This window comes from Onychomys torridus, chromosome 10 (assembly GCF_903995425.1).
Source record: "Onychomys torridus chromosome 10, mOncTor1.1, whole genome shotgun sequence".
Classification (NCBI taxonomy): domain Eukaryota; kingdom Metazoa; phylum Chordata; class Mammalia; order Rodentia; family Cricetidae; genus Onychomys; species Onychomys torridus.
The window spans coordinates 4,320,209-4,464,387 of NC_050452.1; the positions used below are offsets into that span (position 1 = coordinate 4,320,209).

Here is a 144,179-nt window from a genome sequence, read left to right on the forward strand (position 1 = left end):
CTCTGGAACCTGTCTGGATCTAATTATCTTTACCACCCCAACTGCTGTCAAAGTTGGAAAAAAATAATTGAGGATGATGGCAGATGGACTGTCACTTGAACCTTGGACCCCTTAAAGACAAGACTGACTAGAGTTTACTAACCCAGGGTATACACAATTCCCATTAGTGTCAAACCTAGACATGGGAATTCAGGAAAACAGGGGATGGAAAACTCTATCATTTGGGTGAACCTCTACTCTCTTAAGTCTCTTCCAGGGATGAAATAACATGGGTCTAGAGGAGTAATAGTCATTGGTAAATCAGGTTGTTGAGAAGACTGGCTAGAAAAAGACTTTCAGGGATTACAATTTTATGCATGTTCTACCAAGGACAAGGTACCACCTGTGACACATCTTCAAATTTTCTAAATATGCTTCTCCTGACTCATTGGAAAGTTACATCCCCACTCTATATATAATAGTCTCTGTGATCCTCCAGTTATATGCCTATAATGGAGAAGAGGGTAGAACCCATATTGGCCTTGACTCAATGTTAACTAAGGTAAAATGGACTCTATTCTGGTCCTGATCTCAGTGGGGGCTGGAATAGCTGGCGCAATTGCCATAGGCATCTCAGCCTTGATTGCTGGGAACTAAAACTTGAGGTAATTCAGTTCTCAGATAGACTTAGACCAAGGCCACTTGAAGAATTCTATTTGGAGACTGGAGAGATAAGTTGACTCCCTCACAGAGATAGTCCTATAAAACTGAAGGAGACTAGACTTCTGTTTTATGAAACAGGGAGGACTTTTTTTTAGGAGAAACTTGCTGTTTCCATGACTGCTACAAGCCGTAAAAATATATAAACTAGGATTTCAGCTGGTTATGACAAAGCTAATACCTGGAAGTAGCCAAGGGCCTTCCAGAGATCAAGCTGAGGCTCAAGGAGCCTTGGTGATATTTGGCTTTTGATTATCAGCCGTTTCCTGATATGAGTTTCTTGTGTGCTATTGTAGCTTCTCCATCATGTATTGGGCACCATTTCCCCTCTACTAAAGAAATATTCAGATAACCTTCTGCGCTGACAGATATGCACAGCCAGAACCCCAGATCAAGCTTCCCTGTAATTATCCTCATTGGCAGCATCTGGCCAGAACCATTCCTAGAGGGATGAAAATACCTTATCTGAGATACCTTTGTATTCTCTAAGAACAGACTTAAGCATCTAAGGCCAAACAAAACAACACCTGTCTCCTAGGTCAGGAGGATAGTTCTATTTCTTGTGCAATTTAGGGTGAGACCCTCCTTCCTAATAGACTCCTAATGTCTTCCTAATAGACTCCTAACCGCTTCTAGGAATGTAGATTGAGCATATAAATTCCCTTCTTGATATACTAACTGATCATTAGTTTTCTACTGACCTCCTTCCTCCTTTACCACTCCCCTTTTGGGTTGTATAAGAAAGCCTGGTGGTCATTGCCTGAGGAAAATTCTTATCTGCCTTTATGACCCCATAAGAATTCAAGTCTGATGCCGGGCGGTGGTGGTGCACGGCTTTAATCCCAGCACTAGGGAGGCAGAGACAGGCTGATCTTTGTGAGTTCGAGGCCAGCCTGGTCTACAGAGCAAGATCCAGGAAAGGCATAAAGCTACACAGAGAAACCCTGTCTCGAAACCCCCCTCCCCCGAAAAAAAAAAAGGAATTCAAGTCTGGTGACCTTGTTCTGGGAGAGGATTGCTATTTCTTGGGTTTATAACTGGATTCATGAGAGACTTAGGGAGAACTGAGAGGTAAAAGGAGAGGAGATTTTTGAAGAGAGAACTTGAAGATGAGACAGACAAGAGAACAGAAGAACTAGGTGGGTAAGAACTGGAGAGAAATGGACTAGATGGGAAGAACTAGATTGAAGGGCTAAAAGAGAGTCCCAGAGGAACAAGTTGGAAGATGAGAAAGAGCCAGATGGAGAAGAACAAGATGAGAAAGGAGATGGGAGAGGAGCTGAGATGAGAAGGAACTAGATGGATGGGAACCTAGACGGGGCAGAACTAAGATGAAAGAATTAAGATAGAACTTAGAGGGGAAAACAGATAAAGATAGAGACACATCAGGCAAGAAAGGAGCTAAAAATGAGTGCAGAATAGAAACTGTGTAGAGAGAGAACTGGCACAGAATAATAAAGTGTATGGACTAAGGAGTTTCATGTACATAGATTCATTTCTTATCATTAAAGATTAAATTATCAGCTGGTTGTAGATTCTTCCCATATCCTGGGAGGGGACTATCGAGGGGCTGGATCCCCATAGTCCCCAATACATGACAACAAATCAGTGGTAATCAGGAAGAACCTCAAAGAAGGAAGAAAGGAGACACACATAAGATAGTTGGTATCTGTCTCTATTGGCCTGTTTCCCATGGGTGATCATATTCTGATCAGGCTAATGATAGGATCCTGAATCCTCAACTGCATAGCCAACTACATCAAACAGAAAATAAACTCAGTTAAGCTACTGGTCCTTAGGACCAACGGTGCCTCCCTAAAATAAGACAAGCCAATGATTTGATTTGTGTCCATGCAATCAGTGGGGAATGGGACAAGACAAAATGGAGAGGTTCCTCCATCTTGTATTCTTGCTGAGGCCATTTCAGGTTTGCCTAGAGTTTGATCTTCTTAATGAGAAGCCCCATGGAAAATTATCTAACTCTATTTTAAGAGCTTGAGGTCAAGATGCCCCAGCTAACTTAACTTGGCTTCTGTAAACTGCCTGCTCATGGAAAAAACACATGCCTAACCCCACACCACAGATGTCAAGACATGGTTTTTGCCTTCAAAAACCCCATGCTGTGGACCTTTGGTGCTATACTTGGGTCCCCAAATACCTAAGTGTAGTCCCAGATTGCTGGAATAAAGACTTTCAGTTGGCTGTAAACTGAGTCTGAGTGGTCATCTCTGATGGACTCCCTGTAACATCCATATTTCTTAATTTAGAAAATATCTTTGAAAAAGAGGAAAATAATGGAGAATTCAAAACATGATAAAAAAAATAGGTCAAAATAGGTCACACTTAACCTAATTATCTATAGAACTAAAATTCACACTGATTAAAGAATGTCAGAGTGACATGCCCCAGGAAAAATGTGCCTCATGCTGGTAAAGGGTCCCCAGCACTCTTCCAGTCTAGCTCCACTCATTACTCCTGACTTATGGGAAACGTTTCATTCTCTCTTAAAGGTGTTTTCCAAGTTTCTAAAGTAAGTATCTAAAATCCATTTCATCAGCCATGTTATAGCTCAACCATGAGCTAGCTACTAGTTAAAGTAAGATATAATGATATACTCTTTCTTAATGTCTGTAAAATGGAGGCAAACAGCTGGCACACAGGAAGCTTGATGGATCATAGATAACACATCTTAATGAAAGGTGTTACAGGCTAGCAAATATCAAATCCATGTTTTCTCTCTTTTATATTTCCTCCCTTTACTCTGAGTAGAAGCAATGCAGACCTCCCTTTTTCCTTCTTGGTCCCTTGTTGCAATCCCACCAGCAATGATTTCCTGAATGATCCTAAAGGCTTTTCTAGCTGAAAGATGAAACAGAACTAAATCAGAGACACAGGAAGACAAAGGAGCTCCTCCTTGCTGTAACCTGAAAATTTTCAAAGTGTAAACTGGAACAGGAAAGAATATTTTTAATAAGATCTAATTATAAATGTATTATGTGACATGATTTAATTTATTAGAAAACTAATTTTATTCAATATTTTTTTTCTTTTCAATGTGGAAGCAAAACCTCCAATATGCTGTCATAATACAATAAATATAATTTTCCAAGCTGGAAACCATAGCAACAGTTTTTAATAATAGAATATGATTGGCTGCATATGAAAAATAAAACTACATTCTAAATAATTAAACTGTTTCTCAATATAAAATAATAATATCTCAAGCATTTTCAGGTTTTTATGTGTACAATGTGATACACTGTTTCAGTCTGTAGGGAAACAGATAATTATAAGAGCATCTTTTCATAGCCTACATTCTTTTTGTCACTAATCCATGAATTAAAATAATAATTCAAAGAAAATAACCTTTCTAGAAAAACAAGAAATCTGAAAATTAGGTCTTGGAATGAATTCTTTTTATGTCAGCCTATACAGTTAAATATATTTTCTTTGTTTTGTTAGTGGAGGAATAGTTTCAAAATATTTTTAAAGGAGTTCATTTTGGGAATACTATTTTAAATCAGATATATGTCAAATTTCCCTGACCTACATGCATCATATGCACCAGGAGAGTAAACAGATGGACAAAACCTTGCCATTGACACAGTGTATGCATGTACAGGGGAATCTGCTGAGAATACAGCACTGTGATGCAAGCCTCCAGATGTCTGGCTTCCCAGTGGGCACTTGGCACTACTTTAATGGAACATCTGCATCAGTGGAATCCCTCTCTCCTATATTGAATCTTTGCAGAACTTTCCATAGGCTTGATGGAATCAGATTACCAAATTCTAAGACAGAATTAAAACATATTCCCTAGCTATGCTGTCCAACTGCCTTAAGGAAGAAGGTTAAGAACTACATAAATAGGTAAGTGGCTGGGCACCAGTAAACACTTGAATATTCATGCATGTGAAAGGTTTGGGAAACGATATTCACACATATGGTCCTCTAAGTACAAAGGCTTTCTTATAGCCAAATATAGTATAAGCACCAGAATGAGCAAATTGTGTTTTACTTTCTGCAAGTCAACAGGATGGTACTTGCTCTGCCAAATTTGAGTAACTTCAGTTCATTACTTGGTAGCAAAGTTAGAAATGGCAGCAGTGAGTTTGCCCTGGAATTCTCAAGCCTACATTCAGTGATTCAGTCGGAAGCCATACACCTCTCTTCCACGACTTGGATATGACATATTTGAGATGCTTTTGGAATGTGTTCTCATATTCATGTCTTCTGTAAATAAATATTTATGTGGAGTAGAAGAATGCGTTCACATACATCTCAGCATGTTGTGATCTGCTTGTATTCCAGCCTGGCTTCTGTCAGATTTCAGAGCATTTAACTTTGATTAGGGCACCAAACCACTCAGTTACACCAGTCTTTCTGCCAATATTACAAGAGCCTTTGAGGTATAAAATAAACATTTACTTTGTAGAGAATTCCTTTTAATATTTCCAGTTGTCAGGATCTCTTTCCAGATTGTGTTTTTATAACAAAATGGTTACATAAGAGCTATTTCCAAGCAATTATAGAGTACTCTTTTTTTATGTGGCTAATTTCACATATCCTACAAACTCAAGTTTGCCACATAGAAAGAGTGGCATGATAAAAAAAAAAAAAAAAAAAAAAAAAAACTGTTGAAAGTTGACCAATGCTTACCATAAAGGTGGCAGACATCTCAGACCTGATCTACCATGGGCTACCCGATATTAAGGCCTGAAGCCACTCAAGTCATATGTATATGTGTGTGACACCAGATAAGACTGGAGACAGTAATTTAGAATTCATACTATACTGCTCATTTTCACTTTAATTATTAAAAAATTAGACAAAAATACGGCAAAATAATCATTCCTGTTCACTGTAAGCTTTAACCAGAAAAAAAATCCGAAGTTCATACAATGGAATCTAAAGACTTTTAAAATCTTAGCCCTACATTGTAGGGGCATTTATTTGCGATCAACTTTATCTCAGACCTTTCACAATTTTTATTGAAATATTAACATTTAAATGACTCTCTTTATAGTAAATGGAGACCATGAAAGAAAACTGTAACTGGAGACAATGCAGGGAACAGATTGTAAGAAGCCTATCTCCAATGGATACATTGACATCACAGTTCCCACACAGGACTCAGGAAACATCATGGAATAGAGGGCAGAAAAAGATACCAGGAAGTCCAACATGGAAAAGTCTTTCCTACAAATTGCCACACAAACAAAATTGGAACAATGGTGATATCAGTAAGCATATTAACATGGAAGGGAGAATTTTTCCCAGGGACCCACCCAAGACAAAAAAGAAACACACACACACACACACACACACACACACACACACACACACACACACACAACCCCAAACATTATAGGCAACTAATGACTTCTGAAAGATGAAGAGTTAGCCTTTCTTGGAAAAGAGCTCCTTACTGGTTATCCAGTGTGGAATGGTCAGCACTGGAACCACATAGACACAAACAACAAAAACACAGGAGGTTATGTTTACAAATTCACACACACACACACACACACACACACACACACACACAAACACACAAACACACACCAATTGTAAGGAGCATGTAAGACCTAGGGTGAACAACCCTGGTCAGGAGTGATAAGCAATAGAATGATGTAAGTAAACCACAAATGGAGTAGTGATAAGCTATAAGCTATGTGTGGAAGTAGGGATAAGACTAGGAACCTAACCAGAGGGATATAAAAGATGAAGCCTCAGACCCAACCAACAGAGCTTGCCAGGCCCTCACGTGAGACAACTCTCTTCCACCAGAGATGTGAGATCCTGTCCCCAGTGCAGATGTGCCTGACCAGAGGAAGGCTGACCCAAGATCCAGAGGAATGGACGTGGTGAGTCCGGACCTGTACACCTGGAGAGGGTCTCCTGCTTCCATTTGGAAGACAGGATAAATATTGCTTGTAATCTTACTGTGTGAATAAATGAGTGTTATACCAAGTCTGAATCAAGAGTGATTATTCCTCCCCTGTAACAGGGGTATGTGCTCGCTACACCAATAGTTAAAGTAAGAAAGTCCATCAACGTTAGAGCTGGGAGACAGAGGAGAGCTTGGAGGGAAGTGGGGAGGGGATTGGCATAGTTCTACTTCAATTAAAAACATTTAAAAATAAATTACTCTCAATAATTCAACTTCATCCAGTCTCTCAAGTCTGTTTAGAGAGGTAACTACAGTTGTGAGATTTCATAGATTATACTGCTATAGAGTAGAATCCATCAAAAAGAGCCTACTGAATCCAGTTGTACTGACTAATATAGCAATGAAAAAATCTAAAGGTTTGTACTCATGAAGGAATTAACCTTTGGATAAAGACACATTTTTAAAATAGAATGTAAGAAATACTGAATCCACAAATTGTCACTGCTACAAAGTAGGAAGGTAGAGAGGGGAGTGGGAAGGAGAGGAGAGGGAGGAAAGGGGTACATCAGATGGTCAGATAAGGAAGGGGCAGGCATCCTGGAAGCAATGGGCTTGGAAGTTCTCAAAGATGTCATTTGATTAAATGAAGTTGGTGGGGGGAGTGACTCAAAGAGACTGCAGGACAGCCTGGCTTAATATACAAAATTAGAGGACAAATGTTTCTCTTTGTTCTTTTATATAGTGTGATTGGAGAACTGGAGATAATCAGTAGAGGATAAACAAAACAAAATGAATAATTACATTTCATTTGTGCATAGCTTGTTAATCTGACAACTGAAATACCTGTGGAAAAGTCTGGATTAATAGTTTTAACTATTTCTGATCATTATTATGAAAACACATTGCAAATATAAAATTTAAACATGATGTCTCTAGCTTCCACAGATGTACTATCCATGAAGTTAAACTGGAGTTTCAGGCAAGATTTATTCAGCATTTCTAGCCCTTACAAAATTATCTTAAAATTGATACAGAAAGCTGACAAATGACAGCATGTAGCAAAAATTAGGAATGGAATTTCTATTCCATAAATACTTTTTTGAAGCAAAGTCCACATAATTTCTTTTTCTTCTTCATTAAAATTCACAACATGACAGCCAATTTCTGTTTTCTTAGCCACAGAGGAAAATTGTTTGTTGAGGTCCTTACATGTGTGCACATCGCCTTTTCCTTGGTCTAAATACTAAGTGACAGCCTCATATTGAGCAATTTTAAACCAGGTCTTTGATTTGGAGCAGACATGTTGAAATTTGTGATAAATGAAATAGATATTTAATGGCACCTAATGTGCAGTGAAACAGCATAATAGAGGTGGTTTGGCTCTTTCTAGAAAGGGCTTGCAAGCATTATGCAACAAGAGCTGAGCAGCTGAAGCTTAGCATAATTCTGTAAGATATTCAGCACAGGAAGATTTCATAACAAAAAGATCAAGAAAATAATACATTCACTTGAGAATGTGAAAATTACCTTGGAATTTGCTTTTTACTTTGCTATTTGTGTTGCATTTTGAGCATGGAAAGTGTTTTTGAGCTTGATTTTATTATTCTTTATGCTTATTGAAGATTTCTATATTGCAAAAGAACAAACACATACGTATTTCTAAGTGAGAATAATTCTGAATGTTAAAGGTAATATGCAATTACTGTAAGTAAACATCAGATTATTAGTCAATTTATGATGGAATATTATATATATAGCCCCATAACAAAACATACTTTGTTGTATATACCTTGATAGGACTTCTTTCTCTTCTTTTGAAACTATATGGATAGTACAAAAATAATAAATAAAACAAATTATTAAAGATATATTAATCACCAATAGCCATAGTTACCATGTTGGTGTGTCTCCTTGCAGTCCTTTATTTATGCACATATATAGTCTATAATCTGACAAGTAGAATTTTAAGATCTGTTTCAAACCTTAAGGTGGTTTATAGCAACTTCTATTACCCTTAATCAGGCAACAGGCTTATTTGATGTGGTCACCATCCTTGCAGAGACAAAAATACAAGAGAAAGGACAGAGAGGAAGGAGAGCCTTGTCCCACAGGAAAGAACAGCTACTCATGTGCTTAGAAACACAAGGAGTCGAGAGAGAGAGAGAGAGAGAGAGAGAGAGAGAGAGAGAGGCAAAATACATACATAGGGAGTTAAATACAAAGAAAAGTTAAACATGTTAAATGTTAAATACAAAGAAATATAGATTGAGTATAAATAATTCAATACAAAAAATGTTCAGATCTTTAAAATGATTAGGAATTGATATATTTGTTGAGAGGGAGATCTTTAATGGAGTAAATTAGGGACAAAAGACCTGTGAATAAGCAAATTAATCCTACATATTTTTCTCTACTTTTTTCTTTTTACTTCTCTCTCTCTCTCTCTCTCTCTCTCTCTCTCTCTCTCTCTCTCTCTCTCTCTCTCTCCCTCTCCCTCTTTGGTTTTTTGAGACAGGGTTTCTCTGTAGCTTTGGATGCTCTCCTAGAACTTGCTTTGTACACCAGGCTGGCCTCAAACTCTGAGATCCACCTGCCTCTGCCTCCCAAGTGCTGGGATTACAGGCGTGTGCCACCACCGCCCGGCTCTTTTCTCTTCTTTTAAACAAAGCACAAAGGACAAAAAAAGAAGAGATGAGCATGGATCTGGGGAAGAGAGGCAGTCACATTCTACTCTGCAGCCCTTCCCATGACCGCATTTTAATACAGAATACCAGAGAACAGCTCTTGGCTACAAGTAAGTTTCTTGTGAAAACCATTGGACTCATTGAGGCCCCAGTCCAGTACTGCAGAACAAAGAGGAATAAACAGGAAAGTGGCCAACAACAACGTAGAGTCAGTTACTGAGAGCAATGGCGCAGCCACTTCTCAAGCGCCATGGAGCCAGGAACACATGGCCACACACGCTCAGGTCAAGGGCAACTTGATGCTTGAGGGACAGACAGGGCGACTCTCTGAATGTGTTTTCACTTATATTAATTCACATCCCACTTTCAGCTCAGGCCCAGTCAACACCGTGACCATGGGTGGCAATCCAGGCGCTCAGATCCGAATGACCTCAGGTCCTGGCTGTGGCACATGCCCCAGTTCCCAGCACTGCTATAGGTAACGGCCCAGAACTTGGATATCCTCACAGCCTTTGGTGGTAACAGGAGCCATGGACATCAACACAAGTCGAGGCTGCAGCAGGACTCAGACACGGCCCTTGGTGTTACAGGATCAGATGTCACTACCACCCCATCACACCCCACCTCACCACCCCACTTCCCCCCTCCCAACCATGGCAAGCAGGCCTCTCTGATCAGCCCTTTCCTCACCGTCTGCACCTCTTTGGATATTCTTGTCTCCACAGGACATGAACCATTCTGCCTCTTTCTCTCTCCCACACTCCACCATATAGTTCACCATAATGGTGAAAGTGCCTAACAGGCCTGTGGTTTCTTTTTTCTCCCTGCTTAGTGCAAACAGCCTCAGGTGTGTGTGTGTGTGTGTGTGTGTGTGTGTGTGTGTGTGTGTGTGTGTCTCTGCCCACCCAGTCATCAGGAATTTTTTTCATAATTAAATCATATTAAGTGGGAACACACCTGTAATCCAGAGCTTTGAGGTGAGAAAGACCCACCTTTAATCTGGGCCACACCTTCTGCTGGCAGCCTACGTAAAGGTCATGGAAGAGGAGAGATCTTTCTCTATGTTTCCTCTCCCTCTCACTAGCAAGTCCATTCCTCCACTGGCATTAGCCTACCTCTTCAGAATGCTGACATGGACTGAACACCAAGTAACACATCCAGCTTCATGGGCTCAACCACTATTGGATTCTTAGGCCTTCTGTTTACAGGCTGCCATTGTTAGATTAGCTGAACCACAACCTGTTCTATATATGTAGAGAGAGATTCATTCTATAATTCCGTTCCTCTGGAGAACCCAACTCACACAATACATTACTTTTGTTTTATATAAATGATACTTGTTTGTTTGTTTGTTTTTGTTTATTTGTTTGTTTTCAAGACAAGGGTTCTCTGTGTAGTTTTGGTGCCTGTCCTGGATCTCACAGAGATCTGCCTGGCTCTGCCTCCCAAGTGCTGGGATCAAAAGTGTGCATCACCGCAGCCCAGCCTGTTTTATATAAATGATACTTTAAAATCCTGCAAAGAGAAAAGGTGTTTCAGAAAGAAACTAAAATAAGTAAAGATGGTTTAGTGGTAAGCAAGATGTAGGGCAATGCCATCAAAGCCTGGCCAGGGTTCTGAATGACTGTGCTCTAACAGTTCATATCTAGAAGCAATCACTAATACAGTTGGTACATGAAACACTCATGAATGGGTTTAGTGCAAGACTCTACTTCAGAAAAAATAGAGAACAATAGAAGAAGATTCCTGATATGATGATTAAGTTAGGTTGTCAACATGCCACCTTCTAGAATAATCTAGAAGAAATTCTCAGTGAGAGATTGTCTATATCAGGTTAGCTTGTGGGCAGACCTGTGGAGTATCATCTTACTTGAGTTACAAGAGGTGGAAGACCCACTTTTAAGTGTGGGCGGCACCACTCCCTGGCTTTGCATGTGGTCTATATAAGGGACACAAGTAGGAATGCATGCATTATCAAGTTTCTACCCTGGTGTCCTTGTAATGACAAACTATCACCTGGAAATAAACCTTTCTCCTTACATATCAGGGACTAGGGGGTCCAGCCCCTCGATAGTCCCCTCCCAGGATATGGGAAGAATCTACAACCAGCTGATAATTTAATCTTTGATTATAAGAAATGAATCTATGTACATGAAACTCCTTAGTCCATACACTTTATTATTCTGTGCCAGTTCTCTCTCTACAGTTTCTATTCTGCACTCATTTTTAGCTCCTTTCTTGCCTGATGTGTCTCTATCTTTATCTGTTTTCCCCTCTAAGTTCTATCTCAATTTTTTCATCTTAGTTCTGCCCCATCTAGGTTCTCATCCATCTAGTTCCTTCTCATCTCAGCTCCTCTCCCATCTCCTTTCTCATCTTGTTCTTCTCCATCTGGCTCTTTCTCATCTTCCAACTTGTTCCTCTGGGACTCTCTTTTAGCCCTTCAATCTAGTTCTTCCCATCTAGTCCATTTCTCTCCAGTTCTTACCCATCTAGTTCTTCTGTTCTCTTGTCTCTTCTCTGTCTCATCTTCAAGTTCTCCCCTCAAAAATCCTCCTCTTTCCTTATACCTCTCAGTTCCCCCCAGACTCTGAGAAATTGTTATAAAACCCAAGCAGTAGTGATCCTTGTTAGGGTTGGCGTTCAAAACAGAGAGCTCCACTCCGATATCGGGTCACAAATGAAGCTTTACTTTAACACGAGCTCGTGGGACACCAGCGCGAGGAGTAGCTGGTGACCCCGAGTTTGAGGCTCACAGGCCTTTTATGAGGCAGTTCTACCAGGGCAGGGGAGTGGGGTCACCCCGAGTACAGACACCTGGATGCCAGATGTCTCTGCGGCCTTTCTCAGAGTCTGGGTGGGTAAACGAATTCCAAGCTTATCTAACAAGGGGTTATTTGGCAAACATTCTTCCCAAGCAATTTATCTTGCAAACACAACCCCTGCAAGCATCCTGTTAGCATAGCATGATGGGCTAACTTTTCTGGTATGGGGCGTGGGGGCAGAGTGCAGTATTTTCCACTGAATCTGTAATTAGCAGAGCTAGTGGGGGCGGGCTTTGTTTCCCTTACAATGGAATGAAAAGTCATTCCACCCTTTCTCTTGTGCCGGCCTTTAATCCTAAAGGCCACTGCCAGATACCGGCTGGTACCGTTGCCTCAGGACCATCATCTTAACCCCATTTACCTGGGATCGTACAAGAGCTGAGATTTGATTGAGGATACATGGTCCAATCATGAGGATAAGAATTAATATAATAAGTGGTCCTGTGAGGGCTGACAATAATGTAGTTGGCAGAGGTCCGGGTGCAAGTCAGGCCATCAGCCCCATAGTGGGTGCTGATTAGAGGTAATTTTTATACAATTTTTCCCTTGGCCTGATATAACCTGCCAAGTCTGAGACATTGGTTGATGTGGGTTACTTGCGGTCGCACTGGCGACGAATCTGAAGCTTAAGAGGATTGTCAGTCCGTTCTGCAGTCCAAGAGTCTTTTGGCACTTTGGCTGGCTTGAGGTGGGAGGCATGGATCCAGACGGCGGTTCCGTCCACCTTGACCGCCATTGCAGTGGTCAGCAGGACTTGGTATGGTCCCTTCCACCGGGGTTCCAAAGTCTGATGCTGGTGTCTGCGGACATATACGAAGTCCCCCACGTGGAACTGATGGGCAGCGCTGTCCCCGCCGGGTTGGTACGCCGCGGACAGTTGCTTCCACAGTGTATGCTGGACAGATGCTAAGGCTTGTAGCCTGTCAGACAGAGGGGAAGGCATGATTTCTCTTTGCTGGAGGGTTAGGTTCTTAACTGGGGGTGCACACCCAAGGAGCAGTTTAAAGGGGGTAAGACCCATGAAGGAAGGGGTATTTCTAGCTCTAAAGAGGGCATACGGTAGGAGCATCGTCCAATCTCTAGAGCCAGTCTCCATGGTCAATTTGGTTAAGGTCTCCTTAATTGTTTTCTTGTCCTGAGCTCTGGGGTCTATAGATATAATGTAATTTTTAATCAATCCCCAGTATTTTTGTCAGTCCCTGACTTACCTGGGCCATGAACGCTGGTCCAGTATCTGACCCAATTACCTGAGGCAGTCCAAATCTTGTGAAGATTTCTTCCAGGATTTTTTAGCAACTATTGCTGCAGTCTCCTTTTGGGTGGGGTAGGCTTTTACCCATCCTGTAAAGGTATCTACAAACATTAGCAGGTACTTTAGGCCATACTTAGCTGGCTTTACCTCGGTGAAGTCTGCTTCCCAATGCTGGCCAGGGCGGGTTCCTCGTAGCCTTTTTCTGGGGGCCAGTTTCCCAGGATATGCATTTACCTGCTGGCCGGCCCGGCAAGCAGCTACCATCTTTTCTGCCATTTGTTTCTTTTTAGATGGGGAGAGGGTCTTATCTTTTATAGTCAGCTGGATCAATTTTCTGTTGCCCAGATGGGTTAATTTGTGGATTCCATTTTAGAGTGTCTTTCAGAAGTTCCGGGGGTGGAGTCTCTTCAGGAGCTGAATCCTCCAGAGTCGAGGCATGAATGGCCAGGCTCCTTGGATCCCAGAGGGCAGCCTCCTTTGTCTCTTGATTGGCCTTCCTGTTTCCCGCTGTCATTGGGGAGTCCCCTTTTTGGTGCCCAGGGCAATGTACGATGGCCAGCTCTCGGGGTAACATTATAGCCTTTAATAGGGCCTTAATTTTTTTTTTTTTTTTAGCCGATGTTAGTAGCCCTTTTTCTCGATATATTGTCTCATGTATATGCACTGTTGCGAATGCATACCGGCTGTCAGTATAGATTGTGGCCCGTTTCCCTGCAGCCATGGTGAGAGCTTGCGTGAGTGCTATCAGTTCTGCTTTCTGGGCTGAACTTCCTTCCGGGAGGCTACTAGACCAAATTACCCGATTTTTGTCCACTACGGCTGTTCTCGCTTTTCTCTGCACACCCCCTCAGGAAGCTGCTGCCATCCGTATACCATATCAGATCAGAGTGGGCTAGAGGCTGGTCTGTTAGGTCCTTTCGGACCCCGGTCTCTTCGGCTAGGATGGCCTCGCAGTTATGGACTAGTTTATTTTTACCCTCCTCCAGGGAGATTGGGAGGCCGGATTTAAAAGGGACGGGGGCCCAAATGTGATGTGGTCTCGGTTCCAGTAGCATTGTCTGGTAATAGGTGGCCCGGGCATTGCTCAGCCATCTTTCCGGCGGCTGGTGAACAATGCTCTCTAGCGCATGGGGAGCAATGATGGTCAGGTGTTGCCCCAGAGTCAATTTGTCTGAGTCTCTCATCAAAGTAGCCACTGTTGTCATTGCCCGGAGGCAAGTGGGCCACCCTCTAGCCATTGGGTGGAGTCGTTTGGATAAGAAGGTGACTGACCTTTTTCAGGGTCCCAGAGCTTGCGCTAGTACACCAACCGCCACCCCCTTTTTTTCATGGAGGTATAGGGTGAAGGGCTTACGCACATCAGGAAGGGCGAGGGCAGGTGCCAACAGGAGTGTCTTCTTTAGCGTCTCGAACGCTATCTGGTGTTTTTTTTTGTTTTGTTTTGTTTTGCCAGACAAAGGGGTTCTTTTCCCGAGCCAGAACTGCTGTGGGTTTTAAGGTGACCACAACGGGTGGCTGTTCTACTGCCAGTCCAGGTCCCCCCGTCTCTGCCCAAGCCTCCGGGAACCTGTGGGTCTATTTTTTATTTTTTTATTCCTGTGGGGACCATAGTCAGTTGGGCCGTGGGGATGGTGGTCCCATACAGCCGATATTTTTCTGTTGCTGGGAGTTCTTTTTCCAAGTTGACTGTTTTCTGAGTGGTCCAGGGTCTCTCTCTGCTTCCATTTGTTTTTTGGACCAGTGACTTTTGGGTAAACAGAGGGCCTAGCGGATGCTTGATGGCTGAATAGACTGCCCCCATATCTACTTCAAAGTCGACTGGGGTCCCTCCACTTCAAAGGTTACTTGGAGCCCAGGGAGGGGTTCCGAACCCTGGCTTTTTCAGTCCTCAGGGGCCAAGACTGACCGGCCTCGTCTTTTTTGTTTTGTTTTGTTTTGTTTTGTTTTTTTACTAAATCTCTCAAACTCAGTCCCTGTAAACCATCTAATCTCTGTAACTTGTGTCTTATGTCTGCAGCTGACTATCCTATAAAGGCCATCGCTACCGCCCCCTTCTGTTCTTCAGACTGTGGATCGAAAGGTGTATATCTCCTGTATGTTTCCATGAGCCTTTCAAGGAAGGCAGAGGGGGTTTCGTCAGGCCCTTGGAGAACCTCATCTACCTTAGCCAAATTAGTGGGCCTTCTGGCTGCCGCATGAAGACCCGCCATTAGAGTCTGGCGATAGAGGGACAGATGCTCCCTACCTTCCGGAGTATTCGGATTCCACGTTGGGCGCCTCATCATGAGGGCGTGCCCTTCTCTGGTGGGTGCCCTGTGCAGGCCCCAAATGGGAGACCGGGGCCGGTCGGGATCCTGCCCCCGCTGGCGGCGGCGGAGGCGGCAGCGATCTGTAAAGCGGTGGGGGGGTCTAGGTCAAGAGAAATGAGATCAGCCTGAGACTCTGGCAGGGGTGCAGGTGTCGGGATCAATGGGGGAGGGGAAGATTTAGGCGAATCAGAGGTTTTGGTTAGAAGGAGAGAGGTATAATCAGTAAGTGGTGCAGATGGGGCGACCTGAAATGACTGAACCCACTTAGACGGGTTTATCATTAAATCTTTCCAGACCCAGATGTAGGCTTGTTGGTCTGGATGCCCATGTGAACCTGGAATGAAGATTTTTTGTTTGACTGTTCTGATTATATTAAGATCAAAAGTACCATCTACCGGCCACCCGACTCCGAAGGTGGGCCATTCAGACGAACAGAAAGTCTGCCACTTCCCTTTCCTCACCCAAACCGCCAGGTTCAATGCGCGGTCCGTCACTGCCGACCAATGAGAGAGGGTTAGGGACAAAGGGGTGGAGGCAGACTTAGCGGCTGACTGTCCCATTCCAAACAAGTAGAAACCGACACAGAAGGACACAAAGATAGAGACACAACACACAAACAAGACAAGCCAGCAAAATGGTAGGGAAAATGAAGCCAAAAGATTGTCTATTGGCCTGGGCCGTCTGAAAATTCTCCTAGACAAAAGGGAACCAGACGGGGCCACTGTCTCAGGGTCCCCACACTCCAGAGCGTCCTCCAGACCTGCAGCCTGTGGGTTCAGGACACGTCTGTCCCCCACCGTCCAAGGGTCCTCACAGGCTGCTTGAACAGCTGCTTCCCTGCCTACTCACCACCGTCCTTATCAATCTCGGTGGGACCTCCAGATGTTAGGGTTGGCGTTCAAAACAGAGAGCTCCACTCCGATATCGGGTCACAAATGAAGCTTTACTTTAACACGAGCTCATGGGACACCAGCACGAGGAGTAGCTGGTGACCCGAGTTTGAGGCTCACAGGCCTTTTATGAGGCAGTTCTACCAGGGCAGGGGAGTGGGGTCACCCCGAGTACAGACACCTGGACGCCAGATGTCTCCGCGGCCTTTCTCACTGTCTGGGTGGGTAAACGAATTCCAAGCTTATCTAGCAAGGGGTTATTTGGCAAACATTCTTCCCAAGCAATTTATCTTGCAAACATAACCCCAGGGGTCATCCTGCAAGCATCCTGTTAGCATAGCATGATGGGCTAACTTTTCTGGTATGGGGCGTGGGGGCAGAGTGCAGTATTTTCCACTGAATCTGCAATTAGCAGAGCTAGTGGGGGGGGGGCTTTGTTTCCCTTACAATGGCCCTTTCATTCCTCTGTCAGAGCAAGGTCACCAGGCTTGAATTCTATGGGGTCATAAAGGTAGGTAAGAATATTCCTCAGGCAGTGACCACCAGGCTTTCTTTTACAATCAAAAATGGGAGTGGTAAAAGAGGTCAACTGAGTGACGAGTTAGTATATGAAAAAGGGGATCTATGTGCTCAGTCTACATTCCTAGAAGTGCTTAGGTAAGAAGTTAGGAGTCTATTAGTAAGGCTGTAAGGAAGGAGGGACTCACCCTAAATTGCACAAGAAATAGAGCTATCCGCCTGATCTAGGAGACAGGTGTTTTGTTTGGCCTTGGATGCTTGATAGGCATTTTAGATAAATACATTGTTAAGAGTTCCTGGAAGTACACAGAAAATCATTTTAGGAACCAGTTAATATATATACAAAAGCTAAAATATCACCAAGACTTCTTAAGCCATGGCTTGCCTTTGGAGAAGTCCTTGACTTTTCCAAGTAGTAGCTTTTGTGACAGTAGCTGAATTCCATTACATTTTCCTGCAGCCTGCAGCCACTTACAGTGGTTTTTGTCAGGATATTTTATCACAGTAACAGAAACCAAACTAAAACACAAAACTATGACCTCTTCATGCCCATACTTACCACAGATGCACATACCAAAGTCAGATGTAAATTAAGTTACTCTAAAGTCAGAATGAGATAGAAAATATAATATGATATATATACCAAATATATAAATAAATATGTAATATATAATATTATGTATAGTATATTTAAGTATTATAAGATATATATATATATAATGTGTATCTATAGAAAAGCTAGCCTTTTCTTTTCTGAGGTAAGACTAAATCAGATAATGTCACACATGGACCCCTAAAGAACCATGAATAGGATTAATCACACTAGTTTCAACCAGATCAGTGTTGAGTTGCTGAAAACCAGGGATCCCAAGGAAAGTTGAACTATTTTTGTTTCACAGAGTTTCTTCTGTCCATGTAACTTCCTCCTAAGCAGCTTGTTCACAATGATATGGAACTAGACTAGATGTGAGTTTCTCTCCAGGGCTGGTTCAATTTTAAAGTAGCCAAATCCATATGGCAATAACCCCCTAGTGGCTGCAACAAAATAATTCATGAGATTGGGACAAAAATGTTATGAGTCAATGTTTCAGAGGGAGGAATCCAATTTTCTAACTCTATCCTGCTTGTTAGCTGATTCTAGTGCATTTGGTTATAATACAGAGAGCAAAGAAGAGAAATCTTGTTCCTTTGAGAACAGTATCATTAGGCTATAAGACAAATGAAGAATAATGAAGTAGAAGGCAGAAAATATAGAAAATATGGCCTTTCTATAGGCTGAGGTCACATACAGGTATGGGCTCTTTTTAGTAATAGCAATTCCTAAGCAGGAGAGGTCTACTTTTCCTTAAACCCCATTCCCAGAGACTTCTACAGAAAGCAGTTAAATTCAGGAAGCAGAGATAAATCTAAAGGATGGAGAAGGGATAGGTAGACAGACTGATATGTAAATATGTAGATAGTTGGGGATTAACAGATAAATAATAGAAGATAAATGATAGATAATAGAAGATAGATGATTCATGGATGGATAGATAGGTTGATAGATAGATAGATCAATAGAAAGATAGACAGCTGACTGACAGATACTAGATGATAAATAGGTGATATATGATATATAATAGAAGATATGTAGAAAGAGATAGTGATAGATAGAAGATAGATAGATAGATAGATAGATAGATAGATAGGTAGATACACCAACATTATCTGGTTTAGAGCGTATTAATTTAGCTTTTGATAAATGTGAGGGGATGGAGTTAGACCCATATTCTAACTTCATTTTTCTCATGAGAATGCATCACTCATTATCAAGGCTCAGTGTTGGTCAAGCTAGTAACTTGCTGGGGGGATAGTGAGGCCATGGATCAACCAGCATTTACATGGAAAGTAGAATACTCAGATCATTGTTTTTCTTAATTCCTACCTACTTTTAGTATTTTTGCCTGCTTCTAGAACTAATTATTTAATGATACTTATCTTCTTAACAAATGAGACAAGAGAGAATTTCCAGGTTCTACAACACTAAGTACTTCATATCCACATTAAGCTAAAAATGAGGAATACCTATACATTTTAATGATATTGCATCATGTTTAAAGGATTAACCTTATAGTCCATAAATAGACATTTGTCAGTATGAACTGTTTCTTAGTATAAGTCAGTAAAACTTTCTCTTTCTCTCTCTTTTGCTCCACCCTTTCTTTCTCCCACTTGTTCTCCTCCCTCTGTCTCTCTCGTACTTCCCTTCTCTCTTCCCCTTCTCTCTTTCCTCTTCTCCTACGCTCCTCTGACAGGCAGCTGATGGGTCATTACTTCCTAGTGACTTAATCAAATATGATTTGCTGTTTAAAACTAATACACAGTTTAAGGACATTTTTCTAGCCATTCACACAGCACTTCACAGACAATTTGTGGTTAGGAGATTCATCTTTTCCTTTAATCAGTGTCTAAGGACCACTGACATGCAATAGTCAAAATAAAAAATGGCTTAAAACTAATTCATATGTATGTGTTGGTTAGAAGAACAACTCACCTTAGAATAAATGTATTGTATTTACTTCTTCATTTTGATTACTAGTAAGGATATCTTTTCTTCATTTATAACTCTTAATAGTTTTCTAACAGATTAAGCTCAGGAGTTGAGACATTTTTCCTTAGAATGTACATATTAGTCCCAAAGTACTCACTGGGAAAAATTCATCTCCTGCTGATGTACTTAGTTCTTAAAAGAGTGCCCCTCTTTGCTGAACATGTGTGAAGGGACATTTTCTGCCCCAAATTTAGATACTTTTTAGCTTTAGGGATATAATCCTTGACTCCAAAAATCTTACATTTGAATATCAAAATTTTGGAGACTGGTAGACATGGCGACATATACGTGTAATCCCAGCATGTAGGAGTTGAGACAGGGAGATTGTTAGAAGTTTGAGGTCAGTCTTGGCTACAGAAATTACTGGAAATCCAGGACCATATCTCAAAAATAAAAAGTCTTAAGAAGAAGAAGCAAGCATCGAGTAAGAACTAGTGTAAGGAGGAAAAGGGCAGGGATCCTGGTGTGAGGTGGTCGAGGGAAACAGTGACAGGGAGTGAGAGATCCTAGAGATGTGTAGGAGCCACTTAAACTGTCCAGGAGCTTATTATTCAGTTTTCAATGATTCCGTGAGCCCATGATTAAAGCATTATTTGCTTGTCCAAGGTGCGATCAATTATATCGTGAAATCACTAGGTGTTCTACATCAGCTTGTTGGTGATTTAACCACAGTTTTCAATTGATTAGATCTAGAATCAACTGGGAGATGATAATTCCTGTTATTATATGCAGAAAAATTAGCAAACTTCTAGAATCAGGTAGGATACCTAAACATAGATCAACTCACACTGAACCAATGTTGCTCTCTGTGGCCTAGCCAGGAACTCTGTTTAGGGCCTCCTGCACATGGCCCAAGCTTGAACAGCTACTATTTCCTAGCAGTGGTGTCATTTTGACAGTGAATATATCTCACAAGAGTTGGTAAGTTTACCTTGAGGAAAAGTGAATTGTGAAACATGGACCATGACATAGGGTAGACTAACTGGTTTACTTATTCACTATCTATATGCTTTGAATGTATGTACATCCATAGTCTGTACCTGTGAATAGTGGCTTAGCAGCCTGGTATAACTCAATATTACTACCATGAGTGTTTCAATAAGGCTGATTAAAGTATCACAGAGATATGAGAAATACAAATTTGGATATATACAATTATATAAAATAAGTACTATAAAGCCACTAAATTTCTACTAAACCTGGGACAAATAAGTATTATCTATGATAAGCAAGATGAGTCTTCTGGCTTTCAGAAGGTATGGATTAATATGTTGTTCAAAAAATACAAACTAGGTTTCAAAAGTGGTTGTACCAATCAAAGTTGCAAAAGGAAATGAATGGCATACTTATATTACACTAAATGGAAGTTGGGTTCTTTACAAAGTCATTATTTGTGGAATATTAGTTTAAGATGTGTTACATTTGTTTGTGCTGTGGAATACTTGTTTAATGATGCAAAGATGTATTGCATTCTTTTATGTTGCATTTGTTTAACTCTTTAATGCTCTGTTAGTTTCTATAAAACACCTGATTGGTCTAATAAAGAGCTGAACTCCAAGTAGCTAGGCATGAGAGAAAAATAGGCAGGGCTGCCAGGAAGAGTGAATAAATAAGAGGAGAAATCTAAGCTCAAGAAGAAGAAGAGGGAGGCAAGAAAAGGAGAAGGAGAGGAGGATGCCAGGGACCAGCCACCTAGCCATACATCCAGCCACAGAGTAAGAAGGAAAGGAAGATATATAGAATAAAGAAAGGTAAAAAGTCCAGAGGCAAAAGGTAGATGGGATAGTTTAAGTTAAGAGAACTGGTTAGAAATAAGTCAAGCTAAAGCCAGGCATTCATAAGTAAGAACAAACCTCTGTGTATTATTTGGAAGCTGGGTGGCAGGCCCTACAAGAGCAAAAAAAAAAAAAAAAGAAAAGAAAACAAAAGAAAAAACACTACATTTTGACATAACAACATGAGACTCAAATTGCAATGTAGACCCTGAAAAAGCTAAAAAAGAAAACAGAAAAAGGACAGTTTCTTTAAGAGGTGCTGCTGTTCAGCCTGGTGCAATAAATGGAAAAGGCAAGCTAAGTAAAAATGCTTGTGGCATCACAGGCACCTGTTGAATGCAGTTCTTGGTCACCTACCTCTGACTTGGTCTGAAAGCTTTAGGCTAGGCTCTTACAGCTCTGAAAAGCAGGCAGAGTCAGCTGCCAGAGCGTAGCAGAGATCCTAGCCATACATACCACTTAGCACATCCACTCAAAAAGGACTAGAGATACACAATAAAAGAAGTTCAAACAGAAAAACCTCTAAACAAGTTACAGTGTGTTTAACAATGTGAGTCGGCTTAAGAAAGGAAAGAGGATTTAGTCATAGAAAAAAAAATGTAAGTAGTTTAAAACTAATAACATAAAGTATTTAAAGAGAGAAGTAAAGTAGTATAAAAATAGAATAAGCCACATAGAGATGGCAAAAACACAGGGGGTCTGGGCCCTGTATGTTTCTGTATTGACCTTGAGTTTTTTGATTGTTGATAAGGAAACAACAGCTGCTGAGGGACTGAAAGAGGGACTGCTGAAAACCAGCCTGAGCTCTTTAGGAATGCCTCAACTGCACAATGGAAGTCAAAAAATGTATTTCTCAAACGGAAGTCAAAAATACTTTGGGGAAGAGGCTTTGCTTTTGTTTCTATAGAAAAAGAAAGGCTGTGGATTCCTTAAATATTAATGTGGATCAGGTTTGATCATGGGAGACCTCCAGAATCTTGACAGGTGATAAAGATCAGCAAAGGTTACAGCTGGTCTTCCCAGGACTTGGCCATTATCTCAATTTTCTCAGGGATCCCTAAAGATGCCTGAGCCCACAGACAACAGAAAGCAGTCTAGAGAAGATGATGCCCACATTCCCAAGAGATGGGATTGATGGTTGCTGGTTATTTGGTGGGTTATGAATATTTGTTGTCATTTAGGGGAATATAGGAATATAGGATAAAAAGACAACTATTAATCTCAGATATTTTGCACTGGTATGGATTTTGGTATATTGATACAAATGTAAAGTTTTTGTTTTATATATATATATATATATATATATATATATATATACTCTTATCTTATTTGGGTCATTGTGCTTATACAGCTCATTAAAAATGCAATGTGTAATTAAGAAATGAGGTTACTAGTTAGTCTATAATAATCAAACTCACAGTCACATTGGTATGCTTTCAAGGTTAAATAGGTATAATTTAGACAGATGATTTTTTTAAATGCTTCAAAGACCTATAGAATATGCCAATTAAGTTGTTTAATAACCTAAAATTTTTCATGACAATGACACACATCTGCTCCTGGAAGTACCAATTTACTTCATAAATGGATGATGAGCATCAAAGAAACTTCATATGGAGTTTAATTTCAATGTGGCAAGGCTAGCCATTTGGGCAAAAAACTGCTCTTGCCTTGACTGCTGACAGTATGTTGTACAGCCTGGACCAGCAGGACACAGGAAAAAAGACAGTTGAACTTTGCAAGATAAGGCAGGACACTCCTTTGAGATTCCTGCTTCACTAAAACATCTTCCAGATATTCCAGGCCTGTAGGCCAAAGATGGATACTCCAACATTGTAGAGGAACTTTGGGTGATTGTCCAGGCAGCCAGATAGTTCTGTTGTTAGCTAGTACTGCATCTTTTGGGGGGTCTTTGATGGAGTTAGAGACTAAATAATTAGAGTTAGTTTTCCTTAGTTATGATAGAAAGTAAATTAGGTATAAAACTTTGGAATCATAAAGATAAGATAGATAATGAAGAATTTTCTCTGAATTTGCTAAATACTGGACTGAATATTGTAAATGTAATTCTTACTTGATAACTGTTTTTGTTGTATATAGTTACTATGTTAAAGTTAAAACTTTTCATTTTTATTTAGACGAAAAGGGGAAATGTGGAATGTTAGTTTAAGATGCGTTATATTTGTTTATGCTGTGGATTGTTTGTTTAATGATGCAAAGATATGTTGCATTCTTTTGTTTTGCATTTGTCTAACTCTGTAAAGCTGTAACTTTGCCTGCTTAAAATACCTGATTCGTCTAATAACCACCAATAGCTAGACAGGATAGAGAAATAAGTGGGGCTGCCAAGCAGAAATAATAAATAAGAGGAGAAATCTAGGTTCAAAAAAGAGAGGAGGGAGGAGGGAGAAAAGGAGTAGAAGAGGAGGACACCAGGGGTCAACCACACAGCCACACAACCAGCCATGGAGTAAGAAGGGAAGAAAGAAATATAGCATAAAGAAAGGTAAAAGCCCAGAGGCAAAACTTAGTTAAGAGAAACAGAATAATTTAAGTTAGAAAAGATGGCTAGAAATAAGCCAAGCTAAGGCCAGGCAGGCATTGATAGGTAAGAATAAGTCTCCATGTGTTTATTTGGGAGCTGAATGCCAGGCCCCCAATGAATAAAAAAACCAACTACAGTCATGACTTTGAGAATAACTGGATGTGATAATGTAGTGACCTAAGATTAAAAGTTATGAAGTATTAGAACTCCTCTAGCTAAAAAGACAAATGAAGGAATCATTACCAGAACCAGAAGGGAGACGTGGAGTACAGAAAAACAGAGAGAAATGATTATCTTAACCTAATTATCTTAATCCAAGGGATCCTGTAAAGAGGCAGAAAATGAGGTAAATAGTCACAGTAGCAAGACTTAATTAAGTCACCTTCTCTCCCTCCAAATCTCCACCAGCCAAACCCAACCAAAAGTCAAGTCAATAGAAAGCCACTTCTGGATTAGATGTCAGGTCAGCCTCTCCAGGCAGGGAACAAGATATAGAAATACAGGAAGTGGAAGCCATGTAGAGCAGCAGGGTGTTTTTCTTTCGTGATTGTTGTCCTTGCTTTTGCTTTGTTTTTTGAGATAGGGATTCACAATGTAGCCCTGGCTGGCCTAGAACTCAATACGCAGACCAGACTTGTGTTGAGCTCATAGAGACTGGCCTTCCTCTGCCTCTCAAGTGCTGGCATTAAAATGTATGTCACCCTGACTGCCTCCAACAGGAACTGGAGCTCCCATGTCTTTATCTTTATGTATCTTCAGAATACTTCAGATGTATTTTAAGAGAGATATACTTACTGAAACACTAGGAATAATATTGGCTTGGATCATTCCAGAAACAAACAGCAAGTAGGAAGCATAGGGCTGACTAGGGTAGTGTTTATAAACTGTTCTAAATATAAAATTCTAACAGTGAGGGCTAGGAAAGAATGGATATTTTATTGGGTCAAGGTCAATCTACAACTATGAGTTGAAAATTAATAGCAGCTTTGTTAAAGGTCATAGATAAGTGGCTATTGTTTTTATGACTATTTTATTCATGTTAAATTTAAATTAGATAAATTTGCAAGAAATACTGATATAATACCAAGGGCTCCTTCCTGATGTAGTAAAGGTCGGGTTTGAATTTTAAAGCTTTAGATTACTTTTTAAGGTCTAACACAAGGTTTTAAGGTATTTAGAGTTTCTACATTTTTAACATTAGAAATCATTTCTTAAATGTGTATGTTAGATCACAAGTTGGTCAACATGCAATCTATAAAATTACTAAAAGACCACACTGTACTCTCCTGAGATGTAAAACTACAGGTATGATACAAATAAAAATATACAATGTACCTAGGCACATGATTATAATCATGGGACTCATAGACAAAGACAGGTCGCCAAAGCCACTCATGCTGCATAGGGTAGGTCCTGCCTCGTAGTTACAAGAGCTGGATCTGTATTGTAACGATAGAGCATATGCTAGCATAAAGTTCCAATTTTAATCCCCAACACTGTAGAATAATTGACTAACTAAAAAACTAAAAATAAATTAGAAGAAACATGTCATGGGCAAGAAAAGATGAAAATCAGAAAACATAATGGGGTGAGAAGATACAGTGGAATTCAGTCTAATCACACACACTATAGACAACCCTCATGGATCAAAAAAAAACTATGTGGATAGGTTAGTCAATAGCTACAACATTAGACAAGAGAGAGTAGTGAACATAGTTTATAATAGTACATGATATGCCTAAAATATAAGAGACTTTGAATGTACAAATTATGAAGAAATTATAAAAATCTAAAGATGACATATGCTAATAATTTCCCTAAGCTGATCATTAGACAATAAATACATTAACCAAAACTTCATGTTGCAATTCATAAATATGTAAAAATTTTATAAAAATTAAAATAAACAAAAAATTTAAGTGAGCATTCAGACAATGTAATGTCTGAACACTCTTGTGATCTCTTGGTAGTAATCATATTGTTAAAACAACAAAATGCACTTAATAGCCATGGAAGTATGGACTGGAACACAAGCTTTCCTTGGCAACCAGTTATCAAATCTTTATTAGATAGCAAGTGTAGCATTATCAGAACATGATTTAAGTAACTTAAATTTTCTTGTCTGTTGCCCTCACATTATTTATCCATCACTTAAAATTGTTAAATGTCTTTTCACAAGTAATTTTTCAAACAAAGTATGCACTGATAAATAATGGTTTGACCATGTGACTAAAAAATATATATGAATGTGGAATCTCCTAAAACCTGACTTGATTTAAATACTGTAACAGCTTATATCAGTCTTCCAAGTGTTAGTAAAGCATGAGTTAAATATGCATTGTAGGTAAAATTAATTTGTATTTTATTTACAGTTGATTGCCTTTGAAATTAAAAGACAAGCAGGTAACTAATGATTTCTTAATTTATTCCATCTCATACAACCCACTGCCAAATCTCACAATTCTTTTACCAAAGAGAATATTGAGTGTTTGCATAATTATTCTAAATTTCATCAATTCATTCAGCAAGTATTTATTTAGTCTCTACTCTGTGCTGAGGCTTACTTTAGAAAATAGGTAGAGAGCAGTAAATAAAGATAAAATGCCTAACCTTTTATTGCTTACATTTAAGTGGGAAAGACAATCTATTAAAACAAACAAAAGCCTAAACAAATAATGTCTAATAAGAAGTCAAAAGTGGAAGAATAATCAAAGTGAGCAGAATGGGAATGGGATATTACTCCAGGTTCCAAAAGGACTCTTAAAGAGATGCTTTTGAGCAGAATCTTGAATAAAGAGAGAAAGAAAGACATCTAGATCTCTGGAAGAAAAGAATTCGGGCAAGTGACTCAAAGGGAAAATTGTGTGATGTACTTGAGAAAGACCAAGTAAGTTTATTTAGTCAAGCAAAGAGGAGCTGCTAGGAATCAGGTGGTAAGGGCCTTGTAGACATTAAAGGAATTTGGGCAAGGAAGTCATGGAGTGTGAAGGATTACTTGTAGTTTTATTGGAGGAACCACAAAAAGACAGAGAAGTCATTAAGAAGCGAAGGTCTATACATCAGTACCAGAGCAGACTAGGAGAAAGCCAATGCTGGTGAAATCCAGAAATATATCAAAAGGGCAGAGAGGAGTTAGTCACAAGAACATATTTTGCATGTATTTTGCAGTTCAGTTTAGATAGGGGGTTGTGAGACAGGAAGGATGATTAAGAACAACTCCACAATTTTGCATTTATAATAGATTTAAATTTTTTGAGATGAGTATTACTGGCAACAGAGAAGATGCCAAAAGAAAATAAAGGACCTGTGTCATAACATATTAGGATGTGAAATAGGCATGACTGGGCACAGCGGGAGCTGCGGGGAAACAATGAAAATGACCTCTCAATTGTAGATGAGGCCTGTGTTCGACCTTATGATGTGAAATTTCAGAAAATGTTGAAGGAATCCTGACCCATTCTCTCTACCACAATAAACACTGGAATTTTAAAGTGTGCTTCCCCATCACTGTTGTCTTCTTTGTGAGTACAGTAAAGTCAAAAGTTCTATTTATTTATTTGTCTGTTATTATTTCTTTCTCTCTCTCTCTCTCTCTCTCTCTCTCTCTCTCTCTCTCTCTCTTTCTTTCTTTTTTTCTTGGTTTTTTGAGACAGGGTTTCTCTGTGTAGTTTTGGTGCCTGTCCTGGATCTTGCTCTGTAGACCAGGCTGGCTTTGAACTCACACAGATCTGCCTGGCTCTGCCTCCGGAGTGCTGGAATCAAAGGTGTATACCACTGCCACCCAGTCAAAAGTTCTATTATGTGGGAACCAGTGGCAATACATAAGTGCAATAAGAAAGAGAGCAAATGACTAGAGATTATAGTACATTTACCACATTTAGTTACTGTGTATGTCCCACCATCATGGAATAGCTCACCTTTTAAAATGTAATTTAGTAACTTCTCAGATAGGAAGCATATGTATGTAAGTTAAATGCTACTTGTTGGTTAACTACTTCTTTTCCTACCAAGATAGGAGTTGGAGAAAGCTAAGTGCCTGGCCTTAAGCTAACAAGAAGCATGGGTACACTCACATCAAACTAAATTAAACCTTATTTCCATTATTTGAGGAATGACAATGTATCAAAAGGTCACTGCAATTCTTCAGCGAACATTAATTCACACATACTAAGATGTCTGAGACTGTGAATAATACTTAATGCAAATGAGAACAGAAAACCCTATAATATCCATCACTAACATATTACATCCCAATTTGATTAGGAATAAATCATTTCATTGCCAAGATTACTTAAAATCAACACATCTCTCTCTAATGAAGAAATAGACTAACTGCTGGCCGTCAACAGATAATGTGCTACTCTTGGAAATACTATTTTAAAAAATGACTGCTAAAGCTGTGAACCATCCCCCTGCCAAATCTTTTGACAGTTAAAATTATCTCATACCATTTGTGCACTACTGCCAATAAAAGGTTCAGAATTAATTGAATGACTAAGTTCAAGTGAAATCTTTAGAACTGCATATTTATTTAGAATTCCATGGAATTCAACAGAATGACATATTTAAAGATCTACATTTCCACCATTTTCTGTGACCAAGCCTCTTTCTAAAACTTCCTGTCTTGAAGGAAGTTTACCCCACTGAATGTTCACTCAGTTTAAAAATTAGTATTGGACATGTCCTACCAGCTGATGAATCTATGGAAAGACCTGCTCTTTTTGTCTCTGGAGCCACAAGATTCTTCAATGAATAGACAATGTCAGTGTCTACGTAAAGGTTTTCAGTATCTATCCACAATGGTTATATAATCTAGCTGTAAGTATCAAGAAAAGAGCAGTTTCTAATTTCTTTCTCTGACTTTGTGGTCAAACTGGAAGGAAGATCAAAAACAAAACAAAATACTTCTTTACCATCACACACATACACACCGCCTACAAACATATAGCCACACAAAAAGACAGACAGACAGACAGACAGACACACACACACACACACACACACACACACACACACACACACTGCATGCTAGTATCTCCTCCAAGTTAAGAAGCTAATTGTCAGCAATCCCAGGCTGCCACCCAGGTCACGGTTAAGAATTTAGGGTGCAGGATTCTTCTGTTGTACTCTAAAAAATAGAGCCTTGGCATTAGAAGTCAGTTGTTCTACCTTTCACTAGCACAAAACAAAAGGTTTCCTTCATCTGTGTGGTTCCTACCTCTATATCCCCCTGTTGAAGGTAGATCATCGCAGTCATTAGTAAAAAATAAAAGAAATTTGCCTTGGGATGATGCCCAGCATAATACTTCAAGAAGATGTGGTGGGGGAGGGGCATCACAGCCAGAAGCTTCTTTGATCCCTCCTGGACTTGGTCTTACTGCAAGCCGATCACAAGATCTAGTATCACAAGAATGATGGATAATCTGAAATAATCCTTGGGTCAACCTTCTGATTAGTCATCAAATCACTTTCAAATTTAATTATGTTGGAATTCCAGGTTTGTATTATGTTTTAAAATAGCTCCTTTACCCCATTTATAAAAATTTCTGTTCTCCCCATCTTTTCTCCCCAAATCTTTAACGTTATCTTTTCTTTAGGACAGTCTCTAGTTAACCACATTTTTGCTGAGATAGGGACAGATATAGCATTTTAAACAGTATAAATTCAGAACAGTGAGAATTGATGTCTCATTTCATTATGATGAACCACTTTTGATAGCTTGACATCTCTGACTCACATAATTCTTCTGAACGATGTCACTGATCTCCTCAGAGTGCTCATGGTAGCATACAGGGACCTGCAGGAAGCACAGATTGCAATGTTGCCAAAAGACCAGTGTTAATCTAATTAGGATGTGCACTCCTCCAGTGAAGGCTACATAAACACTCTGCTAATATCCACCATGGCAGCTTTGTCAATACCTCCCCCAGAATTGTCAAATTTATAACAGAAACCAGCACACTATTGATTCTCTGACTCTGGCAGATCTCTCCAGATCAACAACCTTCCTTCTCTTGCCTCTGTCCCATTAGAGAACACAAATGCCAGTTGATCTAATCACCTCCTAAACACTGACAGATTATTATTAAAGTATGACTGGCAACCCTGATCATTAATTATAATCTTGTGCACATATGCAGTGTGATTGCAGGAAATAATCAGCTTTGTCTGCCAAATTGGCAACATTTAGAAGCTAATTTGTTATGACAAAGTATCAGAGATATTTAAACAACAAAATCAAGGCTTTGCTGCTCTGGTCACATTGTTGAAATATCAGATAACATCATTAAAAAAATAGTTAAAGTTTCCAGAGAATAGCTCTGCACCTATCTTCCAGCTTCCTTCCAAGTGAAATTAGCAAAGAGTTTGATATTCGCCTCCAGGAGTCCACAGTTTGTGTACTGGGGACTCTCCTCCCAAGATACTCACCTTTAGAGGAATGCTGACTTCCATGCCCAGAAGATGAGAAGGTTGATTCCAGATGTGACAAGAATGAAGAGTAGGGTGGCTAGTTTTCTGCTGGGAAACATTAGAGTCCATCTCCTTGACCCATTCGTGAAGCATGGTTGCAGATTGGTCACTGGTGTACATCATAGTGAAAAATTGAGGGCATTAAGGAAAATTGTTTACTGTGGGTCCCCCAGCACTCCAGTGGAAGATTGCTCCATTTGTGAACACTGAGGCACACAGTGTGCATATCTCTGTCCTCCAGCATCCCACTCACTGGACAGCAATGCAATTTTTCTAGGCCAGTTTTTCTGTCTTAATTATTTAGGTAGTTTGGTAATTCAATGTCTTTTCTCCACTACTTTCTTTTATTCCCTCACCACCACCACAAACACATCAGTTGAATCAGGCCCAAGTTAGGTCCACATCTCTAACACCCCTAACCATAGACAGATTCAAATATTTTGTTTCATCCCTTTTGTGTATATAGTATAAAATCATTATACATTTCCTTTTAAGAACTCTGATTACTAGTACTATCATTGGTTTTATTTTGAAAATAAAGTAGCTAAAAATAAAAGCATTCCAGTAACACAACTTTTAAAGCAAAAGTCCTAAATGCTGATTAGACCACTCTTTCCCCCCAATCTGCCACTTTCTGCTATAGGTGTGTCTAGTTTTCTTTCCCAAGCCTTCTTAGTTGGGGAAGTAACTCGGGGAAGAACATTTTGAACTCTATAGGCAGACCCTCCTTCCTTGCTTTTGAGGCTGAACTACTCAGGGAAGCATCTATTGTCTGCTGTTCACTTAGGGCAACTCTTTGTGATGACAGTTGGGGGCCTGGTCAGCCCAGAGCTACTGGCCATGGTTTGATGGTGCCCTGGTGTGAAATGATCCCTCCAAAGTCAGATGCTGCCAATATGATAGTACTAGAAGATGAAGCCTTTATTAGAGTTGATGGTGGGGAATCTGACTTGTTACTGGGATGAGACCCTTGTTTAAAATTTTAACATGCCATTTGGTTAACTCATCTTTCCTAACTACTGCCATTTGAGAATATAGCAAGAAGCTCCCATCTGGAATCTGGAATCCTGATATCTTGCTTCAAAACTGAGAAAAATAAATTTCTAAAGAAATTACCTATTTCTGGCAGTCTGTTACAGTGTAAACTACTAAAACAGCTGGTGAGCCTACCTATTTCTGGAGCATAGTTACCAGGTTCATTTGGCTTTCAACCCAAGCTAAACTAGCATCTTTTAATTGTAAAACTGACATTCTGATAACTAACAACCTTGTGTTTAATCTCATTTTTTCAGATAACTGTCAAGGAAATTGGATGCTACCTGTTGGCCATCCATAAAGGTTAGAACACTCTTTGGTTCAGGAAAACTAAAGACCAAAGTGGTGGGATTTAGAGAATCAACACAGTCACTGGAGGAGCTTCTAGCAAAGGAGGATGAAGGAGTGCTGCTGTGCCCTGGAGGCCACACCTCCAGCTGGACAGTCAGCCCTTATCAAGCTACTTCCTCCAACTTGGTTTATTAGTAAAGAAACCCATGTGGCGGTCCCTCTAGTTTTTCTTTTATTTTTCCTTCAACCATTAATTTTTCCAGAATCTGGCTGAGAGTAGGTTTTCTAGGAGTAGAAGTTAAAATATTAGGAGAGTTTTAAAGAAAAAACTACAGACCAGGGTCCAAGTTTATCAGATACCTTTTTGTTTTCTTCACTTTAAATAGCAAATTGGCCCAGAACTTGATGAACAACTTTTGTTTCATGACATTCATCATTTACACCTGGCTTAAATGCTATATTGTGGTTTAAAAGGATATCAAATATGATGAGTTACATCTTCACAATAGTCTATGTTGAATTTGTTTCAGACCTCAACTTGAGAACTGCTTAGGCATGGGCCTATTCTCTTCCTTATCTGAAGTCATTTTATGTGATTTTATTCAGCACTTTGGTTTAAATACATGTGTTTTGTCCCTCTCTTTCCCTCCCTTCCTCCTTCTAAACCTAATCTCTCTTTTGAAAGCAATGCTTGCATAATACTTGTGGATAATAATCAGTATTTTCAGCCCAACACATCCATACCTGTAACAGGTTTTCTCACCTAGATCTGTTCCACATACTCTGAGCAGAACCCTTTATATAATAATCAACATCAATTGGCCAGTGGAAATGGTCCAGTCCATCAGCTCTCGGGCCTGCCAGTCTCCCCATCTCCAGATGACTGCCAACTGAGCACCTACATGTGAGTGAACAAAGGAGGCTACACTGAAGCATAGCTGCATGGCCCAGCTGAGCCTTTCCCAAATAAAACACAAGAAGCTGAGGAAATCAATGGAGATTTTAAGGTCCTAGTTTTGAGTTGCTTTTGGAACAGTAATGAACATTTGATGCATTTTCCTAATGCTCACTTACAAACCCAGTGTCACCTGTCACTCATCTACTCACAGGCAGTGGCAAGTTCTCTTCATAGCTGGAAGGAGACCTGAAGTCTACACAATCACTGTCATTTCCAAGCCCCACACTGGATAGTTCCTTGCTCTCACTTTTCCTAACCCTGTGCCACTTTCGGGCACTGGCCAAACTATAGTCATTATGGCCTATGTTACTCAAACCAATCACCAAATCACCTCAGGGCTTGGGCACAGCTCATATCCCTCTTGAATTCCCAGTTGTCTACTTACATTCGGATTTTTGTTTGTTTGTTTGTTTGTTTTGTTTAACCTCAGCTGAAATTTCTCCTTTTCAGTTGGATCTTTGACTGATCTATCCAAAACAAAGAAAAAAAATAAACAATAAACAACATAACAGACACCTTCAATCTGTACTCAGCTATGTTTTTATTCCTTACACACATCCTTACTTGATATCATGGAATATGTGTTGTTTGCTACTTATATCTCGTCTTCAGTAGAAAATGTAGGGGGTTGGGGATTTAGCTCAGTGGTAGAGTGCTCACCTAGCAAGCACAAGGCCCTGGGTTTGATCCTCAGCTCAAAAAAAAGTACTCTCTGGAGGGGGTGTTATTTTTTTTTAATCACTGTTTTTGTGCCATCTAGAATAGTACCTAGTTCAAGCTGATTGCTGTAGGAATGAATGTTAGGTGTAGTTGGCTGAAGGACAGAGTAAGCAAAGAGTAACAGTGAAAATAAAGCTCTCATAAGAGACATGGCAACTGGGAAGCTAAAGGAGGACCTGGGCACGGTCAGAGCTCTGCCCACCTCGCCAAAGCTCTCCTGTGATCTGTGCACCAATTATCAGCCTTGTGCTCTCCACTTCTGTCAGCTTGAACTTGCGACTGTTAACTGAGAATTTTCTATGCGTATTGACCAACCTAAGACCCAGAAGTGCCTGGGAGTTGAATCCTTCTGAGGGTGGCTCATAGCCCATCACCTGTCAGATACCAATTTCCTCTGTTAAAAAATAAACTGAGCTGTAACCTGTGTCCTAAGATTTATAAGAGATCCAGATGATGGCTGGAAATCAGACTCTGCCTTGGATCTTTCCCCTCTTAGGTCCTGACTCATGTCCTTCACTAACAGTTTCATAGTGTGTATCTCTATCAGTAAGAACCAGAAATATTTTCCCATACTATGCTTCTTGGAAAATCAGTCTAAAGAAGGAGTTCTTCCTTGATGAACACCACAAAGGCATTTCTAACATATGTGTAAGGAGATAATATATGTTGATGTCAAGTACTCAGTCTTATACTTGGGATTTTATGTACATTATCTATTCTCATATGGTATTTTTGTTTGAGACATATGCTCCATCAGCAGAAGATAGGATTATAAACTGGAGCCAGAGGGACCTGTGAGACTACTGCAACAGCCAAGGTTTTACAGAAATGCCAAGGTTTTACATATTCATTCATTGACACATTCACTGACCGCTTGGAATATGCCCTTTCACTCATTGGCACTATCTCCCTATTTCCCGTTATTATTGACGGGTTAGAAGTCTGGACTTAGGAGCTGGGGAGATGGCTCAGTCAGCAAACACTTGCCCTGCAAGCATCAGGACCTGAGCGGTCCCCAGGACTCATGTAAGTAGCTGAGTGCAGTGGTACACAAGTGCAATCCCAAAGACAGAAAAGTGCTCCAAGGCCGTCAGCCAGCCAGTATAGACAAATCAGTAAGCTCCAGGTTCAATAAGATTCTGCTTCAAAACATAAGGTGTGTGGTCCTACCACAGTCAGGTCTGTGATGTCTGTGGCCCGTGGTGCTACCAAAGGCCACATAGATGCACAGAGTCTAGGCCGAATCCTGTGGCCATAGGTCTGAGGGCCTAGATGCCACAGGAACCATGGTGTTTCTGGGTCAGGGCTGCTGCTGAAGGCCATGTCTAGGTCGACGGCCACATTGCAGCCAAGGTCTGTGTTGATGTCTGTGTCTCCTGATTCTATCAAAAGCAATGCCTATGCCAGGAGTCTGGGCTGACACTTGGGGCCATGTTGGTATGCAAGGGTCATATGGACATGAGTCATATCAATTAGAGTGGCCTGTGTTGCCACCTGGGGCCAAGGTGACACCCAAGCCCAGGATGCTGATGAGGACCATGTCTGGGTCTGTGGTCCTCCTACTGCCAGGGTCTACGTTGATGTCTATGGCCCATGGTGCCACTGAAGGCCATGTGGATGCCTGTGGTCTAGGCCACAACCTGTGGCCATGTTGTCTCCCAAAGGCCATGTCCCCACCAGGGCAATGCTGATCTGGATGGCCTGTACAACCACATAGGACCGTGGTGTTGTCTGGGCTTGGGTTACTGCCATGGACCATATTTGGGTCCATAGCCTAACAGCAGCCAGGGTCTGGGCTGATGACCATGGCTCATGTTACCATAGGGGGTCATAGGAATCATGTGTGCTGAAATCCAAAGGCTGTCCCTCACTAGACACCACAACTAGAAAGCTGACCCCACCCGCCATGGGAGAGCTGACACCTCCATCCCCCCAACTCAGGAGAGATGGTCCCACCCCTCACCACAGGCATATGAGAGACACCCTGATGGCATGTGCCTAGGAGAGCTGGCTCTGCTCCTTAGCTGAGGAGATGGTCCCAGTGGCCCAGACTATGAATTCCCAGGGATCTGGGGGTTTAGCTACGTTGGCTGTGGGATATCTGAGAGAAAAAAAAAAAATCTACGTACACTATATTTTTATGTCTGTTAACTTTATTCCTCTAAGACAAAATTCTATCAATTCAGCTATAGCTCCACTAGGCATTCAAAGCAGGAATAACTCTAGACATACCAAGCTCTTTATCCATCTACTTTATTTCTCTGGATTGAAATTCTGTCTCCATAGCTTCAGTTCCATCCAGCTCCCTAGATCATAGTCCTGCTAACAACTAAACTCCTCTGCCTCCAGCCTCATCTTCATCCTCTGTAACCTCTTTCTCCATCTCTGCTACTCTCTACTCCAGGCACTCAGAAAACTCTTCCTGAGATCTGCTTTCCCTCTACAGAACCTCTGTCATTCTCTCTTCTCTCTCTCCATGCCCTTCTGTCCATTTCCACAGAAAAAAATGCCTGCCTTTTCTTCCCCTGGGCACACGTTCTCTCCCTCCTCAGGAATGTTGTTTTACTTCCCTCCTTGATATGTAAAAATCTCTTTTGTTCTCAGTCAATTGCTCTGGATAACCACTAGGCCTCCTAAAGGTAAGGTCTGAGCTTCATTAGCACAAGAAACAAAGCTGTGTGTCTCCAGCCAGCTTGTCTCCTAAGCTCAGTCGGGGAGTTAGTAATTTAGTAGTTCAGCTGGTCTGGGGAACTGAACTGTTTGTCAATTGGTCTGGGCACACAGGATTTTACAGCAGAAGACAGCTGGAATGTTAAAGGCTGGATAACACTAAATATTCATAAGAAATGGCTTGCCTTCTAACAGACCCAGTCAAAGTTTAGCTTTAATACACAGCTGAATATAATATATTCTTGCGGCCCTCAAGACCAGACCAACATTCTCAGCTACTGCTCTGTCCCACATCCTGAGCCTTGGTTTGGCCCACCAAACTGTAAGAGTTTTGTTCTTAATTACGTCATAACCTGGGACAGGGGCCAGCCTAAAAAGTGGGCGGTCCCTCTCTGTGCCTCCTCCCCTTTCCTCCTTACCCCTTCTCTCTTCCCTCTGTGCAGTCTCTCTGTCTCTCCCTCCCTCTCTCTCTCAATAAAGCTCAATGATTCTTCCTCCAACCAGCACACCCCTCCAGCTAGCCACCATGGGTGGTGGCCGGCCACCAGCAGCACCACTTTAACCAACATTTGGAATTTAACCAACACAAACATCTGCCGCATCCAAGACCTGCTGGCATTTGAGAAGGGACTGGTTCTATGGCACAATAGCCATGGGATCTCCATGACTCAGGGTACAATATCTGAGAGGGCTTCAGTGAGGGTCCAGTGATGATGGTGTGCCAGAGGCCTTGAACCAGACCAATATTTCATTGCAATGACCATTTTGTGGGTGGAGCTGATTGTGACACACTCCACCTCCCAATGCCACTAGGATGAATGAAGAAGTGTTGGAAAGATGGAGGAGCAAAATGGGTCTTTTGTTTGTTTGCTTGCTTGCTTACTTTGTTTTGTTTTTAATTAATTTTGGGAGGGCATGCTGCAAGGGTGTGGGGTGGATCTGGAGATCCTGGGAGGTAAGCAGTATTGGGGTGCATGATGTGAAGTTAACAAAGAGTCAATTAAGAATTATGTAAGAAAAAAAGGGGTGGGGAGAGAAATAAGGTGGAGAGTGGCAGAGGAAGACAACTGGTGTGACCTCCAAGTTCCCACAAGAGCATGCACACACACACACACACACACACACACACACACACACACACAGACAGACACACACACACACACCACACACACACACACACACCACACACACACACACACACACAGACACACACACCACACACACACACACCACACACACACACACAGACACACACACACAGACACACACACCACACACACACCACACACACACACACACACACACAGACACACACACACAGACACACACACCACACACACACACCACACACACACACACACACACAGACACACACACACAGATACACACACCACACACACACACACACACACCACACACACACACAGACACACACACACACAGACACACACACCACACACACACACACACCATACACACACACACACACAGACACACCACACACACACACAGACACACACACCACACACACACACACACACACACACACAGACACACACACACACACACACACACACACCACACACACACACAGACACACACACACCACACACACACACACACACACACCACACACACACCACACACACACACACAGACACACACACACACACACACACACACACACACACACACACACACACACACCACACACACACACACCACACACACACCACACACACACCACACACACACACCACACACACACACACACACACATACACCACACACCACACACACACACACACACACACACACACACACACACCACACACACACACACCACACACCACACACACACACCTGGACTCAGCATCACTTGTCAGATGTACATATGGATAGGATCTTTGCTCCTCTGTGTGGTGTGAAAGGACCAAGCAGATGCCATAACAGGCTGTCAGTCTTCTCTCAGAGATCAGGCCGCAATTTCCGTTTCCTGAGACTTGAGCAAGCAATTTCTGAGAGTGTGGTGAACAAAAGACAGTCCTTGCAGTAGCTCCCTTTCTGCATGTACTCTGACTGCTCAAGGTTCAGCCAGTTGTTTACTGTCTGGGACCCCTCACTATGTCCATGGCAGCTCAAGGACAGAGCCTGGACCACTGAGCCAGCCCCCATGGCAGCTCAAGGACAAAGCCTGGGACTTGTCCCAGACAGCCCCCAAAATGATAATTGTTACCCCCCAACCAATAAATTCAAAGGTTACATACCCTCACCCAATTCAAAGAGAACAGAAATAAAAATAAACCAATCCCAGTAGCACCCAAGCCAACCCCCGCCCCCAACTGCCCTGAAGGGCTTGCAGTTTTAGCCTTTAAAAAGCTAGCCTCACAAAGAAAGACCAAGCTCCTCCCAGTCTCTGCTATGAGTGAGTGTTTTGGAATGAGCTTCCCTGTCACGACCTGTAAACTTAAACAAAATAAACCTTGCTGTTGCATTCTGGACATCCACAGTCTTGGTGGTCTCTTTGGGGTCATGATCTGGGCATAACAAGGTGTTTCCTCATCCTTTGAGGAGTCCCTTTCAGTAACAGAAGCTCTTCATTTTCATTAGATCTGACTTTACAATATATTTAATAGAATTTTGTGCAGCCAGTTGTGAAAGTATTTGCATACTCCAATATTATGAAAATAGTTTTCAGTGTTTCCATTTAGAATTCTTATTCTCTGTCTCATAAGATCTTTCTAGAATCAATTTGGTACACAGTATGAAGTCACTATAAAGGTTCTGTTTTCACACAGGCTTACCTAGTGGCAGCCAGAAAGCAGGCAGGGAGATACAGGAAGGGGAGAGAGGTGACATGTACTCTTTAAAAAGGCACACCATTAGTAACTCATTTTCTCCAACAGTCTCCACTACCTATAGCCCAATCTGTAAGAACTGATCAGGTGATTAACCCACAGAAGGCTGTATCATTATGTGTGGTGATATGCTGTGTGCCCTCGTGGGCCTGCCTGATGATCAGAGGACAGAGCCAGGCACTAGAACTTGTCCTCTGATTGTCAGGCAATGCCACGAGGGTACACAACATAGCACCACAAACACCTCTCTCCCTTTCTTCATTATTGCCTTGACTATTACAGTCCTTATACTTCTACACAGAATACAGAACAAGTCTGTCAACTTCTATGAAACCCTAGTGTGATTTTGATTGTATTTGAACCAAATGTATGGCTCCAACAAAAGACTACAATATTGAATCTTCACATTCTGTAATGTAGTCTATCTTTGTACTTATTAAATCTTTAATTTCTTTCAGCAATGTTTTGAGGTCTATTTATGTTAAGGTTTCACACATCTTCTATTAGATTTGTTCATAAGATTTTAACACTCTTGGTGCTGATATTAGTGGCATTAAAAATGCAAATGTTTTGCTATTACCATAGATTTTTATATTTCCCTGGATTCTCCCAAAATTGCTTATTAACTATAATATTTTTGTATTTGTGTATGTCTTTTGATTTTTTACATGTGCAATCATGTTACCTAAAATTATTAATAATTTTATGTCTTTCATTGTTTGTAACTTTGATTTTTCTTTAGTCTTATTCTACTGGCTAGGATAGCCTGCACAGTGCTGAATGAGAGTGATGAGAATAAACATATTTATCCTGGATTCAAGCATCATGGAAAAAGAGTTCATACTGTACTATTAAATATGCCACTAACCATAACCCTTTAACAACCTGATGAGCTCTAATGAGTCTGGAGAATCTTTGCTCTGTTTTTAATTACTTTGATTAAGAAGAAAGCCAATGAATGGGTCCACAAATGCATTTTCTAAGCATGTGGAAGTGACTGCATTTTTTTTTCTTTTATTCTATAGTTGTTGTGAACCAAACACATTAATTTCAGAATGTCTAATCAATTTAAAAGAGAGTTTAATTGTAAGAAATTTCTCTTTAGTCATTAATATTTGACCCTAACTCCTAAGTAAGGCATATTTCTGGTATAAAAATTGCTTATTTTTATATTAATATTCTAATTACATCCATAATACATTCATGTGAAATTTTGGTATCTCTTCTAACTCTATTGATCTAACAAAGTGAATGCAGACTTTTGCTTTCTTTCACAGTTGCAGTAGCATTGCTGGTAGGCAGAACCTGGAATACCCTAAGTATGGAGGAAGAGGGGCAACAGATGAAACCAGTCCCAAGGTAGCATGAACAGGATACCTGTCTATTCCTCTTAGCTTTCCTTAAATTTGGTGTTATAGGTGATACAGTTAAGTTTTCAGTATTAAAACTGAAACATAATTCTGGTTAGAAGATATGACACTTAAGTAAAATAAATTCTAATTATGAGATGAGATAAGACAAAACAAAAAGAAATTAGCATGAGGCTGGGCATGGTTAACATCTGTAATCTCACTCAGAAGGCTAAGTCAGGAGGATTGTTCTAAGTTTAAAACCACCCCTAGTAATATAATGAGTTCCAGGCCAGCCAGGGCTATAGAGTGAGAGGTTGTCATAAACAAATAAGCAAACAAACTAAGCCTCCAAAACAAATAAATAAAAATTATCATGCTGTTATCTGAATGGCAAAACAAATGTTGATTTTTTTCCCCCTAAATCTTTATTTTTCATTCAGTAAAGCTGACACACTTCTGAACTTCACACATGCATATCTTCACTATGCTCTCTTTTCTCCTAAACCATTTCTACAAATGTTATACTTTCTTGTCTGGTGACTAGGAACACAAGAACTTTCAACCAATGTAAAAAGAAAACCACTTAACAAATGATTGCCTTTTGCTCTGATGGATGGTCCAGAGACACTGCTTCCTCTTTGAGGGACACACTTCCTCCAGCAGTGAGCTGCTTCTTAGAGGTGCTGAAATGAACCCCATATTACCATAGTAGCCCTCCCTTTGCCTGCTTCCCTGACTGGCTCTTCTCACTTGCTCCTCATCACGACACCTACTGACAGAGCAGGTTCTGCCCTCTGGGAAACACAACTAAGAAAGCTCTGCTTCTGTGTCCTGTGTTGATTATGGTCTCCCCAGGTCACCAAGTCATATGACATCTTACTTCTCACCCTTTGCATAGGTATCTACAAGCAGTGGTGCTGTGGGATGTCTTTCTGTATGTTGTGAATATGTATGGCTCTCATTAGATAATAAATAAAGCTGCATTGGCCTATGGTAGAGAAGGATAAGTTTAGGTAGTAAATTCAAGCTGAAAATGGAGATGAAGAAGGGTGGAGTCAGGCAGAAGCCTCGAGCCACCTCCAGGAGAGTTAAGATGTGAGAGAACAGGTGAAGCCATGTGGCAAAACATAGATGAATAGAAATGGGTTGAGTTGTTATAAGAGCTAGCTAGCAAGAAGCTTGAGCCATAGGCCATACAGTTTGTAAATAATATAAGCCTCTGAGTAATTACTTTATGAGTTTATTAGTGATTGTGGGACCATGGGTGGGAGAGATTTGTCCCCACAGCAGAGTAGGGTGGGACACGGAGAAACTTCCCTCTACACAGTAGAGACTCCTTTCACAGTAAGAAACAAAAGGTTTCATACTGCATGCTATCTGTTTACATTCCTTTGGGAAGTATTTGAGTTGTGTCTACATTTTAAACACAAGATAGGGCACTGGCAGTGCCAGCCTGCCCACCTGAGTTCCAATACTGAAATTCACAGTAGAAGTAGACAATTGATTATGCAAAATTGTCCTCTGACCACCACACATGTGCTGCAGCAAGATGACACACACATAAACATACACACACACACACACACACACACACATACACACACACACACACACACACACACCAAATGTATGTATGCACCTTCACACACATACATTATAAACAAAAACTTTGAAAGCCAAAACAAACCAAGAAAAATTTGGACACATCAAGTTGAGAAGTCATTATTATGTCAGAGTCATTTAGAGAGACTTTTGCATCCACAGGCTAATCTGTCACTTCTTCATTGGTCAATCACTCATGACATTTATGCAATACTTCAAATTAATATTTAGTTTGCACCATGCTTAAACACCATGTAATTTCATTACTAATAACACATGTAGTATATTTTGACTTCTTTACAATTAGAATCAGAGCACAATAAATAAAATTTCCTGTCACCACAAGAGTGCATTTAAATAAAACATTTTAAAAATACGTATACTTTTTATCACCATCTTTTAGAACATGGAGTGAAGTATCAAAAGCGGGGCCTGGTACATGTTATATGTAATGAGAAAAAGCCTCATTCTGTAGCCCAAACTAACTCCAAATGTAACTTCCTGCCTGAGCCTCCACAGTGTTCATATATTTTTTTCTCTTTATAAAACAGATTTTTTTTCCATACAATATATTCTGATCATGGTCTTCTCTTCCAGAATCCTTCCTAGATCCTTCCCACCTAACCTACACTTAATTTTTGACAAGGAAAAAATGTCTAAAAATATGCTTGAAGAACCATGCTGCCTCAGTAGTCATGGATGAGTGAGCTTCAGTTATGAAAGAGACTTCAAATGGCTGACACCGGAAGCATTCAGTGACAGAAACATTCACTAAGGCTTAAGTGTATGAAGTCAGAGACTTTTCAGAAATGGCTACTCAGCCCAAACACTCTCCTTTCACCTTTATTGAATCTTATTCAATATGAAATTGATTTATTTGTTTTTAGCTTCTGAAAATGTAGTTAGTGACAGGTAAATTCAGTTAATAAAATCTTATGTAATTTTTAACCAAAAAGGAGACATAATGCTTCTAACTGTATTATTTGCCAAATCTCACCACAAAACAAGGGCATAGCTACAGATATTAAATGCTATTTGAGAGTCAAGATGTAATTCTTCATGTGCACTAACAACTTGTTTTGTTTTACCACAATCCTGGGACAGAGCATAATTGTTATTATATATTTTAGATATGAATAAATTAAAGTCAAGAACATCTAAATCACCCACAAGTCCGATAGACCATAAATGACAGAATTATATTTTGAATTTAAGGCATATGAGTTAACTAGAAAAATTTAACACCATTTAAAAAAAGACTTTGTTGGATGATGTTTCCTTTTTCCTGTAACAGCAGTTGTGTCCTGCTTCAGTCATTGTCTGAAGAGTTAAAGCAATGCCTGGTATTTACAAATGTCAGTTTGGCGAGTGGTGAATCAGCATGACATCTAATATTAACAGTATCGGCTAACAGTGGAAATATTCTGGCAGAGTAACATGAAGGTCCCAGGGAGTGCCCACGTTGCCATGTTTTGTTCCAGGCAGACATGAAGGCCATGGGTTTAACTTACTCAATGTAGTTTGGAAAATCTCTCTGGAGCTGGGCACATAGCTATAATCACAGAACTCAGAAGGCAGAAGCTGGGGGATCTCTGAATTCAAGGCTGGCCTGGTCTACTTAGCAAGTTCCAGGACAGCCAGGGCTATACAGAGAAACCCTGTTTTGAAAAAAAGAAAAGAAAAGAAAAGGAAAGGAAAAAAAGAGAAAAGAAAAAGAAAGAAAGAGAGAAAGGAAGGAAGAAAGAAAGAAAATCTCTTTGGAATTAATTTCTAACTTTCAAAATCAAACTCATCATCATTCATTTTTTAAAAAATTTCATAAATGAGAACATCACAAAGCTTCAATGCACATCTCATCTATAAGACTTAACCCTGCATTAAATTTTACTCTCAAGAATCAATACTTGCTACCAATGAAGATAATCTAAAGAACCTATTTCAGGTCCTACATAGAACTCCCAAAGCATTTCAAAGGTAATTAGTAACTGCTGAAGTGAAAGAAAAGCTGGTATTTAGTATAAGCTCTCTAATGACATTGTTTTGTATCAGATGTTATCTTACAGTCATGTCATGATTGCTTTATTGTAAGTACATTTCAAGACCAATTCTGCATAGAACAGAGAGTGTGACAGAGGACATAAGATCAGTGTTTGAAGAAAAAGTGTTCAGCCTGCTTTACAAGCAGAAATGGCATTATCTACACATTTAACCATTAAAGTCTGGAACAATGTTCTTTCCTTGCAAGCTTCAAAAATGATCTCCAAGCTGATGGGTCATTTATGTCATCACCAGCTGCTTGTATTATCTGTACTCATGTCCAATGAGCATGCCTTCACTCAAGGTAAAGGAAATCAAGCCTAGATATATTTACCTGCCTCCAGAAAGGAGTAGTTCCCACACTGACTCTGATCCTCTGTGTATTGGCCCCTCATCTTATTCTTTGTGTGTTCAGTAGGATGACACCATCCTTGGAAACCAGGGGTGAAAAACAAGAGTAAAGATACCAAAGCAGAACCCTTAAATTGTGTGATTGCATCTCCATTCTGAACATAATGACTGTTTACTTGGTGAGATTACACTTCATTGCAGTGTCTGCTTGAGTCAAAGCAGTTTATGCAACAATTTTCTCATATTTCTCAGAATATAAAGTTCCATATTACTGAAATTGCATTCAGAAGAGCACAGTTTGGGCAAACCATTTCAATTGTTATCATCAACATTGAGTTAACAATATTAATCTCTTCTCTATATTTTATGATATTTTCTAACACTTTATACCAAAACATTTTAGAATATTTAAGCATAGCTATGAATTATACCCCCTTGCTATTGTTGGATTATGAGCCATAAAAATTATTTTATTATCTCTCCACCTTAAAGTTTAAATATAATTCAGCCATTTGAGCACATTAGGTAAAAGCTACCTCATTAGATTTGACACAGCTTAAAGCTTTTTCTTTAACAATGAATACTGCTCCTACATAGTTAGCAGATGTGGGTTTTTTTTTTTGTTCTCTGGAAGAGCATCAGCTCATAGAATCACAGTTAGTACTGTCTCAGTCTGCTATACAGTTTTTCTGTAGCTTTAGCCTTTGAGCTTTTAACATTTTCCTTTCCTGTTTGACTGTACATAATAAACAAGTGAGGGAAGAACAAGGCCATTAATTTTTTTTCAAACAAGGACAATCCCCAATGTTGTTATTTGAGTTGTACCATTTTAAGAGAGAAGCTTGAACTTTGCTATAGAATGGGGCAATTATTTACAGTATTTTACTGTGCTATTTCTTCTTCCTTGAAACTGAGAATGGGATTTTAGGCTATTCTCACATACAGATCTGAGGTGCCTGATAAGAAGCACAAATATGCAATGTATATTTTGTTAACTAGACAGAATTTTTTGTAGTTGCTTGGTTTCAAATGAAGACCTCTGTATGAAATGAACACATCTGCATGAATAAATGTCAGATAATTCTACTGTTCTGCATCATATTTAATAAAAAAAAAAGTTTAAAGAGGCAACAAATGGTTCTTTCAGCTGGTGTTAAACACCACACACACACACACACACACACATACACACACACACACACACTATAGAGTAATATGTATCCTGTATATAATGAGTTTAAAGTAAGTACACATCATTCAAACATGACAGGGATCAACATGTGAATATAGATGGAACTAAAATAACAGTCAAACAAGATGCTGGAGTACATGCAATGAAGTAGGGCATGGTTAATTATACACACTCATATTCACCTTCAGAAGCTCACATCAAGATAATATTTTATTGACTGCCACACTAATAGTTCTCTTGTGATTATCTCTTATATATTATTTAATATCAGGACATAGTTTTCTCTGTTATTTATTTTTAGCTAGACAAAACATGTTCTGTCAACTCTTGTTTTAATAATAGATCAAATTGATGCTGTAACTATAATTTTAGAAAAACTCATTAAGTGATAGAATGTACCTATTTTAGTCAGTGCTCTATTTCTGAGAAGAGACACCATGACCATGGCAGCTCTCATAAAGGAAAGCATTTAATTGGAGTTTGCTTACAGTTTCAGAGGTTTAGTCTACTGTCACCAAGGTGGGGAGAATGGTGGCACACAGACAAACAAAGTGCTGGAGAAGTAGCTGAGAGTTCTACATCTGGATTATCAGGCAGAGCAGGAATGGAGAGAGAGAGAGACACTGGGCTTGGCTTGAGCATTTGAAACCCCAAAGGCCACCCCCAGTGACATACTTCCTCTAACAAGGCCACATCCACTCCAACAATGCCATACTTCCTAATCCCTCTCAAGTAGTGTCAATCCTTGATGACCAAGCATTCAAAAACATGAAATCATTCTTGTCTAAACCACCACAAACTTGTAGCAGTAATGTTAATCAAGTGATTAAACAAACTTTACTGACATACACATTCAGGTACACTAGGTTGTTTAGAGGAACTTGGTTAAGAGATGGTTTGTGTGAAAGGATTTTTGGAGAAAAACCAATTTCTGGTACTTTCCTCAAATCTATCATTTGATTCATCACGTAGTGGACACAGAATGATACCTTGTATCATTTAAACTGTTTAATTGGTCCAATTCAGTTGTAAATATGTTCATATTCTAATACAGAAAAATTTCCATACAAAAACAAATTCCAATATCCTAGCTTCAGTCTTCATCACATATTTTACAGCATACAGCCATGTTTCCAACGCAGTATCTTGCTTTGCCTTCTTACCATCTCTTTCTGCTTACTATCACATCTCGGGCATAAGTCCTTGGCAGCTTGTATACATTCTTTCAATTTGGTTTCCATACATTTTGTTACTTTAGTTAGCATCCTTTAAAAACATAGACTATAATTTTGATGAATAGAAAGTAAATTGATACTTTATTCTGTATGTTCTTATGCAGGTAGTTTTTATTGCTCCGTGATCTCTTCAATATGTCTGTAATGATTTGTGACTGTATTTACATATGTGTGTGTATCTTCACTCATACCAGTTGGAAGGACAACCAGTTTTAGAGCAGTCAAAATTTATACAGCCGAGTATAGTGTTGTGTGATGATAACCACAGGCTGATAAATTCAGATATAGTCTGTTTAGGTCAAACAACTAGTTGATGTAACTTTTGTCTCAATTGAGTGGTTGTTGAAACCATTTTGAAAGGTCTAGCATGTTGTTCCATCTTTGTTGCATAGTAAAAGGTCTGTTAGAATAATGACTTGATATTTAGCTGGAAATCATTAGTCATCCTAGAATCTTCTTACAATGCTCATAGTGTTTTCATTAATACTTATAACATCACTATTTAAAGGATAACACTTCCAATCCACAAAGGACAGACACCTTGAAGCTGTATTGTATCCTCTAAGCAGTGCAGATGTCAGTGATTCAAGCAATTACCATGTCAGCGCCAACTGTTCTGCTGTGGGAACCCTTGCTTCTAAGCTTCCCATTCTCTGTACATTTACACCTTCTAATGACAAGGGCTTCCTTTAAGCAAAAGCAGTAGGTAGTTTTTTTGTTTGTTTGTTTGTTTTCCATAATGATTATTTTACTTTTAGTCTGCAAAATGAAGCCTTCTTTTGTAAGTACTGGTGGCATTAAAAAAATCTTGATACAATTTTTCTAAATAGTAGATTTGGTAATTTTTAAAAAATAGTGTGCTAATGATTAATCTTTTTTAAGAAAAAATTAAACATAGAGTAAAGGCTCTATGTAGGCACCAGCTTGACTTGTCCATGTTCAGTGAGTTGTGTGGGTGTTGTCTTCAGCAATGGGGCCTTGCTCTCAGTTTGTAGAGAGCAACCTATAGTCTTGGCAACAGCCTGGGTTATTTGGGGATTCCCATGGGGCCCCATTGACCAATAACTCAATTAGATGTAACTCAATCCCAGTGCTGGAAGCTTTTTGTGGTGACAATGGATGGCCAATTAGGTCCCCTGCATATATATTGTGGCTTCCAGTTTAGCATTTCATGGTACACCTGAGTGTGCCAATAAGTGGGTCTCTCATTTTTGTGCCTTCTTTTGGGCTCTTTTCTTCTGTTGGTTTATCCTGTCCAACTTTTATATGTTAGTTTTTTTGTTTTATCTTATATTTCATTTGTTATATTTTTTAAAAAATAAATGTATGATGAGAACCTAGCCACTAGGGTAAATGAACTGTCATTTATACCTGCTGAGAGATGGAAAAAATCAGTTTTCTCAGTGGAGTGACACTGGATATATCAGTTACTTAGGGTAGGAGGACAGGTCTCATGTTCAGGAGTAGTTAACCAGGATATAATAGACTCCAGGATCATGATGGGGACACTTGTAGAGACAACTAAACCAAACTAGTAGGAACTCATGAAAGTTGGATCAATGGCTTGTGGAGCCTGCATGGGACTGGACTAGATGAATGCATGGCAAGACAATTGTGTAGCTTAATCTGCTTGGGAGACCCTCTTGCAGTAGAATCAGAATCCATCCCTGGTGCATGGGACACCTCATACAGACTTGAGGCAGGGGGAAGGGCTTGAATTTGCCTCTACTGGATGTGCCTCCCCCGAGAGGCCTTGCCTTCTTAGGAGGGGAAATGAGGGGTCAGTTGTGTGTGTGTGTGGCGGGAGGGGGGGGGGGGGGGCTGGCAGGAGGAGGGAAGAGGGGGATCTCTAGGGTGTGTAAATTTAAAAAAATTCTTAATAAAAAATGAAAAAATAAATAAATAAATCACACAAAAATCCTTTTTTAAAAAAGCTGCCGGATGTCAATGGGAATGGCATCTAGTTTACACATATACTATGCTCACAATCATAATACAATGTTTATCCATCTTTCTTCTTAAAGATAATCTTCTAAATTTATCCAATTTTACAGATATGTGGTGCCATTATAAAAGTTAAAACCACCAGGTGGTGGTGGCACATGCCTTTAATCCCAGAATTCAGAAGGCAGAGGCAGATGGATCTCTGTGAGTTCGTGGCCAGTCTGGACTACAGAGTGAATTCCAAGAAAGGCGCAAAGCTACACAGAGAAACCCTGTCTTGAAAAACCAAATAAATAAACAAACAAACAAACAAACAAACTAATTAATTAATTAATTAATTAAAAACCAATAACATACTGTCTGTAAATATCTAATGTAAATAGTTAAAATCCAAATAAAATGCCTATATTGTTCCTTATACATTTTCAACATGAACCAAAACATTTCTCCAGCTGTAAATTCATTGAGATTTATAAAAATGGTACCTAGCTGACTTTAAAACTGAGATTTGGAGCTAAAATAATTCTGTGTTTTAGGTTTTAATTACATTTACATTTTCAAATTTCCATTATACCATTTAGACTGTGGAACTCATGCATAGCTTTTTGTGTTCTGTATCTACATACTACAAAAGTACTGTTTTATGTTTAAAAATAATTAAAGAATTTGTGATGACTTCTATCAGGTTTCTATATCAAAATGAATTAAAGAACTAGATAATATGACCAAAATCCTATAGACTATGGTTAAAATAAAACTGTGTGACAAGAGGTTCCAACTATCAGCACACATAAGCAGTCAGTGCCAAACCAAATATTGCAAAACTTTCTGGAAATCTTTTCCAGTGGAGGATGAAGAGGAAGAAACTAATGAAGTTACCCCTCAGTGAAGATGAAAGTACTGCAGCCCAAAATAACTGGGGAGTATTCCATTGATGTTTGGTGGGCCATCCCGGGAACAGCAGAACAGAGGTTACCTGACCCAAAAGCAAGAGAGAGTAGCATCCAGCTTCCAGCTGTGAGTGAACATTGAAAGGCATCCTGTGAGCAGTAGAAACCCAGCACACATAGTGTCTTTGTGGGAGCAGTAGAGCAGGAAGCAGGACAGGGTACTGCCTGGGGACTTGGGTTACTAAAATTACATTGCTTTAGGAGTTTTTATAAGTTAGACTTAGCTGCTTTTGTTATGAAAGCATGTGAGATAATACTTACCTGCATTGTGGCAGCCATTTTTTTATCTACACATATGCACAACATCATGCTGTAAACTTCAAATGTGTACTTTTTTAAACTTATTTTTAAAACAAATTGTTTAGATGAAATAGAAGGAGGGTGTTAGAGAACTGTTAAGAAGTCTTGAGCACTACACCAGGCGAGATGGAAGGCTTTCTCCAACCTCATCTGTTCCCAAAGATATGGTTAGATTAATTTCATATGATATTTATCTTTAATGTCACAAAAGTAAAAGGTGGAAACTACATTTAATAATATTATGATATTATAAAGAAGGACCGAAATGGCATTCCTACAAATCTTGAAAGCATTCTAGAAAGACACTGAAGCAACAGACTGAATTGTGAAACCAAGTACAAGAAATTTATAAAATATTTAAAGACATAAAAAAATCACATAAACCACAATTAGGAAACAAAAAAAAAATGGAAATAGCCCTTGTGAAACAATCAGAATACTTAAAGCAGAATAGGTTAAATAAACATAAAAAAATGCTTTAAGAGAGTAGAAGGTAAAGGGGAAATTATTTTTATTTAAAATATAAGAAAAAAAAAGGAAAGCAACCAACATTAAAGATAGACAACAAAGACTGCAGGGGGAAAATAATAATAAAGATGGAGTATATCAATGCATTTCTCAACCCTCACCTGAGAAGCTTCTATTTGCAAGAGATGAAGATCAACACAGACTCATGACTGGCCAAGTGCAAAGAATAACTGACTGCGGAATGCTCATTCCTAAATAGAACACATATACTACACCTTTGTCCCCAAGGCTCAGGGATCATTTCAGAGAGAGGGCAAAAATGTGTAAATGCCAGAGGCAATGGATGATTACACAAAGATGCATTTTTTGGACACAGCAGGGCAGCTGTATATAAGAACTCACGAAGGTTGTGACGATGTGAACAAAACCTTTGCAAACCCAAACCAGACCAAATCCCACCATAGAGAGAGGATTCAGGGATTAAGGGATTTAGGCACCAATTCCCTTAGCCATGAAATTATAAGCAGTTATCAGCTGTTGGAAAAGGGAGACAGCTTTTTCCAAGAGTATAGCCCCTGGTAAGTTGCCCACTCTCCAGTGGAAGACCACACAGTGAAGAACATTTGAGCAGTACAAATTGGTATCAAATGATTTTATAAATTAAAGAACACAAACTCTATGGAAAGGGGTGAATATACCTGGGAAGAGGTATCAGGGTTAATATGACCAAAGCACCTTGTATACAATGTTAAAAGAACTGATAAAATAGTTTTTTTAAAAAGAGAAAGCAACCACCATAGAGACAAAGGAGACTATGAGAAGGTTTTCTAAAGCAGTTATCTGCTTTTCAAGAAAACATTCTTGACATACAGGGTTTTAGGATTGTACTTGAAATTAGATGTGAAAGATAGTTACAGTGTATCTGTATCTCAAATCTATATGCTCAGAGTCAAGACAGCTTGAAGTAAACTTTAAATATATGTAATATATAAATATATTATAAAATGCTACATATTTTAAATTATATTATATATAATAAAAATTGAGACAACTTAGTGCATTTAAGCAAAAGAAGGAACCTCTTCCTGGGACTTCATATTACTGCTCAGAATTTCAGAAAATTTCTGCTTTACCAGAGGCCACACTTGTACTATGGACTCCAGGTAAGACACTGTCCACTGCCTGCTAACACTCCTTAAAGCCCACCCAACGGCTCCCAACTGTACATCATCCCCTGGGCTCTATATCCCCAGCCCATAACTTAGGCAGAAGATTTCTGCTTTACCAGAGGCCATGCCATACTAGGAACCAAAGAGATCAAGCAGATACCCAGAACACGAGAGACAACATTGGTACCCAAAACCCCAGAGGACACACAGACCTCAAAACCCCACTAGATCTGAAGACTCACTGGTCACCAGAGGACACACAGGCCTCAAAACCCTATTAGACCTGAACAACAGGCCACTCAGGTCAGAAAACCAGAGAGGAAACAGAAACCAAGGGAATAAACATTCAAAAAAATCCATCTAAGAAAGATAAACTAAAAAACCAACAACTAAACCTATAATAACCCCCAAACTCAGATGCCTAGACAGCAGTGTAAGAACACAATCAACAACAGCCAGGGCAATATGTCTGTACCAGAGCCCAGTGATTCCAATACAGCAAGCCCTGGATATTCCAACACAGCTGAAGCACAAGAAAATGACCTTAAATCCAACTTATGATGATGATAGAAGTCCTTAAAGAGGAAGTAAATAAATCCCTTAAAGAAAGCCAGGAAAACACAAACAAACAGGTGAAGGAAATAAATAAAACTGTTCAAGACCAAAAATGGAAATAGAAACAATGAAGAAAACACAAACTGAGGGAATTCTGGAATCTAGGTAAACAAACACAACTACAGATACAGCATCACCAACAGAATACAAGGGATGGAAGAGAGAACCTCAGGCATAGAAGTTACAATGGAAGAAACTGATACACTAGTCAAAGAAAATGCTAAATATAAAAAGTTCCTAACACAAAATATCCAGGAAATCAGGGACACCATGAAAAGACCAAACCTAAGAATAGTAGGAATAGAAAGAAGATTCCCAGCTCAAATGCTCAGAAAGTATTTTTAACATAGTCATAGAAGAAAGTTTCTAAAGCCTAAAGAAAGAGATGCCTATAAACATACAAGGAGCTTACAGAACACCAAATAAATTGGACCAGAAAATAAAGTCACCCCTGCCACATAATAATCAAATCAGTAATCATACATAACAACAAATATTAAATGGTGCAAAGGAAAAAGTCCAAGTAACATATAAAGGCAGACCTACTAGAATTATGCCTGATTTACCATCAGTACTTCAAAAGCCAGAAGGGCCTAAACAGATGTGCTACAGACTCTAAGAGACTATAGATGCCACCCAGACTATTACTGAATTCAGGCAAACTTTCAATCACAACAGAAGGAGAAAACAAGATATGCCATGATATAATCAAATTTAAACAATACCCGTCCACAAATACCGTCCTATAGAAGGTAATAGAAGGAAAACTCCAACCCAGGGAGGTTAACTACACCCTAGAAAACACAGGAAATAAATACTTTTACACCAGCAAAATAAAAAGGAGGGAGGCGCGTGTGCACGCACACACGCGCACACACACATACACACACTACCACCACCACCACCATCACTACCACCACCAAAACAACAGAAATTAACAATCATTGGTCATTTATCTCTCAGTATCAATGGACTCAATTCCTCAATAAAGGGACACAGGTTAACAGAATGGATGCAAAACAGGACCCAACCTTCAGCTGAATACGAAACACACCTCAACATCAAAGGTAGATGTTACCTCAGTGTAAAGGGTTGGAAAAGATTTTCCAAGCAAATGGTGCCAAGAAGCAAGCTGGTATGACCATTCTAATATCTAGCAAAATAGACTTCCAACCAAAATTACTCAAAAAAGAAAGGAAAGAACACTTCCAACCTAGTCATCAAAAGAAAATCCACCAAGAAGAAGTCTCAATTCTGAATGTCTATGCCCCCAAAGCAAGGGTACTCAAATTTGTCAAAGAAACTACTAAATCTTAAATCACATATCAAACCCTATACATGAATAGTGGGAGACATCAACATTCTCACCAATGGACAGGTCATCCAGACAGAAACTAAGCAGAGAAATAATGGAACTAACAAACATTATAACTCAAATGGACATAACACTTATCTACAGAACATTCCATCCAAACACAAATGAATATACCTTCTTCCCAGCACCTCATGGAACATTCCCCCAAATTGATCATGTCATAAAGCAAATCTCATCAAATGTAAGAGTACTGAAATAACCCCCCTGAAAATTATCAGACTACCAAGGTATTGGCATCTGGGGGACTAGCCTCCAGACAGCCCAGGAATCAAAAGAAATTTATGGCATTGGTGTATACTAAGACTGTTTTTATCTGAAGGGGTTAGGGAAAAAGACACTTTGAAGCATGAACCTAATCAGTCTTATCAATAAAAACCAGTAGTCAGATATCAGGGTAATAAGCTGAAAGTTCAGAGAAACAGAGGAGCAGCCACCACTGACTTCTTACCTCTCTGGTTCCTCCAACCAAAAAGACCAAGATCCTGACATGACTCCTTGACATGAGAACTTGAAGCATGAGACTTCAAAGTGCTTGGATTAAAGGCATGAGCCACCACTACTCAGCCTGCATGGTTAACTTGTAGCTAGCTCTACCTTCTGATCACGAGGCAAGTTTTAGAACACAAACAAAATATCACACATTTTCCCCTTTTTGTCTAAATAAAAAGCAAAGGTTTTAACTATCATAGAAAAACTATATACAATGAGCACAATAACTATATACAAATATATACAGGTAATAATTACTTTTAAAATGTCTAGTCCATAGCATTTGACAAATTCAGAGATAATATTCCACTATCTATCCTATCTTGGTGAATCCAAAGTGTTGAACCTAATTCACTTTCTCTCCTAACTTACATTACCAACCCAAAACTATCTTTTTGTGTCTCTCAACCCTATAGACTTTATACCTGTTTGATGGGTTTCTTTTTTGAGTCTTATAACAAAGAAATCTATAACTTTAATTATCTAGTCTTCAACTCTATCAGAGACCTAAGAAGAATATAATATTACTTGAGTAAACAGGAAGTACAGAGCTAACAATTTCCAAAATTAAGAAATGACAGAAACAGCTTGGTGCCTGGACAGTCACCCAAGGTACCTCTGCAATGTTGAGGTACCATCTTTGGCCTGCAGGCTTATAATATCTCTGGGGGGTCTTTATTACCCCTTTATGTTTATTAAGCATATCTTTTAGAGTTCAAATAGACCTTTCTACAACTGCTTGCCCTGTAGGGTTGTGTGGTGTACCTGTCATATGCTTTATGTTGTAATAAGCAAAAAAACTGTTTCCTTTTACAAGAGACATATGTTAGAGCATTGTCAGTCATAATTTGTACAGTATACCCATGATGGCAATAACTTCTAAAAATTTGTGATTACAGAATCAACCTTTTCAAAACTCAAAGAAGTTGCCTACTGAAATCTATGGTATGGTATACGTATTTTAATTTTCCAAACTCTGCAAAATGAAACACATCTATTTGTCAAATTTCATTTCTTTGAGTACACTTTGGGTTACTTTAGACAGGTAATGGAGTTTGGTTAGATGAGGAACAAGTAGTACATTTTCCTATAATTTCTTTGGCTTGTTGCCAAGTATTGGAAAACATCTTTTTTTCAAGCTTTTTAAATTGACATGGTTGGGGTTTTTTTTTTAAATGAAATTCTTATGCTTCTGGTACATTTTCTGCCAATTTAATCGTTACCTTGTGCTAGAGGGCCTGGCAGACCCATGAGGAAATTTTTGCATTACTAAAAGGTACTACAATTTCTGCTAGGACTATTCCTGCTAATTATCAAATTCTCAATTTTCCTTTTAGAATCAACTTGGAAACTTCTTCTATATATGTCTTTAATTTCTTACTCTGTTTGTGTGGTAAAAAAAAATATCCACTTTAAGATATTATCCTCTCTCTGCATTAAAATTCCAGTAGGGGAATGTGTAGAAGGTAAAATAACCAGAATGCAATCCAGCTCTGGATCCAAATGATCCACATGAGCATCCTGTCATTTCTTTTCTACCAAAGTCTGTTCTCTCTCAGCTTTGGCTGATAATTTTCTTGGATTGTTTAAGTCCTTGTCACATTGTTAGGTTTGAAACAAATTATTCAGTTCTTCAGTTGTTAATCCAATTTTGTGGGCCATAGCCATTTAATGTCTACCAGTAATTTTTGAAATTCATTAAGAGTCTGCAGTTGATATCTCCTGATTTATACCTTTTGGGGTTGAATATAAGCCTATTTTATATCCTAGGTAATTAATAGAATTTCCTCTTTATATTTTTTCAGGTGCAATTTATAATCCCCAACAAGGTAAAATTTTATTACCTTCTTCAAACATTTCTCTAACAAATCTACATTTGAATCAGCTAGTAAAATATCACCCATATAGTGGTAAATTATAGATTGAGGAAACTGGGCATAAATAATTTCCACTGGCTGCCATACAAAGTATTAGCACAGGGTGAGGCTGTTTAACATCCCTTGTTGGGGAACCTTCCATTGATATCTCTTAACAGGCTGAAAATTCTTATAAGTAGGCACTGTAAAGGTAAATTTTTCTCTATCTTTTTCTTGTAAACACATACTGAAGAAGCAGTCTTTTCAATCAATAACTATAACAGACCAGTAATAAAGAAGTCAGAGGATTTCCAGGCTGTAAAGAGTGTATTGGCTGAATCACCTTACTAATAGCTCTTAGGTCTATTACCATTCTCTATTTCCCAGATTTCTTTTTAATAACAAATACAGGAGAATTCCAAGGACTGCTTGATTCCTCAATATGTTGAGCATTTAGTTGCTCCTATACTAGCTGTTCTAAGGCCTGTCTAAGGCAATGGCACCTAAACAGGTTTGTCAGTAAAGGTAGGGTTATTGGTACCTTTCAAAGTTCAGCAGCTGTTGTGCCCTGTTTTTATACAAGCTGAATGGTTGGTGACTGTTCTTTATACCTTTTAATATTTTTCCCAGAAACATATATTAGTTTATGGTTTGCTTCTGATATTGGAGGAATGTTAATCTGAGTATTCCATTGCTGTACCAAATCATGTCCCTAAAAATTCATTGCTGTATTAGCCACATATGGCTTAGTTTTCCTCTCTGTCCTTCTGGCCCTATACATTTCACATACCTTATGCTTCGTTTTACCTGAGATAAAATTCCAGTCCCTAAAAGCTGAACATTTACCTTCTGAAGAGGCTAATTTGGATGGAAGATTTGGGTACAATTATTGTTACACCTTCCCCTGTGTCTACAAAATCTTCAATTATAATGCTATTTATTTATACCTTTAGCTTTGGCCTTTGATCATTTATTAAAGTCTGTCAAAATATCTACTTCATGGTTTCTCCTCAAATTTGCTTTATCTTCTAAAGCTGTTCTTTCATCCAGAGCAGTATGGTTTTGTTTTGTTTTGTTTCTTACAATAGGCATTATGTCCTTCAATTGCTCTGGGGAGGGACAGGGAATGACTGAAACAAATTTGACATAGGGGTCTGCAAGAGGCCCCTCAAAGTGTTTCCTGAAGGCAAAGGGTTACCTTGACTGACCCTTGTTGACCTGCTTTCATTGGTCTAATGTCAGCCTTTTCTCCACCTTTGTCATAATGCAGAAGGCAGGGGCCTTCTGTTTGGATTATTCCTAGAAAAAAAAAATCATTTGTAGGAATGCCTTGTTTACAGTACCTTTTAGTTTACCACAATTGAGGCATTTGACATTTTGATTTTTCTTCAAGCCTCAGGGAATCACCTCTGCTATCCAAGCATCATCATGGTTTTGAGATTCAATATTGACTGTATCTTAGATCCATTCCTCCAAGGGTGTTGATCTTGCCTTTAAAGGCCTAACTACCCTTTTGTATTGTGAATTAACATTTTCAAAAGCCAGAGATTCTATTCTATTATTATTTTTCTAGCTTCTGAATTTGGTATCATTCAATTTAGAGTTGAAGTTAATCTTTGTAAGAAACCAGTAAATTTCTTTTGGGCCTTGTATAACTTTAGTAAGTAACTCAGTTCTCTTTTTGACTTCTATAATTCTTTCCCAAATATTCAAAGCTGCTGCATGGCATAAAGCCAGGGTGTGGTCATTATATAGACTGTCTTTGTACACCTGAATAATCACCCTCTCCAAGTAGTTGGTTTTGAGAGGTTTCAATACCTCTACCCCTACTTCATTGTTCAACAATCCTATACTCATCTTTCCTCCAGGTCCTCACTGTAATTGAGGAGCAGGTTCCAATACTGCTGTGACCAATTTTTTCCAGTCTTATGGGACAATCCTGCTACTAGTTGACCATGAATTTAACATCTACTTCACAAAAGATGAACGCATACTATATGAGACTATAGCTTCCTTAAATCTCCTCAAATATAACATCTCCATAGGAGTACAGTGATCTCTTCCACAGCTTTTGGGATATCTCTCATTTGACAGTTGTTCCTGTATGGTGTTTGGATAAATTAAGATTGGTTGTTTGATAACCTTGGGCTGTAATGGTGAGGTTGGTTCTGCTTTAAATTCCCCTGTCTGTGTCTGAATATCTCTATCATCTGTTTTCATAAGTTTTTCTAAGACTTATAACTTTTGAATAGTAAGATTTTCTAAGGTTTTTGTATTACCAGTCACATTTTGCTCTCTTCAGTGGTATTTCTACATCTTTTACCTTACTACAATTATATTAATCTCCTTAGTAATTATTTGTAAGACTTGCATATTATCAGTGGTAGCCTTTTTTGAAGGCCTGTATCTTGGCACTCACATCAACCAACTATTTTAGAAATAAAACAAGAATTATAAAACCAATGTTTATCATTAATATTATGTTAATCCCACCTAAGCTAATTATCCCCTCATTTAATTGTTCCATTTTTAAACCATCCAGTGTGTAATCATACAGAGACCTAACTCTCTCCATTGTAATATTGTTTCCCACATTTTAGCATGGAAAAAAGCTCTCTCTCTCTCTCTCTCTCTCTCTCTCTCTCTCTCTCTCTCTCTCCTAAAATCTAATTCCTTCTTTTAGGAATTCCCAACTGTCTCACCCAATTTGTTGACAATGTCAGTGAAATGTGAGGTATAGCACATCTGAGTGGAGAACACAGGTGGTGCACAGCTTAGCTGAGGACAGCTGCCACTGATCACCTGTCAGTAGCCTGAGCAAGGGGTGCAGAGAAAACCAACAATCCACACGGGGGGGAAAGCCAAAGAGCCAGCCATCTGCATGGGGGAATGTGTGAAAATGGCTAACTCTGGCAGCATTTGGAGCCCAAGCACCTATAGCATTTGCTATGGAGAGGATGCAACAGAAAAATCCCAGATTCACTCAGAGGGCTTGGGTAAACAAAGAAAAACCATAGCCATGGCCCCAGAGTATAGCTCCTGCCTGTGCTGGTGGCTACAAAGCTATTTTCTTGAATTTGCACCCCAAAAGTTGGATGTGAGATGAAGTGTGAACCTAATTGATCTTATCAATAAAAACCAGGAGTCAGATATTGGGAAAATAACCTGAAAGATCAGAGAAGCAGAGCAGCAGCCAGTAGTAACTTCTTACCTCTCTGGATTATCTGATGAAAAAAGGCCAAGATTCTTTCTGCCTCCCAAGTTCTGGGATTAAAGGTATGAGCCTCCTAAATGCTGGGATTAAAGGTACAAGCTACTACCGCACGGACTTGTGGTTGACTAGTGGCTAGCTCTGTCCTCTGATCTCCAGGCAGGCTTTATTTTTCAGAACACAAACAAAATATCACACAACACTCACTCTTTTATTATTATTAATTATTACTTAATTATTAATTATTAATATTAATTATTTCTATTCATTTTACATATCAATCGCAGATTTCCCTCACTTCCCTCCTCCCTTCCCTCATCCTTCACCCCCAACCCGACCCATTCCCACTTCCTCCAAGGCAAGGTCTCCCATGGGGAGTCAGCAAAGCCTGGCACACTCAGCTGAGACAGGACCAAGCCCCCTTGTACCAAGGTTGCACAAAGTGTCCCACCATAGGCACTAGGCTCCATAAAGCTGGCTCATGCACCAGGGATAGGTCCCAATCTCACTGCCTGGGGGAATCCCTAAACAGTTCAAGCTAAATGACTGTCTCACCTATGCAGAGGGCCTAGTCCAGTACCATGGGGGCTCCTCAGCTATTGGTCCACAGTTCATGCATTTCTACTAGTTTGTTTGGCCATCTCTGTAAATTTTCCCATCATGATCTCCATGTTTCTTGCTCATAGAATCCCTCCTCTCTCTCATTAATTGGACTCCTGGAGCTCAGCCTGGTGCCCAACCATGGATCTCTGCATCTGCTTCCATCAGTAATTGTATGAGGGCTCTATGATGACAGGGTGTTCAGTCATCTAATCACAGGAGTAGGCCAGTTCAGCACTCTCTCGACTATTGCCAGTAGTCTAAGGTGGGGTCATCCTTGTGGATTCCTGTGAACTTTCCTAGTATCCTGTTTCTCCCTCTGACATTTTCATTTATCATGTTATTTCTTTCCTTGCTTTCCCACTCTGTCCCTGTTCCAGCTCCAACTGCCTGCTACCCTATGTTCTCATCCCTTATCCCTTACCCTACATTACCCTCCCCTCAGCCCCAGTTTGATCATATAGATCTCATCTATTTCTTCTTCCCTGGGTGATCCATGTGAAGGTGGGTCCTTCCTAGGGTTCTCCCTGCTAGCTAGCCTCCCTGGAGCTGTCAATTGCAGTCTGGTTATCCTTTGCTTTACATCTAGTATCCACTTATGAGTGAGTGCATACCATGTTTGTCCTTCTGAGTCTGGGCTACCTCACTCAGGGTGATATTTTCTAGTTCCATCCATTTGCCTACAAATTTCATGATGTCATTGTTTTTCTCTGCTGAACACTCACTCTCTTGATGGTTTCCTTCAGACCTTCTCTTTAGTCTTCTTTTGCATTCTCTTTTCTTTATTTTCCTGGTGGTTTTCTTCTCTTGTTCTTTATGTTTTCCTTCTAACGTTATCTTTATTCTTGATGTTTCCTTTACAGTTCCTTCTAATTATCTCTTTCCTGTTGTTTTCCTTCTAACTCATTTTACCTTTCTCACTCATTTTAACTCTCTCATTTTTGATGTTTTCCTCCTGTCTCTCTTTTCTGATTTCTCTTCTAACTCATGTTATCTCTCTCATTGTTGATTCTATCTCATTTTTAACTCTCTCTTTATTCTTCTTTTACAGCTTAAATATCCCAACAAAATCTTTCAGTCAATATAAAAATTAAAATGTGGTTACATTATGTTTTTCAAGTGAATGATTACAATGAATACAAAACAAAGAGTAAAAAAAAAAACAGTACGTATTCCATATCATGATTAAAAATTTTATGTATTACAGGTGAAAAACAAATTATCCCAAGAACCCACATTCATTCATATCAAAGCAACTTATTATAGATTAGCCATGTAGGCAAGATATTCTTCTCAGCCAGGTCCTTTGCTGGCAGGCTGCAATTACAAAGAAAGGGCCAATTTCTGTATTACTTATCTTGAAAGGTAATCTTATAAGGAATCTTAAAGAATCACAAACCTAAATTTTTATACATGAAAAAGAATCAGTCAACTCTATTTTAAATCTTTGGGGCCAGGTGGCAATCATGCATGCCTTTAATCCTAGCACTCAGGAAACAGAGCCAGATGGATCTCTTGAAGTTCAAGGCCAGCCTGGTCTACAGAGAGAAATCCAGGACAGACACCAAAACTACACAGAAAAACCCTGCCTCAAAAAACCAAATAAATAAATCTTTGGGGTGCATACCTGCTCATCAATAGATTCTTATATCAGAAGATTGAGAGCAAAAATTGGCACAAGGCATTTCATCACCAACCAAACCTAGCAAGGAAAGTATACCATCTAGCAACAATTGGGCTGTAATGTATTTTTTACCGTAACCTAATCAATCTTTAACTCAGCTATGCATCCTTGTGAACTTTGGATATTTTCTGGGGTTTTTCATCTCAAAGCTACTATCAAAACATCTGATCTAATGTGGAGTTATTTTAAGGCTTTGTTTCAGCTAATGATGTACACTGGAACCTGTGACTGCACATTAAGTATTAAGAGAATTAGCCTGATTCCTGGGGACTCAATTATTATCCTTAATCATTAACCTGAACTATGATCTATGCAGCTCCTTAGATAAAATTCATAGTCCCTAGCTATATAACATTTCCTTGTATTTATTTTTATTCATCAAAACTCTGTATAAGATAACATTATTATTATCAACTAGACAGTACAGCTTAGGGAGGAATCATCTTCATGACAATTCACAAATAAAAATGCCCAGTAGGATGAGATGTTTCTATGAGATAAACACACTACATTACAGGCTGTGGGGAATCTCTTCACACCATGCCAGAGAAAGATAGCAGCAAACAAGTAAAGCCATAGCACAAGCAAAAGAAACTCTGGGGTCTGTGGCCTTGTGACCTTTCCTAACCTAGACTGACCCATCAGAGTTTCCTCTTGGTAAGCCAACACCTTGAACTTCAATTGCCACCTGCTACTCCTCTGGCATGATCACAGGCACCAAGGATTAAAGCTGGATTTCAACAACAACAGAAACTATAGAATTCCTAGAAATTTATGGAAATTGAACAACCCTCTATTAAATGACAACTGGTTCATGGAAGGAATTATTAAGTAAAGACTTCCAAGAATTCAAAGAGAGAATGCAATCAACTCTAGCATCAAGAGCCAATGTCATCCTAGTTCCAGATCAGGCTTTCAGTCCAAAGATGGATCCTAGAGCAAGCAACCCCAAACTACTACCTGGGAACTCCTACAGCCAATAAACACCTTGAGCAAAGTGGATGGATGTAAAATTAACTCAAAAACAAAATCAGTAGCCTATCTATATACAAATGATAAATAGAATGAGAAAGAAATCAGGGAAACAACACCTTTCACAATAACCACAAATAATATAAAATATCTTGGTGTAACCCTAAGCAAGCAAGTGAATGACCTGTATAACAATAACTTTAAGTCTTTGAAGAAAGAAATTAGAGAATAAATCAGAATATGTAAAAGTCTCCCATACTTGTGGATTGGTAGGATTAACATAGTAAAAATGACCATCTTACCAAAAGTAATTACAGATTCAACACAATCTCCATCAAAATCCTAATACAACTCTTTATAGACCTTGAAAGAACAATACTCCACTTCAAATGGAAAAACAAAATCTCAGGAGAGCTAAAACAATCTTTCACAATAAAAGAACTTCTGAAGGTATCACCATCCCTGATTCCAAGCTGTACTAATGAGCAATAGTAGTAAAAACTACATGGTATTGGCATGAAAACAGACAGGTTGATCAATTATAACTAATCAAAGACCCAGACACAAATCTACATACCTATGGACACTTGATTCTTGACAAAGAAGCCAAAATTATACAATGGGGGAAAAAACTTCAACAAATGGTGCTGATCTAACAGGATATTGGCATGTAGAAAAATGCAAATAAATCCTTAGCTATCACTCTGTACAATACTGAAGTCTATCTGGATAAAAATAAATAAATAAATAAATAGATAGATAGATAGATAGATAGATAAAATAAAAAAAAAAAACCTCTTCATAAAGCAAGAACACTGAGCCTGATAGAAAAGAAAGTGGGAAGTGGCCTTGAACAAATTGGCATAGGAGACAATTTCCTGAATATAACACCAATAGAACATATACTAAGATTAACAATTAATAAATGGGACCTCATGAAACTGAAAGGCTTCTGTAAGGCAAAGAACACTGTCAAAAGAACAAAACAGCAGCCTACAGAATGGGAAAAGATCTTCACCAACTGTAGAAAAAGTTTTTGTGGTCCTGCTTAGCTCCCGCAGCCCTGTGGCCAGCTGCTTGGACCCAGGCAAACACACAGAGCCTTATATTACTTAGAAACTGTATGGCCGTGGCAGGTTTCTTGCTATCTAGTTATTATATCTTCAATTAACCCATTTCTATTAATCTGTATTTTGCCACGTGGCTGTAGCTTACCAGTACTTTTACATCTTGCTTCCTCTGTGTCTGGCTGGTGATTCATGACTCAGGCTTCCTCTTCCTAGAATTCTCCTCTCTGCTTATTCCACCTATACTATACTTCCTGCCTGGCTACTGGCCAATCAGCATTTTATTTATCAATCAATCAGAGCAGCACATTCACCACATACAGAAAGATATCTCCAGCACTTCCCCTCCCCTTTTTTTTCAAAAACTTTAACATAGTAAAATTACATATAACAAAACAATTATCAAGCAAGAATTATAGTTATAATATTTAGTCTATTTGTACTTGGCAATATTAAAGAAGATATCCAATCTATCCTATATTTGTGAGTCTAAGGTTTAATATCTAACTTATCTTTTACCATAACTAAGGAAATTGTAACTATCTAGTCTTCAACTACATCAAAGACCCCAGAACAATATAATATTACCTAAACAGGAAGTGTATTATAAGTAACTCAAAAATCTAGAATGACAGAGTAGGTTGATTGCTTGGACAGTCACCCAAAGTTCCTCTGTAAAGTTGGGGCATCTGTCTTCAGCCTATAGGTCTAGAGTCTCTCAGTCACTTTTCTCTGTGTCCTGTAGAATGTTTGCTACAGAAAACTCCAGCTACAACTAACCCTACACTGACAGTGGGCTGATATCCAAAATATGTAAAGAACTCAAGAAACTAGACATCAAAAACCTCCAAATAATTCAATTAGAATATGGAGTGCAGATCTAAACAGAGATTTCTCAACAGACACACTGCATATAGCAGAGAAACACATAAAGAAATGTTCATCATCCTTAGCCATCAGGGCAATGCAAATCAAAATGACTCTGAGATTCCATCTTACACTGGTAGAATAGCTAAGATCAAAAACATAAGTGAAAACTCATGTTGGAGAGGATCTGGAGCAAGGAGAACACTTCTCCACTGCTGATCAGAGTGCAAACTTGTACAGTCACTTTGGAAATCAATGTAGCGGTTTCTCAGAAAATTGGGAATCCACTTACCTCAAGACCTGACTATATAACTCCTGTGCATATACCCAAAGGATGCTCCATTGTATCACAAGGAAGCCAGAAACTGGAAACAACTTAGATGCCCTTCAACCAAAGAATGGATAAAGACAGTGTGGTACGTTTACACAATGGAGTATTATATAGATGTTAAAAACAACAGCATTGTGAAATTTGAAGGAAAATGGATGGAACTAGAAAAGATCATCCTGAGTGGGGTAACTCAAACCCAGAAAGACAAATGTGCTATGTACTCACTTATAAGTAGATTTTAGCTGTAAGGTAAAGGATAACCATGCTACAGTTCACTGACCTAAAGAAGCTGACAAAGAATTCTCAAGGCTGGGACACATGAATCTCATTGTGAAGGGGGAAGTGAATATACATCACAGGTGGACAGGGGGAGGGGTCAGTATGAGGGGTGGGCATGGGAACAGGAAAATCAGGTGAGGGAAGGAGGGAGGTAGAGAGTATAGGGAGAGACAACTGGAATCAGGGTCATCTCTGGGATGAGCTAGAAACATAGTGCAACAGAAACTCCAAGGAATCTATGAGGGTGAACCCAGCTAAGACTTCTAGCAGATTTGGAGCCTAAATTAACCATCTCTTGTAACCAGGCAAGGCTTCCAGTGGAGGGCCTGGGACACTAACCCAGTTACAAAATCTTTGACATACAATTTGTCCTGCCTACAAGGTGTGCTGGGGTAAAGGTTATAAAGAAATTGTGGGAGTGGCCAACCAATGACTGGTCCAGCTTGAGATCCACACCATGAGAGGGCGCCCACTCATATACCACTGCTTGGAAGGCCAGGATCCAGAGGCTGGACAGCCCATAGACCTAGGATAGAACCCAACATGATTAGCAAAAAAAGTTAATGAATATGATTCCTAATGGTATCCTGCTATACTCATAGGTCATTGCCTAACCCAATTATCATCAAAGAGGCTTCACTCAGCAACTGATGGAAATAGATGCATAGACCCACAGTCAGACATTAGGTGGAAATTGGGAAATCCTATGGAAGAAGGAGAGGAAGGATTGTAGGAGCCAGAGGGGTCAAAGACACCACAAGAAAAACCACAGAATCAACTAACTTGGACTCATAATGGCTGACAGAGACTGAACCAACAACCAAGAAGCCTTCACATATGTTACTGTTGTGTAGCTTGGTCTTTATGTGGGAGCAGGGGATGTCTCTGACTCTCTTGCTGGCTTTTGGGACCCCTTTTCACATATTGAGTTTCCTTATCTCTCATATTGTGTTTCCTTGTCCAACTTTCATATGAGGGCATATGTATGTATTATCTTACTGCAAATGAATATGCCATGTTTTGTTGATATCTATGGGAGTCCTGCCCCTTTTTGAAGAGAAAGGGAGGAGAGGAAGATGGAGAGTAGCTGAGAGTGGGGATTGGGGGGAGAGGAGAGAGGGAAATCTGCAGTCAGAATGTAATAAATAAATACATAATTGAAGCAAAAAAATAGAAGGAGGAGAAGGAAAAAGGGAAGATGGAGGAGGAAGAGGTGGAGGAGAAGAAAGAAGAAGAAGGAGGAGGAGGAGGAGGAGGAGAGGAGGAGGAGGAGGAGGAAGAAATATCTTATTAGGAATGTCACAGACTCATTAGGTTTAACTCTTCAACTCTTCAGCCTGGAAATGCAGTTGGATATTTATGTTACACAGAATCAGATATTTCACATTCAGTAAAGCCTGGCACTATGTGAGGTGGCCAGGTCTGGAGATTTCACTGCAGCTGGATGGCCATCCTACACTGTCTGAACCAGAATCTAACCCTCCCTTGGTGAGACAAAAGCAGAAATGAATCAAGCCAAGGAGGCTAATGCTGTGGGAGCCATTCCATCCTTCCGGTCACTTCACCAGGGAAATTGTCACCATGAGCAGAAAGTCAATGCCCCACAGTAATGACTTACTGTAGAAAGTGGCTTGGGGACAGATTTACTGTTGTCCTGCTCACACCACTCTGTTTCTGTCTCCAAAAGACATCTTTCCCATAAAAAGCAATGTTAGGAAAGGACAAATGCATCCCTGCATGCTAATAAGGCCCTTTCTCATCCCTTCTGATGAAATGGACACTTAAGAAAGAGAAAGGAGCAATGTTCACTGAACACTTCCAAAATTGTATAAAGCATTCAACAAGCCTTCCCAAACACTTACCTTGAGGAACAGTACTTAAATCTCAATGATAATTCTGTAAGTAAGAAACTATGTATTGACAGGCCATACAGGTGTTTACATAAATATTAGTATTAGGGGTTGGGGATTTAGCTCAATGGTAGAGCGCTTGCCTAGCAAGTGCAAGGCCCTGGGTTCGATCCTCAGCTCAAAAAAAAAAAAAAACCAAAAAACAAACAAACAAATAAATATTAGTATTAATTTTTAAAAAAAGACTGGAAGGGTGAATCTTAGAAGTCAATTAATTTCATCAAACTCAACTGCTTCTTATTTTAACTTGCTTCACTGATTACAAAAGATAAAAGGATGTGGAGCTCCTAGGTCTCAACTGAGGTTCAAAGATAAGGTTGCCACCAGAAATATCAGATCAGGCAAAAAGTTTTCAAATGAATCTGGTGATTATGTCCCAAATTCTTGTGAGATATTTCATTTCTAGCAGCCAGGTCCAGTGGCATAGAAGAGGGGCATGAATTTGAAACTGGCCTGGGCTACATGGTGAGAACTTGTCTAAAAAATACAATCAATCAAGGCTAGCAAAATGGAGTACTGGATAATAGCTCTTGTTGCCAAGTCTGACGGGCTAAGTTCAATCTCTTTAACTCACATGTTGTAAGCAGAGAACAAATTCCTATAAATTGTCCTCTGACCACTATATATGCACTTTGGCACACTCTTCCCCACAAAAATAAATACATGTAAAAAACTTACATGAAAAATCAGTCAATCCATAATGAACATTCATAAGCACACACACACACAAAAAAATGGAGGCTTGGAGACATAATTCAATGGTACAACTCTTGCCTGGTGTGTATAAGTTCCTAAGTTTCACCTGTAATGTGAAAAAGAAAAATATTCATGAAAACAAATCTCCACTGTAGTTGAAAGGATTTAAAAACATGGAGCTTCTGAAAGCATGGAGGCAGTATAAAGAGGTCTTCTCTGAAAAGGGAGCAAGGCCTCACAAGAGAGTCTGCTGGTACCCTGCATCTTGAGCTTCACAGTCTCCAGAGCTATGAGGAATAGATTCTTGTCATTCACGTTATTTGGTCTAAGTCATTTTATATAGCAATCTGAATGAACTGAGACGAAGTATTCAAAGCATGGATCTTAATTTCTCACACATAGGTATGTGAATGGGTGATTCTTCTGTATAAAGCAGGACTTTTAGGAGAGGATTCACAATGCTTCCCTTAAGTCTAGTTGAATATCACCTGGAAAGAGCTACTAGAGAAGATAGGGTTGTGAGTGAGTGAATTCCTAGAGTAAAATAGGAAGTTCCAAAGCCAAAATAGAGATTCATTTCACCTTTCCAACCCAACTCTGTGGGAAAGTACTGAGAAGGAAGAGAGCTCCCATAGAAGCCATGAGGATCCTGGAGTGGGGAACACAGTGAACTGGTCCACTCTGAAAGGTACAACCTGTGATACTTTCATCCCAATAAGGTGCAAAAAATCTTTGTGGTAATATATTATGTACTCTAGTAAACTTGCCTAAGGATCAGAGGACAGAGCCAGCCACTAGATTAGACATAAAGGTCAGGCAGTGGTAGCACACTCCCTTAATCCTATCACTTGGGAGGCGGAGATCCTTCTGGATCTCTATGAGTTCAAGGCCACACTGCAAACAGAGCCAGGCAGTGGTGGCACATACCTTTAATCCCAATATTCGGAAGCACACATGCCTTTAATCCCAGGAAGTAATGTCTGGGCAGAGAATGGTATATAAGGCATGAGGAAATAGGAACTTACTTTGTTTAGGCTGAGGATTTTGTAGAGGTAAGAACTAGTGGCTGGCTGCTCTGCTTCTCTAACCTTTCAGCTTTCACCCTGATATCTGGCTCTGAGTTTTTTATTAAGAGACCATTTAATATTCAAATAATAAGTCTTTTTTTGTCACACCAGCCAGCTCCTAAATTAATGACACAAAGACATAATTAATAATTATTATTAATTATGAAAGCTCAGTGTACAGCTTAGGCTTGTTTCTAACTAGTTCTTATAATTTAAATTAACCCATTTATATTAATTTATATTCTGCCACATGGCTCATGGCTGTTACCTCTCCTCTTGCACATCCTGCTTGATCATCATGTCCTGGTATGTCTGCTCTTCTTCTTCCCGGAGTCCTCTCTGTTCCCTGAAGTCCTTTCTATACTTCCTGCCTAGCTATTGGCCAATCAGCTATTTATTACACCAATCACAGCTATATATCTTCACACAGTGTATAAATATCCCGCAATAAAAGGGCATGGCCTGACCTTGTTCATCTCATCTCCCTGGCCCCAAGAATTTGGAAACCGCCATGGTGGATGGAATACAGAAGCTTAGACAGAGCAAGAGATAAGCCACTCTCCTGCAGCCATGGAAATCTTGCCCATTGTTAGGGGAACACAGGACTAAATGTCAAATTATATATAGGTATATACTAGTCGTGTTGAACATGTTAATTACTGAACTGAGCATGTTTTCTTTTTGTGAAGATGTCTATGTGTTATCAAATATAAGATACTTTGTAACTTCTGTACAAGGACAAATGTCCTGGGGCCTGCTGTCAGCAGAATCAAGTTGTTTTATGGTCATATATCTGAGCCATTTGCAATAATCACTTAGACATTGTGCTCCTGGCCATGTGTGGTGTCTATGAGCAGTCACTGGAATTGTCAATTTTTCCATCATTTAGTTGCCCTGTATGCCTCATCTAATCACACATTCACGGAAGCTGCTTTGATGTCATATTCACACAACAAAAGAGTCTTAGGATATTGACTTAGCTCTTGCTGTAAGGAAGACAGGTTTACTGTGAAGGACAAAACCCCCACTGAGCTGCCCACAAAAGCCCACCTCTCACCATTCAGGTAGCCTCTTACAACTTTGATTACATGAGTATTCTTTTCCTTATTTACATGCCTTTCACTTTAACTTACATTTTACTGGAGGCCAATTACTTCCACACATTTTTTTTCTAATTCAGCCCATAGTGTCTCACAGACTTTTGTCAAGTACTCAAAAAACAGGCAAAGTCTGGAAATAGAAATTATAAGATGGTAAATCATGGTTCCTTTTATGATCCCAGACATTTGCTTCTGCTTCTACATCTGCTTCATTCAGAACCAATCAGGGTTTCCCTCTCTGCTACCCAAAGCTGTACTGCGCACTTTAAACATTTGCCATCAGTAAATTGCATATATATGTTCAAGATGCTGAAATATGCATTCATTGTAGACTGACTAAATGAACAAATTTATATATGTGTGTATACATATATATTTAATTTGTGTGTATATATATATATATATATATATATATATATATATATATTTCCCATATCTTTAGAATATACTCTGTTAAGGATTTTCAATAATTATTACCAATTACATTCATTGTTTACTATAAAACAATAAATCTATTGAACTTACTCCTCTTAACTAGCAGTAATTTTGTATGTTTGACCAACCATTTCACACACACTCACCTAGCCTCTGGTAATCACAATCCTATTCTCTATTTGTCTCCATCCAAGATGGCATTGTCAATCTGTTACTCACTTATTTCACTTAACATAATGTCTTCTGAGTCCTTCTGCATTATTACAAATGAAAACACTTCCTTAATTAAGGCTGAATGCACACTGTATTTTTCTTATCCATTCAACAACTGAGAGAGACTTAAATTCACTACATATCTGGCTCCTGTGAGTGATGCTGCTGCAGTGAACATAGGTTTGCAGATTTCTCCCCAGCACAAGGAGCTGCATTCTTATGATTTTCCATGTGAATGGTTTGGAATTATGGAAAGGATGGGGGCAGAACAACACTGGAGAAGAAATCTGGTTCCCACATGAAAAAATTGTTGGCTAATAGGGTTTTTTCCCCCTTTAGAGGAAGGCAGATGGTCATATTTATGTATTATGTGTAGGTTTCCATTGTGAAATAAAAAATTCTACTTGCACATTTATTTTTAATTTTTTACAGTGAGCATGCACTTCCTGCTGTTAGAAGAGGGTGCAAGCTTGCCTTGTTACAAAGTTTTTTGCCCCATCTTCTCTGAAATGCCCAATCCACTGGAAAACAAAACCCCACAAAGTTTATTTATCCGTTCCATTTTTTTTCACTTATTTATTCAACAGATACAACTGAGCACATACTAACTTCCAGGAATGTAACTTTAAAATGCTAGCACTTCATTTGCCAGTTCCTTCACACAACATAGATCAGCCTTAGCTTTCCTAAGAGAGTCAGCATCAAGGAATTTGATTTGAATGAACAGAGTGGGCCCTTACACCTCCCCATATGGTCTGCTATCACATTGCTTTTCACGTGGTTTTAGCTCAATAGTCTATCTTAAATTCAATAAATGTTTCCATAGAAAACGTCACAGTTGCAGAAATCCCTGGAAGGCCAACTACACCTCTTTATTAGCTGCTCTGGTCAAAAGGCCTTAGAACTAGGGGCAGTATCACCATGCACACAATGCTGCTGAATGCAGAGGAAGTTAAGAAAGCACGCAGGGAGTCGAGACAGCCAATCCAGAACAGCTGGAAAGAATCATGATCTATTTACAGACACTCCTAGTAAAGGATTTGAAATTTCAATTATTTAATTTTGAAACGATTTAATTTCCAGTCTATCTCAGCTAAGTGAATATTATCCTTTAAGAGAAATTTACAATAAAACATGTGTATCAAGTAGCTACAATATGAATAAATGAGTGATTTAGCATGGGTGAAAAGATACAATATAGTGCGTTTTAGGTTTTAATGGAAGCAATAAAACACGTAACATTAAATACTATATAATTAATATGATTAAGAAGAGAAGAATCATAATATGATTATGAAATGAAGGTAAAACTAAAGTGGGCATTTCCTGAGTACTGGAAAGGAGAATTTGACAGTTGGTTCTCAAAAGAAGTAATGGGTATGAATTTGAAAAGATACCCTGTGATGCCAGTGAGCCTATGACTGACATTGAGTGTGAGCAGCTGCCTGGCAGCTGGCCATGATGAAACATAGTTTGGCTAGAGGACCCCGATGTTTCATGGAGCTAGTGATTTCTGCAAAGGCCAACTGAATGTTAGCATGCAAGTAGCAAAGGACATACACTTATTGTAAAAGTTTTATCCATGAGTGTGTGTGTATATATGAGTTTGTGTGTGTCTTTGTGTGCATGCAAGCAAGTGTGTGTGTGTGTGTGTGTGTGTGTGTGTGTGTGTATGTCTGTGTCTGTGTCTGTGTGTGTGTATGCCTCCAGTTGAGGCAGCTGATTATTCATAAGTTCATTCCAATGTTTTCTTTTTCCAAAATCCTCCATAACAGATGTGAAATGAAAGAAGTAAAGGGAAGGTAATTTTTGCTTTGAAAGAGTTGAGTCTGGATCCTTATAAAGTAAACTAAAAATTTTATCTCATCTAACATTATCAGTTCATTTCGATAAAGTGATCACATAAAAATATCTTTGTGTTAAAATATGACACAACAGGCTAGGGAGATGAGGACCTTAAATCCTCCCAAAAAACAATATGAATACTTCTAAGGCAAGACAAGAGGTAGAGATATGAGAGTCCTAAGAAACTTGGGATCCAGTTTACCTGGCATACACAGCGGCAAACAAGAAAGAGATGTTGTCATAAATAAAGTGAAGATGGACACCCAAGGTTAACCTCTGATTTCCACACTTGGGCAGTGACTAACACATGTGTACACACACACACACACACACACACACACAGAGACATACACACACACACACAGCCTTAGTTTCTTTCCCTATTTTTGTGGCAAAATGTTCTGACATAAGCAACTGAGAGGGAAGGGGTTTATTCTGCATCACAGTTCAGGTTACTCTATCATAGAAAGGAAATCACTCTGCAGGCCCTTGGGAGGTGGTCACATTCCATCTACATAAAGAAACAAAAGCAATGAATGCACATGTACTAGTGCTCAGCTTGCTTTCTCAATTTTACACATCCAAGGGGATGGTCCTACCCACAATTAAGATGGCTCTTCCAGTGTCAAGTAACAATCAAGACACAAACATACCAGATTCCTACCTCCCAGGTAGTCATAGTTCCTGTCTAGTTGACAATCAAGACTAAACATCACACACTCATGGACACGGGGACACACACACACACACACACACACACACACACACACACACACAGCATGGACCAAAGAATAATTGTCACAATAATCCAGAAATAGCAATTGTATCACTTCCAGTATTACTGTAGTGATTAGCCAAAATTCTCTTGTCCATAGTGAGAAAGAGCCAGACTTTAAGTTCCACAATCAGGAAAGGCTTCTCTATAGCAGTGACTGTTTCCACTGCTAATAACAATCATAGAAAATAGCTACTGATTTAATCCAAGAGAAAACTAGGTTAGAGTCTATAAATTCCCAGCTGTGTTTACTGGTCAAACATGTATAGTGAATTGACTCCTTAGAGATTACTATTGCAATCATTAAACTGGAAAATAAAAGCTATGCACAAAATGCACAAAGCATGTCACTGAGTCATGACTTAGGCTCAGCAGCTAGATGTTTCCTGAAAGTTGAAAACAAATGGCACTTTAGATTTGTTTCAGATAACTAACACTATGGAACCCTGTTATGAATAAAAATGAGCACTAACAAAGCAGTGTTCCACAACAAGTGTATTTGTGTCATAAGAAGTTAAGATGTTAGCTGGGGAGTGGTGGCACACGCCTTTTAATCCTAGCACTCGGGAGGCAGAGGCAGGCGGATCTCTGTGAGTTTGAGATCAGCCTGTTCTCCAAAGCAAGTTCCAGGAAAGGCGCAAAGCTACACAGAGAAACCATGTCTTGAAAAACAAAAAAAACAAACAAACAAGAAGTTAAGATGTTCCCTGGACCAAACTGAGCAGTAAGGGCACATGTTAGAAGTGAAATTCATTGATAATGGATAAATTATTTCCTAGTTTCCTTGTATTATGGCTTAGGCTAGATTTCTCTGAGAAAAGTCATCCAGATAGAACTCTGCATACAGGGTTCAGAATACGAAGGTGGCCTTCCAACAGCAAGTTGGTGGATGACAATGAAACCATTAGATAAAAATTGTCAGCTAGCTTAATGGGAGTAAATAAGATATTCAAGGCTTAGAAAATTAATTCCACATCTTTTTTGAAAAAAAAAAAAAAAACTTACTGAAGAAGTGTTCCAGGATAAAGAAAGGAAGATTCCAGGTCCAAAGGAAATTCACAGAAGACAGATGAGCCACAGAAGGTGCCTACATGCCCATGGTTTCTCCAAGGCTACTGTAACAAAATCATATCACTGTACATCATCAGGAAAACTAATGTAAACCTTGAATAAAATGGTTAGTACTTGTAAATACTTAAAAAGTGATTAATAAGTACCTTATGTGTCAATTAGAAATAGAATAAGTAATGAATTTCATTATGACCTTTTAAAACAGATTTCATTATTATTTATCCCCCTTTCCCACTCCTCCATTTTACTACATTCCTTCCTGTTAGTTTCCCCCTATATCCAAATATCCCTCACCTGTTTTCATATTATATGAAAACAGAGACGTACTCCATTGCATCTCTGTTATTTTCTGCACTCTCCATCTGGTCTGTTAAGACCAGTTCTTCCCCTTTTGTGGTCCCCTTTTTAATTTCATGGGCTACTCAAGTGTGTGCATGTGCACTTACATACTCAGTAGTTAAATTTAGATTTAAATTTAGTTAAAATTAGATTCTGCCTATGAGCAAGAACATGCAATGTCTGTCTTCTGAGCCCAGCTTGTTTCTCTTAACATAATGATGTCCAATTCCAAATTCATTTTCCTACAAACATCATCATTCCATTTGTTTAACAGTATAGTGAAAGTCCATTGAATAGATGGACATTTTCTTTATCTACTCATCTGTCAAAAACATTTAGTCTAATTCCATTTCCTAGCAACTATGAATAGCACAGAGACAAACACAGATGTGCAAGTATCTTTGTGGTAGGACTAGGGGTCCTTTGGTATATACCTATCATAATAAACTGGATTATATGCAAGTCTTATGTTCAGTTTTGAGAAATTTCCATACAGACTAGCACAGTGGCTTCATTGATTTACACTCCCACCAGCAATTATAGAACAGCTTTCTCTGGTCCCTCTAATCATTTGTTTTCTGACTGGGGTGAGATGAAATGTTAAAGCAGTTTTCATTTGTCCTTCTCCGGTGGGTAAGGATGTTAAGTACCTTCAAATATGTTTGACCATTGGTATAACTTCTTTGGAAAAATCATCTCTTCAGTTCATAAGCTCATTTACTGATCAGAAGCTCCTTTATTTTTAATTTATTTCTCTGTATAGCTTAGATATTAACCAACTATCTGATGGATAGCTGGAAAAGATATTTTTGCCCTGTCTACAGATGCTCTACAAGCCGATGGTTGTTCCCTCTGCTGTGCAGAGTCATTGTATTCACATGATCTCACCTGTCAGTTCTCAGAGTTCTGTCCTGTCCAGTCACTGTCCTTTTAAGAAACCCTTTGCCTGTCAACATCCTGAACTCTCCCCCTTTGTTTTCCTTCCTTAGCTTTACTCTTTCAGATCTTACACTGTCTCGAATTGTTTTTTTGTGCAAGATGAGAGATGGGGATCTCTCTTCCTTAATGTGTGGAAAGCAGCACTTGTCTAGTGGATCTTCTTTTTCATGTATACTTTTGACACCTTTGTCAAAAGTTAAGTTCCTGTAGGTATGTGTGTCTCTCTGATCTATTTATCTGTTTTCATATTAGTATCATGCTGTGTTTGTCACTATACATGACTCTATAGCATAACTTGAGGTCAGATACTGTGATGCCTTTAGAATTGTACTTTCCAACTTGAATATTTTGTGCATATCTTTTGTGTTTCCATATGCATTTTAATATTATTTTAGTTTTGAAAGAATATAAATAGAATTACAATGAACATGGTACAAAAGCAGTCCATAGGCAGCCTTCAGTATTGCAGATAGCTACACAATATTATTTCTGTCAGAATTTAAATGTAGGAAGTCTTTCTGTATTCTACTGCTTTATAATTTCTTTCTGTAACATTTTAAAGTTTTCATTGCAGAGGGTTTTTTTTCATGTTCTTCATTAGGCTATTTCTAGTTGTTATTTTTTAAGCTATTGTGAATGATAATTTTTTCCAATTTTTTCTCAGCAAGTTCATTATTGATATTCAGAAAAGTTACTGATTTTTCTGTTAACTATGTATCTATAGGATCAAGTCATTTATAAATATGAATAATTTGACTTCTTCTTTTCTTCGTTTTTAGTTATTTCACTTGTCTTACTATTCTAGATAACATTCCAACCACTATTGAATAAGAATAGAAAGAGAAGATACAATTGTCTTATTTCAGATTTTTGAAGGATATGTTATTAGTTTTTCCCATTGTATGTAACCTTTATTGGGTCAGAATATGTTCTTTCTACTTCTTGTTTTTCATGAATTGTATCAGAAGAATGTTGACCTTTATCAAATGCCTTTCCTGTGTCTGTTAGTTCAGACGTCTTTGCTGCTTCTCTGGCGCTGTGATAAGATGCTTTGACAAAGGCCACTTTCAGGAGAAATGGTTTGCTTTGGTGGACAGTTCCTGAGGAGACACAGTCCATCACTGCAGGGAGGTCAAGGTGGAAGAAACTTGAAGCAGCAGACCACATCACATACACAATCCAGAGCAGAAAAGAACAAATTAATGTGTGCATGTTTTCCCTTCGCTCAGTTTCTCATGTTCTCCTTTATGCTGTCTAGGATCCCAAACCAAAGAATGGTGCACCTATTTCAAGGCTTGGTTTTTGTTTTTCATATCAATTAATATAATCAAGATAATTTCCTACAAAGGTGCCCAGAGCCCAATCTGATGTAAACAATCCCTCACTGATACTCCCATCCAGGTGATCCTAGATTGTGCCAGGCTGATAATCAAAAATAATCATCATAACTCTACTCCTTGTTAATTTGACAACAAAACACATCACTTCTAAGACATAACCTTCTATCCCTTGGCCCCAGTGATCTTTATCTTCTAATGTGAAACATTCCAATTTGAAAGTTTCCATAGTCCTTAAGATATAGCACTTGAAAAGTGTAAATTGTGATTTCTGATAAAATTTTTTTTAAAAGTTATGTACTTCCAATACATAATGGCATGAAATAAGCATTCACGTTTCAAAGTGGAAGAACTAGAGTATGAAACAGACACAAATCTAGCAAAGCCTAAATCTAGCAAGACAATACACCAAATCCGGCAGTTCTGTGCCCAGCATCTAAGATTTGTAATACCCTTAGTTGAGCTCCAGAGAACTTAAACAGCCCATGCCTCCAGTCTGTCACCTGCAGTACACAAAGCTTCTCTTTCTCAGGCTGGTACCACTACATAACTGCATCTTCCCTTGTCAAATATGCCATGGTCCTTGGTGTAGCAGAAGTTTCTCTGGTCCCACCAGGCCATGCAGTCCCATAGCCACTTATAAAATAATCATTCAGAGGCTTATATTAATTACCAACTTATGACCTGTGGCAGACTTCTTGCTAGCTAGCTCTTTCATCTTAAATCAACCCATTTGTACTTACCTATGTATTGCCATGTGTTCTGTGGCTTTACCTACGTCCCATTCCATGTTGCTCCTTGGATGGGTGTTTGGCATCTCCACCTTTCTCCTTTCTCCTTTCATTATCTCTCTTAGATTTTCCTGCCTGGCTCCATCCTGCCGTGCCATAGGCCAATGCAGCTTCATTTACTAACCAATGGGAACAGTACATAGTCACAATGTACAGAAAGACATCCCACAGCACCTAGGATCTCCATTATCCTGGGTTCTCCTACTCAACTGAAGTTTCACCTTCCCGATGTCACACAATTGTCTTTTAGGGCTTTTCTGCAGACTCCAACCATGCCACAAATAGAAAATTTCTCTGGTATAATTTCACTGAAAAAAAAAAAAACCCACTTTATTTTTGCTTTTTCTTAATTCTTTAATTTGCTCTAAGGGGACATTTAGGTTTGGTGTTCAGAACATCTCACTGAGTTCTTGGAATTTTGATCATACACACACACACACACACACACACACACACACACACACACACATGTGCGCATGCAAGCCTGCACACATATATATCTTAGTTGTGTCCTTCTCAGGTGAAATTTGTCCTTCTTTTATGCCTTGGTGATGCTTTCCTCTGTGGTTTTTAACTAATTTGTTGACTCTAATTCCTTTGCTGATTTTTCCCACTTTTTTTTTTTTTATTTCAAGTTACTGTTTCAGTTACTTTGATAACTTTCTTATCTAGATCCTGGATTGATTTCCTTAATGAATATGTGTATGTCCTCTGTGATATGAGGTCACTGATCCTTTTTAAAGTAGGACTATAATCTCTAATCCTTTTTCCCCTCTGGTATATTGACTACTTCATTATCTTTGGTTTCTAGCACTGAGGAAGTGTGAAGCTATGGAGGCATCACAGTGTTTTAATTTCTGTGGGCGTGTTGTGGGGGTAGTCTTTCTCTGTGGCTGAACATTTGTTGTGCTTTTTTTTTTTTTTGGTATCTATTAGAATGGATAGGTTCTCCAGTTTTAATTTTTATTTTATTCCTCTATCCCACTTTTTCTTCTTCTTCTTCTTCTTATTATTATTATTATTATTATTATTATCATCATCATTATTATTTAGTTTTTCGAGACAGGGTTTCTCTGTGTTTGGTGCCTGCCCTGGATTTCACTCTGTAGATCAGACTGGCCTCGAACTCACAGAGATCATCCAGGCTCTGCCTCAGGAATGCTGGGATTAAAGACGTGTGCCACCACTGCCATTTTTTCATGTGAGTCTTCAGTTGAAGTCTGTGTTATTCAGTAGTGTGTGGAGTAAGGAGACTACAGTAACAGGTACAATCATCTGCCACCCTTCCTGGTGTCAGCCCACAGCAGGAAACACTCTGTGTCTCAGAACCCTCCACTAAAGTTCAAAGAGAGTAGCCCTGGGGTACAGATTGGGGAAAATCTATAATTTATAGATTTTTGGAACTAAAGGTTACTAATAATTAAAAGGGGGAGGACTGGGAAATAGGAGATAGTAAAGTGTGAATAAGAGGGTGTGCTGTCAGTTTTTGTCAACTTTACCCAAACCTCGACATGTGTGGAAAGAGAGACTCTCGATGGAGGAATTGCCTCCATTGGATTGTCTTCTCTTGATTAACGACATATATGAGAGGCCCAATGCACTGTGGTGCCACTACCCCTGAGCAGCTGGGCCTCACTGTATAGGAAAGCAAACTGAGCAAGCCATGGAAAGCAAGCCTATAATAAGCTGCATTCCTCCATGGTTCCAACCTGTACTGCTAGAGCTCCCTCCCTAACGTACCTCAATAATGGACTACAGTCAGGATGTTTAAGCAAAATAAACCTTTTCCTAACCAAGTTGCTTTTAGTTATGGTGTTTACCACAGCAACAGAACTCAAACCAATAGAGTGTGGGGGTGTGATGTTAGAGGAATGATAAGCAAATTATCATAGAATAGACTCAGGAAGAGATAAGACAGTCATAATCGCCTATTTAGGTGAGACACAATTTAAAGTAAGACAACTAAATATTCAAAAGACAAAAATATAAGCCAAAGATTAAAATATAAAAGAAGAAATAAAAGTACAGCCTAGTCAGTCTTTCCTTCTGCTGGGAGTTCTCTTTTATGCCCAGGTGTGCAGGTGCCCTGACATACATGATCATGAAATCACACAATCCCTATGAGAAAGCAAGGTCAGTATTCATCACAGACAGGGAAGAGTGGGTTTTTCATGTCTCCTTTGGCATTCAGTCAAATTCTAGATGAAGGAAAACAGAGTGCAGCCCAAGGAGTTCTATCATGCTGACTAGTACCTTTGACCTCGATATGGAAGAGGAAGATTTGTCTGCTCTCAAAAAGTAGAACAAGGCACCTTTCAAAACCTGGAAGTTCTATATCCCACCAGAGATACAGCACACCGTATTGATAGGAGGACCGACAATGTCCGAGAATCCTCAGGTCTTCCACAAACACAGTATAGAAACAATGCTTCCCAGGTTCTTCAGAACCCAATGCCAGGCACAAAGTCTGAAATCTTCCCTGCAATAATTTATGATCTCACCCAGAAGAGCTAGAAAATGGAGTTCTTATTCACATGAATGCACATTTCTGAAGCACTACTATACAGTCTTATGATTTCCTCTCACTAGCAAAAAAAAAAAAAAAAAATCTGTCTTAAAAAAATGAAAAGACTTCTTTGTATCCATTTTACCTTTATATGCTTTTTAGCTCCCTGTGTCTTCTTGGCTCTGTTCCGGAAGAAGGGTGGACGTTTTAGCTTTTCATTTGTAGAAGGAAAACCCCCACAGGCTAAAGCATTCACTCTATACTTAAATTGATACCCTCATCTCAATTATATTAAGCCATGCAAATCTTTCCATAATGCAACATGAAAATGTATGTAAAAAGCATATGCCAATATATGTAGAGCTGTGGTTTTTACTCATCTTAAGCAGAACATAATGGTCCTAACAGCTGGTCACGTTTAGTTGGAATTTGAACATTCCATTGCCCTGCGTTTATAGTTTTGATAATGGTTCTGGTATTTCAGAAGGCGGGTAAAAGCCTTACCTTTTTCTGCCAAATAATGATATAGAAATCCAAAAGTGATACAGATTCTACTTAAATCACTATGGAAACTTGATAGTTTCTGAGAAAGAAAAACTTACTAAAAGTGAACAAAGAGGTATTATACCTATAGGAAAAGTTGGTAAATTAAAGACTCAAAGCTTATTTTTAGCTCCATGAATAATTCTTCTTTGATTTTTACGCATGTCAACTGTAGTGGGTAGCCATCCCAGCCTTGGCCTGGAAGTTCCAACCCCCAATGAGGCTTCAGTAATGGTCACACCCACAAGGTGGGGCTGAGGGAGGAAGCTGAAGACCCAGGATCGAGAGGAGAGTTCTCTCTTGGTTCTGGGACCCTGGACGCTGGAGGTAGACTGAGCACTGTTCTCCAGAGAACACTGCTGGACTGCGCCATACCTTTGCCAGACCCTACAACCTATCCCTTCATTTGTAAGTTACCCCACAAAATAAACCTCCCTTTTAACTACATGGAGTGGTCTTAATAATTTCACCAATAGTCAACCATACTTTAGTCCATCTTAGTGGCTTCAACAGCAATCAGAATATGTGATTGCTAGGTATTTGATAAGAGATATAAGTGTGGAAGCAAGGATATGAAAGAGAAGAGGAAGCAGAGTCAGGGGAAAGAAGAGAACGGGCATAGAGAACAGGCACGGCATGGGAGTTTTGTTGGTTTCTGTTTTGTTTTATTCTGTTTTATATTTAGATAGGTTTATAATAAGCAATGGCAAATACATGTGAATCCCATGTATCAAAGTTTACAGTATGGGAGACCATTTGTGTTTTTATTTCCCTCTCCCTCATCCTGTGAAGACATGTAAAAATACATTCAAAAAAAAGGGTTTCAGTTGGGCAACCCACCATCTTTCTCAAGCTCAGGGATATAAATGAATGTCAAAGTAAGCATTTAACACATTTCAGCTAATAAATGAACACCATCCCAAATGCCCCAAGTATGGCAGTGTCTAGTTTAAGAACAGATTGAAACCCAGCTCAGTGGTAGACCATTTGCCGGGTTGTGCAAGGTGCTATTTCCATCCCTAGCAATATTAAACAAGTGAATATTAACTAGTCAGAAAGTCTAAATCAAGCACAATTCAATCAAAGGATGGAGGCAAAGGAAGGCAAGGGAGACAAGAGTCATGGTCCCTTCGGAAACATTTAAAATAGGACCTACCTTTGAATATAACTTTGACAGTCATAAGAAACTATAATTTAAACAGTTCAATATTGTTTGAGACCATGTGTGTTGGTTTTGTTGTTGTAGGAAAATACACCAAAGTGAAATGCTCTGTCTTCTTAAGAGAAATTCTGACCTTGAGACTTTATGATGTTTTATAGAAGTCCATGAAAGCTGATGGAGTTGAAATATACTATACATAGATTTTTAGAGCCTTGAGAATGATTGTTCCTTGGGGAACAGTGTCTCCTAAATGAACCACCATTTAATTGGAAACAGAAAATGCCATTGCAAAAGTTCCAGCCAGCACTTGCTCAGCATGCATGCTCAAGCGTCACTGGCTTGTTTGCAGCCTGTTCTCTGTGGTCATGTACCTGCCTACCTCCTCCCCTGCCATGTGCTGGAGCTATAAACTCATCACTGAAAATTAGCAGCCACTCTTATGATGGTGATAATAATAGCTTCTTTGTTTTCGGGCTTACTGGGCTGGCAAAAGCAGGAGACCAAAAGCTGTTATTGTTTGTTTACTTAACATGCAAACATGCTTGTTTGCATTTCAAGGAAAATCTACCTGTGCTACAAAGAAAGTCCTTCAGAGTTTGGTGACCTCTGGGTCTCCAAAAGATAATTATAGAAAGGAAAAGACTTTTAAGTGACAGCAAACCAAGAGGGGGTGGGGTTTTGTTTGTTTTGTTTTCAGTCAGAAGCTACAGAGAGAAAAGACCCAGTCTTCATCATTAGAATGAGGCTCTGATCTTCAACACTACGCTTTTTGCTCCAGTTCCAAATATTTATGGCAGGATAGCAACCACTCTGAATTTAGTGAGTTACAGCCATTTTATTATGCTCCCAACTGGAGGAGGGGTGCAGATTTGAGTAAGGCACAGTGCCTTGGGTTTCAGTTACAGCGGCTTAAAAGAGTGAAGGCCAGGTCATCTCACGTGGGTCATATGTAGGGGTTATGGTTCTGTCTCATGAGCACTTTTCTTAGTTTCTCTATCCCATGTTAGCTGGCAATGGAATGCCCAAGATGGCTTCTTCTCTTTCCCATCGGACAGCTAAGTTGTGTTGTTAGAAAAGCTGAGTGCTATCTTTCTCTTCCTCTCTGTCTCGATTACCTCCTTCTTCTCCCAGTCCCTGGTAGTCTGTCCACATGGTCAGTTTAATCTGCTGCATAGCCGGGAAGTCTCAAAGCAAGAGACTCCTTCCACAGAGGTTGGCTTCCTCTAAGTCACTTATGTGTCAGCCAACATAACCTTGAAATGAAAAATTACCACTGTCAGCCTGTCAGTCATCCAAGTCATTAACCACTTCAAGAGTCTCAACATCTTAAAAGGACGACTGACTTAGGAAGCCGTTTTATCAAACATACTCCTGGTAGAATATCCCACAGACTTTAGAAAAGTTTATAATATTCTTTATTGTAGTGTTTTTAAAAACTGAAATTTAAAAAAGTACAAAAAAATGAAACTAAAACTTGTTTTCCTTTTGGGTGCTGTATTGCCCCTGTAGTCTCCACTAAAATGGATGTCAATAATATGTTTACTTCATGTAATCATAAATAGCATACCATTCAAAACTAGAAATATAAATCACATTTTAATCCATAAAAAAATGAAGACTTTCCCATAAGTAACTGTAACCTTCCAGCATGTTGTTTTCTCTCATTCAGAACACTTTGGGCTTAGGTAGGAAAGGCTCAGAAATTCTGTGATTAGGATATAGCTAATCACTCTGTAATTGAAGGGGATGACTCAGATGAGCTCAATTCAACTAGAGCTGTGGATTTAGGAATTTGGCTCACATAAATCTTGACAATATGTAAAAGCCTCCATAGAAATTAGCTTATTGAGCTTTGAGTCATGCCAGGAAACATTTTAAGCACTTAGTGCCCATTAACTCAAATTTAAGTCTGAAAATGACACGGGGAGGTGGGGGGATGAATAGCATTGTCATCATTGAACAGATATGACAACCAACATGAAAATCTCACTGTAGTTGGAGAGCTTCTCTCCAGGTTCCACCAAGCCCCAGCAGTCCCACAACCCACATATAAAATAATCATACAGACACTTATATTATATAAACTACTTGGCCATTAGCTCAGGCCTACTATTGTCTAGCTCTTACTCTTATATTTAGTCCATTTCTGTTAGTCTATACTTTGCCACATGGCTTGTGGCTTACCGGTGTCTTTACATGTTGCTTCTCATGGCAGCAGCTGGCAGTGTCTCCTCCCAGTCTTCCTGTTCTCCTCCTCCTTGTCCTGCCTACCTTATCCTTCCTGCCTGGCTACTGGCCAATCAGCACTTTATTTATACAGAGTGATATCCACAGCATCTCACTGAAACCCACAAGGCCAAGAAAAATAGTGCTGGTTTATACAAGCTCAGACAGCTGTCTTCGTCTGATGTTTCAGCTGCTGCTGCGAAATTTATAAGCAGACTTTCCTCTCAAGGTAACAACTTGAGTCAAGGACCTTTACCTAATCTACCTGTGATATGGTTTGTTTGTATCTAAAAACCCCTGAGGACAAGCTAGATGGCTTGCTGAGTAAGACCTGAGTAAAACTGTGAAAGTGCTATGTAAACCTAATGACTTGTGTTCAGTCCCTCAAACCCATGTGTTAGGAGAGAACCAAACCTATTCCAGCAAGTTGTCTCCTGACTTCTACATGACACTTCCCTTGAGACATGTGTGTGAAACATACACACAAGATGTAATTTTTAAATTACATATATATGTGTATATATATACACATATATATGTATACACACATATCTATATATGTATGTATGCATGTATGTATTTTTAAATCTCTGAGAACCAAATATTTTCTTTTGATTCTTTAACCTAAAATCCTATCAAGCATATACAGGATCTATATGCTGGAGAAACAAATGAAATATGTGGTATACTTTTTTATTTTCTAGAGTAGATTAAAGCATATAAAAATACATTTTGGATGCCTATAATTTGAACCAATTGACTCAGACTTTGTCTTAAAGTCCTGTTGAGCCTTAGGACAAACTGGACCCAACCACCTATATGTAGTTTCCCCAAGATATGGTTTTCTAATAGAGAACATCCATTAGTGTCAAGAACTTTAAAAACCTGTCTTTTCTGTTGAAATATACCCTCAACTGCATGTTCAGCTCACTGTGTGGCAATAACAATACAGGCTTATGTCTTACCACCCCTGTATGAATAACAGCTCTTGTCAATATCCGCGTATGCAAAGGGCAACTGGTGCATGAGAGAGTTTTGTAGACAAGCCAGTAGCATTCAATCAAGAGTAGCTGTACAGAATATGGTCAGACAACATCATCTGCAGTCATTCCAGTGCTGAGAAGAAGATAAAGAAAAAAGAAAAAAAAAGTGAAAAGTAAGAAATTTTCCCAAATAGGCATCATATTAGAGACAAACATAAAACAGGGCCATGTGTCTGCAGGTCATGGAGCTCAGTGAATGTGAATAACTCAGATGGAAATAGTGAGAGCTCTAGCAGTGCTTGTCTTAGACTATCTTTATGGTAGTAACTGGATACTTCAGACTGAGAATTCTACAAAAAGATGCTTTATAAATGGCTCCTAGGTCAGGGGCTTTAAGAGCACGCCATTAGTGCTAGCCCGGCACCTATTGAGGCCATGTTGCTGAGTGGCGGTGTGGAATAGGTGAGAAATGGCGAGACAGAGCATGCTTGCTAGCCTTTGAGTGTCTGACTCCTACTCAAGACACACCAAGGTATCGGAGGCTCTATTAGGTTGTGCTGTTTGTTGTGCTGTTTTAGAGGCACACTATCTCCTGTTTTGAAGCATGTTTTGTTTTGTTTTAAGACTGAGTCTCACTACATAGCTCAGCGTGGCCTCAAAGCCATAATCCTGTCCTGTGTTAGCTTCCTAAGTGCTGGGGTCGCAGGCCCAAGTCCTACTGTTCCTAGCTAGGAATATGTCTTGGTTTCTTTTCTAGTTTTTGTGATAAATATACAGTCAAGAAGTAACTGCAGAGAGAAATGGTGTATTTCAGCTCACAGTTCAAGGTTATAGTAAATGGTTAAGGTTACAGTAAATACTACTGGGAAAGTCACAGCAGTGGGAGCCTAAAAAGGCCACATGTCACAGTGTATCCAGTGAAGAGCAGAGTAAGATGAATGAATGCCCAGTTCCATTTGCCTCTTTCCTTCAGCCCAGTACCCAGCCAATGAAATGGCAGTGGCCACACTTAGGTCTTCCTACCATAATTAACCTAATTAAGAACATCCTCAAAGGTACAACCAATGAAACTGTGCTACCCTCACTTAGAGCTGGTCTTCCTACCATAACTAACCTAATGAAGACCATCCCAAAAGGCATGGCCACAAGCAAATGTCCACAACCCTCACCAACACTCTAGAACTCTAGATCTAGAGAACTGAAATTAGCCATCCCCAAATACTAAGCTGAATCATTCTTAAATTGGGAATTTTCATTCACAGGGATTTGTTTTCCTTAGGCAGAGAAATTAATCTAAATGCATAAGATCAAGAAATTCAGGATAAAACAACTGTCACTCCCTTCTAAAGACTTCTAGAGTCTCTTCTCTAAAATCTTCCTGGGCTTGAACTTGCTTTCTGTACAGTTTCCCCCTGGCAGTCCAGCATCTTCCCACCCACATCTTAGCCTACTCATGGTCGAAGCCTGAACAAGAGCTTAAATTTTTCCATTGCAAATGCAGTGCACACTGGTATCCTAAAAGCTAGTGCCTCCTTTGGGAACAGAAGTGGGCAGATTGCATATATTTTACTGCATGCCTTTTATTTTCTGTGTGGAAATATATACTTTTTATACTGCCTCACATAATCTCTCTAAGATAACGTGAACCATTTTCTTTGCCCTTTTATTGAAGTCAATGGGTCACTGCAAATTATCATTGTACCACTGAGTCAGTAATAGCCAGAGTTTTTAAGAGGCATTAATAAAGGAGCGTCATGTACTTTTCTCATTTGACTGATACAGCCATGTAATTTTTAAACTGCTTTGAAAACATTAAGTTAAAATTATAGCACCATTAAATTCTATTCATGAGGTTTTAATGTGTTGCAGCGTTTTGTCTTGTTTTTCCAGCAAGGATTTATTTAATGATTTTTAAAATGCTTCCAAAACAAATTTCACAAGAAAATGATTAATAAAGAAATTCCTAACAAGGTTTTTATTCTATGTGCTGATTAAATTTCTTAAAATTCATATATTTCAAAGACTATTTTAGTTTCCCATGAGATCCAAAAGGCATATAAAGAGAAACCCAAGCAGCCCTCCCATTGCTGCGACACTCCTGCCTGCCGGTTGTCAGGGCCTGGCACTTTGTAACTCAGTGTAGGAAGTGACACTGAGCTGCTCCTTAAGCAGACTTACCCAGAAGCTGCACATTCCCCGCTCCTTCTTACTCATCACTGCTGTGAGATTCCAATGCCCTGGACAACCCTTAAATGCCAAGGTGATGTTTCAACTCAGTTCTGCAAACACAGTTTGATAGTAGATAATCTGATATTTATACTCATCAAATTCTATCTGTCCTTAATGGATACAAGTCTGGTAATCAATATAGCAGAATTTTCAAAGACGGAGCTTGTTGACTGGAATACCATGATGGAGATCAGAGAAGATACAAAAGCCTGTAGCCTTCATGTTATCTGAAAACTGGGGCGGGGGGGGGGGGTCTATCTCTGCCACAAAAGGAGTATTTTACAAAAGTCCTAAGTAATGGCAGCTGGGCCAAGACCTGCCAAAGAGCCACATGTACCCTTTCTTTTATGAACTATGTCAGAAGTCAAAAATATGGTCAGCCCAAATTTTTGTTGTCTATAGATTTATTCTCATGTGAAAAAAGATGACTTTGGTAAAGTCAACAATAGAATGCAGATTGTCATGGCTTGTTTGGCATATACTCTTACTTCTTAGCTATACTATAAATTATGGACCAGGACCAAGGCCATGCCATAGTCTTCTCAGCTTCCCTCTTTGTAGAAACTTCATTAATGTTCATTCATAAAAGACGAAGCAAAGATCTAGCTTACACTCAAAAATTACATTGATGCTGAGCAGTGGTGGTGCACACCTTTGATCCCGGCACTCGGGAGGCAGAGCCAGGTGGATCTTTGTGAGTTCGAGGCCAGCCTGGTCTACAGAACGAGATCCAGGAAAGGCACAAAACTACACAGGGAAACTCTGTCTCGGAAAAAAACAACAACAACAAAAAAATTGAATTCCATTAACATATAGGGTGAAAATAAGTATCAAACAACAATAGTTCCAGAGCCAAAGCCCTTTGTGACCAAGATAGAGTAACAGTCAGCCTTAAAAAATTAATTCTCTATCTATTTTTATCTCTGCTATGATTGGTATTTTTAAAGTCAGGCTTATCAGCTGCTGCTTTGCAGCTATGCTCTGAGCTCTGAGCCTTCAAATGTCCTGTTTTTACCTCAGGGGATTTACATCTGATTGTTGTTACATTAGCAAGTGCCTGTGGGACAGAATGACAAAGCTATTTGTATTTTGTCAGCACATGATGGTGATGATATTGTTTCTACAATCAATTTGGAGATGGTTCCTTGAACTTAATCATCTCTAATAGAGGAACAGAGTACAGGAATTAATAGTTGAAAATTCTGTATTATGTTTAGCAATATTGTGTTTAGCTGCTTTTATGGTAAGTGATCTGACATTTAAGTGAGTCCTCATTTACAAGATTACCACCATAATCTCCTCATTTTAAAATTGCCTTTGGACACTTATGAGGTTTAATTTCTGATATTGCTACTCAATAACAAAGTAAAGAACACATGTGTGAGATTTAAGGACAACTATCCTGGGGACTTTAGACTGTTGCTCTAATGTTAGATCTTGGACAGCAACAGGAACTGTTGTCCGTTTCTGTAGCCCATACAAGTTATACACATTTCTTGAGCTAAACAACCATAGGAGCTAAGTAGATTATGGAGGTAGCAACTGCTGTCTTTGACTAGAATAAATGAATAATAAAGCATTTGGAAAGATGAGTATAGCTGGCTACTCTTATGAGACCCACAGACTTTGGGATAGGTACCACATGTCTGCCTGGCATGTTGTCCTCTTTTTGAGGCCTGGCAGAGAAGTCCAGTCAAGTGTGAGATTTTGATTGGCTGGTGTGCTGTTAGTCAGGTCAGGAATACAGCTAAGAGGCCCGCAGGGTACGGCACTGCAGTCTGACAGCTCTGTTTCCCTGAGATGGACTGGTCGGGGGATGGAGTGGAAGAGATTCCACATGCTCTAAACATTCAGCAGTAGGACTTTGTGCATAGAACGTGGGGATGTTTCCTCTGCTTGGCCCATCTTCTGCTTGCCCTGAACTTGGTACAGAGACAGACATCCAATGACAATCTTAAATCAACATAATAATAATCTTCTAAGTAGCTTTGCCAAGTCTACATCATTCTCACCAAAGCTTGTGTACCAAAGGCAAAGAAGTATTTCCAATCCTCTATAATGCTATAGACAATAGGACATCACTTCCATCAATCAACAGCTGTTTCTCTGTGAGATAAGTATCTCTCACTTGGGAAAAGGCGGGTTTATTTATGCTTTTCTTTAGGCCATAAAACATGGTGTCCATAGACCTCAAAAGATGAAGCCTACAAGCAGAATTCTGAGTAAAAAGACTTTTGCCTTGTTTTCAGTGAGTTCTGTAGGAGTGTCCTCTCTCTGTATGACAATCTATCTTACAAATTTCAGGTACATCATTCATGAACTGTACAATGTAACACAAAATCTTCTTGTTCTAAATATTAAAAAACTCAATGTAACAGAGTATTGAGAAGGACAGAAATAGGGCACAATTAAGCTAAACATGTCTTAAAGAAAGGATAACCCATTGTTTCTTGTTTAAAAGAGGGCAACCAGTTTGAGACTCACACAATGAAGGGTTCCACAAAGTCCACACTCATCTATTTCCTCTGAGTATTTGATTGCTGTCAGACAAGGGAGAAGTGTGGCAGTGGAAGATAATGCCCAAGCTGGCTCTCTCACACTTAGCTAATAACCTGGTATTCTAAAAACATATTGCTGCTCCTCAGCTAATATCATGAGAATCGTAACCCTCAGCTTTTTGATAACCTCTTAATTTGCATGTGGATAATGGTGAAATTTTTCTTCAGCTGCCAGTTGAGATGTGTAATTTTCACACATCGGTGATAATGAAGAAAAACCTGCAGTTTCTAGCTATCAATTTGGAGAAAGTCTCCATTGAGATTCGGAGGCTCTGGGACTACTCTCTCCTGTCTGTTCATTTCTAGAGCAGCTTTGTATTTTGTGATGAAAGTCTGGCCCTGAGACCAGCCATGGGAAAGGCACAATAGAAGCATTATTTGTAATGTTTTTTGTGGAGCACACATCAGGAACTGCTATTGCGTGGAAGCATCTGCAGCAGGTCCCTGAGGGTACCTCTTACCAACCTTGCAGGTTCAACCCAAGGCTGAGTGACAATAAGGATGGCAAAAATTAAAACCAAAAGTACTTTAGTTGAACCTGTACTGGAAGAAATGTGGTACACACTGAGAAAGCCTTTCTGAGTTCTGAGGATGAGGAAGGGGCTTCTCCAGGGACCTTCTGCAATGACAGCCAAATCACTGCTAGCTAACATAAATACCCTGATTAGCTAGTGCCATATTTAAAAGGATTTGCTTTGATAGAATACCAGTGGCAGAGAAAATAGAATAAGGTAAGGGAAAGCAAGTTAGCAACATAAAATAAAGTGGGAAAGAACAAAGACAGAAGACAAATACACCATCTTGATGAAGTACTTTGCAAAACATTTGACCTCTGTCACAATGATTCAGTCTTGCAGTGACAATGTAGGGGACTTGGTAGCAAATACATAAGCACTTAGGTATAACAATGCTTCAATAAGTCTTTGTTGATAAACATAAACTGGTTTGGGCCCAAGGAGCTGTGGCTTGCTGACCACTGATATTAGATAAGTTGCAATCTAGCTACCCACTACTAAAATGAGGAAAAGCCTAAAGTCCAACAAGACTAAAGTCCAGATCTTCCAATGCTAAGTTCTTTTTCCTTCCAGTGCCTCTGTACCCTCATACCACACCTCCATTCCAATGCCAAGATGCTAATAAGGACAGTGAAAGACTAACTTTTCAGAGTTAGTTCCTTCAGGACACACATGGAAAGTTATGTCCCCCGCAGCTTCTCTAAAGCACTAGCAACTTAAATGTGCTGGGAAGAGCAGTAGATTTGGAGTCAAACATTTTGACCTCACTCCATTGTGATCTAAGTCTCATGCATATGAACTTGTGCTACTCAGGACATTTGGGGCACTCTTTTATTCTTAGCTTTAAGAGTCAGTATTTAACTAAATAGAAGACTGTCAGGATCAAATGAAAAAATGTGCCTAAATGTCCTTTACCAATTACAGAGACTTAAGCAAACATGAACTTTGCTACAATATCAATGAAATATATAGATAAATGGATGCTTGTCTTCCAGTAAACTGTACTCAATGAAGAATGTGATGAATTAAAAAAAAGAGCAAACGCATGAGCTCAATGTGTGAATGAGCCAGTTGACTTCACTCTCTTCCAGAGTCTTCAATTCTATACCCTAACCTTGCCAACCATACATATAGATTCATCATAAAAATATAATACATTTTATGTATTGTACAAATTGATGGACATTCTGGGACAGAATCCCATTTTCAAAATACAAATCTACTAAAACACCACACTCTATTAATTTAAAGTGTGAATATAGTCTTTTCCTATTTGGAAGAATGCTTACTTTTTTGGCATGTTTTTGAGTCAGTATACACTCCCTAAACTTAACAAGTTGTTCAGTGAGCTGAAGCTCGCACAAAAATTTACCAGGTTCATTGGGAAAGGAATTCCCAGATGCTTCCAGTTCTGAAAAGGTTTCCTAAAATTATTATTGTTAATTAATCAATTAATTTTTCTCAGCCCAATCACAGTTTCCCTTCCCTCCCTCCCCTCCTCCCAGTCTCTTACACCAACCTCCCATCTACTCCCTCCCTCTCCTTTTCCTTTAGAAAAGTACAGGCCTCCCATATATAATCAGTCAGCCATGGCGTATCAAGTTGCAGCAAGACTAGACACCTCCTCTCTTACTAAGGCTGGAAAAGGCAACCCAGTAGGAGACAAAGGTCCCCAAAGCAGGTAACAACGTCAGAGATAGCCCCTGTTCCCACTGTTAAGAGTCCCACCAGAAGACCAAGCTACACAACTGCCACACATGTAGAGGGGCCAGGTCAGTCCCGTGCAAGCCCTCTGGTTGGCGGCTCAGTCTCCATGAGCCCCCATGAGCCCAGGTCAGTTGAGTCTGTGTGTTTTCCTTGTGGGCTCAGCCCTCTTGGCTCCTATAAACCTTCCTCCCCCTCTTTTACAGGATTTCCTGAGTTCAGCCTAATGTTTGACTGTGGGTCTTTGCATCCGTTACCATCAGTTGCTAGTTGAAGCCTCTCTGATGATAATTGGGCTAGGCAATGACATATGAGTATAGCAGAATACCATTAGGAGTCATTTCATTGACTTTTTTCTTTTTTGCCAGTCATGTTTAGCTCTGTCCTAGGTAGACGTCCGTCCTCTGGATCCTGGCCCTCCAGGTATTGTCAGAGGTGGTCTCCCATTCATAGTATGAGTCTGAACATGGACTAGTCATTGGTTGGCCACTCCCATAATTTCTGCACCACCTTTGTCCCAGCATATCTGTAGGTAGGGGAAATTATAGGTCCAAGGTTATGTGGCTAGGTTGGTGTCCCAATCTGTACACCAGAAGTCTTGCCTAGGTACAGGAGATAGCCAGTTCAGGCTCCATATCTCCCATTGCTAGTAGCCTTAGCTAGGGCCACCCTCATAAATTCCAGGGAATTTCCATTGCACTAGGTTTCTAACTCATCACAGAAATGCCCCTGATTTCAGTTGTCTCTTCTAGTACTCTCTCCCTCCATCCTTAAGCACCATTCTTCTAAAGGCAAGTACAGCACAAGATGTGGCTTTCACCTCTAAGAGGTATTGAATGGGACACTGCATAGTAACAGAAGGAGAGATTTGCTGAACAATCTGGTTTTTGTTCTTTGTGCTCACCATAGGAATGCCTTGGCAAACAGTCTGCAGTGTGGCAGCTTGCTGTGATTCAACAGCCTTCTTTGACTTTACTTCTATTGGGTACTTTTGTTTTTTTGTCTGTCTGTTTGTTTGTTTGTTTGTTTTGAGAAACTGTTTCACTTCCCATGCCTTCCCAGAGTGTCCTCTGATCTCACTTTTTCTACAAAAGTCTTCTTCCTTGGCACACATTCATTAGAACATCAAATGGGATATTGAAGTCAGTCAGTTAGTCACTAAGCCAGACCTGTCTATATCTGTCTAAAGATAACTGTAAAACCTATTAAAGATAGAGGTACTGCTCAGAAGGAAGGAGAAAATGGAAATTAGAGTCAGGATTGAGGTTAGAGACAGTCAATGCTCTCCACAGAAAAAAACAAGGCTTGTAAAACAAGACAAGCCACAGAACTACATGCAACAACACACAGTGAAGGAGCAGTGAAGAGAGAATGCAGAGCTCCACTCCATCTCAGGTAGCTTGAAACACCCACGGTACCTTTGAGAGACGCCTTTACACATAAACCTATGCTTCTGCATGGCTTAGGCTGCATGCCAATCTTCTATCTTTACTCATATAGGCTTGTAATTCCATGGGTTATAATGATGGGTTAGAGAAAGTTAAATGGAAGATCCCTTTCTGAATGTCATGGTTTGAGAAAAACTGAAGACTCTACCTCCTCTCCAGGGTTCTGCTTTACAATATGAATTTTAATGTAAACTTTCAACTATGTAACAACTCTACTATGAACACAGGAAAACTCGAACTGGCTTTATTGAGAGTTTTTTTTTTTTCTAGGTTCATTCATTCCTGATCAGAAACAACATTTCCTGTCTAAAATGGAATACTCTAGATAAAACTGATACATTTTAGGCCTCCTGAAGGCCTCTCCACGGTTGCAGCATACTGAATCAGACCAAATCAGGAAAAGCCCGGGTTTAATGGGTAAAGTGTCCTGGGCAATTCTGTGGCCCCACAGAGAGGAGAAGGGGACATGAGACCGGAAGAACCATGTATCTGTTTTTTAGGGATGCCGCTTATATATGCTGTGGGAGTTGTCTTGAGCCTCTCTGGCGGAGGAGCTGTGTTTGGCGGGCTTTGAAGGGGCAAGTTTAGGGAAAGAGAGGGGAGAGGAGTTGAGGTGGATCTTCCACCAGACTCCTTCCAAACGTTCCTGACTCTTTGGGTATAGAGGTGCCAGGGTGCCAGGGATTGAGGTGGAGCTCCTCCCACCACCAAACAAAAATGTCCTGTGTTTCTGATTGACTTTGCTTTGGATGTAGCTCACAAAATCTGTTGGAATTTCAAAATCACACACTTGGAAAGCAGTCCATGAAAAGCACTGTATTTTATATTTAAAATTTGGAATATCTGAAAATCAAGCAATTAAATAACAGTTCTATAACTAGAGCTTCTTTATATGAAGAACCTAATAGAGGGTATAAAACTAATTCTATTAATTATGTAATTTAGGCACCTAGCAACTCCAGCTAAGTCAGTGTCACATCACTCTTGTTTTGTTTTGTTTTTGTTTATTTGTTTTTGTTTTTTTTGAGACAGGGTTTCTATGTATAGCTTTGGAACCTGTCCTGGAACTCACTCTGTCGCCCAGGCTGGCTTCAAACTCACAGAGATCCTCCTGCCTCTGCCTCCTGAGAGCTGGGATTAAAGGCGTGCACTGCCACTGCCAGGTGGCATCTCTCTGAATTGGTGGTGATGCAATCATGCTCAACTCTGGCAATACAGTAAAACTGCACTTTAATTCCAACTGTGACTAGGGTCCTACCTTTACTGTCTGGAGTGGGTCCACTAATGATGCTTGCTCCAGTGCTCACTAATGCCATAATGCAGAGGACATTCACAGGGGTGTGTTACTCCACTGCCCTGACAGAATTTTAAACAATGACACAAGACAGTCCTTCCATGGATGTCCCATTGTTTCCTTCACCAGCACTTCAATTTGGCTTCTTTTTTGAACGCTTTTTCAAATTATAAGGAAGATGGGACACAAAGCTAAAACCAACCTTCAGTTTTGAAATGATGAGACTACCTATCAAATGTCAGCAGTGGAAACTCCTTCCAGGGTTCCTGAGACCTTTGAAGACTTTCCACTTTTCACAAATTCATGTTTTACCATCTGTAACAGAAAGCAACATTCACCTCTGACCACTTCAGAAAAAGGATCTGAGCAACGGGACAAATGTGCCAGTTGTTAGAAATGAATTTTTACAAGAAATGTATGATGTAAAATGAAGATACTATGGTAGTTATTCTGGTAACCACTGTTGTTACTTCCCTGTTGTGCTATTAATACTCCTGTCTTGGTGTTAATACCCTTCATGGGATCAAAAGTAATAGGTGTAAAATGATGTTTTCCAAGGCCATGCTTGTACTTTAAAAGTCTTTAAGGACCTCAGAGGAAGCAAATACTGCAGTATTCCTGTAAGCCAAGCCTCCTATCCCTGGGTCAGACACACACATTCATCACTGCAGTATCCTTTTAGAGGGAACAGAAAGTTCCAGGTAAATTAATCTTATTAATTATGAAAAGTTCCTCCAGAGCATTAGGCTGTGGCCATCTTTCCCGAAGACAACTTCTTGATTATTACCCCATTTCTATCCTGGAGTTAGAGAACAAAATGCATTTAACATCCGGCTCTTCCAGTTTAAAGTACAGAGTGGAGAAGCTGTGGAGTGTCTTTGAGGTTCCTGTGTTTGGAGTCAGAATTGCTCTTTGTGGTCACCATGAAAGAAATAAGAAGCAGGCCTATAGATTTTCCACTTCGAAAATAATTGTAATTGTACAATTATGCCAAAAAAAAAAAAAAAAGGATTTGGAATGGGCTAGCTTAGGGTTGGACCTAGGGCTTCACAGGGCAGGCCCACACTCTGACAGAACAATAGAATTTTTCTAAAGGTTGAACTATGTGGCTCTAAATCTGAAGAGCCACATTGATGTTCTCAACTACAGGAGCTTTTGCTGCCTGTGAGACCAGCCTCCAGTAGCACAGAGCTCAAAGGGAATCCCAGAGTCAGCACACTACAATGTTTTTATCTGAGGGGATAGGAGAAAAGATACTCATATTCTCTTTATGGTTTCCTTCAGACCTTCTCTTTTTTCTTCCTTTTTTTTATTCTGATTCTGTATTCTGTCTTTTTATTTTTCTTCTACAGCTTATATACCCCCCCAAATCTTTCAGGCAATATAGAAATTATAATATGGTTACATCTATTTTTCAAGTGACTGATTTTAATGAATACAGGTAAAAACATGTTTTTCATCTCCATTACATGATTAAAACAAAGTCATACCAAGAACCCATATACATTTACATCTAAGCAACTTTTTACAGATTAACAGAGTATGTACAAGCAGGGCATTCTTCTCAGTCAATTCTTTTGCTGGCAGGCTGTATTTTACAGTTACAAGAAAAGGACCAATCACTTTATTATTTTTCTTGAAAGGCAATCTTATAAGGAATCACAAACTTAATCTTTTATACATGAAAAACAATCAGTCAGCTCTACTTTAAATCTTTAGGGTGCATACCCACTCATCAATAGTTTTTTATATCAGGAGATTGAGGGCAAAATGGGTACAAGGAATTAATCATGATCTTTGATCACCAAACAATCCTAGCTAGGAAAGCACATTCGCCAGTAATAATTGGGCTGCTTTGTTCTTGTTCCCTGACCTTAACGAGTTCCTCATTCAAATATGCACCTTTCTAAAACTTTAGATTGTCTTCTTGGGTTTTTCACCTCAAAGATATTTAACAAAAACCTTAGTCTAACTTTAAGTTATTTTCAAAGCTTTGTTTCAGGTATGATGCACTCCAAACCCTGTGAATACATCTCCCAACATTAAGATTAGAAGAATTTAAACTAGCTGGGCTACTGGGACTCAATTGTTTTTCTTAATCATTAACCTGAGCCACAGTCTGTACAGCTCATCAATAGAAACTCAACTCTACTTAAACTAACATTATTATAATTGGTTAGACAGTATAGCTTAGGAAGAAATCATCTTCCTAACAATCCACAGGTAAAAATGGCCAGTAGAATAGGATATTTCCATGAGATAAACACAGTACATTACAGGAGGTGGAGATTTCCCCACACCCATTCACACCATGCCAGACACAGAAAGATGGCAAGCATGTGAAACACAGCAGAAGGAAAAGGCATTCTAGAGTCTGTGGTGTTGGGGCCTTGCCTATCCAAGACTCACCCACCAGGGATTTTCCTCCTGGTGGGCTGACACCTTGAACTTCAATTGCCACCTGCTGCTCCTCTGACATGGCCACCTGCAAGGAGCAAAGTACCTTTGAATAATCTAGTCACAGGTGGGGGAATTTGAGTTTTCTCTGCCAAATAAAGTGTCAGGTAAAGTTATGATAGCTAAAGTATTGCCATTCTGTCTGAAACATACAACCATGCAATGAAATACAGTGAGTGCAGGAAGCAACTTATGTTTATGAAAGAAGCAGATGGAAAATATAATCTATTACTGAGGTTAAACTGTTTATCTGTTTCTGACTCTTGTTCAGGGTCTATGTAAAATATGTTTGTGATCTGTATAACAACTTGGTGGTTGGCAGTGTTCCTTAACTATTTTCCTTTAGTTTTTTAATTGATTATCATTTGGTTTCCAAAGTCAAATTAGTGCTTGCATATGCCATGGTTATTTAGATACAGTGACTAATAATAGTGTTACCTTTAACGTTAGCCAGCATTTGTCTTGATGTAGCTGACTAAAGCATTCTTCTGATTTAACTACTGAGCGGACATTAGCTGTTGTTAAACATAAAAAGTTGTCCCCTATATAAAAATTAAATTTCAATTCATTAATAAATGCTATGTTTATAATGCCTTTCTACAGCTATACATCTGCTTCTTGTGATCAGAAGATGTGGTGAGTCATTGTCGGATCCCATCCCTAAATGTGGCTAGAATTGAATTTTATTTGGAGGACAGAGAGATGGCAGATGACTCAGATGTTTAAGAACGCTTGCTACTCTTGCAAAGAACCTAGGTTCCATTCCCAGCACCCACATCAAGAGTGTTATAACCATATATAATTCCAGCTCCAGGGTATTTAGACTTTATTTAGCACATTTCTTATTCAAATAGTCAGAATTTTCTAATTGTATGATTCATGGTTTTATATTTGTAATCATAACTAAAATTGCTTCATAGGTTTCTTTTTGTGTGATTCTGGCCAAATTTTGGTTCAAGTGTTAAATAACTTACTTTTTAAACTAAAAACATGTCTATTGCCTAGATGAACAAATAACCAAATAGAATGTGCCACATTGCCTCTTTTACTTTGCCGTCAAGTTAGAGTTCAAGGGTGAGCCCAGTTGATTGCAGTGTGGAAGTCCGTAGTTCAGTCTTCTATATCCAAATAGTAACAGTTTTGTGAACTGTTGCTGTGGCAACATTACTTCAAACATGTATATATGTGCAAAATAAAATTTTAAGTCATTCATCCAGTCTGTCATCTATAAAATAACACATATATAAACTTTTTCATTTTCATTGATTACATTTCTGACAATACATCAGAGTATAAAACTTCTAAAACAGGTTAAAAACTGGCATTTTATAAGAATACAGCTTTTGGCTGGGTGTGGTGACACATGCCTTTAATCCCAGCAGTCTGGGAGGCAGAGGCAGGTGGATCCCTGTGAGTTCAAGGCCAGCCTCGTCTGCAAAGAGTTCCAGGACAGCCAGAGCTGTTACTCCGAGAAATCCAGACTCAAAAAACCAAGAAAAAAAAAAAGACACCCCCAATAATACAGCTTTTGTGTAGTAGACACTAATACTTATTCTACTCACAAGGATCCGCCTGGAAATGTAGGAAGACCACAGAACATGAGGTTAAATAATTTTGGCTGAAGTGAAAAGCAAAAAACAGTTGTAACACTCAGTTACATTTCTTTACACTAAAAAACAAAAACAAACCATCCCAATAGTGCTTATAAAAAATAAAGTGAACTTAACCAAAAATAGAAAAGTTTTATACACTGAAAGTACCATTTTTTTTTTTTGCTGAACAAAATCAAAGATACTGAGACACCCCACATTCATAAAATAATTATCACTATCAAGATTACACAATCCAACGAAATCTACAGCTTGAACACACCACTGATAAAATCGTGATGAATATTTTTCAGAAATATAAAGTTATATCCTAAAATTGCTGTGAAATTATAAAAGACTCCAAAACAATCATGAAAAGTAATGAAACCCGAGTTCGCGCCTTTCTTGACTGCAAAGCCAATGTGGCGTAAAGCCAGCCACAAGGAACTGCAGAGCAGGGTGGGCAGAGCAGGGCGGGCAGAGCAATGCGGGCACAGCTGGGAGGGCACCAGGGCTGTTCAACAGAGAAGGGACGGTCTCTCTGAGTGATAGGGAAATTGACAAATAATCACATACAAAAAATACCCCCACATATGCACAATTTAAAAATAATGAAAACAAATCTTTAAAAATTCATGCCTTTAATCCCAGCACTCAGGAGGCAGAGGCAGGTGATTCTCTGTGAGTTCAAGTCCAGTCTGGTCTATAAAGTGAGTTCCAGGACAGCCAGGACTGTTACGCAGAGAAACCCTGCCTCAAAAAACAAGAAGAAAAATGAAAACAAAACAAAACAAAACCTTGTGATGCATAATGCCTACCAACAACAGAAAAAAATATACTCATGGAGAGGAAGAATATATCTGCAAATCACATATTTGATAATGAATTGATAGGCAGAATATGATGCAACTAAAAAACAATAAACTCAACTAAGAAATAAAAGACTGAAAAAGGAACCCCAGCACAGTTATTTGTGTGGACAAAAAGAGATGCTCTTAAGAGATGTTCAGCCTGACTAACAATTAGGGAATGGACCCCAACTTAAGTCACTTCTTCAGGCACAGGAAGGTCACAATTGTCACTGAAGCAGAATACAGCTCAGTGTGGGGAAAAACACAGACAAGAGTCCTTGTGCATTTCTGATAGGAATGTTAATTGCTGCAGGTGCACATTATGGAGGTTATATGTGTTTTAAATGTAAATGTCTATGTTTTTGAATGGTGAAATGACCCAATGGTCAGCCATTTCCCATATGCGTATATGCAGTACTGAAGACAGGGACTCAGATAAATACTTCTGCATCAGTGTTCACTGTAGCAACATTACAACCATCAGTGAATGAACAAACAAATATCTACTGGGCCTTATGAAGGAGTAAAATACCAGAACATGAATGAGCCAGCAGGACAGTGTGCTAAATGAAATACTCCAGGCAGGAGAGAACAATATTGCATGATTCCGTTTAAATGAAATGCCTAGTATAGTTAGATAACAAAAAAATATATAATGATTTAACAGTAATAAGAACAGAATGTTAGTTTCCATAGCTAATAGGAATAACAGCTTGGAGGATCCTATCTTTGGGATGTGTGTGCATGTGTTTGTGGGGAAGGGCTATAGATGTAATTCTGAATGGTTTTATTAAATAAGAAACACAGAGCCAAATGTAGAGTTAAAAGCCCAAGAGGTCAGAGCAGTAGCTAAGAGCTGATACTAAAAAAAAAAAAAAACAAAAAACAAAACAAAAACCTTTCTTACCCTTCACTGCCGCTGTCATCCTTCCCTTCAGAAAGAGACCTACTTCCTGCGTGTCTGTCTTTTTATTGACTTTCTGTTCTGCCTTCTCATTGGTTGTAAACCCAACCACATGACCTCCTTGTCACAGCCTCTTTATACAGACCTCCAGGTCTTCTATGGTTGGTATTGAGATTAAAGGTGTGTGTCTCCTTGCTGGCTGTGTCCTTGAACACACAGAGATTTACCTATCATATGATCAGGATTAAGGGCATGTGCTACCATTGCCAGACTTCTGCTAAATGACTTGTTATTAGCTCTGACCCCCAGACACTTTTATTTATTAACATACAAATAAAATCACATTTCAGCACAAATAAAATATCACCATAAAGGTGGTCATGTGCAGGTATGTATGCATGCATGTGAATGCCTTTGTTGTCATCTACTTTGTTTATTTAAGATGGGGTCTCTCTCTGGAATCTAAGGCTCCCCAGTGAGGCTAAGCTGTCTGTCCAGCAAGACCTAGAGATCCACTGATCTCTGCTTCCCCATTGCCCAGCCTTTTTTGTGGGGGCTGGAGATTGAACATGGACCCTCTCATTTGCATAACAAGCATTTTACTGGCTCAGCTATCTTCCAGTCCTTGGTTGGTTTTTAGTTGAAATCTCATTATGTTGCTCTGATTGACCTTAAACTAACCCATGGGCTAAAAATAATCCTTCTGTCTTAGGCTCGTAAGTAACTGGGACAACAGGTGCATGCCACTGCACCTGGCTTAAGAATAGTTTCCATTGGAGCTGGAGAGATAGCTCAGTGGGTACTTACCACCCAAACATGAGGACCTAATGTGGGACCACTAGAACCTATGTAAAGTCAGAGACAGTGCAGCACATGTGTATAACCCCAGGCATGCTTCAGCAAGACTGGACATGGCAGAGGAGAATCCCTAGGTAGGAATGCTCAGGCCATCCAGCCTGCTGTACACAGCAGCGAAGAAGTGGGCCCGTCAAACAAGCTCCACAGCCAAGATGAGCCCGAGCTTGTCCTCCAACCTCACTGTGTGCTGTGTCACATGCACACTCACACACACAGGAGCATGTGTCCATATGGATACAGACACACAAAGGGCCAAAAAGAGGTGCAATGGATGGAGTCCCAGTTTGGAAAGAGATTCTGGAGATATCTTAGTGATGACTGCACAACTAAATATTGCTAAGATTATAAGTTTTCAAATGGTGATTCTATAATTTTTATATTGTTTATATTTTACCACAGTATTTTCAAAAATTGAAACTACTTAAATTCAGAGATATTGTCTTCTTTCTTACTTTGTAAAGGTTCTGCAAACATCAGGCACAAGTGGATCACACTCAAATCTCAGCCTTTTCACTTGCTAGCTGTTTAATCAATAATGACTACTGGATTTTTTAAAGATCTTTAGCTCCCCTCTACATGTGTGTGATGGTTGTTAGCTTGGTCTACTTGTGGGTCTCCTAGCAGTGGGAGCAGGGCCTGTCCCCGACGTCCCCAACGTCCCTGACGCATTGGCAGGATTTTGGGAACTTATTCCTCATACTGGGTTGTCTTATCCAGCCTTAATAGGAGGAGAGGAGCTTGGTCCTACCTCAACTTGAAATGCCATGCTTTGTTGAGACCATGGGAGGCCTGCTCCTTTCTGAACAGAAACAGAGGAAGAGTGGAATTAGGCAGGGGGCATGGGAGGAGAGGAGGGAGGGGAAACTGCAGCCAGGATGTAAATAAATGAATAAATTGAATACACACACACACACACACACACACACACACACACACACACACACACACAACAATTGAACAAGCAAATAAAAAAGAAGAAAGAGAGAAATGACAGATAAAATAACATCTATGGATAAAACCAATGTTAAGTTCAAGGCTGGAAAATGGCGGTCATAGAGTAAACAACAACCCCCTACGGCTGCTGTCTGTCCTACGTCTTAGCACAGGAGCTGCCATGCTCCTCAGGCCTGTGCACGATTTGGGCCTTTGAAGTTCTAACATGTGAATTCTGTGGCTTATATAACACACATTTCAAAAGAGAATATGCAAGAAACTTCAATTATGGAGTTCCAATAATCTGGTTCCTTGGATATAGAAAGATTGATCACTCAAAAAGGAAGAAATAGAAGAATAGTTCATGATAGCACTTCTGTTCATGAAGAAATAACATTCCAAAGTGATTCATTACACACTCCTTGCCCAAGTCAAAAGAAAAAAAAGCTGTATTTTGTATGGGCTCTGGTATTGCATGCTTAGCCTGGATGTGATTTCTTTGCAGTCCAAAGCCCCACAGTTGAGTGGAGTCAGATGCTGTGACTCCCCAAGAGGCATTGGATTTTGGAAGGAATCATCTTTAGATGTTTCCCTTTACCTGCATTAGGGCTTTGACAGGAGCCCTCTGTACATGCACTTCTCTTGGACAGCAGAGGGCGCTCCGGCTCCATCAGAGACAGGCTGTTCCAGCCCTTTGGCTGGCTGACAACTTTGCTTTTGCTGTTAAAAGGTAGGAACCTTCAGACCAGTAGATCCCCTCTGTTCCTGAAACACTTTCCACTAGAAATCTATTCCGATTCTCTGGAAATGATCAGCGTGTAACAGAGAGTCAGTGGAGACATGATGAAGGGAAATTGTGGGGCCCAACTCACAGCCTCCCTCATACCTGACCCATTCTCCCCACACCTCATATTGCAGGAGTTTTGCAAGTTGTAGAGACTATGGAGGATTCGCAGATATTACTCATAGTTCATAACGCCAGTGCAACATCCATTAAGGAATTTAGCTACAGCCAGACAGCACTGAACCCAGGTATCTGGTTGTGTCTCCCCCACCCACCCTGGTGTCAGTGAAGTAAAGCAGAAAGGATAGATAGATGGCAGAGCTCCTGCCCATTACGGGCACTGCTTCCAATGGTGTTTTACTACCAGGCTCGCCAAGTAGTACTCTTACTTACCAGTGTATAGAAGGAAGTGTGCAGAGATCTCTAAGCTAACCCACATAGCAAATAAGAAATGACCCTGCCTTCCCATGTGCTGCTGGAAAAATGCAAAACAATCTATAAACATAATAAATGAAAGAGGGAAGGTTCCTTAAGGTTGCTGCTCTTGTCTCCCTGACCCCATTATTCAGTCAACTACTCAAATGGCTCTAATTTAATTAAGGAAAAAGCCCAGATCAAATGTTTTTGTCAGACTGTCTTCACTGCATTCGTATTTCTTGGGAGCACAGAGCGTTTGTAGTTAGAGTTTTCCTGCCTGACCCAGTCAGGACAAATCTCTCTTACCAGCCAGTCCCACAATCGCTCAGACCCAACCAAGAAAGCACATAGAAACTTACATTGTTTACAAACTGTATGGCCGTGGCAGGCTTCTTGTTATCTGCTTTTTCTATCTTAAATTAACCCATTTCTGTTAGTCTATACTTTGCCACATGCCTTGTGGCTTACCAGTGTCTTTACATGTTGCTTTTCATGGCAGCGGTAGGCGGTGTCTCTCTCCAACCTTCTACTTCCCAGAATTCTCTTCTCTCTTGTCCCGCCTATACTTCCTGCCTGGCCACTGGCCAATCAGAAATTTATTTACACAGAGCGATATCCACAGCACTTCCCCTTTTCTTTTTTTTAAAGGAAGGTTTTAACTTTTACATAGTACAATTACATATAACAAAACAATTATCTAGCAAGAATTACAGTTACAATATTAAAGAAGATATCCTATCTATCTTATATTTGTGAGTCTAAGGTTTTATATCTATCTTATCTTGTATCATAACTGAGGAAATTATAACTATCTAGTCTTCAACCATATCAAAGACCTCAGAAGGATATAATATTACCTGAGAACCGGGAGAAGGATGTAAGCATTTTTCAGGAGTCTTGCAAGAGTAGACAGAGACAGCTGGCAGCCTGGACAGTCACCTAATGTTCCTTTGTAAAGTTGGGGCATCTGTCTTCAGCCCACAGGGCTAGAGTCTCTTGGTCACTTCTCTCAGTGTCCTGTAAAATGTCTGGCCGTTTCCTCTGCGAAGCAGGAACCTGAAGGACCATTTTGTCAAGCAAAGTTTAGTGGTCACCTTTCTATGGGTCCTGCATGTCCAGTCGATCAAGCAGTCCAGGCAAGAACAGTTTCTAGCCCAAAAGGCTATTTTTGCCAAGGTGAAGATAAGATATGAAGTGTTTTCAATGCCCATCCTCCTCTCTGAAGTAAATCAGTGCTGCCAGGAGCAGACATGTCTCACTGTCCAGAAAGTCTAAATTTTAAAAATATTTTAAATGCCATATTCTGTAGGTCTTTGAAGTATTTGAAGATTTCCTATCTATCTGAAATATCTCTGTGTATACCTAGAAGACTTAACTAACATGGCTACGAGTGTGATTATCATAGATGACTAATTATCAATCTATTTTTAATTATCCATTACAATTTTAAATGAGCTATATAAACATAACACCTTAAACAAGAGTAGAAATATATACACAATATAACAAAATTAACTAAGTTTGTATCAATAGACTAAAATCTAAACCAATGTAAAACATTTTAAACAAGTTGTTGCTCTTTAGAAGTAAGTTCCCTAATCTACCCTTTCATCCTATTATATCTATATCATATCCCCCTTTCTTCTTTAGAAAGAGATCTCATTTATAATCAACCTGCTTTAAAGAAAAATATTGGTTTTTCTCTGTCCCACACCAGAGGGCTCTTCTGATTTGGGACACAAGAATCTCTTAACCTTTTGTTTTAGCAATATGTCTGGGTTTAGAGAAGGAGTGAGCCAATTCCATCTCCAAAGCCAGCTTGATAATTTTGGGAATGTGGGCGTAGTTTCTCTTATTACTTCCTGCTGGAGGGGGGCGCTGTATCTTATGGGGATACAAAGGAAATTTTAGGATTATGGAGTAGTCTATTAGGGTGAACCTCTGAGCCAGTTGCCTTGAAACCATTCTGGATGTCAGATCATCTGGGCCATGGTGTCATCAGAGACCTTTCAGGTGGTCTTGGCTGATCAAACCTGATATATCTTAATCTGGAACAAATCCACAGCCTCTGGCTTTCTGTGGAAACAAAAGCAGAGACTCCTTTCCAAAGCAACATATCCTTATATCCAAATTTTGTCGGTAGAGCATGAGACTCTTAATCTCAGGGTCGTGGGTTCGTGCCCCACGTTGGGCGCCATTTGTAGTTAGAGTTTTCCTGCCTGACCCAGTCAGGACAAATCTCTCTTACCAGCCAGTCCCACAATCGCTCAGACCCTCTCTAGAGGGTCACCAGTGAAGACGATTTCCTTCCCTTTCCCTTTTCTGCTCTCCCTGGCCACTGCCTTTGTCCTCTTCCCATCCTGTCCTGTAATCCACTTCAGTCATTTTGATTCACAGCCCTCTCAAATCAGCTGAGCGTCACAAATAAGAACAAAGCAACCAGTCACCATTGCACCCATGTCGACCACTAAACCATTAAAGTTGAATTGCTCTTATGGATTTGGCAAAAATTTGAAATTTGCAACAAACTCCCCTTGGGAGAGTTGGCCAGCTTCAAGGGGCAGAGTTAGGGTGACCGTGCTGGACTGTGGGAACAGTCTGGGTAGTGAGGTTTGGTCCTCTGTGACTCAGCAGTGGGTGATGGCCCTCTATATGCTTTAGAATCACGAAGGTTCGGGCTCTCATCCTGGATCTAGAATCATGGAGGTTCGGGTTCTCATCCTGGATCTAGCCTTTGTTGTGTTTGTCTCTTGTTTTGTTTAACCTATTTTACCTGGAGTATTTCACTTCCCAATGTTTTCTATTTCTCAGATTTAAAAATAAGAAGACAATCCAGGGCTATCAAAGGAATTCATACTTCTTCATACCTCAGCAACCCTAGACATGAACATGATGGTCTTCTTTTGATCAAAACAATAAGTAAATGCTATAAAATTATGTAAAGCTTCAACAATTACTTTCAGCCAAAGAATTTGCTTGTTTCTGGCCCCCTGGAAGTTTAACTTCTGCATTTTAATCTCACCTCATTTCAGGACTAGGAAAGAAGAAAGGTGCGTGTTTAACTATGAGGCATGGCCCTTCTTCCTGTATAACCCCAAAAAAAATCCAGTAACTTCAGTGAGAGAAAATGGGGGTCTCCAAAACTGAACACATAGGCCGAGGCTCACCAACTCAGGAAACCTACTTAACAAGACTTGTGAGGTGGCTCTGGAGTGCTCTCAGCGTTTCTAAATCAAACTGTGCATCTAGATGGCTTTTGAATAGTGTATTGATTACTTAGAGCCGAACTGTGGTCTTTCGAACAGCGTGCTCCTTGATCATCACGGAACCAGCAGTTGCAGATTCCATAATTAAGAGACACATGGTCGGCAGGAATTGGCATTCAGAATAAGACTTTTTAGTTTGATGCTGAATAATGATAGATGTTTGTGCAGCCAGCTTGCTTGCTGGGGAAAAAAAAAATAGTATATTTCAAGTTGTCACATCTTTGCCAAGGGAAATAACACTCTATGTTTGCTTTGAGGACATTTCCATGGACCATACTAGTTTAGGCTAGTTTGGAAGACCTACTTCTGGAAATGTCACACAGTTAGTTTCTTCTTTCTGGGGGTGGCAACTTGAGATGAAAGAAACAGTAGTAAATCTACCTCTTTGTTCCAGCCAAAATCACTTGTTTAATTATGTATATAAAGCACTGTTGCTCTATCTCCAATGCTCAATTCAGGAATTCTGGAAAATGGTGACAAAGAAGATGGATCACTTTGCCTTCAATAATGGGTCTTGACATGCAAACAAGTGCAAATCTAGACTTCTGGGCCATTTTTTCTCTTTATAAAAATAGAGATCAGCTGATCTCTGCTAATTTTATTCTACCCATATTATTTGATAAATATCATCAATGACATACCTGTACATCAAAATCATATTAAAAAGCCATTCTTGAAGTTAATCATTATTTTTCATCCAATCTTTTAGCACATTTAAAAAAAATAGATTTTCTAATAGTTGATAGATCACCCTGTATCCTAAACTTCCAATTTTTGCAGAGATTCTCAAATTCAAGGGTTTAAATTGAATGTTTTACTCATGCATTATTAAATGACAGTTTTCAAGAAAATACCAATGTATTTCGTGTGACCTCAGAGGACATCACAAGAAGCAGCTCCATAGCTCTACAGTGTCTGTCTGAACAACTTTCACAGTTCAAAACTTCATGGATGACACATTGGCAGAAAGAATTCTGCAGAAAAAGACCCTCTCTTTCAGAAGGAATGGGGCCAAGACCATGCACTGCTCACAACGTGGCCATAGCTGATACACATAGTAGGGCCTGTGTGTGTGATGCTTAAAAGCATCATTTCCACAATTAATTACAGTGCCTGCCGCTATAACTTGGATGTCACTTCCTGTAGTATCTCTGGTTGCATTCCAGGCCAGTATAATTCCTCTCTTCTCTCAACTTCTGTAATAAAACATATAGTTTGCATTCCAACTGCTTTTCTTATTAGTTCATACATTTTAGTTTCTGCTTTACAGTGATATATATATATATTTGGTTTTTGGTTTTTTGAGACAGGTTTTCTCTGTGTAGTTTTGGTGCCTTTCCTGGAACTCACTCTGTAGCACAGGCTGGCCTCAAACTCACAGAGATCCTCCTGCCTCTGCCTTCTGAATGCTAGGATTAAAGGCATGTGCTACCATCACCCAGCTGATTATGTATTTTTTTGTAGGCATAGAGGCACAGGCATTGGCTTTGTATGAACTGCATTGCTTTAAAGATTGGCAGATATAACATAAGATCTCCAAAGCCAATTTCTATTTCTTGTAACAAATTTGCTCTAGGGACTTCTGTTGCCCAAAATAATCTTTGAAATCACATGAGTTTATGATGTTGGTTACATGAAGAAATTATAACAAGCTGTTGACAAACCAGAGTCTTCTGACTACAATTATTTCTCCACTTTTAGCACACACATGTAGATGAGCCCAAAAACATATTATATTCTCCTAAACATAAGAAGGAAATAAGCCAGGCGGTGGTGGCGCACACCTTTAATCCCAGCACTCGGGAGGCAGAGCCAGGCAGATCTCTGTGAGTTCGAGGAGTTCCAGGAAAAAGACACAAAGCTACACAGAGAAACTCTATCTCAAAAAACAAAACAAAAAAAAAACAAAAAAAAAAAGAAGGGAATAAAAGGGTATTATCTTCTCCAATAAAATTCTAAAAGGAATTCTTGTGAATTCAAAACTTAAAAGTCTGTTAACTTTTTAAAATTATTTTTCTTTTATTGTGCAGTGGGATGTTCTGTATGTCAAATGTGTTGCTCCAATTGGTTAAAATAAAATAAAGTACTGATTGGCCAGTAGCCAGGCAGGAAGGATAAGGTAGGCAGGACAAGGAAGAGGAGGAGGCTGGGAACAGGAAGGCTGAGGGGATAGACTGCCAGCCTCGGCCATGACAAGATGTAAGGTACTGGTAAGCCACGGGCCACATGGCAAAGTATAGATTAATAGAAATGGGCTAAATATAAGAGTAAGAGCTAGACAATGGTAGGCCTGAGCTAACGGCCAAGCAGTTTAAATAATGTAAGTGTCTGTATGATTATTTTATACATGGGTTATGGGACCACGGGGGCTTGGTGGCACCTAGAGAGAAGCTCTCCAACTACATTATTGAAAATAGATTTTTCATAAAATATATTCTGATTATAACTTCCTCTCCCCAGACTCCTCCCAGTGTTTCTCCTTTCCCTCATTCAGGATCCATACTCTTTCTGTCTCTTATCTGAAAACAAACAGCCATCCAGGCGGTGGTGGCACACACATGTAATCCCAGCACTCAGAATGCAGAGGCAGAACTCTGTGAGTTTGAGGCCAGTCTGGTTTACAGAGCTAGTCCAGGACAGCTCCAAAACTATAGAGAAACCCTGTCTCGAAAAACAAAACAAAACAAAAAAAAAAACAAAAAACAAAAAAATAAATAAAACACCAAACATGCATCTAAGGAACATAATAAAATAAGATAAAAACAAACAAGTTGGAATAGAACAAAGCAAACAGAAGAAGAGCCAAAGAAAAAGCACAAGAAATACATATAGACATAGAGATTCACACATTCACACAGAGAGAAATAACATTAAAAAGACAAAATTAGAAGCCATGATAATGTACTATATACATAATATGTATGCAAAGGACCTACAAGATTAAAAAAAAATAAAGCTATGATACAATATTATGAGACAAAGTCATTCCAAAGATGCCATTGAGTTCATTTTCTGTTGACCATCTATTGCTGTGCATGGGGCCTACCCTTAAGAGTGGTTTATTTCCTCAGTGAAACTCCCTTGGAAAAAACTAATTTTTCATTTGCAAGAGATTAGAGATAGCTTCCTGGTTAGGGATGGAGCATGTGTCCACTTCTCCTCACAGCTCTATGGCCCTGTTTGGTGCAAATCCATGAAGGCCCTGTGCATGCTGCCCCAGTCTCTGTGAGCTCACACATGCTCTGGCTGTGGTTTAGAAGGCTTTGCTTCCCTGGCGTCCTGCATGCTCTCTGGCTCTTACATGCTTTCCTCCTCCTCTCAGCAGAATTTTGCCAACCTTGCTAAGGACAGCAGCTACCCTAGAGAAGCTGTATGGGATCACATAGTTGATAATCTTGAAAACTAGTTAACAAACTTACAACAAGACACATAAGCAACTTTCAAAATGAACAGAATTATTTGGTGAAATTTACAAGATCCCATATATTGTATCAAACAATGACTAGTTCTATGGTGGTTCCATTCATTTAAGGAAGTATATAATATTTATTTACAGTTTTCTCTTGTTAGCGTAAATGATACAATATGCATGAGACAGGTGATTTTTTTTTTAAATTTTGCAACTAATAACTCTTTGTCTCAAATAAATTATAAAATCTTAAAGACATATGAAAATGACAAAGATTTTTTTACATACATTAAACAGCCAATGTGTTAATAGTTCAGGTTCTCAAATTCAGGACACAACATAATTTTTTCATGTAAAAGAGAAGCTATGGCCTATTAAGCACCATGAGCAAAACAATTTTTATATATGTGAGTTTGAAGTTGCAATTTTTGGGTTTGGACAATGGCTCAGTAGGTAGAGAGCTTGCTTGTCACCATGCTTGAAGATCTGAGTTTAATTCCTGGAGTCCACATGATGTAAACAAACAAACAAACAAACTACCTCCTGCAACTAGGAGTTTTGACTTACACACACACAGAGTAGCAGATGTACCCCCACACATGCAAAATAAAGAAATAAATCTAAAAATATAATAAATGTGAAGATGTTAAAAAGATGTAAAATTTTTTTTCACTGAAAATTTTTGGAAAACTATTTAAGGATTGGAAATTTTCATTTAAGGAATTGGGTACTATTTATTTATGCTTCAATAAAAAAGTCAATATTTATAAACTATATTTAGATAAAGGAAAGCAAAATACAAAGTATATGCAGGGGACCAAAGAGTCTCAGTTAACTCCAACATGAACCTGAATCCCTGCTAAAATTTACTTTTGAAACAAGGACCATCTTGGAGAATGTAAAAGCAGTCTAGAAACAAACAGCACATGACCATGCGGCCTCTCTTGCTACTGTTGATAAGGGAAATCTCAGCCTCCTACCTGAACAATAATTAGCTTGTGAATGTCAAGATGGACATTGCTTATTCTGGCTGGAATGAAAAGTGAATTCCATTCTATATATTCAAAGATTTAGTCAGTCTATTTCCCAATATCCTCTCAGAAAAGAACAAAAGTGGGATTAAAAACACAGCTGTAAGCTTCCTGAACAGAGGGAAAGCTCCCTCTGTCCTCAGTGCATCCAAATAAAGACAATGTCTGCAAAACCATGTTAGGTACCATTTAGGCACCATGAGCGGTGTGCCTGGGTCTACTGCCATTCACAAACAAAGAGCATTCAAGAGAAGTTAGATGTTGTTCTTAGAAGTGATGGTACTAGCTACAATAATTCTATCAATCAAGTGTCCAAACTGCATTTAAGGCCCTTTGGTCCCACTATCAAGGCTGAGCCGCAGGTGAGGGATTACTGGCATCATCGGATTCTGCATTCTACAGCCACTAAAGTGAGAGGTGTGAGATGGTGCAGGACTCATCCAGCAGTAATGGATTCAAGAATCTGAAACAAAACTTCCCTTCCAGCCACCGCTTTCATGTCAGAGAAATAAAATACTTGTACAAGATTTAAAGCTTTGTGTGTCTAACCCTCCTGACCCCTTTTACATTACTTATTAATAATAATAACTATGATAATAATGCTTATGCCCAGGACTGCAATGAGGGTTAATTAGTTAATATTTAGAAAGCATTATGAAAATGAAACGTGCTATTGAAACAGGAAGTATTTCCTTTTCCCCTGCTCTCATCCCTCTTTCATCACAGATCAATTTACTCCTCCTCATATCTAGTTCATTCCTTCAGTGCAGCCTCGCTGTGTTCTTGCCCTGGCTCACATTGACCCCTGTCACTCTGATGCTTCAGTCCTACGCTTAACCCCCTCCAGCGCTGTCCTCGCCACTGTGTGTTTTCCCTTCTTCCCTCTTCTCTTCTTCTCCTCATTCTTTCACTATATGCCTATGGATTTCTAGTTTTCTATATTCCTCACTTTTAAACATCAGTGAAACACTAACACTGAAATAGCTTTTAATTCAATTTCATCTCCCAGTCATTTAGACCAGGAAGCAGGTCAGGCAGCTGTCTGCAGTTCATTCCCGCTAGAGGGCAAACGCCTTGAAGCCATAGATTGTGACTATGAATAGCTGCCCTCCTGTGCTTTGACTTCTCACAACAAGCTAGTGGGTTTTTTTTGAGTCTCCCTGAGTTAGAGAGAACCCTGATGACCTAGGAGCTTTCAAAAAGTCCTGATGAGATTGCAAATTTACAAAAAGCTTATCATTGCACATAATTATTGTGTCATGTGTTAACTAGTCCCACATATACACAATCATTTCATTGTGTTCCTAACATTCTAAGTCCCATTAGGCAGCATTAAACTTATCTGCTTTCTAAAAGTATGGAGATAGAATCTGGGCAATGACTCAGTGGGTGAGTGTGGTTGATGAACAAGCTGAATGGCCTGATTTTCAGATCCCTGCGTCATACATGGTAGAGAGAGAATGGACTATTCTGAGTTGTCCACTACCTCTACATATGTGCCCTGGCTCTCACATACATACACACACACACACACACACACACAAATGAATAATCTTTAAAAGAATAAAAGTACTAGTATAAAAACACTACAAAGATGTTCATTGTAATGATAAGAATTCCACAAATTAAAGTCTATATTTTAATGACATATTTCAAGAGAGTCTAATATTTAATGAAGAGAGTATTTTTAAATAGGTTGTTTAATGTAAGGAACTATTCAACTCACAACTTCTTGATTCAGTTATTTGCTTCTTAATTATCTTTACTTATGTGAGTTCCTTCACCTAGTTATGTGTAAAGCCTGAACAGTCTAAGAGTACTGCAATATTCTTGCTCAAAGCCATCAGCACTTCCAATTTCTTATAAAGTTCATAATTTCAGGTAAGTCTCTGAATATCATCCCCTTGGCTTTGCTTTCCACAGTCAGTCAAATATTCAACCAAGAAGATTGTTGCTCTATAAAATAAAGGTTAGCTATGTTTTCTCTTTTGTATCTGTCTCCTGGATCCAGTAGAAAGACCAGCCTATAGCTTAAACTGAAACACCCAAGGAACTCGGCCTGATCCCTCGTTTCACCTGTACATCCATGTAAACTCTTATCTATCAACCAGTTGTTAGTTGGTCTCATGACTTCCTTGTGTATTCCAGCCTCTGTGTAAGTTCCTTCATCCAAAAGGGCCCTGCTACTCTGTGTTCTTTTAAAAATTCACTCAGCAATCAAAAATTAATCTCTAGCTTTGATGAATTCCTAAGTTTTATAAGAACTGTGAAAAGGCATGAGACACTTGTTACCATTAAAAGTATTTATCTTCCTGATAACATGAATAAGGAAGAAAGGAGTACACAACATAAAAGTCATCAACCACTTATCATAGAAGTAGAGATGAAGAAGGAAACATTTCCACAGCTAGGAAGCAGTTAACAAGTCATGAGCTTTATGGGAATATAAATTAGTAGAGCATTGAAGAAATTCTATGGAGAGTCTAAAAACCAAAACCAGAACCCCCATATGACCAGTGACTCCACTCCCTGATGTTGACACAAAGCGGGGAAATTGTTCTGTTGAACAGTTGAATATACAGTTGCTCATGCCTCCATGTTTTACAGCAGCAACATACCCAACAGGCAAAGATATAGAACCAACCAGGATGCCCCTCGGCTTATGGATGAATAAAGAAGATATGCTATATTTATACATCAAAATAAAAGAAATTCTGGCATTTGTAACAATTTTGGGGTGACTAAAGACCTTTGGTTAAGTGAAACAAGCTAGACACAGAAAGATAAATGCTATGTATTTTCGCCCATTTAAGGAACCCTGTTGGTAAACCTTGTGTAAGTAGAAAATAGTGTCATTAGAAGCAGAAAGGACATTTCTAATGGGGAAAGAAATTAGGAAGGGACTTGGAGGAAACAGGAAGGTTGCTGAAGGGGGAAGATGAAAGAGATATGGGGGAGGAAACCAGATGGGCACATAAACAACACACAAAGCATGCATGTATCGACCTAATACAGAGAATGCATGATTTATACAATTAATGCAAGTTAATAAATGTGATAATAAAGAAAGAAGTAGCTAGTGTTAGAACTAGTGTGCTTATAATGGAGTTAAAATGGTGGGACACAGTTGAAGCAGTTGCCCTAGGATTCTGCTGTTTGTGGTGTTGGGGGTCAACCTTGTGATGTTTGGCAAGCACACTACTCCTGAGCTTCATCCTCTATCCCTTTTTCAACTTCTAAAATATTCTGACCACAGGATCTCACTAAATTTCCCAGGCTAATCTTGAATTTACTCTGTAACTTCAGCAGGCCTTAAATTAATCCCATGTACTTGAAATTACAGTTCGGTGCTACCAATCTCAACATGAGTTTCCTGTTTAAAGCAGGTTATCATGTAACCTAATTGTCAAGAACAACAAGCATTTTGTTTTCTCACAAGCCAAGTTAGGGGACCTTCTTGAAGAAAATGGTACAGCAGAAGGACAAGGGAAGTATTTCCTGGGTACACACGGTGGTCAGCATTGCTGTAGCCAGATGTGCCACCTAAATATGGAGTGTTCTTACTTGCTAAAGAGTATGAGTTTTTGAAGCCTCTAGATAACTAACTGTTGCACCTATTTGTAAGAGTATATCATGTTCAGAAAGACACTTTAAAAAGCATTTTCTTGTTTTTTGAAGATAGTTGAATTTTTGTTGATTTGGTTTTTGGTTTTTTAGTTTTTGGCTTTGTTGGGGTTTTGTTTGTTTGTTTGTTTTTGTTTTTTCAAGACAGGGGTTTTCTATGTAGTCCTAGTTGTCCTGGAACTCACTTTGTAAACCAGACCAGACTGGCCTAGAACTCAGATATCTGCCTCCCAAGTATGTGTGCTGCCATTTCTAGCTGAAGATACACAAATTTGATATAGAATATTGAATAAATTAATATAAGAAGTAATGCACCAGTCAAAATATTACATCAAACGATTAGTTCAAAAATTATTTTGAACTGTACAACTATGTAATTTTTATGCCTAATATACATCATGTCTACATTGAGCCTACCTTTGAACATAAGAATAAGATATACTTTCATATTGTGTCTAGCACAATAGAAATAGTTACTGCCAAGTGCTTTTTAAAACATCAGGAAGAGGATCTCAAGAAAGTAACTGGAAGAGAAAAGAGCTTCAAGAATGATGTGCTTGATTTCTTCAAAATCAACAAGATTTCTGAGTCAGGCCTGAGAAGAGATGCACAGATACAGGGAGCAAGGGGTCTTTCCAAAAGTAGCATCAGTGGAGAGATGACACAGGACCCAACCACAAGCAAGTCGGAGCAGAGGGACCATGAAAACTAAGCAAAGATATGCAAGGCTGCTGACTGAAAGAAGGACCTAAGGAGGGGATTTTAAGGAGGCGTGAGAAAAGGACATGGTGTCAAATCCTAGAAGAGGCAGAAAGGAGTGATGATGGCATTAATCATGGAATGACATAACAATTTATTTCTTCAAGATATAAGAAAAAATGAGCAATTAATGAGTAAAAAATAAATGTTTTTATGTTACCACAGTAGAATTTTGGTATCAAAATTATAACATTTCCATTACCAACGTCTGTTGTGATGTATTCCAGTTTGTGCATCACAAAACTGTGAGCTAAGGTACACATAGGCATTTTCAAGATAAACTGAATTCAGAAGAGTATCTACCTAACTAGCCTTCCACTTTCCATGCTCTCCTATGTGATGGATGTCATGGATGTCCTTCTCAAGAACAAGCAAAATAGCCAGATTTCTCTCTTTCTAGTAGATCAGGCTATTGTTGCTGTTTTCAAGGACATTATTTTTCTATAGATTATAAAGAATTCTATTTAACAACTATCTGAACCATCATAATAAGGAATGTATAAAGTTTTAATATGTAGCAGAAAAAAGACAAGAACAGTGAGTTTGCAGCCAGAGGAATTTATGGCAAAGGAAGGAGACAAGGACTCCATTTCTGAAAGAGAAATGAGCATAGATCATTTACTGAAGAATCACTGAGGACTCAGAAATGAGGTGGCAGTGACCCATGGAGTGACCATCAGAAAATCCTCATCAGGCAGCTTACCCACACCAGAGCAAGGACCAAAGAGAAGGAAACTCTACTGTAGGACAGCATGGGAAGTCGTGGAGGTGAGAAATTATGAGATACGCCAGAAAAGCCAAACAGGCCAATGAAGTGGAAGGCAGAAGTATGATTGGAGGAAGGGAAACTTGAAGTATCTGGGACTGGAACGCATGGTGTTTTAACCAATGAGTTGGGACTTTAAGATCATGCTTTATGATGCTCAACTGGACAGAAACAAGCGTTGGAATCAGTAGATAAGATACACATGGGTGGTTTGGGAGCTTTTTAGATACCAGGTCCTAAAAGAAAGCAGCCTGGAGATCTGAGGTGCTGGAGGCTAAAGTCCAACCAATGAAGTGAAGGATCTGAGGATGGGAAGGAAAAGCCAGAAATTATCCTAAATACTTCAAGGGTTTCTCTACTCCACTAAGAATTCTTAAAGTTTGGACAGTTTCTAGAAACAGCACTTGTGAGGTCAGTGTGGAGTGGTTTGGAAAATCAATGCTCACTTGAGAAAATGCCCTCCTTGAATATAAGGAATGTATAGAATAACCTGGGGGAAGACACAAGGTCTAAAAGTTTTCCAAAGGTTAAAATTTATAGAATTATCTAGAATGTGATTTCTATCAAAAGACCATAAAAAAGAAGGAAACATTGGACTACAGGCATAGTAGCCACTGAGATGCTAGAACTAGGAACAAGGGTGTTGGCACCAGTAACTAGGTGTGCTTAACATATGTAAATATGTGGACTGAAGGGGATAGTTCTACAACATTCATTCTGTTATGAAATATTCCACAGACTTCTAGCTGCTAATGCTTCAGGATCAATTAACTTCCCAACGTATGCCAAAACATTTCTAGCTTATTTCTTATTAAGGAAGACACGAGAATATCATAAAGAAATTTAATAATAAGAAGAAAAACAGATGATCAGTGTGAGATATATATATATATATATAATTTATCAGCCTGGAAAAGGAAAAGCCAAATGTACCCTCTTCTGTCATCTCTTCTTTGAAGAATGAAAAGTAATTTCAGATGAAGCCATACATTTTTTCCTATTTTTTTTTTTTACTGTTTTCTTCTTTCTATTAAATTAACAAATCTACTATACTTACTGATATTAGAGCCATTCACTTCAATTCAATGGCATATGAATTGTGGCAATAGATGGCCTTGAAATGCTTCAAGACAGAAATCCCCACTTCAGTCTCTCAAGAATAGTCATGACTTTTGTAAATTTGGAGAACATTCCCCAAATATATATATAATATCTTATCACTGAGTTTTATAATGTGAAATTATTTCTGTCTCTCTCCGTCTCTGTCTTTCTCCTCCCAACCCTCATCATATTGAAAGCCAGTAAAAATGAAAAGTCAGCCAGATGATAAAGGAAATATTTGCCTCTATTATATTTAGAAAAACTTATTATTAAGAGAAATCTAAAAAATAGAATTTAAAATTTATTTTTTTCTCATGGGGAAACAGACAATTATAATAGTCATTTTAGCCAAGTTACCAATAGAATCAAGAGGACTAGTTCCTTGGTTCTTTTTTGCACTGATATCTTGGAGTGTATCTTTGAGGTTTGCTTAAATGTGATAAATCAACACATTTGATATGCCAAATGATTCAGTAAAATATGGCTTTCAGTGTTCCATGCATATATGTAAAAATTACAACCAGAAATGAAAAAGTAATGCAGCCATCACTTCTCCTGTATCTCCAAATTATAATGAAATACATTTAATTTCACTGAATAATTTCACTGACAGCTACCTTCTACACAAAAGGTGACTGTCAATTCTTAAGTTTCCTGTATTTATGACACTATTTGTCTTGATTGTTTGGTGTTCTTTGAGCTAAGCAAAGCTCTTGGTTGTCAGTGCCAGGAAGCAGCTTTAGTTAACTCAGAACAAAAAGTGAGTTTATTATGATGCTGCCTGGAGCCAGTGACAGGACAACTGGAAAGGCTACTGGGCATGTACACAGGAGCCACAGGCAAGTCAGCAGCACCAGCCACAACCAGATCACACCATGGTAGTCTGTCTGGTCTTTCCTCCAACTCCTGATCAGCTCCCTGATGGGCCTAACATCTTTGCATCTTTTCTCAGATTCAAAATGTAAAAAGGAATAACAATGATAGAACTTCACGCATGTGCCTGCACTTACCAGCTGAGAATGGAGAAACACTGGGCTTTACTGTGTATTTAATGAGAGGGGTTATTAACCTGTCAGGACTTCAACAAAAAACCCTGAGGAAGCTTCAAATATCACACAAACTAAAAAGGAGGGTGGTGAATAACTATTATTTATCAGATACAGTGACTGATTCTTCATATATCATATGCTTCTACAATATATAATTTTATTAGCTAGTATATTTAATTTTGAAGTTTATAGAATGAGATAGGGAACAAAGTTTTGAGCATTGCTCATTTTGAAATTTCATTTATCAAAAGATATATAAATCCTTTTTGCCAAAATGGCACTGAAAAAGCAAAGAAGGAAACTTCCCCTACCCCAGCCCCCACTCCAAAGCTGAAGGCCAAAGCAATGGCCTTAGGAGCCAAGAAGGCAGTGCTGAAGCTACAAAAGCCACACAAAGAAGACCCACCTGTCACCAACCTTCAAGGGGCCTAAGTCCCAGAGGCAGCTCATATATCCTGGAAAGAGCATGCCCAGGAGAAACAAGCTTGTCTGCTATGGATCATCAAGTTCCCCTGACCAATGAGTCAGCCATGAGAGGGCAGAAGACAACATATTTGCATTCATTGTGGACATCAAGGCCAACATGCACCAGATCAAACAGGCTGTGAAGAAACTCTGTGACCAATGTGGCCAATGTCAACACCCTGACAAGACCTGATGGAGAGAAGAAAGTGTATGTTCTGTGGCTCCTGATTATGATGCTCTGGATGTTACCAACAAAACTGGGACATCTAAACTAAGTTCAGCTAGATATTTCTAAATACACACTTTTTTCACCATAATAAGATGTATTAATCAGTTAGTATAAAAACCAGAAGAAGATCAATTCCTGTGTTTAACTCCTTTAAGAACAATTACTTACTCCATTAACGAAAGCTGCTTTAGCTGTCACGCTAACACAACACACTTGGATTTATTTGATGGCACTACTAAGGTTTCCGAAACCACCTTGAGGAAATACTTCTCAGTTTACTTGCAGCACTAGGCCTCTTCGAGTGCTAGAAGAATCTAGTGTTGCCCAGAATCTCAAGCTATAATTTACTGCTTGGCAATCTGAAATCTCTCCCCACCTTTGAAATCCCAGTTTTCATTCTGTACAATAAGGTTTCGAAACTGCAAGAAATAGCATGCACTTATTAATTATTAGCAACTTCAATCCTAGAAGAAAATACTCCTTCCATAAGCCCATAGTCATAATAAAGTAAGAAATAAAGCAATGTGAACTTGTTTTCCTGAGTCTTTGTCAAATTCATTTCTGACCAAAAGAAGCTAAGGACATACACACATGGGTGGAAGGAATTATTGAATGAGAGGAGCACAAGAAAGACTTTGTCTTCTGCCTTATGAGAGACCTAGGTTTTCTCACAGAGAACAGTTATTATCCATTAAAAACAGGATTTAGTATAAATTATGTGTACCACTGTCTAAACTTATAATATTTTATAATTGAATTTTTCACCTAAATAGGCTATACCATTTCAAGTGTGAACTGTGCAATTTTAAAAGAGTCTATTGCTCTTGTTTTAATCTGTTCACTAATACACCACAAATAAACTGTACGATGGGCTGTGTAAAAGAAAAGCAAGGAGCTCGCCTGGGGTTCAAACTACAAAGACAAATACATAACCAGAGAGTGAACTTCCATAGGTATTTCTTTCTTACATAAGTAAAATCAGCATTTTTGAAAATTAATACAGGAATGCTTTATATATTCACTTAAAAATCAATAAATCCCCAAAAATGAAAAAATTTAGATACCAGCAATAAACAGTCTGTTTCACTAAATCATAAAAGAAACATAAAAGGTTCTAGTATATTGAACTAGTAAAACTTGGAGTTAGATGCAAGAATTGAGTCTTACCCCTACTACCAAGTAACTCTGTAGGACAAGCCATGAATTACTGGGGTTAGTTGTTCTCACCTGTCAAACTGAGAATAAGGAGGCTGAAAAAACCACTCTGAGTATTCAAGGAAAACCATAGCAGGAAGTGGGGTAAGAGATCAACAAACCACCATAATTGTTTCCTGTATACAAAATAGAATTTCCCGAGGTCTTGAAGTCTATCTACTACTATGTCTCTTTAAACAGTTCAGTGAAAGACAACCCCAAGTAGCAAAACATAATCAATTTCTCTGCCTATAGTTGGGCACAGGTAGGTGCCCAAGTATGCTGTAAAGATTTTCATCAAAAATCAACGGGACTTATTTTTATTTTGGAGAATATGTGGGAAAGGAGAAGATTCTTGTCATTGAAAAATCTAATGAGACAAAAATATGCTAAGTTAATCTCTCTCTAAATTGTGTATACTGTGAGATAAAAGCAAATATAGTAGATGAAGTCTCTTTCAAGACTGTCTTGTTGAAACCCCATCTCTTGAAATACAGGAAGACTCAATTTGTACAATAAATGTCTTTAATGACAAAACAGAAACCGATCTGAATACTAAAGAGAGAAATTCCAGCTTCTTTCTAAATTGCTTTTAAAGGGTTGGAAAACTCTAAGATAAGAAAAAACAGCAAGAGTTTGCCCATCATTGGCCACCAATTGCTGGCAATACATATGCACTAAGGATGATAGTCACAAAAGAATACACGATTTTGGTGATATTTTATTTATCCTAATAAACTTATCTGGGGATCAGAGGACAGAGCCAGCCACCAAATTAGATATAGAGGTCAGGCAGTGGTGGCACATACCCTTAATCCTATCACTCAGGAGGCAGAGATCCATCTGGATCTCTGTGAGTTCAAGGCCACACTGGGAACAGAGCCAGGAGTGGTGGCACATGCCTATAATTCCAGCACTTGTGATCTCATGTCTTTGCTTGGGAAGAACATGCCTTTAATCCCAGGAAGTAATATGGCAGGACACAGAAAGGTATATAAGGTGTGAGGAAACAGGAACTCATGCTCTTGAGGCTGAGGATTTTGTAGAGGTAAGAATATGGCTGGCTTGTTCTGTTTCTCTGATCTTTCAGCTTTCACACCAATATCTGGCTCCATTTTTTTTTAATTAATAAGACCTTATTCTTTTGAAATCCTGTTCAAAGTTTGGTACATTGTAGCTTCTATCCAAATACGATCACTTCTTACATTATTCCCGAATCCTGCTCAAAGGTTTCCACTAGAAGTCTCCACTCCTCAATGTCTAGCTACATGAGGTCTTTGCAATAAAGAAAACTTGCATGCTACATTTCAGCCACTGGATTTGAACCATGGTATGTGAATGAGATTAAAGTAAAAAAAATTAAAAACTAATTAATTTAGAAAACACTCTTGTTGAGTATGAAGTATTTTTAACATAACCAAAGTCAATCTCTTAAATAAAAAGCTACTACAGAAAATAATATTGCAAGTAGGAGGCCAGGGGATTGTTTACTTATGAGAATATTTCATACTGCTGTTTTAATTCAGAAGAATTAAAAACACTGAACTACATATATTTTAAGCCATAATACAATAAAAGCTACTCTTCAATCTACAAAATTTATGAGATTGCAGATTTTTTAAATAAATAGGAATAGATTTTATAAAGATTGGTCAAACATTAAATTTTATACATTTGGAAATATTTATTGCATCCTTTGAAAAATGTGCATGGGGAAATCCATGCCCGAACATGAATTGCATGTATATAGACAAAAGTACATACAAATACTATTATTTCACTTACTAGATGAGTTAAAAAAGCAAATCAGAGTTGTTTAATAATTTAAAAGAAAAACATCTACAAATATCAATGACTTTTTCTGGCAAAAACAAACACAAAAATTTCAGCTAGAAAAAACATATATTATGGTCAATAAAATTTTGTAAAAATTTTGGCAGGCATCTGTAAAATATGTGCTGAGAAGCTAGGTGCACCCATCTTCTCAGAAAAAAAACACAATGCAAATACTAAGTCTTGGAATCCAGAACTCAATCAGAAGAGAAGGAAAGGATCACAAAATTCCAGAGACCCCTTCCACACGTGTTCTGATGTTTTCCTTTTTTGTACTGTATTGATGAGTGTGGCGTGTGCTCATTGAGAAGCCAGTCCTCGGTAATTGTCAGGGATCTTCATTCTGAGTGCAGACTCTACTGGAAATTAATTGCTTCGGTGCAATCTGAACCGCATCATAAATGTCATGTAGAAGTTGCAGGGAGTGAGGCAGCAGTGACAGCTCAATCCGCACTGTTTCATTTAAAGGTGGGTAAAACACACTGCGACAGAAGTGCTCTTCATCAATAATTTAGTCCGCAGTGTAAAGCCAAGCCGTGCCAAAGATGCCAGGGGAGCCGCTGCCTCCCTGGTTTTAATGACACCAGCAGGGAGGGGTTGAGGGGCCAGCTCAAATCAACATTCACTGCACATCTGGGCATGTCGGCAGATGAAGATATCAAGGACTGAGCTGACAGGACAAAGGGTTGAAAAAGGAAGTGTAACCTAGAAAACCTTTGCTTTGAATTCTTTGTATAAATTCAAAGGAGATGACAGTTCCTAAGGTCATCTTATATAATAAAACTTCAGTGTTCTACATAGACAATTTTAACCCTTTCAAACATGTAATCAGAGATGATGAAAGTTTCACTTCTAACATTTACTTTATGACTCTAAAATATCCTCATCTGACCCCCCCCCCCCCGAAACTTCTGCAACAAGGCAAACATCAGCAGGGGTTGCTTGACTTTGTCAGTCAGCACTAATGGCAGCTCCTCAGAAGAGCCAGACTTGGAGGTCAGTGCTTCCACTCTCCAGCTTCAGGCAGTTCAGGAGCTTGGCCATTTTGTGTTTGCTTGACACTCAAACTGTAGTGTGGGAGCTCCTCGCTGTACTGTGAAGAACCAGTGTAAAATGGATAGCTATCCATTCCTTACTATACCCTCTACAAGCAAATTAAAATAAAAGAGGGAGGGTATATGTCTTTTCACTACCTCAAATGTGCTGTTTCTAGGAATCTAGGGTTTATAAAACAAGTATAATGTGAATGTCCATTTGCCCTGATCTTTGGGGGATGCCATGAATTCCCAGGTTGCACTGCTCTTAGACCTCCACAGATCAAATTCAATGACTTCTTTCTGTGTTTTATCTATCTGGAGGACATCATAGCCTCACCAAGAACTGGGTAAGTTTAAACAATAAGGTATTTTATCCACATTGAAGAAACTTGCTGACAAAAACTTCCATCACCCCCCAATATTTTCACCCCCAGACCTGAAGGCATTCACATCATTACTGCAAACAAGAGTTAAAGGTTTAAATTATTCAGCTATATGCTGTGGGATGTCTTTCTGTATGCTATGAATATGTGTTGCTCTGATTGGTTGATAAATAAAGCTGCATTGGCCTATAGCAAGGCAGCTTAGAGGCAGGTAGAAAATCTAATCAGACATATGGAGAGAAGAAAGAGGTGAAGAGAGAGAGAGACCCCAGCAGCTGCCAAAGGAGAAGCAAAATGCCAGCAGACTGGTAATGCCATGGCCATATGGCAAAAATGTAGATTAATAGAAATGGGTTAATTTAAGATGAAAGAGCAGCCAGCAGTGGTGTCACATGCCTTTAATCCCAGCACTTGGGAAGCAGAGCCAGGTGGATCTCTGTGAGTTCGAGGCCAGCCTGGTCTGTAGAGCGAAATATAGGACAGGCACCAAAACTACACAGAGAAACCCTGTCTCAAATAAAAAAAAAAAGAAAGAAAGAAAGAAAGAAAGAAAGAAAGAAAGAAAAGAAAAGAAAAGAAAAGAAAAGAAAAGAAAAGAAAAGAAAAGAAAAGAAAAGAAAAGAAAAGAAAAGAAAGAGCTAGCTAGCAAGAAGCCCTCCACAGGCCATACAGTTTGTAAATAATGTTAAGCCTCTGAATGATTATTTTATAAGCAGCTGAGGGATTGTGGGGCCAGGCAGGAACAGAGAAAACTTACAGCTCTAGATATAGAAAAGCAAATTAAAAGACAATCAATGTACATGATGACAAGAGATGGATATAAAATGAATTTCACACTTACATTCTTATCAGATGACTGGCATGCATATAACTGATACACCACATCCAGGATGTGTGAGAACATACAGGCCCATGCTAGTTTCAGAGTGTAAGTTGCATGGCTATATGCCAGTCAATTCAAATTTTCCTCATTATGAACAGTCCATCTTGAAGTACAGGTAGGGAGAACATCACACAATTTGGGAAACATTTTTTTTAATATGGAACACTTCACAAATTTGTGTGTCATCCTTGCTCAGGGGCCATGCTAATCTTCTCTGTATTGTTCCAAGTTTAATATGTGTGCTGCCGAAGCGAGCACGGGAAGTATTTTTTAAATGATTCTTATGAATCCCTAATAGTTGTAATGGGAAATGCACGAGAAATGTAGACCATGAGCAGATCCCATTTACGTGCCCGGTACTCAGAAGGTTCCATATCTGGTGGCTAATCTGTTGATATTTTGCTGAATAAAACAGTATTGTGAAAGTACCATAGTACAAACAGGAAACAAACCTGTAGAATGTAGACTTGCAGCTTAAACCAGACTGGATTTCCTGGTGGAGGACAACCCCACACTTAGCTCTGAAAAGTCTTATTAGAAAAAATAAAAAAGAAGTTGATATCAAATTCTGATGTATAGTATGGAATAAGGAGGCTTTAGTTACTGAAGTTAGATAATGGTTTGTCAAAATGGAAATTTTGGATAAGCATGTCAAATTTCTCATTTTATGATTAGTAAAATATAAAATTAATCAATGGAAGTCATTTCTTTAGTTAGACTTATCCTAAGACTGTCAGCTTCTTTATTGTTTGGTAAGAAAAAATGACTTGAAACCACCTTAAATTTACCCTTTAATAAAAACAAAGTCTCCTTCATTTACTATGAAGAAACACAAAAGAAACCTTTCTAATGAAGAGCAGAAGAAGGAACCACATTAGAGCTAGGTGTGTGGCCCATCTGTGACACTGAAAAGAAAATTGAAACACATGAAATCATTGATATTTATCTTTTAATCCCCAAAATATAGTTTCATGTGTCTTAAAAATGAAAACTCAGAGTGTTTGAATATTTATTGCTAAATATTTATTAAAACACCACTTGCAGATGTTTGAAGTCCTTCTATGTATCAAGTAATATCTTCATTTCAAACAACATCTCTGCTCATAAATTTTCAAGGCAAATACTACTTTCTGATAGTAATTTGTGTTGGGGGCTAATCGAGAGATTCAGAAATGAACAAAATGTTATGATATTTGAAATTTTACTAAATAATAATTAATAGGAAAACAGCAAACAGTATTTTTAGATTTTTCTAAATTAGCACACAAAGCAATAGGTTTGCATGTGGTATCTTTCCACGCACTGAGTTTTGGCTATTCCTCTGTAGTATCTTCCCATCCCCAGGCCACTGCCCACTTCTCGCTATGCAGTATTATTTCATTTACAGAAATAAAATTTTGGTATTGAAAATGTTTCTACTGTTATCTTTCTAGTGTCTACAGGCAATCAATCTGAGGAAGCCACTTCATGTGGAAAGCTGCTGCAACATGCTATTGGTAAGAGAGACCTGGGGAGAAGACATTTTATATGGCTATATTAAGCCCCCCAAAATGGCAGGTTTCACAAATTTAAAATGATTGTCCACTTTACAAACCAAAGATATTCAGCTTTCCATATTCATTGCCTGAGTCTCCTGAACTCCAGACAGAAAAGAAGGAAGACTGTAATTATCACTGGATTGTTGTAGCCTTAAATGAGACTGAAAGCTAATCACGCTCAAGTGTCAGATCCAAAGGACGGCTGCTTTTAAAAAGCCCATTAAACAATATTATTCAATTTAAATGGTTGCATTATCAGAAGGTCTTTGATAATGTAGCTGCCAATTGTGGTCTCTTGATTTGTAACGTGCTTTGAGGGCTTGGGGAACGTGAGCTGTTTAAAGCACCTTTTAAGAAAGAGCCTGATATCTTTGTGACTTTGAATATTCTGTTTTCACTGTAGAACTGACAGGAACCTGTAACTCTGACTAGAATGAAGGACGATACACAGACAGAATCCCCACAATCACACAGATGTCATGATTAAAACTCAGAGACGTGGGTAGTCAATGAGGGCCTTCCTGATGAGGAACAGAACACGCATGAGAGCTACATGAAAAAGTAGAATTCATAGCTTTTGGGGACGTAAATATCTTAGATGGAAGAGATTCTCAGCAGAGAACCTGCAGTCACAAGAAGGTGCCATCCACAATAACAACCTATATTCATGTATGTGTGTATGTGTGCACATCCATGTGCATGTGCTTATGTGCATTCATGTGTGTATGTGTGAATATATATGTGCATGCATGGGTGTATGTGTGTATGGGTATGCAAGTGTATGTGCATGTGCATGTTTGTGTATATGTGTGTGTGTGTGTGTGTGTGTGTGTGTGTGTATGTATGTGTGTGTGCATGTGTGTATGTGTGTGTCTCAATGTGTGTGTGCACCATATAAATGTTGTTTGAGGTATGTGGCTGCACATCACTGGGGCCTCACATAGCTTTTAAATTAAATCTTTAGATTTGAGGAATTAATTTAGAGTATGATGAAATGCACCGGAAGTCAGTACTTGTTTTGTTTTGTTTGTATTTAGAACCTTGTAACTAGAGTGGCAGACTTGCCACTGTGCCTCTCTCCTGTCATTTACGGTCAGTCCTTATACTGCACCCTGCCATGAGCCTTCTGTGTGGGCATTTAAGCTTGTAAGATAGAACAAAATAACATAATTCATAAATCCTGCAGAGCCAAATCATAATTTTAACATGAATGAAAAACAAAATATACATATGCTAATATTTTTATTTCATTATATATATTTTTTTTTCTGAAATTATAGCCCAGTCCTAACATTAAGATGCTCACAAAAGGTAGCCAGTATTGCAAAACAACAGAGCTGTAATTCATACATGTAACAGTATGTATATATTAGATACATACTGTAATATTTATGACTGGTGAGATCATGAGTGACAGAACATAGTAAAAACTAGTTATTTTGAAACAGTAATTTTTTTATTTAATATTAATCTCTTAAAGTTGTAAGTAAGGGTATTTGACAGAAATCTAAATATTTTTATCCATTCAGTTAAAAATCATAGAGTCTAGATAAAAACTGGCAAAATGAAAATCTTCATTCTATGAAATCAGCTCTTCTCTCAAGCTCACGAGACCCACCTAGGAGACTCCAGTCATCAGAAACGATGCCGTCCAGTCCCGAGAGGCATCCACCTTACACTCCATTAGGTTCGATGTGTCATAAATTAAGCACTTCCCACAGAAGGGAAACCATCTACCTTGACAGTTCCTTCTTCATCCTCCTCTGTGTGCACAGTGAGAAACGGCCATCACTATCCATTGCCATCAGAAGCTGGCTGGAGAAGAAGGTGTTTTCTTAAATAGTAAATGGAAAGGTGCGATTTGTAGGTAATAAACAGTCAGTTTCTCAAACTGGTTTGTGAGACCTGAGACTTGGAAAAGAAGGTGCTTTTGGGGATCTTCAGGAAGGTCAGAGAGAGGCGTGGGATGCAGGGTCTCTGAAGGAAGTCAGGAAAGCCATATTTCAAGTGGGCATTTTTTTTTTAATTCACTTGGGTTTGTACAATATGTTTCTTGAAGGAATTTTGAAGCCCAATATATAAAAAGCTGACTATTTGTATATTTGATTCCTTAAAAGCAATTAGGAATACAAAGCAGATGGTCCAGCATTGTAGATTTCCCTTTTCATATTGCTTAAACACTAGAGATCAATAAGTCTAATATAAACAGATGATTTCCATAGCAGGGTTTATAATTAGCTGGCGCTGAATGTGTCCAAACTCTAAAATAATTAGCAGAAGCATGTGGCACACCATTAAAACCTTGTGGCTTGTCTGCATTTACATTTATAATTATTAAAGTTAATTATGATGCTTGCGGTGTGGTTCCAAGCTCCTTTACAACTCAGATTAAATATTTTTTTTTTACCCCATACCTTCTTTTGTAACCTTCCTTGAGCCCCTGGAAGACAGTAAGATCAAATTACAAATATAAAGCTACAGTTGTTTTTTTGTTGTTGCCGTTTTTGTTTTTGTTTTGCCCCAAAGAATAAAATCTGCCTTGATCATAAAAGATAGGCTTTTCTTATAGAGCTGGCAGCTTCCTTGGCTGATAAGAAATATTTAGGTCTTGGATTTTAATGTATTCATAGAGATAAGGATAGGCAAGGTAACAATGCTTGTGAGTTTCTGGAATGAAAGTTGTCATTCTGAGTGCTAAGTGAACGGTAAATTACTGCCAATGCATCATCTCAATGTATTACAGTAACAGAGAATGTTAAATATTACACTTACAGAAAGTTCTTGATCCAAGGTTTAAAGGTATTCTGTGTTATTTTAGAGTATGGTTAGCATTTTATTGCAGTTTGTCTTTATTTTTAAAGCTAATATAACAATAAGGGCAAACATTTAGTGAAGGCCTCTCCTGTGTTGGGAGTTGGAGACACAGCAAGCAGCATGCGCAGACCTTCCTTCTAGGGCAGATCAATGAGTCACCACATTGACAATAGTCGTATCATCCACAAAAGTACAGTTCCTTAAAATCTGCATCAAGAAGCATGCTGACATGCTTTCGTAGAGTGTGTACTCACTGCCGACTACTGTCACTGCAACAACTGGCCAGGGTTCTTCGTATGAATCGCATTTAATCTCAAGGTCTTTTGTTTCGGGTTGCTAATATTCTGCAAAGGGTTGGACTCTATGTCCTATCTAATATGCCAGCCCAACTGTAAAGATATAACCCTAATATATTTGTAAGTCAATAAACCAGAAAAATTAATCTTAAATCTCTGTTTTTCACATTGAGTACAGATATGTTTTTCTACATTTGTCTATAATGAATAAACAGCAAATGTGCCTTTTCCCTAAGCCATGCATTGAGTAACTGTGATTTAAGTTACTAGTTAATCTTTGATTCTTTGGAGTTTTCTATTTACTAGACTTTTACATAAATTGTACTCAGAAGCATCCTACAAAACAATTTTAATTAGCTGTTTTTTTTTTGAAAATGCTAATCATATTTGGCATGGTTTTAAGTAAAGATCTTCTACCTTATAAAATTTAAAAATGATTTCTATAAAATATCTGACTTTCAACCTGTTTTTTTTTTTTTTTTTTTTTTTTTTTTTTCAGAAAAGTCAGCACATTATACCATGTGGAAAAATATTTTGTTGCAGAACTCCCAATGTATCATCTGGAGGTAAAAAAAATTAAAGTATGCTTCTTTCAAATTGTTAATATTAGAATGAAAGACAGTTGAGTTAATGTTATTGCTAATGAAATACATGAAGATATATATAGTATAGTAAAAGGAAAATGTGGGATCAGTGGATTTCTAAGATTTTTTTAGTTTAATAAAACTATTAAATGGTTCTGTGCAGTGGAGCCTATGGCCAATAGCAGCCAAGAGAAGGCCAAAGGCAAAGGAAGTATGTGGAGTGAGAGGGTCAAAGTGGGGAAACACTCCACATTCAGGAGGAAAAATAAAATTAGAGGCGGAGGACACAGGTGTCTGGGAGGAGATTGTGTCTATGGAATCCACACTCCGGCAAGGTTGATGCTGGTAGGAAGTCTCATGATGGTTACTCGCTGTCCCGGTGCTCCTCCCTAAACCCACGCTGTGTCCATATAGTGTCCTTTGCGTCACTATCCTGAAGACAATGAATTTAAGTGTCACCATAGACCACATTGCACACGCACGTGTGTTTATTCCTGTGCAGAACACCTCTCCACACTCCTGCTGCCTCTCAAGACTTGCCCCAAATCATGTCTGTCAACTATTCATCATGCATTATTTTGCCCAAGTAAAACTTAAGTTCACATAATTGAGATAAACCAGAGAGAAAAACAAACATAATCTGAAAACCAGGAGGTCTTACTAAGATCAGTGGAATAGTTTATAATGAAATGTGAGATATTAATATTTTGTATTGCCTGCAACTATCCACATCATTGTCCACACTATTATATAAACATGAATGATAACATTCATTGTTGTTGTTGTTGGGGGGGGGGATTCAAGATAGGATTACTCTGTGTAGATTTGGAGCCTGTCCTGGAACTTGCTGGCCTTGAACTCACAGAGATCTGCCTGCCTCTTCCTCTGAGCACTGGGATTAAAGGCATGCACCACTGCCCAGCTGAATGATAGCATTCTTAATCAATATTGTTAATAAGTTACATTATGACCATGTCGGAATGTGTTTAAATCAGCTTATAGGTGCTGAAGTCGTGAAGATTAACCTCCGGTCATTCCAAGCCTGATGTGGGAAAATCAAAATGTCAGGAGCAATATCAGATGGCACTGTGCACTGAGATGCACATGGTACTAACCGTACCTAACAGCCATTCAGGATGCATGCACACAGGAAACCCCCACTTGAATGATGGAGCTTTGCATATGCTCTCAAAGAAAGACACAGCATTGGGCTGCAGAAATAGTGCAGGCGGCAAAGCGAGGATCTGAGCTCAATCCCCAGAACTCACAGGAAAAAGCCACTCACGATGGCAGTTGCTAGGGTGCCAAAGACAGGTAGATGCCTGGGGGTTGCTAGCCAGTCAGCCAAGCCTTAATAGTAAACCAGGTGGACTACACATGAGGAATGATACCAGAGGTCAATCTCTAGCATACATGTACATACATGTACACGGATCCACGTGAACAAACACAAACACATGATGAGTCATCCCGAACTGAAGACACAGATATAGAATATATTCAGAGAAGGAGGAAAAAGTCCATTTAGAAAAATCCCCAGCTGTCATCTCAAATGGGGTCTCTTTGAAGCTCTATTTCCATCATCAGATAATATCAAACTTTAAAAAAATGCTTTTAGACAGAGTTTGTTTGGGCTTTTTTCCTCACATTTTCAGCACACACACACTCCAAATAAGCACAACTTTCAACTTCATTTTGTCTATGTCAAATTCTGTTTAGCTCACAGAGGAAAAAAAATCTAAATATCTTTCCCACAGCCCAAGTGTCTTCATTTGTCAAATTTCTAATTTTAAAAAAGTCCATGTTCTTTGAAAAAACCCACATTCTTCTTAGAGATTCTTTAAGTCTCCTTCACGTCCATCACTCGCCTTCTGGCCCACACTCCAGTTTCCCCTGGCTCAGGCTAGACCAAGAGATGTCTGGAATTTGACAAGGTGGTATGAGCCTGCCAGCTCTATTCTGTTAGCAAATTTATTTTCTTCTCTTAGACGGATGATAAAAATGTCACGGTGTGATGCTTTAGCAGGCCCAGGAGCTCCCACCTACAGCTGTGGGGCTTGTGTGCGACCTGGAGCCAAGAACAGCAGAAGGAACACAGACAGCAGCCCCACCATGGCTGCCTCTCCCGCACTGCTCATTCTCCTGCTAAATGATGCAATGGGACCCCTCAGGGATTCGAAGTCTGATCATGTTTTTCTTGCTATTTTTTTTTACTTCCATCTTCTCTTCACTAAAGCAGCCCAAACTGCTGAATTTTTCATGAAACAGATAATATCGTTGTACACAAGATAATGGCATTCAAATACATCCATCTGCTTGTTAGCTCCAACTACATTGATTGCAAAGCGACTGAAAGAATATTTACCAAAAAATGATTTTCTCTGCTTTTGTAGTATTAAAAATGCACATTTTCAAAAGGGAGCTATAGAGGGATCCATACACATACATTAGCCAAGAGGGAAAAATGAACTGAGAAATTAAACAGCAGTCCCTGGGGCTCATCCAAGAACAACAGTTTACTTTTTCTCAAAGATGGATTAGAAATCCAGATGAGTTTTATGACTCAATGATTTTGTTCTTCCATCAACTGGAGAATGGAGGGTTGAAAACTGACTTTTGCCATTATGATAGGCAGAGCCCAGGCAGTTCTCCCAGGGTTGGGAAATACACAGAATGATGCCCCTTGCTGTATCTAGGGCAGCAACAACTACATGGAACAGGGTAAGTAAAACTCCTTTAGCCAGGGTTGCCTTAGTTGCCATGTGTGTTGGAATGACAGGGAAAATCAAAAGAAAAATCAGAAGGGAGAGAAGGAGATGAAGGAAGTATAATTTTTTTTAATGTGGGCCCTAGAGTCTGGCTTCTGAGTCTAGGCTAGGAGTCTATGAATCCAGTTCAAATGAGGAGATTCCTGAAGGTAGGAGTTCTTTCATCTGTATCATAAAATATCAAGCACTATACATACATATTTGTTTATTTATTTTTATTATCACACATCTACACAAGTGTCATGGCATGTGTGGAAGTCAATGGACAACTTGCAAGAGTCAGTTCTCTCTTTCCATCATGAGGGTCCTGGGGGTTGAACTCAGGTAATAGGGTTGGCAGCAGGCTCCTTGACCCATTGCGCCATCTAGCCTGACTGATTTTTAGAACTCTCTGCTTCAGCCTCCTGTTTGTAAATGATAGACTGACTTATTTGCTGTGCTATTCTAATTACCACACTTGTGTTTAGAAGTCAAATGGAAAATCAATTCAGCACGTTGGTGTATGTCCAACCATTATGTCAGAAGGCGCTGTTTTCCTCCTACTTTTTCTTTGTCCTGTTCAACCACAGTCAAGTCATATTAACTGGTTTGGATTCTTATTTGAATAATTGCTAAGACATTTTCTAACTGGCATGAGATTTTTAATTGAATGTTCAATTAATTCAATTACCCCTAGCTTCCCTAAATTCTAGACAATTACCCTAGCATCCTTAAATTCTAGGCAAGTATTTTTATTCAGTATCTAAATGACACAACAAGTTTATTCCAGTCTTCAAATTTCTAGAGAAAAAAATGACAAAGCACTGACTTAATCATTTCTAACTAAAAGATCTGTATCATTCTTTAGCACTTACAAACTTGTAGAGAGAACTGGGAAATTTTTGAGATGTATTAAAGACAATCAGAAATTTTTCTATCATGAAGATGCAATTTTATTGAAAAACTGAAGTCTTGCTACAGTCTACCCAGTTCTGTGCACATCTTTTGAATGAAATACAATTGGATGAATGTGGGAAGATGTAGGGAGGGTTTTGAGAATATGTATTGTGCTGTGTTGTTTTCATGTGTCAAATTTACAATCACAGAATCTGGGATGAATTCTTTTTGCTGGACCACTGCTAAGATATTGATTGGATATGCCTAAATGACAGAAGGTGAAAGAGAGGCACATAGATGGATGTCAACACAACATTCTTGAAGCTCAGAAGGAGTCTTCTATGTCTGCAAAACAGGTTGAAACACCATTTGGAAATCTTTCACTGCAATGAAGTCCCCTCTCCTTTTGCAAAAATGAAATTTGGGGACAATGGAGCTGGCTAAGCAGGTAAAGTCCATCAAGCCTGAGGACAAGACCTTAACCTCTAAGCTCTAAAGGGTAGAAATACAGAATTGACTCCAGCAAGTTGTCCTCTGGTCACATGCATGCCATAGCACATGAGTAACCTCCCCCATAAATAAATTAATTAAAATAAATGTAATTTTAAATGAAAAATAATAAAAGTCATACAGCAAATGCATGTGTGGTTTTCCACACACAATGCATGGTTTTCACTGCATTAATGGGAACTTTGTAGGTCAACTAAGAGGAAGTAAAGCCCTCATTATTCCAAGCCTTCCTATTAAAGATCCACCCCTAATGTTTGACTGAGTTCATATAACTAACGGTTCTCAGAAAAGTTTCAGTTACTTCTTTGCATAGTGTACTGTTTTTAGCATCAAAATCTCTCAATTGGAAAACAAAGCCTTGGCAGTGGCAACAAAATGATCTTCCTTATTTCAGATATCACATTATATTGCACCATATTCAAACGTTCTTTCAATGGTTATGTCATTAAAAACTTGACAGCTGGGACAGAAAGATGGCTGTATGTTGGCCTCACCTAGTTCAGTGGCAAGAGTGTGATTTTCTAATAAACTCTAAAGTTGATTGTAGAACAACATAACTATTAACAGCAGCAAACATTATGAGTCAATGGGTTTCCTTTGTCTTTACAATATAGGAATCTTTATATACTGTTTTCACATTTACCTATACACTAAATATTACACTTTTCTGTCTGGACCACGATTTAAAGGTTATATTGACAATATAGATCCAAAAGTCGCCCATAACTGTTTCTGCACTTCCTTCCTTTTGAGGCAAAAGAGCAATTCACTACACCCTCTAAATTGTCATCTGAGGACTGTTGTCCATTTCATTGTGCTTCCTTTTTCCGTCTCTGTCTGTCAAATATAGTGACTTCTACTAAGATCCATAACTGTTTTTACATGAGTAGATGTAGCACTGAAGCTACATATTTTTTTCAGACATGTGGAAAAACTGTTTATAAGTCCTCTAATTTCTCTTAACACCAAACTCAAATACATAGTTATTTATCATCTACTTCATATATATTATATTAGGATATGGATATAAATACCCACAATTCATAACTACAATCTTATATTTAAAATGATAAACAAGAACAAGTAATAATAATATAGCATAAATGAAACACACATTGTAGTATAACTTGTGATTCTATCCCATATACCAGAAGAATGAGAAAGTGTGGAGTAGGGGTTAGGAACAAGGAACAGTAAATGACAAAGGAGAGATCCATGAGAGAGGGACCCAGATATCAAATGCACCAACTTTCTCTTCCTACAGATGAGAACCACAAGAGCTAGGGTGAGACATGCTTTCTATAGCAGATAGAAAGGCGCTATAGACACAAGGGACTTTATTTCTAATTTAAATAGCATTTTCTCTTCATTATGTTGAGTCTGAATTATTTCTCTGAATTTCCAAAGGCCTACAACATTAAAAAAATGTGGACAGTAGGATCATGTGATCAATAATAAACAGTTTCTGATACAAGCTGGTTAACATTTTGTGTGTGAAAAACCAGGCAGATAAATAGTTTTCTTTGTGCTCCATGTGATCCCTCAGTTACTAATTCTCTCTTTGAAGTGTGAAAGCTGCCATTATATAATGTGTCACCTGAATAAAAATAACTCTACTACAGTGAAATTGACAAAAAACAGGAGGCAAACGCAATTGGGTCTATACCAGTGGTTCTCAACACATAGGTCAAAGTCCCTGTGGGAGGGTCAAATGATCTTTTCACAGGGGTCACCTAAGATCATCAGAAAACACAAGTGTTTACATTATGATTCATAATGGTAAAAAATTACAGTTATGCAGTAACAACGGAAATACTTTTATGGTTGCAGATCACCACAACATGGGGAACTGTGTTAAAGGGTCTCAGCATTAGGAAGGTTGAGAACCACTGGTCTATACCATACTTAGCAAGCCCCGATTGTATGAGCATACTAAATAAAAAGTAATACCTGCCTTCAAATTATGCCCAATCTCATTTGTGTTGCTATGAAAATACTTCATTTATATCCAAATCATTCTATGGGCACTTTATGATTATTTTTTTCTAGAAACTAAGGCAATATTTTAACATATCCCCTAAGATTTTTCTTTTCAAAGTATCTTTTAGAAGAGGTGAGGCAATCAGAGACAGATAATTCATCAGGGAGTATCCAAGTAAGCATTAAATCAGTACCGTGTGAATTAAGGGGATAAAAATCAAAATTTACTTAAAAACCTCACAGCCACTCTGCATTGGTTACTGGTCTTTCATGACATCTGGAAGTGATTAATCTTAACTTTTCTTTTTTATTCTTCACAAACTTTGAATACTCATTTTCATGGAAATGAGAAACTCACTTGAAGAAGCTTGCATTTCTTTAAGGGAATGTACTGTTCTCTCTTCCACAGTCAGGAAGGTTGCTAAAAGTATCATATCTTAGTAACATTTTGTTGAATTTCAGAAATAGATTTATATTACATAAAACTTAGAGTGTTGTCATTGGAAAAGAATAGCCACAACATATCCACATGCAGAGCTTAAGGCAATTTAAATCTACCAGGCTCAGGGAAAATTAAGAATCTCTTCTGCTTGGGCACTGCCACTATCAAAAAGAATTGCTTACAGAATCCCACCAATTCAGGCATTTCTGGTATATGATTAGGAGACCTTGCTTAGAGTTTTAAAGCAAGAAGAGTCACTTGAAACTCTTTCTGCTTAAGCAATTTTGTTGGTACATGTGAGACAGTTAAAACTGTACACTTACTCACAGCCACACCCTCTCTCAGAAGAATATACAAATATGAGTTCTGTAACATGGCGACTTGCCTTCTGAAACACAGATGCTTTGGAAGACATGGGCTGGGCTGCATGCGTGGAAAGGCCCACTCTGCATTGTTGTCATTGACCCAACCTCATCTTCCCGTGCTCCTCGAGTGGCTGGGAGTATAGCACTCCAGGCCAAGTTTGCAGGAGTCAAGTCCAAGCAGCCACAAGCAACATTCACTTTCTTAGTGTCTAAATAATCCTCAGAATCAAAGCTAGAATCAAGAGAACAAGAGACCGAAGTGATGAGGAAAAACCAAGGAAGAAATGAGAGGAAGGCACATGCTCCAGACCTTTTAAGAGGTAACTGGGGTGACAAGGTAGCCTGGTTTAGAGTGTGCTAACAGTTGGGGAATGTCCTGAACTCTATAAAGAAACTTTGTACTCATTTCTTGGGAAGTTAAATGGACACTCACCCTCTATGCACATTCTTCTATTGGCTGTGATCAAGCTGCAAATACCTCACTAAACCTTCTTATTAGTTTTTAGGAACTCAATTCAGGAGTAAAAATTTTGACAGATATGCCTTGCATAAAGTGTTCTGAAAATTATAAATTAGGATATAGAAGCTGTGTGAATCATAGTGAACTATAGATCCAATACAGGAATCACGTACAGAATGCTGTTTGTCTTCACATTTTCTCTCTGCCCATGGCAGAGCTAGACACTAATGTCAGTGCCTTGCTCTGTAGCTTAAAAAAAAAAAAAAAAAGGAAAGTCTGCACTTCTCAGTAGGGCAGTGAAACAGGGTGTTCACTCATCTGGAAAATCCTCAGGCCCAGCAGAGGAATCCCTACTGCTCTTCAAACCCCTGTAATAATCTAATCTAGACAGATATTTTTTCTTAATGAATGAAAATGGCTTTAAATGACTATAAACCTATGTTAAATTAGCACCCTGTTAACTTAATACAAATAGCATCTTAAGCCAAATGAAATTAAATGATCCCTAAGAAAGATTATCTTAAGACTTAGCAATCTTCATCTACTTAAAAAGAATTTTTATTTCAAGTGATATATAAATATCATATAACTTATGTGCTGATCAAACTTCAAGTACTCTGACCTACCAAGAACACTACTTCAAAGACAGAAATTAGTTTTTAAAGGGAAAAAGAAATCCTCGAATGGCAAAGTACCATTAAAATAGAAGGGAGAGAAGCTGTGGAAGGAAGATGTCTATGTAGTCACACCCTGCCTGGGTACCAAGAGGCAGGCACCCCATGGCTGTAGCAGAAGAACTAACTCATCCTCAGAAAAACATGGAGATAGAAATAAGCCACACAAGGCTGGCGGGCTGTCAAAACCAAGGATGTTTAAGTTATGTGGATGCCGACTGTCTAGGGGTGCTCTGTGAGAAACATCGACCAGAGGAGCCATTTCTTAACAGTCAGGAAAACGGGGCCAAACAAACAGGCACAGAGTGAGAAAGCCAGAGCCAGTGTTACACGAGTCTGCAAATGGCTTTGTTGAGGACGCCCAAAAGCATCCAGCAATGAGTTCTCACTCTCTTATTTGAAACCTGACTTTCTGCAGAGGTAACTACATTCTTCTGAAACCTCTTTCCTAAACTCGAATAACCTTCCTAAAAGTAGATATCTGTTTCCTGACATATATCAGTATTGCCCACCTCTTTCTGAGTTGTAGTAGAGACTGTTGAGTAAACTTCTAAGTACATATAAGTAGTGCAAGTCTTGGTGGATTGGTTAGCGAGGTCGTTTTCTGAAAAACTGTAAATAGAGTTTTTGTTTCTTTATAGAACAGAGTATATGTTTTGTTGTGTAGTAGGCAGGTTGTTTGTTTTACGTATCAAAACACATTCCTTTCCTAGTATGAATGTCGATTGCACATGGATTCATCTCCCAGATAAGCCAGACTTTCCTGTAACAGTTTTGGTCAACAAGTAAATCTGTCAACACAAAAAGTTTTGCAGATGTGGAAATGACTCTCATGTTTGTATTCCTTTCTTGATTACCTCTTACAGTAAGTTTGCTTCATAAGTAAATTTCCATTACTTTTAATTTCTTTTCATTCTTGAGACAATGAAAGCAGTGAGAGCCTTAGAGTAAAGGGTGTGCCTTAGAATCCAGTGCTCCAAGCAACATCCTCAGTAAGTCACATTTCCAAGCTGTAATTTCAGCAAACAAATTTGTCTTCTTCCCCAAGATAATAAAAGAAGACACTTAATGCGAAAGTTTCAGCTGTCCATCACAATCTTCAGTCTTTAGGGTCTAGCCCAGTCTGTTCTAACAGTCTGTGGTGTGCAAGCATTAACTTGAACAGGGATGCTCATTTCAAAATCTGTGTAGATTGTTCTGTCCTAAATGTTTTTTTGTTTTTTGGTTTTTGTTTTTATGTGTGTTCCATTTATGCCTGCAAGCCCAGGTCTGCAAAGCCTTCCCTAAACATCTCAGTCGCCACTGTTCTGCCTGCTCTCTCGATCACTCCTGCACGTGCAGTCTGTGTGCTCATTGAGGCACAGGGTATGCTGTCATTTTGTGAAAAAAAAAATTGACTATTTCAGATACCTGTTGCATCCTCAGCTAGAGAATCATTTCCAAGTATAGCAGCTCATTCAGCACAGGCCTCAGCAATAGTTCCTAACACGTTTCTTGAATAATGTATGGATGGCTATTTAGTACCTGGAGTATGCCTAGCCATACCTGTACTCCAGTGCAGTTGACCCCCAAATGTGATGCCCAAGTGGTTGACATTTTATACACAATTTCCTCAAGAGGACTTCTTACATGAAGGCTTTGGGGGCATTTCTTTCCCACAGCAAAAGGTGAACAAAGTGCCAGCCTGTGGTTACTCTGATCTTGTGACTGCCTGGTCAGCCTTGTCAGAAGAACTCCACCTGTTCCAAAGCCTTGGTGGATGACGTCATTATAAAGTCATCAAGATCTCTTTACTCATGGACCATCCCTAAGCAAGGTGTGTCCTCTGATAAAATATCCCCATCGGAAAAAACAGTTGCAAATTCAGCCCAACATAAAGGTCAAGCATCAGGATTTGTACCCTGAACTCTGGATTTGGAGACCTGGCTTTATCAGTGGTCTAAAACTCATCAAAACTCTTGTCTGCATGCCAGCTATGATGATGGAATCAAGTTGACCACTCCAAACAGCACTTTTTAAAGAATCAGAGCTATAGTGGAGCACTTGGCAATGTCTGATATGATTTAATATGTCAAGGCTATAATTGATTATAATACATTTTTCAACAAAATAATTGTATCTCTTGAGTATGAATTCTGGAAATACAAAGAATGACTGCATTTAGGGTGTGGCCCGGACTATTGACTGTTAAAATCCCAGTCTGTTAGTTTCTGAAAGACAAAATAGCTGTATGGAGGGAGGCAGAGAGGGTGTACTCCGCTGCAGTGTAGGCTGCTGAGTAAATAACACACACAGATTGCTTGAAGGATGTCTCCAACAGAACCCGTAGCAACAGCTTTCATTTTCTTCTGTTTTTCCTTTCAATTCTGTTCCTCGCCTGATTTGCTCTTTCTCCCTCTATCACTAGCCCTAATCAATGCAGTAGGTCAGCTTGAAAGAATGGACAGCCTCCAAGCCACATACATTTAAACCACTTTAATGCAAATATTGATCTTAGGAACAAGGACACAGACTGGGCTCCCCCTTACACACACACACATACATGCATGATTTAATGAGCATGCTTTTCTCTTAGGGCTGTGCTGCCCATGATAAAATAAATCATCATAGATCAGCATTCTACCATCTTTCTATGTACAAGCATGCAGATGCCACCCATGAGGTGAGCCAAATTCAATGCCAAGCATGTGAACCTACAGTATAGGTACTTTGGTAGAATATCAAGCCATATTTTCCTCACTTAGGGAAACTTCTTCATATTTCCTAGGGGAGCTATTCTGGTCCACACAAAGGCACATTATCAGACTGGGTGTGGTATCTGTTATCACAGGAATAGTTGTGCAACAGCCATGTCCACTATGAGAACACATTTCCTGTGTACCCAAGATTATCAAAGCATTCTAGGAGAAAGCCACTGTCCAAGAGGCAGAATTAACAACAGAGTCCAAGTAGGAGCTGAAACCAAAAAGGAGAGATCAAGGGCAGGAAGGAATTCTAAGGGCCACTTTGAAATTCGAAACTAAAAAGATCTGATATTCTATCTGTAGGCATTTTTAGGCTGGACTAGAGTGTGGTGGGGCAGAGAATGAAGAAGAAAAACCGTTTGTACAGAGAAAGCTTGCTTGGCCTGTGGCCAAGAAAAGAGGCATCACAAACTAGGAGGAGTTTGAAGACAACACAAAGGAGCCTAGAGCCAAAGAACGGAGGGAGACAACCCAACTTAAAAGCTCTGGGCCAGTGCTGGTTGCTTCAAAGCAACGCTGGCTTCTTGCTGGAGTTTTTCCCCCTACCCTGTGGGTTTGTCACTGCTGTTGTTGTCTACTCAACTAGGAAGCAAGAGAAGCCTGCAAGAGCTTCCCTATCTCTGCAGATGCGGCTTCAGACATGGAAATAGCCCAGCACATCTTCACCACAAATAAGAAGCTTTCCCCCCTCTTTCCCCTTGCTCCCTCAGCCACATCTTTATGCAATGGGGCAGATGTCATCGTGACAGGGACCAGGAGATGTGTACACCAGGTGGACAGAATGTTCACCGTGGGCTTATCAGCCTAAAAGCTGCAGATAACTGGAGGCGCAGGGAGAACGGAGTGGTATGCAAAGTGGAAGGGCAGCTAGGCAGAAGGAAGCCTTTGACCTTGGAAAGGCTGAGTACTACAGGAGTGTGGGCTGGGAGTGGGAGAATGGAATGAGGAATTCCTTGCTGTAATATATTCGGGTAAAAATGGGGCTGTCATCTTGAGCTACAAGTTAGAAAGTTATTACTTTTAATATGCCACTACCTTAGGCCTATACTGTTATGTAAAAGAAAAATAACCTTGTGTGACAGTTTAACATTGATCGATGTGCCTGCCAAACGCGAGGAGATAAATAAGCAGGTGATGAATAAACAGCACTTCAAGTAAAGACATTACGCTGCATGCATAAAACCGCGCCAGGCACCTAGGAGCTGTGGGTGGCCGGAGGTTGGCCATTTCATGCCCACTCAGTAAAGCAGACTTAATCGCTTCCAATATTTTCTGTTAAAAAGCACGCTTAATGAGCCAATTTCACAAGCCCAGAGAAACTGATTATTATCTCTGAGTTCCAACAGAGTTGGTTGTTTTCCAAGAACCAGTTCTTTTTTTTTTTTTCCTTGACGGGATAAAAACCTTTTTTGAAAGAGAGAGAGAAAAGAGAGAGGGGAGCACAGGAGAGAGAGCAAGAAAGAGAGAGGGAGAAGGGGAGCCACGGAACCAGCCACAGGGCCGACTCTGGCTCACCGGGCAGAGGTGACCACTAGATGGCAGTGTTACCCCGCAGTCCGCCCCAGGGCCTGGCTGGACCTGGACTCAAGGTCTGGGCAGAAAGCAGGGAGGGTAATTAAAGCTCAAAGCAGCTGCCTGAGGAGTTCACACCCTACCACAGTGCAAGCCCTTTGTCCAGTTTCTTCATGCCCAAGCTGCTGGAAGGCAAGAGACAAAAGGGACAGCCCCAAAGGCCTCCCTCCCTCTAACAAGGAGCGTTTGGGGATCGCTTGCCTGGCTTCCTTTCACAGGGTGGCAGAGTCCTTTCTCTGCTGTCTTGCTAGCCCCAAGGGGTCTGCCATCTCTGTGTACCTAACAGAGTGAAGCCTATGGCCACTCAGGGGACGGAAATTCCAGAAGACAGAACTCTCACTTTCACCCCTTTTGTTTTTCGTACTTTGCAATAGCCCCCTCCTGTCCCCGTGTGTGTGTGTGTGTGTGTGTGTGTGTGTGTGTGTACTTTTTTCTTTGTGTTGCTTATTTGTTTTGCATTGTTTTAGTAAGAAGTCTACAAGAAATCAATTTACTCCATACAAAAAGACTGGAAGAGGAGACAGGTAGTGTTAGGAAGTTGGGGGTCCATCAGGGAACACTGCTCAGGAGGGACCTTCCTCCAGTTCCTTCCAGCTACACTGAAATGTGCCGGACAAACACGGCTACTGTCAGCAACTGGAGTGTTCAGTTACCATTAGGCGAGAAGACCCCACAACTAGACCTCAGCGTATAATTAACACAGATATTTTTTTAAAAATTGAAATGAACTGTTGTTAGGTTCTAAATTGAGATGCAGTTAATTATTTATGAATATTCATAGAAAACTTGAACATTTTCCAAACTTGGCCTTTCGTCTCTCATCAGTTAACCAAATAATTGATGTGTGTTCTTTTTCTGTAAGAGAATCTTTTCTAGTTGTGTGAGAGAAGCATTGCATCCGTGAATTTTTGGTGAGTTTTCCTTCTGATGACTCAAAAGAGGCAACAGCAAGGGTGATTCTCAGCTCTGTGTTTACTTGTAGTCACCTACAAGAGAAGAATGGAATAACGCCCAGCAAAGACTGGTCCATTATGGGAAGGAAGATAAGGACATTTGAGGAGCATTCAGAGGCAGCAGAGAAAATGCCACTTTGAATCTGCACCAAGGGACCGAATGAGGAGGGAGGAGCTGCTTGGGACAAAACAGAAATGAAGCCACTCTAGAAGAGACCCGACCCCAGAGCGTATTTGTACAGATGATTCGAGAAAATGCCAAAATCAAGAACCTCCTTGGGCAGGTGCTGCCCTGGAGACACCTGGAGGAGAAGCTGAGGTCCCTGCTGGGCCGTTTGCTCTTCAGCAACCCTCGGTAATGCTGCACTGTTCAGTCATGCTTCTCAAGATGCTCCTCACCAGATACAAGCTTACCTGCGTCTTTGGGTATTTCCCAAATAAATACAAGGACTTTTCTGTCCTAATCTTTTATTCTAGGAGCCCCTTCTAATGTAGAAAGAGAAGTTACCCCTCTGGCCTTCAGTGACCACTCCTCCTATTTACTCACTAGAAATACAGTGTTATAATTCAGTGTTTGAACATCTGCTTCTCCATTATCCTGGGCCCTGTATAGTTTCTGCTTCACACAGTTAAAGACAATGCATGGTAACTCACATCTGAATGTGTCATTTTGGTGATGCGAGGGCCCCACAGAGCTTCATCCTCTTACCCACCAGCAGTGTGTTAGGCACTGTGGACAGAGCCTCGGTCCACAGATTTCTGTCCAGGACCTCACTAGTTATCCAACACAGTGATAGAGGCAGGAAGAATGTGGTTTCCAGAGGTTGGTCTCTTGTCCAGACTGTGAGGTCCTTCATGGCTTCTAGAATTGGAAGACGATTGTGGAGCCAGGGAAGAATAACTGTTGCTTAGGGCTGGAAAAAACAAAAAACAAAAAACAAAAAACAAAAAACAAAACAAAACAAAAAAACCCTGCATATCAGTTGGCTTGAAATAATAGAAATTTCTTTCACCATTTTGGAGGTTTCAAGTGTGCAATATTAGATTCTAAGGGAGAATGCATCCCTTCCCTGTGATCTCTTCTCTGTGTTCTCTCTTCCAGAAGGTGCCAGTCATTCTTGGCATTCTTTGGAATTCATGTCAAGGTGTTCATGAAAGGATGTAT

The 144,179-nt window shown here is 39.2% G+C and overlaps 1 non-coding gene across 1 annotated transcript; it reads right to left on the reverse strand.

Moving 5' to 3' along the window:
• Positions 1–124,589: 124,589 nt before the first annotated feature.
• Positions 124,590–124,696, reverse strand: LOC118592682. Its single transcript, XR_004946136.1, has one exon. It is a non-coding gene; the product is annotated as a U6 spliceosomal RNA (small nuclear RNA).
• Positions 124,697–144,179: the final 19,483 nt, after the last annotated feature.